Here is a 144,179-nt window from a genome sequence, read left to right on the forward strand (position 1 = left end):
GACCAATATTGAATGTTTTTTTGATGTACAGCAACATCAGGATGTATTTCAATGGTAGAAAACTTGCTTGCTATGCTAAGGCCCACCATAAATTCGGATTGAGATCATTTTTCGGCTCAACGCCTAAAATGATCTGGGAAATAGGATGGTCGGCTTGGATTATATAAAAACATTAAGGTGGGGCCTGCATGAGTGGCCCACCACTCCCTTCTCTTTTGGCTAGTTCGTTAGTACACTCCCATGTCAGTTTACACTTCACTGTTCGCTAAAAGCACGTCCAGCGTCCAGGGACGCTGGACGGCATACGTAAACACATCATTGTGGTGGGTCCCACGTGGACGTGGCCCACCAACATATATACATATAATATATATCTTATATTATATATATACAATACATATTATATTATATATATTATATAAAATATAACATATAGAAAGAAGGATGTATTGGGTCCATCCAAACAGTGGATGGTGTGGATCATCACCTGCAATAGGGTGGGCCACACCGTCTGATGTAGATGGACAGGGTAGATATAACACATATTGGTGGGATCCACACCATCACAAAGAAAGAAAGAGAGAGAAATTTACGGTGAGATAGAGAGACCCCGCCACTATGGGCCCCTCTTGATTAAATCACATACATCAAAATGGGTCCCACCAATAAGTGGGCCCTAAAATCGAAAATAACAGTAAATCACCCACCTATCGGCCTTCTCCTTGCTCCATTGGACTCCTTAGCTCCTTACCTTCACTTTTAATGGAAGTTGATGAAAGATGAATGGTTGAGATGGGATATGAGAGGGTAGGGAAAGTGGGCCACACTTGGCTTTGGAGAAGAGCTTGGACGTATGGAGTTTTTTGTTGCTTGGGAGAATGTTTGAGTAAATGAGGGAAAGAGAATATTAAGAGTGATGGATGGAGTGGTGGGTGTAAGAAAAAGTGATGGGAAAGTAGGATTGTGTTTGAAATTTGTGAAAAGAAGTATGGTTGTGGTTGAAAATGGGAAAAAGAGGAATGGTGAGGTGGAGAGAGAGTGGACTTTTGAAAAAAGTAGGGATGGGTTGTTGTACTTTGGGTAAGGCTTGTACTTGACATTGATTGATGAGACATATCGTAGAGATTCCCTCAAAATTCGTAACGCGCGGCGTTTCTTTGAAATGAACGCAGGCCCACATCTCCTGGCCTGGGTATCGGTTTGATGCGCAAGTCGCGGCGTTGGATCGCTATAATACAAGTTTTGGTTTGAATTGACTTAGGTATGCGGGACCCAGTTTAGGATCGCGCGCAATCATCGGACACAGTGCGAAGGTTGTCGGAATTCGACCGGAAGGACCGCGGAAGCTAACGGAGCGGTACGGACTAGGACACGGGTCTTACAGGTATAAGTTTTAAACTTACTATCAGGCCGTTTACTTGGGTGATGACTGTCCTGCGATTGATCGTCCTTCCTCTTCCTGTTCGTATTGGCCGAACTTGGCTCTGCCTTTGTCTGCTACTCCTTGGTTAGAGGGACCTTGTTCTAGACGGCCTCTCACAGGATCCGAGATTCCTTAGCATTAGCGTAATTTTATGACCTGTTAGTAGTTTGTCCATCGTAGTAAGAGGATTTTTGTCCATTGAGAAGAGGAACTGCCTGTAATGCCCTGGTTTTCAGAACCTGAGTATACTACTCATTTCCTAAAAACCCGAGTGTTAACTAAATAGGTAAATAACAAATTATCATAATCAAAGTGCGATAACATAAATCAAGTGTAGCGAACCATCACATAACCAAAATATTAAGATCCTGGTCCACTCAGCTGGGGACCTTAAGTACAAAACCCTTAAGTTTCAAATGTATCAGAGATAAACTGGAAAAGAAATAACTATGACTACTGGTTGAGCCCGTAGTACTTCGCTGCTTCCTGGTGTGGCTCCTCCTTGTAATACTCCTCCAATCCTATTGAAATGGCATTGGGACCTACACCATAGCCATCCTCACTTAAACCTGCATTCTCTGTACGGTTGAATATACGATGAATGAGTGGCCAAATCAGTGTGAATTCCCCTCAAGATTACACACCGCCGCCTTAATTAAGTATGGTTTAAAAACAGCGAGACATATAAAATAATACATGATATAGTCTTATTTAATTCATGAATGCATAAGTACACATCAATTGGGGATGCTTATCCAGTTGGCTTTTGGGCGAAACCCATACATGTGGCTGGTCACCAGTGAAAGTACGTCTCATACATGCATAGTGTCAAACTCACCAAAAGTGGGCCGATAGTTGGTGGTTTGGGAGCTAGCAAAATGATACCACAACTAAGGCCTAAGAGCATGTGCTACAACATCTAAAATTAGCCACCCGTCATCTCCCGTATGCCATGAATATATGATTAGCCCAATCGTTATTATTCCATTTGCAACCAGCTAGTTTAAAAAAGCTTAAAGGTCATTATGGGGGGTTCATCACCAAGAGTAGGCTGACAGCTTGAGCATAGTGTCCCATACCACCATCCCTGGCTCATGAGACCCCCGTATTAGGATGTTTAATGAAAGACCATCGAGCAATGGCCAATCAAAATTCAATATGTGGGACTTACCATTGCATGGTTATATAAGAATGAACCGTCAAAGCCACACTGGGAAAATATCAAATCGTAAGATAAATACCAAATTGAAGCGATAAAAATGTCGCACGAGATAAACGCCGAATCGAAGTGGTAAAGAGGTTACAGAGGGCAATATCAAATCAGGGTGGTAAATAGGTTATTCCCAAAACCACGTAGGCACAACAACCTATGGATGGTAAACCCACGTTAACATTTTACCACCCAAGGTAACTTCCAAGTCAAGGGTCATTTTCTAACACATTCTGTTCCATTACATCTTAAGTATGGATTCACAGACACAAGTGGAGTTTTCCACTAGTAGATGTAGTAAATTGAATTCCATAAGCGACTTACAAACAATTTATTAGCATAAGAAAGTATATGGATCCAACATGCAAGATATATGTTAATAATGAAATTCATAACTACCATAAGAGATCATGAATCAAAGGCATAAGCTATCGATTGAAATTTAAATGGAAACTACCATGTGAGATTTAAGAAATATAGCATGGTTTGTAAACTATCAGTGGTAGTTCAAATGTAAGTTATTCCATGAGATTCGATAACTAGTGTAAGTGATCATAAGTTATAAGATATCAATTGTAATTCAAATGAAAACTATTTCTTAGACTAATTTGGAAATGGAAAGCTTAAGGGGAAGAAGTCTTCACCTTCAGGCTTTGTTTGCTTACTAGTGTTGTTGTAAGGTGCGCATGCTCATAGGATCGAGTCTTTCCCTAAAGTTTTCAATCATAGAGTTAGGTTCAAGTCTTGTTTTGCATGTGGCTAAGGTTGCACTTCCGAGTTGGGTTCGGGCTCTAGTTTCTATTGTCCAATTTAGGTAAATGGCATTTAAAATCCTTATCAAGAGTGGGGAGATGGTTTACCTTCTTTCCTATTGTGGAGTGGTTATGTCTAGCCGGCTTAAGTGAAATGTTAACCCAAAGTAGAGTTGTCCTAATAATCGTATATTGCTGCCCCACTAACAGTTCAACCTGAAACAGATAGGGACTCAGTGAGTTACTAAGTTAACAAGGGTGCTAGAAATGAGTGGACTCATTAAAGCCACTCGCCCAACTCTATGACACGAAGTGAACAATCCTAAACGGACGTCAACTGACTAGAGGTTAGTTCACGTGGTCTATTGAGTCAGGCCAACCTGAGTTGCTTCACCAACTCAACTCAACAGCAGGTCACCCGACCGACTGGAACCTGAGTCACGACTGGGTGGCTTGTGTTTACCTGAGTCGGGTTGTTAAGCTCTGCCAGGGACTCGAGTTAGCTCCCACTATCGAGGGCGAGTTGAGTCAACCCAACCAGCAACTATGGGTGAGTGTAGGCCTGACTTATCAGTCATGGCCTGTGTGAAACCAGACAGTCCCTTTCTCCTCAAATCTACGTTCTTACCTGGCTGGAGTTTCGGAGGAAGGCGTCGTTGGACTCCTAGACGAACTTCAGTGCCTGCTAAGTCGACTCAGCATCTTGCACAACCACTGCAACAGTCTGGTTGATGTCAAACCTGAGTATGTTGATCCTAACATTTAGAACTATATGGGATTTAGAGAGTCAATCCAAAATCGAGGTGAATCACTTGTTTAGATCGTCACCTGATGGCAATGGTTTGGCATGCGAACTTGGAAAAAGAAGTGGCTGCAAGGTGGCTGAAGTGTGACCCAGGGATTGAGTTGCACCCTGTAACTCAGCTCTCCCTTCATTCTCTGCCTTCACCTTCCTTCTTTCACGATCGGACTGTCTGTTTTGCCTGGATTTGGATGGGGTGTAGATCGACGTACGATCATGACCCTGACCCTCCCCTTCCTTTCCGTTGGTCTGGCAAACTCAAGACTCAACCCGACTGAGTCTGAACGAGTCAGCAGCCCTACTTGAGTCATGCTGGAACGACGGACTAGCACGCACTCTCCCTCTCTTCTCTCCTATTTTCTCTCCTATTCTCTCTCTCTACCCTTCCACATCTTGGTGGGAATCCCGAGAAAATAGGGGCCCATTTATAGGCTTAGGGCTCACTCGCACTCGACCTTAGCCATTACAGCGAACGACCAAGATGGGTTGACCACATTCTCGCTCTTATCTTCGCTTCCTGCATGCATGAGATCAATCCACTATGAGGGATGAATTTCCATCACTGTGGCCTACCGAAAATATATATTTAATTTGCAAATGGGGCCCACACCATCATGGTGGGTTTTTCAATTTGACGGAGAAGATGATGTGATAGTTAATGGCCGATTTTTATCTATGGCCCAATAGGGTGATCTGGGCCGTTTGAATGAGTCGAACGGGGTCATTGATCATTGTGGGGGCCACTAATGCCACCAACCATCGTAGTTTCCCCACTACTCACGAGATTTTTCACCACTCACGATCTTCTCGCGAGATGAGGTCTTTTCAAATAGGGCTGTTACTGCGTTAGTGGGAACGACCGAGATCAGTTTACGGAGTTCGGTGGGAGGTCCAGATCGCGTTAGCGCGATTTTCCTGAAGTGAAAAGGCTTCCCATGCCTGTTCCGTCTCTCAGTAGGGTGCTTGCCTATTTTTTGTCACCGAAAGAAGTGCTGAGTTGCGCCTCTAATAAGCGGTCGAGATTGAAGGCAGGTTATTGCCTCAGATTGTCAGGTTGGCAAATCGAAATCGAGCGCAGTTTTCCTGTTTCGATATGCAACGTATATGGACTGATTGAGCCATTATTTGAGCAAATGCACGCATGCATGGAGGCTGGTGAACCATGTGGTCGCCCAATCACGATGGACAGATCAGATCATGATGGTGGGCCTCCGTTTGAGTGAACAAATGTCGTCTGTTTGAATCTCATTGTTGGGGGAAAAGTCAGGCGAAAGAGGAGTCTCTCCTTTTTCGTAAGTTCTTAGGTTAGCTGTTGTTTAACCGAGTTAGCGGTCCAGTGGACTGTAAGTGTACTGCCCATAGTGCACACGCACACTAGTGTGGAACCCATCACGATGAAATCGTGAAATCCACATCGTTCATCCTCCTTGAAGGTCCTAGTCGAGGTCTCGAACCAACGATTAGGCCAACCCAAGGTTTAAGTGGGCCCCACGGACGGAATTGGGTTCTATTTGTTGATTCTTGTCAACTTGACGGTCGAATCGCTATCGGACTTGAACTACAAGTCTTCTAAGGGTCCCCAGTCGAGTTTTAATGAGAATCACTGGTAGATTTGGTGACTAAATGTCCCAATCGGGATGGTTAAGTGGTGTGTCATCTAATGGGGTTAACTAAGTTTAATTAGTTAATAAATTTGTTGATCCCAGTCTTATAATCCAAGATGGATGATTTTGACTTGTTCATCAAGGTGACTGACATCACAAGTTGGTTAACTCAGCTGCCATGAAGAATCATCAAATGGTTGTAGGCCAAGGCAAGTGGGTGTTTGCATTAATTTGATTTAGTTGGTGCTTGGCTAGGTTTTTATAGGGACACCGAGTATTGGAAAATGCAGGGTGTTACACTGCTGATCTCTCAAGCCACTCATGACGACGTTGAGGGCAAGCTCTTCTGAGTGCTTACGGACCTGTAAGTAATGTAGTCTTTCAGAAGCTCGCCATCTTTCTGAATGACGTGAAGGTGGGCAAGTGCTTTGAGCATCTTCTTTCCTTCGATAAAGTTCTTGATGAAGGCTTGGTTGAGTTGAGAGAATGAACTGATGGAGTTCGGCTTCAACTGCTTGAACCACAGTCGGGCAACTCTAACCAAAGTTAAGGAAAAGGCTCGGCACATGACCGCATTAGAGGCATCGTGGACTCCATGTAGACTCTGAAGGATTCCATGTGCTCCGATAGGTGGGTATTTCCTGAGAAGGGAGTGATATAGGGCAATCGAAATCTGTCGAGTAATCGCGCCTGCATGATGTCGACATTAAATGGGGGGGTCAGATTTCTCCATTATGGCCTACGTCGGCGTGTTATTTCAATAAGCCCGCTGCATGTCTCCAATCTGATCGTGCAAAATTTTCAACTCGGCTCCCCAGGCTTCGCTGCTTTCAGCAGTAGTTTCGATCAGGGCCTTACTGCGCTTCTTCCGATCTAGCTCATGGCGTGGGTCAGAAGCAGGCAAAGACGCAGTTCCCAAAACGTGAGATAGGACTGGTCTGACAGAGCTATGTTGCTGGCTCCTTTGCGAGGGTGGTTAGCTTCTCTGAGAGGCGGCTCATATACATGAAGGTTGAAGAAGGTTGTTGCTCGTTTGTTCTTCCCTATTGGCTCTCTGGACATGTTGGGGCTGCGGTTGCTCTAGCATCTGCCTCATCTAGCCCATGTTCTCTTTGAGCATTCCGACCTCCTTTTCGAAGGAGTTCAACCGACCTCCTTTTACACGAGACCGCTGACCCTGCTTCCCGGAATCAAAATTTGCTTGATGTTGTGAGGAAGAACCCCAATGACTTTCCGGTTGCTCGGGTTGCTCCGAGGATGGCGGTATGCGTTTAGCTGCAAGTGGGGAGGCTCGAGTTCTTTTCTTGCCTTTCACCATTGTAGTTTATTAGGAGTTTATCTGGTAAAGTAGAAACGGCTAAGACGTCGTTCCCATATATGGCACCAAACCGTTGATACAATTTCTCGGTAGATCCTCCTTGGTTAACCCTTCAGGACCTGCACAGATGAAAGAAATAGACAAAGGAGACCTTGGCTTGTACACGGGACCCTCCGATGCCTAAGTCAGGCTATTGGGTCTTTTATAGGTTAGGATCTTAAGGGGAAAGGTCACTAATCGAGTATTAGGGCATGTATGCGTACCTTACATTGGCTGGGGGTACCTCTATTTATAGGAGAATGAAGTAATGTGTAATGATCCAGAAAATTTCGTGCCAAGACTCGAGTACTACCTCAAATTCCTTAGAGGTTAAATGTGGGTTAATTAGCGTTAAACTCGATTGCTTGTGAAATTAGCACTAATCACTTTAAATTTGATCTGCAGGACCCAAAACCTGTAGAATCGTTAGCGCTATGTTACCCTGAAATCTAGGATTCAACGCTAAATCCAGTTACTCTCGGGAGTACTTGGAACCTTTGTATCGGACCTGGACCGCGCGTCGAAAGTCCGATAGCAGCGATCTTAGACAATTATAATCTCTTCGTTAGGCTTGACCATCACCTCAAAAATCAAGTTCATATGATGTTTTGGGTCGATTTGCTTGAGTCTGGAGTAAAAAGTGTGAGAAAGCTGAGAAATTAAATATGAATTTATGAAATCTGAGTCGTGTCACTTGCGCGCCGATTTTAAGCTTTCTGACCATTGGATTCTGACCCAATTTCACCCTCGGATCAGGGAAGATGGCCCAAGCATGTCTTAGTGCTTGTGGACCTGATCGAGTTTCGGTGACCGTTGAATTGAGAGTGGTCCACCACGACTGATGTATAAATTCGATCGGTACAAAAACTTAGCCTGACCTAGATCCATGGTCAGTGAGCTTAAGTCGGACCGCACGTGGAAAAAGGACCACCAGAAGTACTCCGTTGGACCAATAGACCTGATTTGATTATACCCTAAGTATACCTTGGCCCTGGGGCTGTTTTCATCCATGTTAGGCCTATATAAAGACCTTATAACCCTCACTCTCTATTCCATACGAATTTTCTAACCCTAGCTAAGAAAGAGAGAGGAAAAGAGAGAGAAAGTGAGAGAGAAGTTGGTGAATCATCTTGAGATTCTTCCTTGTTACTCTGCATCCCTAAACCATCACTTCTGAATCATTATTCCGGCGATTCTAAGTTCATTCTTGGGTAAGTTAATCAAACCCTAACCTGTGTTAGAGCTTAGAATAGTCTAAGTGTTGATGTAGCTCATTTCTATACGTGCCTTAGGTTTTCTAGTCGCCGTTGACGAGGACTTATCGTCTAAATCAGATCTGTGCGCATTTTCTGGTTTAAGGTGCGGACTATATTCGTATAGGTTATGGTTTTCAAGGCTTTCAATGTCGGTTAATGGTTTATTATTGTTGTGGGTGCAATTTCACATGTTAAATGCGATGTTTATTTTGCGTTCCTGATATATATGAGATATATTGAGAATTATGTATTCCTTATATATGTAGAAAGTATTGTATACGTATAAAATACGAACATGTGTTTGCCATGATTAATTGTCGTGTAATTGTGCTAGTTGTATGTGTGTCAACTCCTTGGCGAAAGGAATTGTCCAAATGTGTATTATCACCAACATACGTCATGTATGTTGGAATATGTAGTCTAAGTGTTTGTAGAAATGTCTAAATGATCTAGTGTATGAGATATTAACCTATTTATGGGCGTTGAGAAGAGATTCTCAACTCTCCTATTGGTGTGTATGATTTCCCACATGCAGTTTACATTCTTTGTTGTTTAACTTCAAATACTACTTATGTGTAAATCCATATTAAGTTGATATTCATCAAATGCTTCCATATTGTATGATTAGAATTGTTATTCCATTATTGTTCTAAATTATTTGTATGAATATCTGTTATAATTGAATGTTTTTGGGACTATGAAATAGTCTTGGAAATCGGTAATAAACCTTGAGTTCGTGGTCGAAGTAGTTTTCACCACGTAAGACGTGTTTGACGAAACCGAGTCGTATTAGGGTTGACGGCAGTGGTTTGGCCACACGGGGTGTTTGCGCACTCTATGTCATTCAACTCAACATGCGCTCGTGCTAGTCGAGTTCGTCAAGAAACCCGATTGTCCCGGTGGATGTACACCATGTATGGACGCTATTGCTTGAATCTAGGGTACTAAACTTACCAATGCAATCCCGTTAACTATTGTACCTTGATCCGCTAAGACTCATGAGCCGGGCATGGTGGTATGGGACACCATGGTCGAGCTGTCGGCCTACGCTGGGGTGACGAGCCTCCCCGTAGTGACCAATGAACACACCAAACTCGTGAGCCGATTATGGTGGTATGGGACACTATATTCGTGTTGTCAACCTACATTGATTGGTGACAAGCCCTTTGTAGTGACCTCGAGTATACTTTACTACTGCATTGAGGCGACGAGCCTTAGGGTAGTAACTAAGGTATGATAGGCATGCATTGATTGGTGACGAGCCCTTTGCAGCGACCTAAAACCATATGATCGTATGAGATTGTCTAGGACTGACGACCCTAAAATGGATCACTGTTTAGAAATTGATATGAGGAAGGTACCTTAGCTTCCCAATCTTGCTGTATGAAAATGACTAATAACAACTTGGTAATCATGTTCATGCACCGCATTGCATGTGTGTTGGAGTCGTTGGTGCTGCGGGAGGTTGTCATGCGTACCGTAAGATGAAGACGCTGAAGGAGTGCAGGTGAGGGCATGCATCATTTATATATACATCCTTGCATTAACAAGAGTAATTAGGATGTGTTTGATTGTATTGCCTTATCATTACTGCTTGATTGATTTGAAAACATGTTAACTTTTACTGTATAGTTCTACTGAGTTGATCACTCACTCCCATATTCTAGGACGGTGTTTCAACACCAACCAGACTCTTTCTTATATGCAGATGATGACGCGACCCCTGAGGCAGAGTAGGAGTATAAGGATGACGAGGACGCGTTTTCTTTTATGCAGTTCTCAGGCGGGTTCATGTAAGCCGTGTCCTGATCTACGGGGATTTTGGGTTTTCTTTGAAACAGATGATTTCATTTGGATACTTATATTTTGAAACAACACTTGCAATTATGACCTGGCAGAGTATACATATTTCAGGGACTTGCACATGTACACATATATTTCTTTAAGTTTTCCGCTTGCGTCTTTCACTTACCCCTGAATTATGTTTGCAGTTTGGCTTAATCTATTCCATGTTTTATGCACTCATACAGACAACATACATCCATCATTAAATATGTTGCATAAGTGATGTTTTGAAACTCGGGAGCTGAGTTATGCTCGACCCCCGAATTTCAGGGCGTTACATAATGTCGTAAAGAGTTTCTCTTGATATACTGGAGATCATTCTGCATAAGTATTCGAAGTCGCCCAAGATTCTCTCGAGATTATCGTCGTTCGAGGTTATGGGGATTTGATTTGATCCCCCAAATATCTTGGGAGAGATCTTCGGGTCGTTGGAGAGATTTCTGGACTGTTGATCCGAGAGAAGATCGTGTCAGATGTAGTAAACGCAGGCAATATTGAACTTTTTGTTGAACTGACTTTTGCCTTGTTTTAGAGGTTATCCCGAGCTATAGCCGACCTATAGGTTAGGTCGGCAGTTCGCCATTTGAGTGGACTTGCCGTTGCATCCTCTTTTAGTGTCGTTACAGTTGTATCGACCTCTTTGGAGGTTGACCTATCTTCGGACGTAAATGCCCTTTAAGGCTCAAATCTCATTGGGTTCGTGCTGGTTTGTAGAATTGGTTCATTTCTTAGGTTGACCTATCGACTCATCTATTTTTTCCCCCAACAACACGAATTAAAAGTAGTGAAAAAAGAGGGTGTAATCTATACTATCTTGTTGTGGAATTTCAACCGATAATACTAAAAAATTACAATTTAATGACGAATTTATCCTCACTTTACCCATGTTGCGAAGTCTAATTGTTTGGGCCGTAGGCTATTGGAATTATACACGGTGGAGTAGAGACAATCCCATAGACATAGATATAGATAGATGCACGTAGGCCAGCATGTGGAGTAGGTACTACCCTTACCTATTTGAAGCTGAGGATAAGTGAGGGTTTTGAGGGCCACTGAGGGGCCACCGTGACGTATGAACTTTATCCACACTGTCCATTCATTTTTTTCATATTATTTTAGAATATTATCATAGAAATAAAGAAGATCCAAGTATCAAATGGACCACACGGTGGGTATTTAATTCCTACCGTTGAAAAATTCTTAGGGATCACGTAAGTTCTGGATAAAGATGATATTTGTTTCTTCACTTCATTTAGGTGTATATGACCATATCAAGAGGTTGGATGGAAAATAAATGACAAAGTGGGCCTTAAGAATGTTTCAACTGTGGACGTCCTTAGCACCACTGCTTCCTACGGTGTGTTCCACTTGAGCCTTGGATCTTACTTATTTTTGTTCCATTACTCTATAATGATATGAAAAAAGGGATGGACGGTGTGGATAAAAGTAATACATCACTTTGGCCCATTAGTGGCCCTAAGAGCCTCCCTTTCCCCAGCTCTTAACAAGCGGGGAGAGTACCTAATCCATGCTCCCTTGGCTAGAGAATGGATTGGCTACTTGGGGTGTACATCGAGTCAAACCGAGTCGAGATGGCCTTAGCTCAACTCGGCTCGGCCACTAGCTGACCTCAGCTCGAACTTGGCTCGGCTCGGTCCTTGAGTCTGACTGGCCAGCTCGGCTCGGTTCGGTCAGCAGCTCGGGCCAGTTCGAGTCGAGTTTGCCAAACAACAGCAAAAGTTTTTCAGGTATTTTATCAAACACCTTCTAAACAACATAGAAATCAAGAAAAAAAGGGTATTTGTTTCATATACATACCTTCCTTGCCACCAGCCACACTTCATTGATTCATTTCATCAAACACTTGGTGAGCAACATCAATATCAAAGTAACCGAGTCACCGAACTGGTTCGATTCGAGCTAGGTTTGATCCAACTTGAACTCATTTTCAAGCTCAAAAAATCAGCTCGACTCGGCTCGAACTCAGCTTCAAACCGACTCGAATCGAGCTTTTTCGAGTGGAGTTGAGTGAGCTAATTGAGCTAGCTGGGTTTGTGCACACCTTTATTGGCTACTCCCCAGGCCACTAGTTCGATGGCTGGTGATTGATGCTTTGTGGGGCCCACCATGATGTATGTGTTTCATCCATTCCGTTCATCCATTTTTACAGATCATTTTAGGGCTTGATCACAAAAATGAGAGGGATATAAATCTCAGGTGGACCACACCACAGGAAAACAATAGTGATCGAATATCCACCATTAAAATCCTCCTAAGGCCTACTGTCTTGTTTATTTGACATCCAACCTCTTGTTCAGGTCATACAGACCCAGATGAAGGGAAAAAACCAAGATTATCTTGATCCAAAACTTTTATGGCCCCCGAAAGTTTTTAATGGTCAATATTCATTCAACAATATTTCCAATAACGTGGTCCACTTGAGATTGGGATATACCTTATTTTTGGTCTCATATCATGAAATGATCCGTAAAAATAGATGGACGGAATGGATGAAATACATACATCATGGTGGGGCCCACAGAGCACCGACCACCGGCCATTGGCCGGTGGCAGGTCCGTACGCGTGCGGAGCAGGACGCGGATTTCCTGCGAAAGCCTTTCGCAGGAAGTTCCTGCACTGGGAACTCAGGTGGGGCCCACTTGTGATGTTTTTCAGGAATCCGTTCCTTCCATCCGTTTTGTGAGCTCATTTTATCAAAGAAGACTAAAATTGAGGAGGATCCAAGACTCAAGTGGGCCGTACTAAAGGAAAAGGTGTTTAGGGAAATTCCTACCGTTGAAACTTCCCTGGGTTCGACGGTGATGTTTACATGCCATCCATATCGTTAATATTGTCATTCCTACTGGGATGAACTGAAAACAAAAATATTAGCATGATTCAAAACTTTTATTGGCCCACGAATATTTCAACTGTGGACGTTCAATTACCCCGTTTTTGGCCCACTTGAGTATTGGATACGGGTCATTTTTGGCCTCGTATTCTTAAAAACACTCAAAAAAAGGATGGACGGGGAGGATTTCTCACAAACATCACAATGGGCCCCACCTGGATTCCCAGCGCAGGAACTTCCTGCGAAAGGCTTTCGCATCGTTTCCGCTGGGCCAAGTCACCGCGATTTCAAAAGTCGCGGTGAGCCGTCACCGCAGTCTTATCTGCGCCCCACCATGCCCTGCACACTTGGGTCAAAATCATTGTTTGATTGCCATTTGGAATGGTAGAATGCAGCGCTTGTTGCATTAATCCAATGCACCACCCTCCTAGATGTTGATCGTCCTGGTAGGCCATCCCGTCCAAAGGCCATTTCCAAAGAGAAAAAATGTAGAAAAAGGAGGGAGTGAGAGTGGCTATCTAATTATTGACATGCAAAATAAACGGTTAGATCAGGGGTTCACATTGAATTATTAAAGAGCCAAAGCATCATTATTGTCAAAACCGTCCAACAACTGAGATTTTTAGTCTGTCGTTCATCCACACTGCAGTCCACCAGATCAACGGTCCCGATCACCACATAATTTCCCCTGCATACTGAACAGGCAATGATTTATGCACGACTTTGTGCATGCTTGCATTCCGCTTCCTCTCCAAAATTTCGATGGAAACCAGCCGTTCCGTTGGCATCAAGCCAGCAAAGTCCAATGACCATACTCATACCCTGGCAGAATCTGATGACACTATGCATGCACCTCGGTAACTTTACACGTGCTACACGTACCTCAAACTAAACCGCTGCAACATTGGGCTCCACAGGCCAAAAACCAAATTCAACGTGTTATCCCAAGACGCGGATTCGCTACAGACAGGTTGAGCAGCGAGACTCGCTAGTGAAGTTACCTTATCAAATTTTATGGGCCCCACCACGATGTACGTGTTCTATCCACACCGTCCATTCATTCATTCATATAGAGAGATCATTTTAAAGTATGATCCAAAAAATAAGGCAGATCTGAAGCTAGAGTGGACCCCACAACAGAAAACATACGGGAGAGTAACGCAACAATTGAAACCTTCCTAAGGTCCACTGTGATGTTTATTTGAAATCCAACGTGTTCATGTGTTATAGCAGACATGAAAGAATGAAAAACACAAATACTTGATCGAAAACTTTTGTGGCCCTTTGAAGTTTTTAATGGTGGATGTTACTCTCCTCGCTGTTTTCTGTAGTGGGGTCCACTTGAGCTTTGGATATGAATCATTCTTTGAATCATGCCCTAATATTATCTCTCCAAATGGATGTACGGTGTGGATACAAAATATGCATTATGGTGGGCCCCACATAACTTGGTGACGTCACTTCAGTAATGAGTCTCCTACTCAAACTGTCAGTAGCTAATCCGCCTCCATTGTCCCACTGCCAATTGGTACATGGACCATTGATGGATATCTAATGGAAGGCTAAAGATTTTAAAAAAATAAAACAGTTAACCTATCTTGTTACAGTGGAAGTAGTATGTATTAAGTGGTATTGAGGATAAATATTTTATTTGGAATACTTTATTAATATTAATAAGAAAAGGGATTGGGAAAACATTAACTTGATTGCCTTAAACATATCTGATATGGGAGTTATACAGTTAGCCCCACCTATTTGGGTGTGTAACCCCATGAATGGTGGTTGAGTTTTCCCCAGTTCTTAGGCTGGTCCGAGAAAAGAGGAACAGCAGATTCCCTCTTGAATAATTGAGGAAACTCTGTCTTGCCGTGATGTATGTCTAAGTACGAATTAGCTACTAAGTAAACCTTATGAGGCTCACACGCCTTCAAATTTTATTTATTTCTTCTAGATCATTTTAGAGCATGAGTTTAAAATAAATGCATATTCAATACTCAAGTGGACCACATTATAAGAAAGAATAGGTTGATGACATTCACCACTAATACCTTTTCAAGGCTACAAAAAGTTTGGATCAAGCTCATTTTTATAATTTTCCTTTATTCATATAACCTTATTAATATTTAGATGGCAAATGAATGTCACTTTAAGCTACAGGAAAGTTTCAAAGTGTGAACATCATTATACACACTGTTTTCTATGGTTTGGTCTACTTGAGCTTTGGATATGATTCAATTTTTGGCTAATGCCCTAAAATAAGTTGCAAAAATATCTTGATGGTATGAATAACGCACATACAGCATGGTGGGCCCCACAGAGTCTTCTCAACATGCTGTATTGTGCTAAGTTATTCAGCAACCAATATTATACAGTAGAGCTGGGCACGGGAGGACTCGACTTGGTAAACTTGACTCATCCAACTCGCTTAGATCTGATTTGATTTGGACTGAGTGTGTGAGTTGAACTGAATCAAGTTGATTTCATTCAATCCGAACTCAAACCGAGTCGAGTTTGATTCTCCCAGTAACTTGATTCTACTGGACCCGAAATCCAACTCTTTTTTTTTTTTTACACACGCACACATACACCCCCACACTCACACGATAGTGGATTTTCACCACCCATGGGCACTCGAACCTTGACCAGGTGTTGAAACTCATAAGAGTCCACTACCAGAGCAAGAGTATGGACCCGCCCGAAATCCAACTCAATACTAACTTGGCTCGATTCGAAACGTAACTCATACATACATGTGTGTGTGTGTATTAAAAAAAAAACCTAGGTTTTGAGTTGACGGAGAGGTTGCAATTCTAACAAGTGGATCTAAGTTTTGAGTTGTGATTTTAGCTCGTGGATACACGTTGCACCCGACCCGGCTCGATGCTCAATCAATACGACTTAGTATTTTCGACTAGGTCAAATTTGGTCCAGATAAGTACAAGCCGGACTTGGATTCGAATTGGGTCAGGCATACTAGACTTGGTACTGAGTCCAGGTCAAGCCTATTTCAAAATTGGATCAAGTCAGGTCAGCCCCAACTCGGTCTGACTCGACTCTATGCCTAGCTCCACTGTATGGTGCGTCACACCGGACAACTAATCCCACCAAATGATTAGACAATGGCGTCCATGATGTTCCCGGATTACAAATTCAATTACTTCATAGGGCACAACCTATAAGTCTACATGTGTTGCTAACTCAACTCCAAATCTAAACACCCAGATCCATAGCTCAAGTGGTAAATTGAGCCAAAGATACCTCGTTTCAACAAGCTAACAGTGGGTGTACTAACAAGCTAACTGAAGGGGAAAAAAAAAAAAAACTCCAGACCTAAAACTAAAAGGATAGATTAAAAGGGTGAATTGCAATACACGTGCCATCATGGCACACGCATGTGAGAATCGGTCGATGCACTAGATGGGTTCAAAATGTAAGTTTACTGTCCAAAAACCCAGTCTGGTCCAGTCGTCGGGCTGGTCAAGAATCTTAGATTTTCTTTTTGACCATCCATTCTCTTAACACAAGTGATGCCCTGCAGCCGCATTCATGGCCCAGGTCAAATTCTTGGTAGGATGGGTTGCGTCTTACCCTGCCTCTAGCCACGGATGTCAGTTTTGTGGGCTGGCCCACCGTGATGTATCTTCTTATCCACGCCGTTCATCCCTTCTCTAAGATCATTTTAATGAATGTGCAAAAAATTGAGGCAGATCCGACAATAGAACGGACCACACCAAATAATAATCGTAGGTTTCATTAAATGAAAAATGTAAAAGTCATCTGTCATGTGGTCCACTTGAGCTTTGGATTTGACTATTTTTGTGCACCCAAGTTAAAATGATCTGAGAGAAAGGACGAACGGATAAGTAGATACATCACGGTGGGCCCGCCCAAACAAGTGCGGGCCAGAGACGGACGGGTTTGGACGCAATCCGCGTCCGCCGATTAGGTACTCCCCACGCGGACGAGAAAATTATCACTGTAGACCTCACCTTTTATCCAGCGTCTTTTACGCAGATTCAAAACTTACCTTTCCAACTTAGACTTTACACGTATGGACACGGCATTTGAGGACGAAAATACCCCTGTTTTTCAAAGTATTTTCATTTCTATGATGCTATGGCTACGGATTATAACTGTAGCTAGAGGTAGCATAGCAGGAGTTTAATGCTCTGTCCGTACGTGTAAGGTCTAAGTTGGAAAGATAAGTTTTGGATTTCATAAAAGATGCGGGATAAAAGGTAGGGTTTACAATGATAATTTTCTCCGCTTGGACCGAGCCAGAGATCGGACAGTCCTCTCATGGGATCGATGGGTCAACATGATGCATGCGTTTGTTTTATCCATGCCATCCATCTATTTTGAAATATTATTTTAAGGCACGAGCCTTAGAAAATAGCCAGATTGAAGTCTGCACTGAGCCACACCAAAGGAGCTGCTGTGACATGACAATAAGCTCACCGTTGAAACCTTTCTAGGGCCCACCGTAATACTTATTTTCCATCCAACCTGTTCATAAGGTCACATAAACTTGGATGAAGGAAAAAAATAAACATCAGCTTGATCTAAAACTTCAGTGGCCCAAGTTGTTTTCAGCCGTAGGTATTCAATCCTCACTGTTTCATATGGTGTGTTTTACCTGAGCATTCCATCTGGCTCATTTTTTATATAATCACAAAATATGATTTTTAAAAATAGATGGACGGCTTGGATCCAACATATACATTAAGGTGGGCTCCACGGAGCCCAGACCGTCCGTCTCTAGCTGGTTTCTAGTGTAGTAGTACCAGATATTTGAACCTGTCCATCTTCACTATTATTCGTCAATCCAGCGTATTATGACGCATGATACACTGGAATTCAGAAATTACACACGCTGCATACATTAATTCGAATTCAACCGACTAAATCGTATAACCAACTGCCCCAAGTGGTTGAACAATCCTGACGTTGTGGTTCATGCAAACAGGACCGTTGGATATTTTTCGAACCTAACCGTCCAATAAATGTCCACAAATTTGATAGTGAGATCACCGCAGTCCAATCTTAACTTTTGGTTGTACAGTTCTAATTTCACTTTCATATATTAAATTTCAAGTAATTTTTATTATTACCAAGTCCTCCGTAATGTCCCATAATCTTCCCGATTGGAAGATCTCATTCATCCAATATTCAGTCCATTCTCTAGGCCATCTCGTCTATTTATATATAGCAATCACATCAGTCTTCCAGCTTACGTATCCCCAATCCACGGTGGGATTCATGAGATCAACGGCCTGGATCACCAACCCTAGGTCCTACTTGGAAGAACGAGCGCTTCAGGACAATATACACGTCCTAATGTATCAGCACCGCAATAATTTTCTCCTCCCTCGTAAGGGAGAACTCAACACAATCTTCTATGCGGAAATAAAACACAAATCCCAACCCCAAAACAATTCTCACTTTCTTCTTTCCCCCTTCTTTTGTTTTTTATTTCTCCTTTCGTCTCGCCTCTCTCTCTCTCTCTCTCTCTCTCTCTCTCTCTCTCCCCAATGTCTCCGGATCCAAAAACTCCAAATTAGGGTTTTCGCCAAATCGCAACTTCTCCCAGAAACCGCTACAAAGATGTGATTCCACGAAGCGATTCCCCGTCCCATTAGAAATCGAATCATCTCATCCGAATCTCAGTCGGTTTCTATTCTCCGATTTAGGGTTTTCTCCGTCCCTACGTCTCTCTCTCTCTCTCTCTCTCTTCTGTGATTTTGGGGAGAATTTCTTCTTATGAAGGATCCGTTCGATCGCACGAAAGTAGTGGTGCGGCACTTGCCGCCCGCGATTCCGCAGTCTGCGCTCATGGAACAGATCGACAGCCGTTTCGCCGGTCGATACAAGTGGCTCTGCTTTCGGCCTGGCAAGAACAGGTTAGGGTTTCTTTCTCTCTTTTGTTTCGCTTTTTTTTTTTTTGTTTTTTGATTTATAGGAAAATTTCGTGTTTATTTATTTATATATAAATATTATTCGACGTGTTCTTAGTTTTCTGCTTACAAGATTAGTTAGGGAGAGTTCTGTTAGGTTGTTGGCGTGTCCAGAATCTCATTTGGTATAGGAATTTATTAATTACAAGTAGTTTAGGCAGCGTTTGGGTCAAGGACATTTCAGGAGCAGAGAAAAATAATTTACGAGTTCGGAATTTACACTCTCAGTAGGAGCGTTTTTAGAAATTTTGTTTCAATTGCATATTTAAATGTTTCGTAGTCTGCAAAGGAATGGACTTGGTATTGATGCAACCAGTTTTAATTAATGGATTTTTCCTTTTCTATTTAACCATTGTTATATGTTTGTCTATTTTGCAATCTGTAAAGTGGTGAACTCAAATTTATGGTCTTAAGGTTTTAAGACTTATGGAAGTGCTGTGGAATGGTTTCTGCAGCCAGAAGAATCAGCAACATTCTCGAGTCTACATTGATTTCAAGAGGCCAGAGGATGTCGTCGAGTTTGCAGAGTTCTTCGATGGCCATGTTTTTGTTATTGAGAAGGGTAATCATGGAATCTTTTTTTGTTGTTCTATTCATTTTACTACTCTGTGGAACAGTTGTGGGCAACATCAGGATTTATGGGAGAAGTCCAATGGTCATTCCATTTCCGCTGCATTTTTTTTGGTCAAAAATCGGGTTGGGCGCATCTAACTTGTTTCTGCAAGATCCTTCATAGCAAAGTGTTTCGTTCAGTGAAAAATAAGCTAAGACCAAATTGCTCTTTGTTTTATTTACTTTTGGATATTTGACATGTTATGGTTGCATTATTTTTTAATGTAAATATTAGAAAAATAAATGTTGCCGTCCATGCACATGATTTCAAGCCACATTCTTCCAGGTACCCAATTTAAGACAATTGTCGAATATGCGCCGTCACAACGCACTCCGAAGGCATGGTCCAAAAAAGATGGTCGGGAGGGGACCATATTCAAAGGTAATTACTCGTTTCGTTTTGGCAGTCTGAAGTTCTTATCAGTTCTATGTGCATGGTGTCTCATATTTGTCAGATGGTTTTTGTTTTAATCACAAGCAGTTCTTTGATGAATAACTAGATCCCGAGTATTTGGAGTTCCTTGATCTCATCGCAAAGCCTGCTGAGAATCTTCCTAGCGCGGAGATACAACTGGAAAGAAGAGAAGCAGAACGAGCTGGTTAGTCATAATACTCGTTGTACGTGTACATAGGTTGCTTTATTGGTAATGAAAGGTCCTGCTGTATGAGCTTTGTAACTTGGACACGAATATTGAAAACAGTAGGTGTCAGGCACAGGTGACTTTTGAAAAGCTATCATATCAGCATTTCTATACAGATCAGTGTTTTGAATAGTGGATCGCATGTAGCGTAGCGTTCACTGTGAAGTGTGAGGTGTAAGCTAAATATATTATAGATTTTTAATCGAGGGTGTGCTTGGTTGGACCAATTTCATGATATTCTGTACCAAATTAGACTGATAAATAATGAAAATGTTCAAAATTTCATGATATTTGGTGCAGCCAAGCACAACCTAAAGTAATAAGAAAGGTCAATGATTAAGTATAAAGGTAAGGAAGGAGCAATGAAACTGATTTAATACTGTTACTTGTATTATTTTACTAAAAGCATTAAAAAGATTAGCTAATTTTTAATGAAAATAAGTGTAACAAATCATTGAAAATATTAATTGATTTTAAATTTGCAGTGAAAAATAACTTGTAATGTGAACTATGTAGCGTGGAGTGTAGTCAATGTAAATTATCATGTAGCATAGGCTACATGTGACTTAAGTTATTTTCATGTGCTATGTAGCGTTAAGGCTAAGCTATGCTACATAGCGTAAGCTACACACTACATAGTTTAGCTATTTAAAACACTAAGACAAATATCTAATAACAAGCATATTACTTTTGGACATTTTAGTTCATACATAAAAATATAAAAATGTATTTATAAACTGGAAATGCACTTGGGAACTACATAAACAGCATACTAATGCTGTTAACATACCACACTAAAAGCTAAAGCTACATTTTTCTGCATCTTTGTCAATCTGTGCTGGAAACATACCTTTCAGTTTGACAGAGGTGTTGGACAAAGTAATTATTTAGTAAATGGAGTGCCAGACCTGTCCTTGTTATATATCTATTATAAGCAGAACAACTCAGTTATGAAATAGCCGAATAAAGAAGCTTTAGGGATTGTGTGGCTATGTTGCTTATTATTCCTTCTACAGGTGGGCCAAAGGACACACTCATTGTTACACCTCTGATGGATTTTGTTCGACAAAAAAGAGCTGCTAAGAGTGGTTCTCAGGTACATGGGAATTTGTATCTTTTATTTTCTTTTTTCTTTTTTAATCTTTTGTATGTTTTGCTTCTCATGTCAAACAAACAACAAACACCCTAGTTGAGAATGCCAATTTTAACTTCCCTCACAGGATTTTTTGATTGCTTGTGACCATTCTAAGAAAAAAAGAAAAAAAAAAGAACTTGATTGCTTGTTGGCTTTATCCTGTACTTACTTTTAGTACTTCCATCTCATGACATCTATGATCTATTGCGCCTTTCTCAGAAAAAAGAAGTCATCCATGATCTGTATGTTACTTAGGAGTTAGGAGTTTGATGCATGCATTGGATTCTCTTTGCGTCAATGAGAAATACTACCGGTTTTAAATTTTCTTTTGGATAAATAACTAAATATTTTGAAAGCAAAAGATATGATACATCATGCATGTTATGGGAAAAGATTGCTCAATATAGATAGAAGGTTTGGAAACTTGTTCCTTTGGCAAACTTTCTGCTGACTTGAAATTTCAAAAAAGAAAAATCTCCCCGAGGATATTCGTCAACCTCCAAAGAGCTGCATTCTTCCTAGATCTACTAAATGAATCTTCTTCCACTAAATGCTTTCCTTGCAAAGTTGAAGGAACAACAACAACATCATCATCATCACCACTCATCATCCTCATCTTAGCGGTTCTCCTTTTGGGGTTGCATTATAAGTCGTAGATTAGCAAAAGCATCGGCTGCCTGCCAAATATCAATCTTCCTCTTTTACCCGTGCTCTTGGAGCTTGCTGTAGGAGAGCATCGCATTGATACATTCACATGCCCACACAATCCCCAGTCTGAAGTTGATGGGACGAATCTAAGATCAATCAAACCCCAGACAAGTGTATCTTTTGTCTTAAATGTTTTAATGTTTTCGATATGTCCTATGAATGCTAGTTTTGTACGGGCGCCCAGGGAGGCTTGCTAATTCTCTTGTGAAGGAAGCAGTTCAAAAACCCTAAGGGGCTGTTTAAGTACACTAATAACCAGTTTAGTTTAAAAAAAAACTGGTTAACTTTTTAAACCATGTTTGATTAAGCAATGAAAGTGGAAAAGTTTCTTCCCTGGTTAATATTTTAACCATGTTTGATTAAGCTACATAAAGTGGACAAGTTTCTTCCCTGGTTAATATTTTAACCAAAGAGCTTCGAATTTTATTTTATTTTTTAAATACCTGATGGTAGTTTTTTTTTATTTTAAAAAAAACCACTTTTACGTCTCTCTCTCTCCTAACTACACAAGTAAGGCAACCCTGCCCCCCTGCTCGACACTAAGCCAAGCCTAGCATGGGCCTGGCAAGTGGGCCCAAGCCTAAGCCCAAAAAATTAGTTGCACCTGGCCTAGTCAAGCCCAAATAAAAAATGGATAAAATCCTTATTTCCTAAATGTTCCTAATCTATCCACTCATCAAGTGGTCCACACAGACACTAAAAACACTTAAAAGGAACAAAATTAAGGGTCTACATTCATTGTGCATGGGTTGCCTAATCGAGTATTGAAATGACATTTTTAGGATATGGGACGTACATATGAAGTTGGGTCAAGCTAGGTGGGTGGGCCAGGTTAGGTAAAATGACTTGAGCCCTAGCTCGCTTGAAAAATTGATCAGGCCATGCATGTTAGGCCCAAGCCTGGCACATGAGCCAAGCTAATAGGTCCGAGCTTAGTCCAAAGCTGGGTTTGGCGGGCTTGTTGGACTGCCCAACCCATTGCAACCCTTACCCACAGCCACAGATGAGAACCCGGACCTCTAGGCTTTGATCCCAATCCATCTTGCAAATTCTATTTGTATGGCATTTGAATGATATGAAGTCATTGTGATATAATTGCATTGGTTATGGTTGGACATTGCAGTCTTTTCACTGACACACTGGAAAACTATTATGCAGAGCTTTTTGGTAATATTTTAAGTTCTACGTGTATAATCATGTGTTTTTTAACATCTCAAGAAGCTTCACTAATATATTCCACCATTTTCATAATGTTTCCCCAACCTTTCCATCAAACTAGGATATATTATGCGATACTTTCCAATGTTTCTCATGAGTGTTCCCCATGGGTGCAATACTGATACTTCAAACGCTGATACGAGATAGCTGTCCCTTTAACTTTGTTCCAATTCTTGTAACTCATGGCTTTGTATACTCATTAGTTGGTCTGTATCGTTATGCACCACTGCATCACCGGCTAGATTATGAAATGTACAACTATCGAAATTGCTCTGAATAAATCCCAGTGCCATTTCCAAGGTATTCTGTAATGATAACGGTGGCCATAGCACGCTATTACCGTTATGATATGGGCCACAAGCTACTGCCATTACTCTTATGATACTGGCCATAACTGCCATTATGGCCTTTTTGAAGGAAAAACCTGTAACGGCCGGGCCGTGGTACAGGCCATTACAGGTCAATTTTGCTGCAATGAGTGTTATGACCTTGAATGCGTAACGGATGCCACCATTACCATTACGTAATGGGGCCACCATGGCCAGTTCAATCCAGTCGTCATATTAACAGAACACTAGGAAACACCTTTTTCTATGTATCTTTTGCCTTCATGTAGAGGAAGGTTGATGTCTGGTAGGCAGCCGGTTGTAGAAACTTTGCTATTCTTCTGTTTGAAAGCCAACCTCGAATACCCTAAAAAAAAAAAACCAACCCTATATTGTTGGGGGAAAGGCTAAGATGGTGAATGATATGATACTGATGATGAAAATGACGGTGGTGAAAAATATCTTTAGTAAAAAAGATCATCAAAATAGTTCTATCAAAATAGTTTTTAATAGAACTATTTTCTATCATCATCATTATCATTACCCTTCAAAAAAATCATCATCATTATCATAAATAAAACTTTGCTATCATTATCTGTTTCTTAGCTAGCTATTTTTATCATCATCATCATTCTCATCATAATCATCGTTAGCCTTTTTCCCTGACAATTAGGGGTTGGCTTTTAAATGGCAGATTGGCAAAGCTTTTATGATTGGCTGCCCACCTAGCATTAACTTCCTCTTTTAACTGGGCTCTTGAAACTAATGATGCAGGGACTCTTATTGACACCACTAACATGCCAACACAATCCTGCCAGTGTGGACCCCCTAGTCCAATTATTACATTAGCGCCTCAAAGGGTGAGCTAGCGAAGTGTTGTCACGGAGTATACTTGCTAGGTAAACTGCAAAGCATGAATGACCCAAGAACGTGTTGAAGGTTATGATCTAGTAATTGGCTCCTCAAAATAGCATGGAATCTACTGGTACGTGGATTAACATGCCAGCATGGTTAGGCTCCACACTGCACTGAAGCACAATTATCCTACGCTACCCACAAAGGGGAAGTTTGCGGAAAATGAACGTCTAGAGCACACAGTGCCATTCAAGCCCATTGAGCATGGACTAGTAAAATTCTTTTCATTGATAAAAGAAATTGGCTTCTAGCACATAGGACTTGGATAGAGGCTATGAGAAGGATATGAAGGACTTGACAAAGGGGTCAATAGATCCTCCTTGTGTATGGGGGACTCATATCCGTTGCCTCGATAGATCTTGTTCTACTCTTCCCCTTCATTATTTTCTTGATAGATCTTTTATTTTCTTTTCATTCAATCAGCAACATTATACAACAAAAATTAATTTGAAAAAAATAATGGAGGAATATGAAGGCTTTTCATTTACCGAATGTAGGCCCTCAGGAACTTTTGGTGAACAAGATTTATAAAGATGACCTTAAATAGCCGGGACAAGCCTATGATAGTTTTGATGATGATAGCAAGAAAATGCCTTTTAGCTTTTGTTGAAGGACACCTTCTGGTAAATGCATAAAGACATTCTTCAGAATATTCATTTTACCTTATTTTGAGAAAAAAATTGTTTGTATTTTGGAAGAAGTGGGGACCATAATGAACGTATCTTTGTTTTTATAATATTCTCTTCAGTTGGGACTATAGTAAATATATCATTGTTTTTATTATCTTCTATTAAAATTTTTTAAGCCACTGGTTTATTTGATAACATATGTTCACCATTGCTCCATAAGAATCCATGTTAACTAAAAGGTTTATCATTCTTAATAAGCATGGTTAACTTTTTTGAATTTTATTTTAATGTCTCTTCGATATCATTTGCATTTTTTTTATTTATTATCACACATTACCTGATTATCCTATTTGGTCATGTCTGACCTTTTAATATGATTGCACTCAATGTCTTCCACTTTTGCACATTTTTACATGGTTACTTTGGTGCCCCACCTTGTTGTTCAATTTGTATATATATATATATATATATATATAAATGTTGATAAGCCTCCTTTAATTTTATTTGATGATTTATGTCAGAGGCCATCATCTAATGGAAAGATTACTAGAAAAGCTGGGGGAGTTTCATCTAGCAATTCTAGTTCAGCTTCTACCAAGCGAGCTACTGAGAGGCGAAGGGGTCCCACTTCAATGGTATGCATGTTTTCCCTATACGAACAATTTTGCTGCAGATGTAGTGCTCTCCTTTAAATGTTTCACTTCTGCTTGCTCGTGCATTTAGTTTTGTCTAAAATACATTATATTTTGGAACCCTAGGTGGAGAATCTGAATTTCTTTAAGAAAAAATTTAAAAGTTCTGGAGAAACCATAATCCTAGCTCAAAGGGCAAGCCATATTTGATATTTGCTAGTGTTATTGTTTCTGTGTATGTATTTTGTGATTGTAAACTTGATCATTTTGCTATGAAAATGCATTTGGCTCTGTTTTGAGTGAAACGATCCTTTTTTGATCAGCAACAACAATATGTTGGGAGGATTCACGGTGTGGTGACTCTCCTTTGCATCATGAGCAGTGTTCATGTTGTTGACGAATTGTCAATTTTATTGACGTAATATTGGTGTCGCAATACCAGTGACACCGAAAACCCATTAATTCGTTTCTCTACCTAATGTCGATGATATTTCCATTACCTCGGGTTGTCGGCGATAATGCTGACTTTAGGGAAGGTGTAAATACGTAAAAAAATAAAAAAAAAGGAAAAAAAAACTTTCATTTGATTTTTTTTAAAAGAAATATCCTGTAGAGGAGGATTGGTTGATTGGAACCAGGATCTAGTGGGCCAATCGCGGATCAATCTACAACCATGGCAGCTCTTTAATAGGTACGAAAAAACCTCAAAATTTCCTCTTTTTTCTTCGATTGGTTGAGGGATTTCCTAAAATACATAGATTTCAGCAATAATTTTGGGAATTTCGGTTAATTCTCATGGTGGTTGGATGGATTTTAGGGTTTTTGAAGTCTCCTTTCCTCCATAAGAAACCCTTTATACAAAAAGTTCTCCCTCTCAATTCCTCTTTTATGCGTACGGGGATGCGGATAGGTGTAATTGGCGAGTAGTGGTCGCCCGTCGGTGCTCTGTGGGCCCACCATGATGTAATGTGTTTTATCCATGCTGTTCATCTATTTTGCCAGATCAAGTTAGGACATTAGGCCAAAAATGAGGCAGATCCACTTCTCAGGTGGACCATGCCAAATGAAATAGTGGTGACTAAATACTTACCATTAAAAACTTCCTAGGACACTATAATGTTTATTTGCCATTCAACCTCTTGATTAGGTCACATATACCTAGACGAATTGAAAACACAAATATTAGCTTGATTGAAAACTTCCGTGGCCCCCAAGCAAGGTGTTCTGTATTCGTTACGATACACCCGTAAAGGCCGATACATATAGGTAACGGCTATAATCATTACCCGATACGGGGGTGAAAAAGGGTAGTTAGTTTTTTAAGACCGTATCAGTCGTTACGGTGGCCGTAAAGGCCGTCACAGGGCATAAGGAGTTTTACTCCCGTAACAGATCACCTTTTTTTTTTCTATTTAAATTCAATTTTCTCCTCGTTTTCACTTTTCTCATTCTAGAAACTCCCCTATATCATTTTACAACATATTTCGACCACTCTTACTATAGCTTTTAAGGTTGAAATTGTGGATTGAAGTGATTTGAGCGAATAGAATCTCTGAGGTCCTTTTTTTCAAAAAATTGAAAAAAAACAGTATTTATGCCTTTTTCTGATTTCTAGTTGTAATGCTTGAATTGTGATGTGTAAACATTAGAGACATAATCATATTAAACAATTCACTAGACAATCCGATACAACACTCTCACCAAAGAGTGGACCATTACACTACCATGAACAAGTTCAAAACAAAAAACGAATACATATTTGAAATATTTACATTATTCTTGATTTTCTAGATATGTTTTTCAGAATTTTTCGGGCAAAAGAAAATTTTCAACTGTTACGGGGGTCTTAACAGTCGTTACGCCGCCGTATTGGCTGTTATGGCCGATACCCGTATCGGTAATGGTGGTGACCGTTACGGCCACCGTTACCGATACGAAATACCTTGCCCCCAATACGTGCATTCAACCACCACTATTTTTTGTGGTGTGGTCCACCATTTGGATGGATCTGCCATATTTTTTAGCTGATGCCCTAAAATGATTTGCCAAAATTAGTAGACGGCGTGGATAAAATGGATGCGGATTGTGTCCTATCCCCGCCCGTCTCTAGCCACAAATGGGCAATTATATGGGCGGGCCCATCATGATGTATCTATTTATCCACGCTGTCCATCCCTTCTCTCAGATCATTTCAAGGTATGTGCACAAAAATGAGGTAGATCTAACGCTCAAATGTACACAAGTCACAAGGTATGTAATACACCAATACCTACAAATATGAGATATTTTGGTATTAGATTCATTATAGTTAATTCATATTGATATTATATAGTTAGATAATTAAATATAAAAGATCTATATCCAATACTAGGTTGTCAGGTTCATAAATTCATCAAGCAGTCCGATACAACTTCTCACCAAAGAGTGGACTGTTACACCACCATAAACATGTTCCAAATTATAAATGAATGCATATTTGGAATATTTAGAATATTCCGGATTTAATGGATATTTTTTCATAATTTTTTGACAAAAAAAAATAAAATTGCACCGTTATACACCTCGTATCGGCCGTTACGGCCCTGTATCGGCCGATATGGGGTGTATCCGTATCGGTAACGGTGGGCACCGTTACGCCCATCGATACTGCAACAGAACACCTTGCTAGTGATTTAATCCTGAAAAGGTATTCACTCAAGCGAGTGGATCCTTTGCCTATAGGGAGAAGATGATTCCTCGTTGTCTTTCCTCCTTAAATTTGAAATTGTAGCATTTCTTCTTAATAAAATTCTTATTATCATTTCAGAAAACAAAACAACAACTTTCCTTTATGACAACGGATAATTAATGTAGAGCCCAAAAGGCGATGCAAATGGATCAAAGTAAAGATTGTAGGAAAGAACCTAACAATCCTCTAGTTGGAAGCATAAGCTATTTAAAACACTACTAGTTATTTGTAGCATGTAATCCCGAAGAGGTTTTCACTCAAGTGGGTGGATCCTTTGCCTACAAGGAGAGAATGATTCCTCATTGTCTTTCCTCAATTTTGAAATTGTGGCGTTTTTTCTTATTAAAATTCTTATTATCATTTCAGGAAAAAAACAAAAACTATCCTTTATGACAACGGATAATTAATGTAGACCCCAAAAGGCGATGCAAATGGATTAAAGGAAAGATTATAGGAAAGAACCTAACAATCATCTAGTTGAAACTGGAGATTGTGAAAAACTTCCTCTCCAATTTTTCTTTTTTCTTTTTTGATAAAACCCCTCCAAATTTCTACCAAATTAAACCCCCCCAAAAAAAAAGAAGAAAAAAGAGAGAAAGAAACCTGAAAACTGAATTACTATTCAATAATAATAATAATAATGCATCACACTTCCATGAAGTAGCTTTACATAGGCTTAAAACCAAACAGAAGCCCTGTTCACAAAAAAAAAACAAACTAGCCCATCAATCATGTAATCCCGAAGAGGTATTCACAAAAAAACAAACACTACTAGTTGTTCGTAGCATGTAATCCCGAAGAGGTATTCACTCAAGTGGGTGGATCCTTTGCCTACAAAGGAGAGAATGATTCCTCAATTGTCTTTCCTCAATTTTGAAATTGTGGAGTTTTTTCTTATTGAAATTCTTATTATCATTTCAGAAAAAAAAACAACTGTCCTTTATGACCACGGATAATTAATGTAGACCCCATAAGGCGATGCAAATGGATCAAAGGAAAGATTGTAGGAAAGAACCTAACAATCATCTAGTTGAAATTGGAGATCATGAAAAACTTCCTCTCCAATTTTTCTTTTTTCTTTTTTGATAAAACCCCTCCAAATTTCTACTAAATAAAACAAAAAAAAAGAGAGAAAGAAACCTGAAAACTGAATTACTATTCAATAATAATAATAATAATGCATCACACTTCCATGAAGTAGCTTTACATAGGCTTAAAACCAAACAGAAGCCCTGTTCACAAAAAAAAAAAAAAAAAACTAGCCCATCAATCATGTAACTTCCATATGGCCCTTATATTAATGGGTCATAATCCACTCAAATGGAGTTAGAATTGCATGATCTTGGGCACGTTTGAGAGTTAACTCAATAGGCTATCAAACTAGACGAATTTCATATCATTTAGACATCATTTGGTGTCTAAAAGTGGCCCACCAAGAAAGTGGTGAAAATACAAAGAGAATTTATTAATTAACTCATGACTCGTCCTAAAGACTAAATAATAAATAAATCCTATTAAATTGATGGAGATATGATTGATCCCATGGGCCCCGCAGTGTAAGTTGCCTGTTGATCCCATCCAATTGGTCAGCAAACTGTTCAGATCATCAATTGACAATCTAAACGGTTGGATTGGGGAAATCTTAGAAAAACCAACTTGTGTGGCCATTCAATTGCATCACTTCCTCCCATCTTCGAGGGAAACTTGTCCTTGAGTTCAAATAACTGGTTTTAGTCTCCTGTGGAGATCCTATTTGTACCGCATCTTCTTTGGCTTCGTTGGTAGTTGATGGGGGAGACCTATGCACCCAATAGGCAACTTGTGCATTCCACTTCGTCTCATCTTTCACTTCTTCTTGGTCATCCATGTTCTAAGCATTGACTTCCGCTTTTGCATAAGTAGATTCGAAGGCCAGGATGGTTGGAACTTTGATTGTGGCCCTTTCATCAGGATCAACTTCCAATTTATGTACCTTGGTTGTTGTTGAGACAACACAATGGTGGCGATTTGTAATAGAGTTTGGCGCTATTGTTGTTGAGTTATCCATCTCCTTGACCATTGGGTTGCTCATATTTATTAGACCTTCAGTCTCCTCAATCGGGTCATCCATCCGTTGATCTTCTAGTTTAACTTGAACTTCCTCTGATCTACTAGTTGATCCATTAGCCAATCCAAGCCAAGGGTGGATTCCTCTTTGGCCACCACTTTTTGCAGATTGTTCATTCTTGGGAACCCGCCTATATACAATAGAATGAAATCCATGGTGCTTTTCCCATTCCATCAAGGACTCCAAGCGAACTTTCACTGTATCCTTGAGTTCCTTTGAATTCTTATCTAATATCTTCCTTGAAGGCTCTAACATCTATTCTAAGTTTTTCACAAGTTTCTCCTTTCCATGTATCTTGAACATTCTTGTCTTCCACTTTTAACTTCTATGTGATAGAGTGTTTTTGTATAGTCGTCATATGGCTTCGGATATTTATAGGGATTGTCATAAGATGTGTAAGAAGACGGCTGAGACTCGGGGCAATATGAAGGATAGTCGGGATGGTCAAGACAACTTGGATAAGAAGAGGACAACATATGTGTGTGGCTATGGAAGTCCAAATAGGGAAGTTTGTATGAGGGGTATGAAATCTTCCGATCCACGAGATCTCAAAGAAAGGACATGGGCCAAACTTTAGGGTTGGGGTTTAGATCTAATGAAGGGAGATTGGCGTGGTGCCTTTTGTTGATGGTAATGCCGCGGAACTTTTTTTTTGGGATGTTGTTTCAAGAATCGGGAAGGGTCCGTGAGTGAAAGGAAATTGCGAGGAAGATAAAGAAGGTAAGTAGAATGGGCTTGAATCCATTCTTATGATGTATGCTTAGTTTGTATTTTTTGTTATTACTTATGTCTTGCCTATTGCCTCAGCATTTTATTAATAAACGAACAATTATTCCAAAAAAAAAAAAGGGAAGTAAAAGGGAAGAAGAAAATACGAGGATAGGAGGAAGATGAAAGGGAAGAATTGAGATGAGGATATTACCTTATTCCAGATTCCTGACAGTAGAACTTTCTTTGATACCAATTAATGCAAACCCAAAAGGGTATGTAAATAAATCAATTATTCCTTAAAAAAAGGAAGTAAAAGGGAAGAAGAAAATACAAGGATAGGAAGAAGATGAAAGGGAAGGATTGAGATGAGGAAATTACCTTATTCCAGATTCCTGAGAGTAGAACTTGCTTTGATACCAATTAATGCAAACCCAAAAGGGGATGTAAATAGATCAAAGAAAAGAAATAAAAGATTGTGGAAAAGAACCCAATAATCCTCTAGTCGAAACTAGATATCGCAAAGAAACCCGCTCCCCAAATCTTCTACTGAATAGAACGAAAGAAAGAAACCTGAAAACTAAAATTTTATTCCATAATCATAATACTAATGCATTACACCATAACATATATAAGCTTAAAACCAAAAGAGAATCCCTAATAACAGTAAATGATCGCAACTTTCCCTCAATCCTGTCACTGCCATATATATGGCTTTTATGCAAATGGGTGACTACTCACTCAAACGGTGTCAACATTGCATGATCTTGGGCTCATTTAAAAGCTAATTCAATGGGCTATAAACAGGACCAATTCCGTGTCATTTGGACATCATTTGGTGCCCCAAAATTGGCCCACCAAGAAAGTGATGAAAATACAAAAGGGAATTTATTAACTAAATCATGACGCACTTGCCCTAAAATTTAATTAATTAAACAAACCTTTTGAAATTGATGACCATACGACTGATTCCATAGGCCCTATAATGCAAATTGACTGTTGATCCCATCAAATTGATCATCAGACCGTTGATTTGGTCCAAATCATCAATTAAACATCTGAACAGTTGGATTGGCAGACCTTAGAACAACCAACTTATATGGCCGTTGGTTGCAGTGATAATGATTCGCAATAGACAAAAATGGAGCAAAGGTCCTACTGCTCCTGTTGTTATTGCTCATGCCTGTCACTGCACCGCCTCAGTAGCTGGGACTGGAACTGCTTCCACAGCTGGCATTCCCCAAATCCCCATGCAGCTTAAGAGTGTCTAAAGACCAGGCTGTCTCTTTGAGTGAGGTTATTCAAAGGGCTGTGAAGCTCTTCTGGGTTTGATCGACCACAAGGGATTCATCCAAGAGGTTTGCTTTAGCTAATACATCCACAAATAAGTTAAAACTCCTTGCCTACCAGATAGCCGCCAATGATGAAATGTGATTCCATAATATCATTTATGAACCTATGTTTTGATGAGGCTGGAAATGTTTTCCATGGAGCCAGGTGATGGCATTCTTTCAGTCCCTTTACGCTTGAGCCACTAAAAGACTTTAAAAGTTGCAGTCCTACCTTAGTTGCTATTGGCTCCATAAAACTAGAGTTACCAACACCTACCCGACAAGAGTAGGCTGACCTAACGAATCCTTCTCTTTGATGAATGTCATTGAACTTTATTAAGAAGAAAGGAAAGCAAAGGCAGCAAACACATGAATGCCATCAAAATGGCCACGGCAAAGGTTGACGACAATCTGAAACAGAAAATAGCACTATAAAGACAGCTGTCCGTATCTATTCTCGACTAGTAAGAGATGCTGTTAATGCCATGTTTAGCCAGCGGATCCACTTGGTATAATTTGGTGATGAATTCCTATCTTATAAGGAGACCTTTGATCTCCTCTTTCACCCTAGTTAAGGGGTGAGATACTCTCGAAGATTTATCTGTTGCATTCCTTCCAGATGCCCATGAGAGCTTTCCTCTAGATTTTGAAAGGGTCAGAGAACTACCCTTCCATGAGGTCTGCCACCACTGATGAAAATGCATGAAATACAAAACAACTAGTAAAAGAAAGCCTGTATCTCCCATGCTGCTTCACAATGAAGAAAAATACGGTTCACAAATTCCACATGTTTATAGTAAATTAATCATATGTTCTGAAGACACGTGTTCCTACTTTGCATATTTTCCTACGTCAGCGTGTTGTTGGCAACAAATGCTACTCTAAATTTGAAGTTGTAAACAACTTCATTATGGCTGTTTTGAGAGCATGTCTTGGGGAAGTTACATGATGAAGAAAATCATGGGATGGTTCAATCTTGTAGACCATCAGCCAATTTCGATGGAAATAAGCAAACGACCTGTATATGAGTAGCATTATCACCTCCATAGTGTGTTGCTCTTACACAATTCATATATTCCGAATTGTACTATGGATAATACGAGATGGTGTGAGTTGTGACCTGCATCATTGTCAATGCCTCTTTCTATGATATGAGAGAGGTAGGTTTATTCGGCCATAATTGGTAACGGTATACCAAGCGCCACGGTTTGAACTTTTGAGGAAAATTGGGGGGAATCTAAAAGTGAAGTTGTTTGGGTACCAGGAATGTTACATGAGGAACACTTGTGCAAAAGGTTATGGAGGTTTTAAAGATAAGAGGTGCATTATGGAGAAGAGTTACCATGGGTCTATGGCGACACGTGTGAGATAGAGGGAGTGGTGTTAGAGATAGGAGCTTTGTTCCTTGGGTGTTTGCTGTCTATTTTTATAGACGAGTTTAGAAAGGGCATTAGGTATTGGGCTGGAGTTGGAGATAAGATTAGGCTTTCAGAAAAATCTTGGGTGGGAGGATGGTCCATTTTTCTCCTTTCTTGGTACAATTTCTTTATGTAGGTGGTTAGCATTAGGGATTGTTATGGGAGAATGGGGGAGCAAAGTATTGTCAAAATTATTTATTTTGAAGAAGTCTCAAGGATGAGGAATAAACAATCAAGCCGTCCTTTTCGGTATGTTAGAAGAAGTTTGTATTCCTTGTGATGGCATTGATAAAGAATGCGGTTGTGGGATCAATGAGGTTTTTATTTTTCCTCTAAGACTTAGTTCGCATATTGGCAAGCTCCTTAAGCCAAGTTTTGGTATGTGCTCCCTCCTTAGGTTGAAGCTATTTGTTGGATGGTAATGCTAAAAGAGATTTTGTTTGCAATCATCTAAATAGTAAGTTCTGCTTTTCACTGCCACTTTATGCATAGAAGCATGGAGGAATTGGTAAATCATTTCTTCATCGTTCGGTTGCTAGACATATTGGGATTGAGGCTTTCCAACTTATTTGGCATTGTGTCAACGCTTCGGTCAACAATCAGACTTTCTTGGCAGATGGGTTGGAGCCCCTCATGTGGTTCTTTGGAGCCCTTTTTTTTTTTTTTGTGAAAGATGAAGAGATATATTTGGCAAAGGCAAGAGAAACAGAAACAAAAACAATGAGAAAAAAAAAAGAACGCTACAGAAGAAAAAATAAAGAGGGAAACTAACTAAAAATACAACACACCAGCCCCAATGGCAAGATTAAGGCGCCCAATCCCTAAACAAACACAAGACTTGAGAAAAGGCCTTAGCTGATGAAGCTCTTAAGCCGTGAAAGCAGTGATTGTTCCTATCACGACCAAATGGGCCAAAGAACCACTAAGAAGAGGATATATGACTTTATTTTGTTTAAGTGCCCCTAGGGACTTGCGTTTCACAAACAGAAAAGACTGTCACTAACACTTGATTCCATATCTCCGAAGAAAATAAGCAATGGAGGAAGAGGTGGTCTATGGACTCAACATCTTGGAGACAGAGGAGACAAGCATTAGGCAGAATTAATATTCTTTTCCTCGATTATCAATAGTAAGAACTTGATTCTTGCTAACCAGCTAGGCAAAAGCTGCCACTTTAAGGGGAGTCCCATAAGACCACATGACACCCGAATGGCAACAAGTAATCGAAGAGCCAGGCGGCGCGAAGAGAAAGTAGAAAGATCACATTGTGAAAGCAACCGAATTGGCATGATACCAAACTAGAGAATCATCTTCTCCTAGAGACGGAAAGACCTTGTAAACGAGGGAGGAGAGCCTTTTGGTTCAACAATTCCTCGTTCATGAGGTTTCCCCTCAACGGCAATATCCAAAGGCCACACTCCCCATGCTAAGAAAAACAACCAGCAACCAAAATGTTATCGACATAATTGAGGGCCGCTAAGGCAGGGAAAGAAGAGGACCTAAGGGAGGAATCACCACACCAAGGGTCCTCCCAAAATCTAGTGTGCTCTCCGTTGCCTAAAGCAAACCTCAGTTCTGAGAACACTTTCGGGGCAACTTGTCAATCCCTTTCCAAAGCAAGGAGCGATAAAGGGAAGAAGGTTTAGTCCACCACCCCGACAGGGCAAGACCATACTTAGCCAACCATTAGGATCAACCTCCCAAGGCTAGAACTCTTAGCATCAAACCGCTAAACCCATTTCCCCAAAATGGCCTCGTTGACTAGATCAAGGCGCCTTATATCCACCCCTTCCTCCACGTAGGTGGTATGGACCTCCCTCCAGTTGAGAAGGGGAAACATTTTGGACAAAGACCCCCCTTGCCACAAGTTATCTCTTCGATGCTTGTCAATTCGAGCGATAACCGACTTAGGGCAACAAAACAGAGACATAATATTGGGGCAAGTTAGAGAGAGCCTTAATGAGGGTGATTCTACATCCCAGGGAAAGTAACCTGTTTTCCATGGGGAAAAGTTTTCTTTCCATATGCTTGATGTTTATATCCCACAAGTGTAAGTTTGATTTCCCTACATAGAGAGGAAGACCCAAATAGGTAGTAGGGAGAAAACCAATGCCACATCCAAAAGACTACGCCAATGAGGCAGTATTCTCACTTGACAGATTGACTCCGAAGAATTCACTTTTTGAAATGTTAACCTTAATACCTGAAATAACTTAGAACCAACAGATGGTCATACTAAAAAAAAAAGGCAAGGTATCATTTGCGAATTGGAGATCAAAAATGCGTTGAGGATAATTCTCGACCTTGTAACCTTGGAATAAACCCCACCTCTTGAACCATAGAGAGCATACGACTGAGAGCTTCTGAGATAAGAACAAAAAGGAAAGGAGATGGGGAGATCCGTTTACGATAATAGATAATTTTGCGGAGGAAACACATGATCTAATCTAGGCTCTCCATTTATCCCCAAAACCCATTCGATCAAGCATATTATCCAAAAAATACCATTTAACCTGATCATGAGCCTTTTCCAAATCCAACTTGCACATAATGCCTGGACTGCCTAACTTTAGAACAAGAGTCTAGGCGTTCATGAGCAATTAGCACACCATCAAGGATTTATCTCCCGAAGATGAAAGCACTTCGAAAGGGAGAAATAATTTTCAGGAGAATCGATCTTAACCTTTGACTTAAGACCATAGCCAAAATTTTATAAGGGCCGGTAACAAGGCTTATTGGCTGTCTTTGAGTATCTCAACACCCACACGCTTGGGGATGAGGGCAATAAAGGAACAACCCATTTATGAAGGCAAGCAATTAAACTTAAAAAAGTCTTCCATGATACCCAACATGTCCTCCTTGATCAAATGATTCAAATCCCAAAAGGTTTGGGAAAAAGCTAAGGGGAATCCATCAAGGCCGGGAGATTCTCTCTCCTTAAGTCAGAAACAACAGCTTTAATCTCATCCAGGAGGAAGGGTTGTTCCAGGGAATTGGCCTGCTCATGGCAGATACTATCAAACTGAAGGTTATCAATAGAGGGACGGGCAATGCCTTCACTTGAGGAGAGGTGGTGACTACTACCAAAACTAGAAAAATATTGCCATTATAAAAGTTGAGATTGTCACTCTTCTTGTCGTTCATTGGACTTTTAGCAGGGAACAAATTTTGAGGTTACGCATGGATTAGATAGTGGTTTTGGAGTCTATCTCACTCGCGGAGCTAAATCACCATGCTTGCCAAGGCTCATTATTACTTGGTTGGAATCATCCTAATTTGGTCCGGTTTTGGATTGTGACTTCCCTTATGTCTTGTTTTTTGTTATGAAGTTGATTTTGTATCATGCGATATCTAGAAACTTGGGTGCAAGTAAACAGAATATGGTAGACATGGGATTATGCTTGTAGAAAACATAGAATGGCGGTCAAAAAAGAAAGAAAGAAAGAAAAAACCTCTGACAGTTCTTCCAAACCTTGATTTGATGTGGCGAGTTTTGAATTTGGAGGTGGCTGGTATTGAGGTTGTTTTAAGAGACCATAGAGGGACTGTTACGCTTGCTTTCTCTGGCTCGATTGGTATTTAGGCTGTGCCTACCAACATCTTTTGAAATTGTTGAAGGAATCTTTTGAGGATCTGCTTTCAGTAGTTAGGGACTGGATAATTGGGATATGATGGGCTTTGAAGAATAACAGTCCTCAGTGTCTGCAGTCATTGATGTAGATATTTCAAGAAATATTTTGAGAGTCTTGTGGCGGAAGGGACTCAATGAATGGGATTTTGGACATTTCCAGTGCTATGGATATTGAATCTATCCATTTTCTTCAAGTGGATAATAATATAGCCTATAGTCTTGCACATTCTGTGGTTAGACCTTTATGTTGGGGCAACCTCTGCTGCCTATTGCTTCGTTTATCTTTCTTTCTTTTTCAATATAATCTTCATTAATAAAAAGTAAAAAGTAGACTCAGTTTGTTGCTTAGTTTGTGAAGTCCTTTTGTTAGATGGTGTTATTGAAGTATAACCAACACTACATCATGCCGAGTGTTGCTCATGCGGCTTTAACAAGTGCTTCTCACATGGTCAACTCATCATGACTCTATGGAGTGCCATCGAATCAAGACCCTTTTCAACTACTCTCCTTTTCCTTTAAAAAATAAATAAAATTGAATTCTGATACTCTTGAGTGGTTCGCAATAGGTTTTCCGTCCAAAGTTAAAATATCAAGGGCCTGTTTGGTGCGTGGTATTAGGAGGACAGAATTGAAAAAGTTGTAATAATTATGTCATGTCAGGTATTGTCATGGATTTGCAGATTTTACATGTTTTGGAATTCTATGTTTGGAATGCAAAAGGCTCAAGGAATTAGAACGGTTACCATTCCATTCCATGTTTGGGATGTAAACATAGCCCCATGTGGATGGTTGGATTAGCAAGAATTCGACGTTTGGAATGGACCGATCGGCTGTTGTTGTATACAAAATGTCTCCGAACAATATCTCTGCCAGATTCCCTATTTGGATGCGGAGGATTAGGCGCCGCACTGGTGAATTTCTGGATCCACTGAGGTGGAATGGATCCCTGATCGTGGGGTCCATGCTCATGTCTGTTGTGTACATCCACACTGTCCAAATCTTTGCACAGCTCAATTCAGGGCATGATCTGAAAAATTGATCCACAACCAAATCTCAATTGCTGTACAACACACGAAACAATGGTTATGCATATCTACATGTAGAGGTCGAAAAATATCGGTAGATGGAGAAGGTGTATCTGTCAGAAATTAATCGGAAAATCTGGGCTACATACCTAGAATGTTGCCGGAACACGAAATCCCGGCTGCTCCATCTACCGGTCGGCCTACACTACACTGACGAAGATTTTTTATTTTTTGCATATGCACTCACACCCCCACACACTCACCCCACAATGGGTACTCGAACCCATGACCTTGTGTTGAAACTCTTGTGAGTCTGCCACTCAGGCATGAGTAAGGACCCACCAACGGAGACTACCTCCTAATCCCCCTCTACCAATCAACGTGGCAGAAACTGGTAGAGATGCCCTTCAATCGTCGTGAAACCCACTTGCGCAGGGCAAACATTCAAGTCACCATCACCTGGTATCTGAGATGGGGTATCGCGTCTGGTCGTCAACTGTAATGAAGACGGATTGAACGGTCTCCTAGACATTTCATCCCTGTTGCGATCGACTGGAATGGGATGAGTCCTCTCTCTCTCTCTCTCTCTCTCTCTCTCTCTCTCTCTCTCTCTCTCTCTCGCGTATCCGCTGGATTCAATCGTGGGATATGATTTCAGAGCTCTTTTTCCGAAATGGGATTGGGAAAATCCCTCCCTTTTTCACGCGGGTTTTAGCACCGAACCCGAAGCTCAAATCCATCGCACAACGCATGCTCACCTAACATGTGGTGAGGGTTTTAGATGTGAGACAGGTAATGCAATCCAACCTAATCCCGCTTAATACCGCACACCAAACAGGCTCTGAAAGTTATTTTGTTTGAGATTCTCTGTTTCTGTCATTTGTATAAGATCCCATCTTTGTTCATATCTACCTTTTCTTCTTATTCATGATTTTGGTAGATTTTAATGCACAAAGCTGCTGGATGCACTTTTTTGTTGTTGTTGTTTTGATTCATCTGTACTGAGCTCTTAAAGTTGTTTTACCATGTGCTTAAAAAGCAAGCAAGTAAAATGATGCAATAGTTGGTTCTTACCAATTGATTCTATTTTGTATGCAGTATGTTCTAAGGGACAGCATGAAGAATGTGGGTGGCAAAGAGAAGTCTACATATGTTTTAGTGTCAAGGCGAGATGAGCATCAGCTTACAGAAAAGTCCATTGCTCTAGGTGCTGCAACTGGTGCAGAAATATTAGAAGATGAAAGTGGTATGGTTTATTCTTCATTAACAACTCCACGAACTTTAGCTTCCTACTATTCCTTGTTTCTTGTTTAATAGAAAGCCATTCTATACTACATCATTTGAACTTTCTGCTCCACAAAGGCTAAAGTTGGAAACTTGGAATAGACAGTGTGAAGTCTACGTCCAGAGTGTAGGAGGTCTTGTTTTGGGTCTTAGGACTCATTTCAGATTGTGGGTTTCCCATATAATATCATGATTGACATCACAGCAAGTAAAAACTCGTTGGGAGAACTGGAGTTTTACATGCCCGGTTTGGTACATCATGTTGATTCTGTTCAGATGTTTCTTCTTTTTAAGGTGGATGTCATTTTTTGTATTTTATATCTCTTGGATTTGCAGTTCCTGGCACTGATGGTGCTACTTCTGGATTATGTGGAACCATTGAAACTGGAAAGAGGAGACTCCCTCTGAAAGGGAAAGAGAGAGAAGTTTCTCAGGTAATCATTTCATTTATAGACTTCTTTTCAAAGATAGAAAGAATTTTGGTGAGGATGCTTCTTTTTTAATAATCGCTTAAAATTCCTTTGTTTGTGCAGGCATCTGGTGTTGTATCTCCAGTGAGAAGTTCAAGTGGATTCAGACAGAACCAGCGCCGCGAGGGTAGTGGAAGGATGATTAGAAGCATATCTATAAACAAGGAAGCGCGTCAGCATCAATCATCATCATTAGCAGTCCAGTCTGAGCAGCAAGCACTGAATTTGGAGAAGGACAAACGACCACCTCGGCCAAACATCATACGTTCTGTTTTAAAGGATTACATTGGTAGTATTGGACCACCAGCAGGTCTCTCTGACACTGATACCAAAAGGACTGTAGATGATAAGGTTGTTGGAAATGATCTGCATAGCTTTGTCCCCACCAATGAAAAACAAGACAGACGCATGAGAAATAAGGACAGACCTGATCGTGGTGTTTGGACTCCAATGCGTCGTTCAGATGGTTCACATGCCAGTGATGAATCCCTCTCTTCATCGTCTTCCCTGCCTGTGCAGTTTCTGTCAGATTCTTTAGAAGGCATGTCTAAACTTGGGGATGATGTAGCAGAGGACACAGATATTAGTAGTACTTCATCCTTCACCAGTGCAAAATCTCGAAATGTGGATGTGGGTTTTCACAATTCTCGGTTAGGTCGCGGTAGTAATTCATCGTCTACCTACGATTTTCCATTAAATCATGGAGAAATGAAGGTTGACATTCTCAGTGCAAGCAAGAGTGGAGAAATTAGAACTCATGGAAGTAGCCGTAGCAGTCCTATTGAGAATGGTCAGCTTTTGCCACCAACACCTACTATTTATCTGTGAAATCTTTCATGATTTCAATGCTAGCTGTTTGCTCTTCAATTTACCAGTGCTCGGTTTTGTTTAGGTTCTAACCATAGATTTGTTGGCCGCCGCGGACCAGCAGCCCACTCACCGAAGGAAGTTGATGGCTCCCTGAATCTTTCTGAGGGAAAGCCTCCCAAGAGAGGAGGTGCTACTGGCTATGGTTCCCACGAGGTGACCTAGTAGTCCACTATTTCCACTAAACATGGTTTTGAGTAACCTGCTATAGGATGATGTTTTTAAATGTTGACTTTAATCTTCATCACATTGCATCTGCAGAAACAAGTATGGGTTCAGAAGTCAGGTTCAGGTTCTTAGTGTTTTTAAAATGGTAAGCTCCTTATCTTTTGCGGGTTCTGTTTCTTTATTCTTTGTTTATGAAAAAAGAATTCACATTTTCAAATGACACATTTAAAGCAAAAAACGCAACTGTCCAACAATCTCAAACAAATGAACCGGCTAGTTTGGCTTTTATACCTGTCCAAGCTTAGCAGATCAATATGCTTGCATCCATATATAGTGAATTCACTTTTTCAAGCGCAATCATTTCGGGTATTTGAAAATAAAAAAGTTTCAGTTCTGTTTTAATTTGTATCTTTTTAGTGTGGTTCTCTGCATCTTCAGCATACAACATAGAATGGTTGTACGTTTTTCAATATACTAGTTATCTAATATATGGTACTATAGGTAGTATACTCATAGAAGTATAAAGATCTGACATAATATATAACAGGGAAATGCTCAGCTGAGCTAAGTTAATGGGACCCTTCCTATTCACCTTTCCTATTCACCTAGTAGATGCGTATTTGAAAATAAAAAAGTTTCAGTTCTGTTTTAATTTGTATCTTTTTAGTGTGGTTCTCTGCATCTTCAGCATACAACATAGAATGGTTGTACGTTTTTCAATATACTAGTTATCTAATATATGGTACTATAGGTAGTATACTCGTAGAAGTATAAAGATCTGACATAATATATAACAGGGAAATGCTCAGCTGAGCTAAGTTAATGGGACCCTTCCTATTCACCTTTCCTATTCACCTAGTAGATGCATTTTGGCCACGTGGGAGATCCATATCTTCAAGCTGGTCCCATTCTAACCGCTTTTCGTTAACCAATATATGTTACTATAGGCACTAGGCAGTATACTTGTAGAAGTGTAAATCAGACATAATATATGACAGGGAAATGATCAGCTGAGCTAAGTGAATGGGGCTTTCCTATGCACCCACTAGATGCATTTTTGGCCTTGTCGACGATCCATATCTTCAAGCTGGTCTCACTCTAACCACATTCCATTTACCATCTTGACCAAAATCACACCAATTGAATCATCTTAACCATCCGATCAACATAATGCGGATAAGGATCAACAAGATCATTCACAAAAGATTAGTCCAAATATCCAATCATCAATATGGGTTATCTTTCAATGGATCCACCTTTGATTGCTTATGTTTCTTGAGTATCACTTTGGTACTTTAGACAGTTTATTTGTAAAAGTAAATATTTCTTACATAATATATGATAGGGAAATGTTCTACTGAGCTAAGTGAATGGGAGCATTCCCATGCACCTAGATGCATTTTGGACATCTGGACCATCCATATCAACAAGCTGAACTCTCTATTCGTTCCATGTCAACTCTCTGTAAACCATTTTGAAAAGATTATACTGATTGAGTTATCCTAACCATCATATAAATAGCATGCAAAAATGGATAGACAAGATTGTTTGCAAAAGATGGGTCCAAATATCCAATCATGAATCTAAGTTGTCCTTTGGATGGGATCCACCTTTGATTGTTTATGGTTCTAAGGTGTCACTTTGGTCCAATGTTTTAAACAGTGCATAACAGTGTAGTGTTCAACCCTCTATGGCGTGTAGCATACTATTTTTAATTAAAAAGGGGAAAATATGATAATAGTAAGAATAAATGTAAAAAAGAAAAAGGAAAGTGCTGCTTTATTTTGGGTAAAAGCATGTTGTTCAAAACAAGTTTTTTTTTTTTTTAAAGATGAGATTTTATTGCTGAAAATGTTCAAAACAAGTCATTAATTATCATTTATCAAAGCTAATCCGCTTATATTTAAACCATCATCATCACGTGGACACTACACAGGACAACCACTAAACGACCACTGCTATAGAGTGGTGATCCACATGATAGACTGGATAGGTTTGATTCCATGCCATGCACACTATAGTGGGCCCCATGCAATAGAAAACAATGCACATCCACCCAAACACCTCCATTGAAGCATGGTGGCCCATGTGATGGTTGGATGGGTTTCATGCATGCTATACACATGCCACAACAGGCTCCACAGAGAAAAAATATTGTAGAACAATCCTAGCTTACAACATTGCGCAACAACCAGCCTTCTAAAACATAAACTAAAAAATTAAAAAAGGAAATTCCATAAGGAAACCATAAATCTTCATCCGAAATGAAAAGGAACTAATTAAGAGATATTAAGGGGCAAGAACATACCTCTATCAAGTTCGAGAAGAGATTCAATCAATAAAAAAACTGAACTTTTAAGCTTCGTAGCTGTATGGATGTGAAATGGGGGAAATTTGATTTTTTTCCCCTTCGTTTGGTATCCAATGCTCTTGAAAAGGACCTTCTTGTAGGGTCAATTGATTGGCCAAAATCTCCTCAATGGCTTTGTGGATCGCGAGAATCGAAAGTTCAGATTTGGGGTGCAGAGGGGTGCTTTCATTGAGATTAGGGTTTCGAAAGAGGACTTTCGAAGGCCCTCTGTTGAAACCCTTAAGTTTTAAGACATTTGTTAAAATGTGAGTTCTACTTTTTTGAGAGGAAACAACAATTTATTCAAAAAGACCGCAAAGCGGAAAAGAATACAACGCAAGAATTACAAGAAAGAAAGAAAAGAGCAGTGAAAGCTGCCTACACAAGAGGAACCCAACTGAACAATAGGTTAATGATCTTCCAAATCAGCTCGTTGATGGAAGAGCATTTATACCGAACGAAGCGGTCATTCCATTTCTTCCAGATGATCCAAAAGACTGCCATTATGAATATCCGCCAAGCTCTCTTACCACCTTTCGATCCTCCGGTGCGTTGCCAGGCCCACAACAAAGCATCCACTGACTTTGACATCACCTAGGCCACGTGCATAACGGAGAAGAATAACTCTTAGACCATCCGAACAATGGGACAATGAGTGAATGGGTGATCAATTGATTTTGTGTCCTTCATGCACACCAGGCAAACATTGGGCATGCTTAGAGATCTTCACTGTAAATTATCTGTTGTCAAGATTCTTTTTCTCCCTACTAGCCACACATAAATTGCCACTCTAGGGTGAGGCCCATAAAACCAATGGTGGAAAGGACGAGGCGAATCTCCAATGCCGTCGAACACTCCATATTTGATGGCTACGAACTCCCTCCTTATCCTTCCCGTCTCGGTGCCGAATCTCCAATGCCATTTAGCTAGAAGAGCCATATTCATTACGCTTAAATTTTTAATCTCGGCGCCTCTCTCCTTCACTGGTCTTCAGGCGATGGAACTTCTTTTCCCCATTAGCCCCTTTCCAAAAATCAGCATCTTTCCAATACACAAGGGAAGGCCTAGATATGTAGAAGGAAACGAATCCATCTTGCAACCGAAGACTTTAGCAAAGTGGCAAAGATCATCCTGCGGAACATGAATTCCAAGCTTCTCAGTTTTGTGAACATTAACCTTTAAACCAGACACCACTTCAAAGCAAATTATGACTTTCCAAAGGTTGTCAACTAGAGTTGCATCCGCATCACAAAATAACAATGTGTCGTCGGCATACTGCAAATGAGTAAGCATTTTTCCATCATTCGCAATAGAGAAGCCCTTGACACGATCAACCGACTTTGCTTTGAACATAATTTTGCTAGAGGCCTCCCCAATAACCACAAAAAGATAAGGGGAGAGGGGATTCCCCTTGCCTAAGACCACGAGAAGCCTTGAAAAAACCGTGGGGAGAATCGTTCACCATGACTGAAAAAGAAACAGTTTGAATGTAGGATCGAATCTTGCACGTCCACCTGTCTCCAAAGCCCAAGCGAAACAGCATAATAGTCCAAAAAGCCCTAATCGAATGATCATACTCCTCCACATCCAGATTACATACCAACCCGGGCTTTCGCTGTCCTGTGTCTAGAGTCGATACATTTGTGAGCTATTAGGGCACAATCAAGAATTTGCCTGCCAAGCACAAATGCCCCTTGGTTCTCAGCTATGACCTTGGACAAAACTCCACGAAAGCGCAACCAAGCATTTTAGTGAGAATCATATAGGACCCCCCTATGAGGCTGATCAGCCAAAAATCCTTATGCTGCTCCGTGCAATCAATATTGGGGATAAGAACAATAAATGAAGCCCCCAACTCCTCAGACAACCTACTGCACTTGTGGAACTCGGCGATTAGTTCATGATATCGGAACACATAACATGCCAAAATAGCTGAAAGAAGGCGATGGGGAAGCCATCCAGACTTGGAGCATTGTCCCCACACATCAATTCTAACGTCGCCTTGACTTCATCAAGCGAATATGGAGCTTCAAGTGTTGTAGCTTTTGCTTCCGAAATAGAATCAAACTCCAAATTATGAAGGCGCGGTGTGTTCCACCTAGCAATGATCTATAGTAGGAGACAATAGCGTCGCAAAATTTTGCCTTATCGTTAGTTCCGTCGCCATTAATAACAAACTGGAAATTCGATTGAACCTCACGCGAGCACTAGTCATACTGTGGAAATAGCGCATGTTTTTGTCCCCACCTTGAGCCACACTTGCCTAGACCTTTGCCGCCACATAATTTCATCTTCCTTCGCTTTACTGGCATAGGACTGAGAAAGGGTATCCCTTCTAATCCTTCCCTCCTTTGGCAGGTTACCCGCTTGTTCTAAAAGATCAAGCTCCTGGATTTCTTTGGCCAACTCATCAAACTCAGCCTCCCGCTCCCTAAGAACCTCTTTTTCCTCAATCTGAGCTTATCTTTTAACATTCTAAGCTTCTTGAATAGACGGAAACCAGCAAATCCCTCTACTTGAAAAGACTCCCACCTCTTGGCAACCAACTCCTTAAATCCTTCTATCTCCAACGAAGCCAACTCAAATATGAAAGGTCTCGGGCCCCAGTTTCTCCATGGATAGATGAATTTTACACCATTTACAATTGTCAAAAGTCCACTACCATACATGTGGAGGCCCATATATAGATGGTTAAGATTGACTGAAATGAGTACGTGTACAAATATTCTCCATTTACAATAGGACTTCACTATTTGGATGGTCTTGATAGCTCTACATCATTGCCTCGTGTGAAAAGGATGGGTTACCACCATTTTACATAAAAATGAACAAACAACATTTAAAATCTCTTTCTTTTGAAACCTAATTATTGTCTAGCGTACACTACATATGCTACACACTATGTAGCTTGTAACGTACACTACATGGGGTGCGCTAGAAGGGAAATGCACTTCTTTTGCATGTGTCGTAGCATGTAGGCTAGGCTACACTACATAACATAGCGACACCATTTAAAACACTACTTTGGCCAGATGATATTAACCATATGGGCTATGCACTGGAAAATGGATGGTTATATGTATGAGGATGGATCCAGGTCTTCCTCTGTCTACTTATCTCAGGCTTGCTCATTGTGAGGGTAAACTAGCAAAGCATTTGTGGGATAAAGCTATTGAAATAATGGGAGGAAGCTGTCAAGATGGAAGAGCAGGCACTTAGCGTTAGGAGCAGGATCACGCTTATCAAATTTGCCCTGTCCAATCTTCCCTTGTACTATATGTCATTATTTAGATGTTTGAAGTCAGTTTTTGCGTGTTTGGAAAGATTGGGGGATTTTCTATAGCAAGGTGCCGTTGATAAGCACAGGTTTCATTTGTTGGATTTGGAGAAATTGGTAGGCCTTATGGGGAATGAGGCACGGGTATATTAGAAGATTGGGTGAGATGAATCAAACTTTATCGGGTAAGTGGGTATGGAGATTTGTGGCAGAAGAGGGTAGTTTATGGAGGGAGTGGGTAGGAAATATGGGTTTCGAGAGGATCTTTGGTGGATAAAGGCATCATCAATGTATAGAACATCATCGCTTTGGAAAGTGGTGGCTTCTTTAAAAGAAAAAGTTTTAAGGGGTGCGTTTCTCTTTGGGAAATGGTGAGAGGATTAGATTCTAGGAAGATGCTGGGGTTGGAGATAAAAAGTTGAGCGAGTCTTTACCCCTCTTAGCAAGGATCTTGTTAGAAGGAAATTTGCTGGTGGCTGGGTACTTCTTAATCGAGGGAGAGAATGTTATTTGGACTCTTCTTTGTAGGTGAAATTTAAATGAGGAAGAGTTAGCAGAATATTTGAGTTTGTTGGAAGTTTTGAGTAAGGTTCATCCGATGATTCATCAAAGAGACTTGATGAGATGTTTAGAAGAAAAGTCTGGCAAGTTTTCAGTCAAATCTCTTTATCGAAGGTTCAATCGTGAGTACTTTGTTCTGAGGCGTGTCACACAGTACCTATGACGTTATGGCGCTCCTCCGAAGGTGGCGGTGTTGGCTTGGTTAGTGGGAAGGAACAAACTACTCATGATTGATAATTTGCGCAAGAGAAGAATGATTCTCCCAAACGTGTCTTATGTGTTATTAAGATGAGGAATCGGTGGATCATCTTTTCATTCATTTTGAGTTCGCCAAGGGGGTGTAGGATGTTTTTTTTTTTTTTTTCAAAAAATTGAACATTCATTGGGTTACTCCGGGTTTTATTGTCGTTTTCTTTTTTATCTTGGCATGAAGGAGGCATTGGCATTAGAGGAAAAAAGATATGGCATCTTAGCCTTTTGGCCGGTATTTGGGTAATATGGTGGGAAAGAAACAATAAGTGTTTTAGGAATCGCAAAGATCTCTCTTTAGAGGCGGGTAATGGAATGGGCGATTCAATCTAACGTGAAGTTGGCAGACTAGTTCTCTGATAATTGAGCAGCTTTGTAGTTTCTGTTTTGTTTTGTTTGTTTGTTTGTTTCCTTCTTTTTTTTTCCTTGTATTTTTTGGCCTTGGCCTCTATCAAATAAATTATCACAATTCAAAAATAAAAATAAAAATCTACCTTACTAGGCAAATGGGTGTGGGGGTTTGGGGTGGAGGAGGGGAGTCTTTGGAGGTCTGTGATCGCTGGACAGTATAGCATCAGAAGTAGGGGATGGTGGGTAAAGGAATCCTCCTACGTATAGGGCGTCTAGCTTTTTGAATGTGTTTGCTAGCTTGGGGAGTAGAGTTTTGGATGAGGTGCTCTTCTTCGTTGAGGATGGGGAGAGGATCCGATTTTGGGAAGACGTTTGGCTTGGGGTGGGTCCGCTCCAATTGAAGTTCCCTAGACTTGCCAGGCTCTCTTCGGTTGTAGGTATTCCGGTTGCCCGTTGCTTCTCCATCTTGGGTGCGAGTTGCTTGGGCTCCATCTTGTAGGAGGAATCTCATTGACGAGGAGGTGGATGAAGTCATTCAGTTTTTGTCTCATCTTCAAGGGGTCTACCCTTCGCCGGGAGAGAAGGATATAATGGCGTGGACTAAAGATAAGTCGGGGAGATTCTTTGTTCGCTCTAATGGCATGATTTCTCAATCTCAGTGGAGGCGTGTTGCCTCCATATACCGGATTCATTTCACATTACGGAGAGGTTGCGGCCTTTGCGTAGTGGGAAGGAACAGAGTGCTTACAATTGATAACCTCCAAAAGAGGGCGATGGATCTTCCCAACATTTGTCCGATGTGCTTGCAAGATGTGGAATTGGTGGACCGCCTTTTCATTTACCGCCCCTTTGTCAAATCCATGCAGGAAGGCTTTTTCAAAGTCTTTAAAGTATCTAATGCTAGGACTATTGATGGCCTCTTCCTCACATGGCATGGGGGTGGGACTTGAAAAGAGGGAGAGTGAAGTGCCGGCCTTTGGGGAGAAAGGTATAATCGGTGCTTTTGGAACCGGAGTGGTCCCATCTGGAAGTTTTAGTAGAGCAAAACGTCATGTTTTGGAGTGGGCTCATTGATTATTCTTGGGTTCTGGTTTTGTCTCTTGCTTTAGCTTGAGCTCTATATGGTTTCTCTTTGGGCCTTGTATAGTCTTTCCTTTGGGCTTTTTCAATAAATCATATTACCTTTCAAAAAAAAGAAAAAAGATAGAAGGGTGGAGGAAGGGATGGATAGAATCATCCGGTTTTCGTGAGTGTTGCCTGGTGGTTGAAGAAGAGTTGGCTGAGCCTAGTAGACAGGTTCAGATCAATGATATGGATGTCAAAACATCTAAATGCAAACTGTCGGTTCTAGGGTTGTTTTCCCTTACACTTACCCACTGGAGCATTGCCCTCCAGTGTAGCTATGTTGTATCATTTACCTTACAGTTAGAACTGGGCTTCACTATATGTGATGCTGTTTGTGCGTAGTGCAATAAGTTCATCAAAGGTTTATATATATATATATATATATATTGAATGACAGATCAATTAATTATATTTGAAAAAGAAGCTGGTTTCTGATTTGCCCGAAACATTTTTCAGAAAAATGCCTTTGAAATATTCTTTGTAGAACAGTATGACCTGGTGCTGATACAAGGGGGTTCAGAAGGTTTTCAATGCAACCCTAGTAGATTTCCAACATTGTAACCCAACTAAATTCACAATGGCTTGATCAGATGATTTTCTGCATTAATAAAAAATTCAAATCATATTGGCATAAAATTGTCTATCTTGCTCCAAGTTATAATTTCATCTATTTACTGAAGCAATCTACAACTCCACAATTGTTTACTGCTTGCTTAGGCACCTCTAACTATTGCTTTGATTGTGGCGCGATGGCGTTGTTTTCAGTTATTTTAATTTATCATCCCTATCTATTGGGTGCCCAATTTTGATGGTTTGTAGAAATTGGATTCTGGCAATCAGGATTACCACGTATTGAGACTGATGTTCAGGGCCCATTCTCCTCCGTTTGCGGTGGTGCCAGTGTTGGATGTAATAAACCGCATAGTCCTGATTCCGGGGACAGGTAGGAGAGTAATTTCTGCCTAATACTTTACCCACCATCAAGGCATCTCTTGATGCCATCTGTGACTGATCAGTCTTGATGCAAATCATGCAATTCCTTGTAACCTTCCCCTTGTTTTTCTCTTAGAAAATTTCCAAATGGACTTTGCTCTTTAAAAGGTCAGGCATCATTTGAATGAAAGCAAGTCTGATTTCCTTGTTGCCTTGAGGTTGTTTAGTTTCCTTTGCGTAGGTTACCATATTTAAGTACAAATGCAAATGCGAGCCTTTGATTACCTGTATCTTTATTGAGTGGAAGTGGTATATGACGAGAGGAAAACAAGTAACTGTAGAAACATATTCCGTATACCAACTCAACTCTCCAGTTCCATGAAATTAGCCATGCAGTGTATTTGTAGTTTGACAACTAAATGCCAAGTCAATTCTGTTTTCTAGCAAATTCAGTGGTCAGTCTTTTCTTTCTTCATTATACTTGTTAGAAAGGTCCTCAAGTCATTGTGGTCTTTTATTTTATTTTTCCTGTGGAGACATACTGACTAACATGAAGGGGATCTTTCAACCATTGCCACTTACAAACAACACCTATTTTATATGTGCAGCTTTCATCGATTGATGGTGACTTCATTCAGGTGGTTGGTTCCATCTCTTCTACCATTTTTTGGATTCCATCTCTTCATTCAGGTGGTTGGTTCCATCTCTTCTACCATGTGGAGGTTTACCTCGTTAAAAGTACGCGATTACTGTATTTCAGTCTTCAGGACATGGGGCCAGCATAGCCACGGGCCACACAATCTCCTGTTGATGTGCTACGATCGGATGTATCTGTGGTCGAAGTTCTCTAAGATGATAAATTGATCTGACAGACAGGCATCGAGGTTTCGGCTTGTAAAAATATCCAAGATCCCTTGCTTGGGTGATTATGATGATAAAAGAAGAATACTTGACAGATGAAGAAATTTTGATTGAGGCCGCCTCTGATGACTTTCAGCAGAAGGGTTCTGGCTTTCTTGTTGGGCGATGCAAGATGGAAGTTGGTTGGACTTATCTTGCTGATGACTCAACTCAGGTTCTGGAGCAGTTCTGGTTTAGGTCAATTTCTTCTTGGTTAAACTGTAAATAGAGTTAAGGGCAGTGAGCGGTGCCTTCTCCCCACTGTCTATATAGGTCCCAGGTTGAGGAGCCAAATATGATAGCTGAGAACATGTTAATCCCAGTAAATAAGAGCTGTGTTTTGAACTTGGGCAGATGAGAAGTTTGAAGGCTCAATGCCAGTCAGCATCGACGGCTCGGATCGTCCGGTTGACCAGGTAAGTGGAAGTTGGCGTGAGAAGCTCAATTGGGTTTTTGTTGGGGGTGTTCTGGTGTGTGGCAATGAGATATTGTTTCGATGATATATAACCAGTGTCCAGGTACGGCTGTATATTTTTCACAGCAGAACCTGTTGTTTGGCTGATGACGTTGCGTTTTTTTTTTTTCTTCTTTTTGTGGGCCTTGTTATTCTCTCAATGCTGCATGGGCTATATATACAAGGGCTTTCTGCAAAAGAGTATTTAACAGTTCTCCTATAGAAGCCTGAGGAAATTTCTGTATGTTTGTAATTTTATTTTGACGAGGAAATTCCAGTCTTTTAAGTTTTGTGCTTGCATTTTCGCTGAGCTAGCGTGTGATGATCCATTCATCAGGTGCCCGTGTGGGTCCTCTCCCAATAACTCCTTGGGGTGGTTGGGTGCACTCTCATCAGGGAAATCTAAGCACATGACTGCGTGTAGGATCCCTCAGCCCTTCAATTGATGATGGAAAGCTATTTAACCTTTATAGAGATTTTTGGACATGATACTTCTGCCAAATGGTGTAATTCATTCTCAGGCCAGCAACCATATTTGCTGGTCAAAAACCTTGGGGGTATTGAGAGTAGTGGACCATTCTCTACGAAGGGCTGATTGTGACCGTACTGATTATTGCTTTGTAATCTGACGACTGTTAAAAGAAAGCCCATGATCTCCATTTAAAGGTCATTTTGCCAAGCTAGAAGCACTGTTTGGAGTATCATGGGACCCTTTGTAAATTTGAAGAGTAGGATGTTCATTTTCAACTCTTGCCAGTACATGCCTATGTTGCACATGTTTGTGATGTGGTTCATCCAGTGGGGCCCGATTCTGGATGTGACCAGGGTCCAAAATTGTGGTGGTGGTGGTGGTGGTGGTCTGATCAACAGGATGGTCAGTTTTAACCATCCATTATTCTGCAAGTGGCCCACTTGTGCTGATTCCCCTGATTTTGGACCAGGGCACATGCAAGGTGGGGCCCAGATTTAGAATGCATGCTTCCTCAGAGAAGCAGGTGGCGGGCGTCCATGCCACCCTCTTGGCAGCTTTTCGAGGAATTTTATGATCTTTAATATCAGGAGGAACTGCATCTTTTCTGTTCAAGCTAGCGTTGGTACAAGTGGGGTCCACTTTTCTCTAAAATAAGGCCCTGATCTCGTCTGGTCAGATGTCGTTGTATTGATCCTGACCTAGGGATCATTCACCTCATGAAGGGTGACGACTGCAACGTTTAGGATTGTTAGGATGATCTCATGGGGGGGAGATACAGTTTGTTGGGTCCCACAAAAGCTCGTTGGAGGATTGTGTATTTCCTCTTCTTTGGTGAGAACCCATCCATTCTGGCTCACAAACATCAATGTAGAGTGACGGTAGAAAATGAGTTGGGTTGTGCCAGCCTAGCCCGACTCAGGTGGGGTTTTTGTCTGGGCCTTCAGGCCCATGTACCTGATCCAGGTTTGGACTGATTGTTAAGATTCGGGCTCTTTGCGGGTTGAATATTAGGAAGGTGGCCCCAGCCTCGCCCGAACATGATCCTGAGCTTGTCCTTATCTAGTGGGCTTGGATATGATCCGATCTGTTAAGTGTACTCGCTGCTCCCAGGTGGAGAGCCGTTGCATTCAATCCACCCATCGAAGGTCCCCGCCATAGACGATAGACGATGCCCTGCTTAAACGTTAAAACTAGGGTACACCTGTTGGCTCAGTCCGGTTCTAGGGTAAAACCGAACCGTACCGTTCCTAACAGTTCTAGAACATTCAGAACTGGAACCGGACTGTTAGCACCTTAGAACCGGACTGGAGCCAAACTGTTAAAATCGGTTCAATTCCGGATTGGTTCCACGGTTCTGAGCTTTTATAATCCAGCCCAATTGCATGTTTTATTTCCATTCATGTTGTGATCCATTTGATAAATGGTTTAGATATTGTATAAGGTGCGCAAAAATACATTTATGAAAATAGTCAAATGGTGAATTCCAAACCATAAATCATGAGTCAAATATGGAAACAAACAAAGGATTTCTTGTTCGATTGTAAGTTCAGTTTCAGGTTTGGATCCACGGTTCGGTTTGGTTCTGCATACCCCTAGGCCGAGAACCTAATTTTTGGAATCGAACCGAAACGCGTGTACACTAGAACCGGATCATTTGGTCTCCTGTCCTGTTCCACGGTTCCACCAGTTCGATGTGCACACCCCTGATTAAAACTGATATTCGGAAGCAATGGAAGGATAAGAGTTCGACCGACGGTCCAGATTCAACATACACGTCTAGCCCACCAAATATAGAAATGCTGGTTATTTCGACCAAAGCTTTTTTTGTAGGGTGCGCCTGATGATCGGCTTGGATCTCTCACGCGTCTGCTATGTTGAACGTGTGAGAGAGTTGAGAATATGAAAAAGAAAAGCACTCGCGCGCATTTTGGGAGGACGAATCACGTGATCCTCCAGCCCGGTTCTGCGCACTATCGTCGAGTTTTGCGTTTGTATAAGTGGGGCCAGTTTCTCTGTTATCCAGATCACTGATCCATTTGGCCATAGAAAAATTTTAAATCTTCAATCAGTGGTCATAGAATGGACGGTCCACATCCAGTACAGAAAGTATCAAACATCGGACAGGATTCAGTCTTCCAATCTGGAAAAACTTTGGGTACCCCTTGTCCACGTCGAGTCCCATCCGATCAACCGTCAAGACGGAGACACGTGGCCCCACTACAGGCACTGATCCAACTCGAGGACACTCTGGATTTCCTCGTGTTTGTGATTATATAATGCCTCAGCAGAGAACCCTCTCACTGAGGTGGATAGCTAGAAGCCACGTCAGCGTCCGTTTCCTTTCCCTCTCTCTGCCTGTGGATGGTAATTACGGTGGAGACGGTAGAACTGGAATCTAGTAGCTCCATCTCTGTATAGAACACAAGGATGGGCCATGAATCAATCGGAACCATTAATCTACTGAATTATATTATGCACGTTCTATATTTATAAAATAACAACATCAGCGAGTCCTAGACAGTAATTCTCTTCACTTATTTCTAATGAATATGGACCGTTAACCATTTGTTTTTCAACTATCGATTTGAAGGCCCTTAATCCGATGCATAGAACCATTGAATGCCATTATCCATCTAGAAAAAAAATTGGATGGACGGTTGTAAATGATATTTCACCCTTCCATGTGTAAAATGAATACGATGGATCTACTGTATTTCAGTGCTACCGAATCTACCGTATTATCTCCATCATCGTTAAACCGTTGGCCTGATTTTGGGAGATATCTACATGGTTGGATTTTCGCGGGTTTTCTTTCCTTTCCCTTCGCACGAATGGCGCTGGGGATCGTTGGAAACCCTCTCCAGCTCCGACCTCTCCCCTCCAATTTCAAATTCACGCGGGAAAGGAGGGCGGTTTTCGCGCGAAATTCAAACGGACAGGAGTCCTCTTCCAACGGAAGTCCATCTTTAAGAGAGAAGAACCACTTCCCAGGTTCTTTTCAACTCTCTCTCCCTCTATGGTGTTTCTTATTTTGTTGCTCGATCAACGAAGAAGCATGGCTCCTAATTCGATCTCATTTATCAAGAGCTGAAATGTTTTAATTTATAGGCTGGTGGAGGGAAACTGGAAGTAGATTTTTCATTAGACAAAGATGAAAAGTTAAGATTCAATTGCGGGCTGTGGAAATTTGGAAAATTTTAACCTTTTGTTTTCACCAAAAAGACATAATATTTGGGATTTCTTTGTGAATTGTGCCAAAACGTCATGAATTAGAGAAAATGGAATTGGATTTTTATTTAATAAATACGTGATGTAGGGATTTATTTGTGGAATGGGAAAAGTTAGAGTTGGTTTTTGTCCATTCACCAAGCCGAAGAGTCACAATTTCGGAAATTGTGAATTGGGTTTCTATTGTAATTGGAAAATGTAATGTGTGAAGAAATTTATAGAGAGAGAGAGAGAGAGAGAGAGAGAGAGAGAGAGAGAGAGAGAGAGAGAGGCATTCACACCCAACATGTGATCTCTCTTGATCTTTACAATAAGAAGCAGAGTACAAGAAGGAGAGGGAGAAGTAGAAGTAGAAGGAGAGGAGGATTAGGAGAAGCAGAGTCCACGAGGGAGGAGGAGAAGTAGAACTAGAAGTAGCAGTAGAGTAGTAGGAGAGGTAGGAGTAGAGTTCATTTGACTTCCTCCACACGTTTCTCACATGTGTGGGGACTTAAAGTCTTTCCTTATCACTTCCCCTCAAACTGGAGTGTGGTGGTGACAGCACATCCAGTTTGGTATGTAATCCTTGGAAAACAACATTTGCAAGAGGCTTAGTGAAGATATTGGCAATTTGTTGCAAAATCGATGATTGCGTTCTTTCCACGACGTGAGTAATGGATTCAACACTGTCTCGCCTTTGTCATCCTTTATGAGTTCTGCTAGTGGGTCTTTAATGAGAGGATTTTCAACTTAAAGACAGAAGAAGATCACGTTCTTTCTAAGATGTGAGTAATGGATTCAACATCATCTTGCCTTTGTCATCCTGTATGAGTTCGGCCAGCAGGTCTTTAGTGAGAAGATTTTTAAATTTAAGACTTTGAATCAATGGAAGAATTCTTGTGGAACACTGAAACCGAAGGGCACAAAAATATGTATACTTGTGAAGCATCGAAAGAAGGGAAAAAATAGTTTTTTTTTACTGTGATTTTTTTTATTTTTTTATTTGAGAGATTAGAGATGGGGGTTGTGTGGAGAAACTGAGAGAAAGCAAAAGGGAAGAAAGTGATTGGAGATGAGAATTGAGGTTGTTGTCCTTCACGTCAGATTCACCACTATTGCAGCGGGAGTGGAAGGAGGTCAGTAACTCCGAACCGAGCCAACTCTCATTTCCGAACTGAGTCGACTCATTTGGAGGTACCTGAGGTGTGGTGTTGAGTTGGGGTACCAAAGCTCTGATACCGTGAAGAAATTTACAAACTAGAAATAGAGATAAGAGGCATTCCCACTTCAACATGTGATCCCTCTTGCTCAATGCATTTTATTTATAGTTCTTTACAATAGGAAGAAGTAGAGTCCAAGAGGGAGGAGAAGTAGATGTAGAAGTAGAGTAGGAGCTGTAGAAGTAAAGGAAGAAACAGAGTCCAAGAGGGAGAAGGAGAAGTAGAAGTAGAAGTAGGGTTCATGTGACTTCCTCCACACTTAGTCTCACACGTGTAGGGACTTGAAATCTCTCCTTATCACTGTGGTTTTGAATGGATGGATTTTGGAATTCTGTTTTAATCATAAATCTATTTTTCGGCATATGGGAGATGGTTTGATTAGAAATTGAAATTTGTTTATTTTCCCCTTTAATGAAGAACACTATTAGAATATTGTTGAAAATTGAAACTGCAGAGATGGAAATTAAATAACTTCAGAAATGGAAATTTGGAGTTTGCAATTATTAAGTAATTAATACAAAAAGAGATGTGAATGTTAAAAGGTCAGAGAAATCTATTCATACTGAGGAAAGTAAGAGCTGCCATGCTATCGTTGCCTACCTATTATCTTGACCAGATTGATGTGGAGCTTTGTCACATAAATCAATGAAAATGGAAATCTTTGGTTATGCTTTTATTTTCTTACTCATGCATTATTCAATCAAACAATCACACAAATTCCACATCCCACATGAAAATCCAAACATTCAATTAAAGGGGAATTTATGCGGGTCCAAGCCGACACAGGTTAGGATTGGACCAATAAAATTATAAGGCAGAAGTTTGGAGGTTTTTCATGTCCTATAAATGTCATTTTTTAGCTGACAATCACATTTTTTTGTTGTTACCTATTACTGTTTCTTCCAATTCCCTTTTAGTTATCGATATCATTCTTTAAAAATGCTAGATTCAGTAGTCTGCATTGATCAGTGCTTCGACTTTTAGTATTTTGAGCTTCTTGAAAGCTGATAAAAAAGCATTTCATCTTCCTACTCTCTTCATCCAATTTGAATATTTTCTGCTCCAAAGTCATCTGTCGAGATTCCTTTGGTATAAGCTGCTATTAAGCTGGATATTTTACAACATTTTATCTATCGTTCTTACCACATATGGCCTCTAACATAAATCTAACAATATTTTAATCTGCAGGGAAGCCAGAAGCAGATATTGTTGTCATTGGAAGTGGTATTGGTGGACTATGTTGTGCAGGTCTTTTAGCTAGATACCAGCAAGATGTTCTTGTGTTGGAAAGTCATGATCTACCAGGCGGTGCTGCCCATTCCTTTGAAATTAAAGGTTACAAATTTGATTCAGGCCCATCCTTGTTCTCTGGGTTTCAATCAAGAGGTCCTCAAGCTAATCCACTTGCGCAGGTGATTATTTGGATCTTTTTCATTGTTAGCCTGGTATGTCTATACATTTGTTGCTGATACTGGAAATATCCACTGCGTCAATACAAAAAGTAAAAGAAATACACTTATTCGAGTATGAATAGAATGATGCATCCAGGCCCTGATCACAATGATCTTCCACATACAATCAGATTGACGGACCCCACCAAGACCAGTTGGTAGGCCTCAAAGATGCTAATCTGCTAATGGACCCCACATGTGTGCAGTGTCCACACGTGTACCCTTCAGTGTGTATTGTTCACACATGTCACTGATCATCCGTAAAGATGGTTTCCTTTTATGTTTAAACTTGCTTCAGAAGCAAAAAGTGGTGTAATGACTGAAATTAAGAAATGGTGTGTGCAGGCCCTCTATATATACAAGGCCATAAGTAAGAAACTCTAGATTTTTTTATATGATTAAAGACTTCTTTTTTTAAAAAAAAAATTTTTGATGGGCGAAGATTGTGGGTTGTGATGCTCCCAAAACTTGTGGTATGGTGCCCTAGTTCTATCCTTTCTAGTGTTGTATCGCATAGAAGATTCTTTGAAATTCATTCCACAATATTTTTTATCTCTCTTAATCAATTTCTGCTATTTTGTGTAGTTTATTGGGAAGCATTACTGGAACATTTCAAAATCTTTCATATTTCTCAATTTGGGCTAATTTCCACTTCATCCTGCAATCCTGGTAGCATAGCTTAATACACATTGTCTTGCATCTATGTCAAGGATAAAGACAAGTTTGTGTTTCCCATCTTGGGGACGCAACAAGCCCTAACATGACTTGTTCGGCATGGAAGCAATCTCGAACAGAATCACAACGCAATAGAGAAAGAAAAATTCAAGCAATCACGGAGAACACACGAATTTTTCGTGGAAAAACCCTGTTTTGACAAGAAACAAATGCATTCGATTTGGAGGATTTCATTTAATGATAACAAAGAAAGAATGAGAGAACAATGATCACAAAGAATTTTATTCAATCTAAGTTCATCTACATCCTCATATTCCCATGATTCTGAAAACAGAGTACAATCAATGCAATGCAATGAATAAAAGAGAAGGCAGTCCAATGGTAATTTTAGCAGCATTTCAACGCTTTTGATGTTCATCGCAAAGGCGGATGGGTTGTGCGGACTTGAAACCCTTGATTTGGTTGTATGATAGGCATTGATCGTCTTTCCATTTATCCTTTCAATCGTATGGACACTCTTCTTTCTTCTGGAATTCTCTTTCTGTACTTCACATTTCCTTCATTTTCCTCTGAAAGTGGAGCGCATAACCTTTGAAATGTGGAGCACACAACCCTTGAAATGTGGAGCGCACAACCCTTGAAATGTGGAACGCACACAACTATTGAAATGTGAAACCCTTGAAACATGGAGCGCACAACCCTTAAAACGTGGAGCGCACAACCCTTGAAACGTGGAGTGCACAACCCTTGAAATGTGGAGCATACATCCCTTGAAATGTGGAGCGCACAACCCTTGAAATGTGGAGTGCACAACCCTTGAAATGTGGAGCGCACAAAGGCTGGCGTTAGGATAAAGTCCCATGGAGAGTGGTGTATAAAGGCTGGCGTTAGGACAAGCGTACAAGGCTTTCCTTTGTAAGTGGCGCAGGAAGCCTGGTGTTAGGACATGGCACCATGAGAAGGGGCGCAGGAAGCCTGGTGTTAGGACATGGCACCATGAGAAGTGGCGCACAATGGAGGATCTTATGACATGGCGCCATAGGAAGTGGCGCACAAAGGAGGATCTTAGGACATGGGAGCATATGAAGTGGCGCAGGAGAGAATGTCTCTAGGACAAAGCACAAAGGAGCGCACAAAAGCTCCTTTATAAGTGGCGCACAAAGGTTGGGCATTGGGACAAAGTTCCTTCCAAAGTGGCGTTGTGTGCTGGCTTAAGACAAGGGAGAAAGAGATGACGTTGTGCGTTGGCTTAAGACAAGGGAGAAAGAGATGGCATTGTGCGCAATACCATTCTCTTCCCATTGAAATCGGCACACAATGGGTATTGCGCACAATGAAGATTGGCGCACAATAAGTAGTGGCGCACAATGGAGGGTGGCGCATGAGATTCTCTCCTCACTTTTTGTCTCCACTTCTGTCTCTCTGTCCAAATGAAGAGTGAGGAGGGGGTATTTATAGACTTCCCAGGTTCCTCCCTTCCTTAAATAGTGGTGATCACCACCACTTCCTCCTTCATACAACCTCCAACCTCCTTCCTTACATAGCGGTGTTCAACCACTTTTCCTTAAATGATGGTGTACCTCCCTTTCTAAGACAAGAACCTCACTTCCTCCCCTCATACAAGGCAACGCCTATCCACTCTTTTTTACGAAAATACCCCCATTCACTTCTTTTTACCAAAATACCCCCATTCACTCCTTTTTACCGAAATACTCCCATTCACTCCTATTTACCGAAATACCCCCATTCACTCCTTTTTACCAAAGATTCACTCCTTTTTACCAAAATATCCCCTTTCACTCCTTTTTACTAAAATAAGGAGTGCACAACCCTGGGAAGGATTTGCACCATGGAATTCTCTGACCAATGCAATGGACATGCAATGAGATGGAATTTTTTTTGTGCCTCAATAGTGGTCCACTATTGTCATATTGGTTGGGTGTCTTACGGCCTCACTGACATCGATTTTCTTCTGACCAAAGAACCGAATGAACTGCAACTGAAGGATGACTGGATGATCATGCTTGCATGGAAGATTGAATGATCACACTCGAACGGAAGATTGAATGATCGCATTCGATCGGAAGACTTGAATGATCTCGTTTGATCGGAAGACTTGAATGATCGCGCTTGAACGGAAGATTTGAATGATCGCACTCGAACGAAAGACTTTAATGATCGCGCTCGAATGGAAGATTTGAATGATCACGCTCAAATGGAAGATTTGAATGCCCCCAGCCAGCAGTGTCGAGCGGATGCTTCACTAGAGAGATAAAATTCTCTTTCCATCGAAGCCCGTCACCGTAACAGCTGAGGCGACTTCATCTTTGAGTAACTTGACCAGAGAACTATCTTTTAATACTGCTGCTGCTGCAATGGTCTTTTTTATTAACTCTGACAACTCTTTCTTTGAATTCTGTGTCTAGGGAGTTGTTCTTTAATGTTGCTCTTGCTACAACAACTCTTTCGATTGTCTCCTTTATTCATGATCTGCATAACTTAAGCTTTCGAATGATAGTCTTTCCTGCCAAATTAATCGAAGTTAGTATCTCCAGATATCATAACTTTCCAATTTAGCTTCATGATGTATTTATAATTTTGAAATATATTGAAAGCTTCTTCTCTCTTTTAGGTTGATTGTAATATTCGCAATATGAGATTTAATCATTTCATCTTTGTGCTTGTCATCGTGCTTCGCATTGCATTTGTTGCATCCTTTGCTCATTATATCGTACTTTCAGAGACGTCATTTCCAGCTCCAAAGGTTCAACCGCTGAGTCTTTTCTAGTTTGTGCTCCTTAGCATTTCTTCATAAACTAACTAAAAATATATGTTCCTTGTACCTTTACTGCTTCTGGAAAATAGATAAGACTTTTCTCGATTCCATTTAATAACTTTCCGGAGGACATAGAAGTTACTGACGATGATTCTATCTCTTTTGATAAACATTTATTCCTTGTCTCCATCAAATCCGGTACTTGGAGTCTTGCAATATCATTGCTAGAACAATGAGAAGTTACGGCATTGGACCATATAAATCGGCCTTGTTATAAAAACAACTCTTGAAAGTTCACACTGGATCATGCTTCATAATTCTCGGCATAATTCTCCAGTTCATACTTAGTGTGTTGGTGGGGTCATCAATATTACTTAGTGTGCGATTATTGCCTAGCTGATTGTGCCATATCGATTCCTCTGCCGTGTATAAGAAATTATCAGAAAGACCAAGGCATGGATTACTTTAGAGAAATATATCATGCCCCCTCTCCAGGTCAATCTTCGCATAAAGATTTCTTCAGAAGATAATATTTCCGAAGTGAAGCCTGCTGATACCCTTGAAAGATGGATAATCTTTGCTGCTCTTTTTAAAAAATCCAAAGAAGATATCTGAATCTTTAGATGGCCCAGAAGAGAATGATAATTCTTCACTAGTTTATTCTCTGCCGCCTTTGAGAATTCTGCAAGATGATATTTCTTTATCATCAAGAAGGCAAAAGCAAAAGACCTCGCAATCTTTGTCAGAAGAATACGTACATTGAAATTGAAGGCTAGTAGTTGATCTTGAAGATTTGAACTTTCGAATGGAGAACTGCCAATATTTTGAAGGCATTTGTTGTTGCTATAATTTGAATCTGATTCAAGAGAAACGCATTTTTGTATATTAACTAATCAATGTTTGAGATTTTCATTAGGCAATTGCATATTTGAGCATATCTTAAGTGAAATACATATTTGCAGCATTTTAATGCACACATAGTTTAAGCTTTTGAGTATTGGAGCTAGCATACTTTTGACTGACCATATTTTTACTGGACATGACTTGACTGAACTAAACTTGACTGGACTTGACTTTATTGACTTGACTGGACTTGACACTTCACACAGTTTAGGCTCTTGAGTAGTGGAGCAATCACACAGTTTAAGCTCTTGAGTAGTGGAGCAATCACAATTTTTTAAACTCATAAGTAGTTGGAGTCAAGTCTTATGTGAATGGTCTCTCTAACTCTTGTGAGTTCTCTGGACTTATCGCGGCCGGGGAGTTCACAAACTGCGGTCCATCAGAGGGGCCTAGTGAAGCTACTGGAGTCGTGAACTCAGTAGGATTTATGCGCAGGGTTAGCCACAGTAACTCTCTAGAGTTCAATGGGCGCGCAAGGCTACCTTTAGTACCAAATCCAAGGCCGCCGGTCCATCAATGAGGGGGTATTTTGAGACCCTGTCCTCATGAGTTACTATTGAAATCAAGCTAGGTATCTGGGGGGTCTTATTTTATTCCCCGTTTTTCTTCGTCTGTAAGTTCGGACCCATTCACAGGAGGGTATTTTCATCCTCGTCCATGACGCTGTCGGAGAGCTTACAGACGGCATTGGTCTCACACATGACTAGCCGTTGAGGACTTTTTGGCCTTTTAGTCACTGGCTCCGTCCGCTGCCCGCATGGGTATGCATGTGATGTGGCCTATATGGGCTTTTTAGGGCCGCTGGCTCCACACTACTGTCCCGAATAATATATAGGTCTTATGCGTAGTTGGCCATATAGGGCTCGACTAGGCTGCCTTAAATGATAAACTATGGTCGCTGACATAATGGTTGATCGTACAGGCCTTGCTGAAGATAACAGATCGATAACTGAAGATAACATATCAATGATTGATATATCGCCCCTGCTGCTGTTGCTGATATTATAAAATTTGGTCCGAATGGAGCTTCAACTTGATAATAATATCAATTTTGATAAACTTTGATAATAGAATAATTTTCATATCAGCGATATGGTGATGGCAATAGTGGTTTTGCTAATCTAATCCAGCAACCATTGTCGGTGCTCGACAATAATGATATACTTCAACTTGATATGCTTGGGAATCTGCCTCTTATTCATGTATGACATCGGCATTCTGAGACTTTGGCCTTATGAGATTTTGGTATTCTTGGACGTTTGGCATTCTGAGACTTTGGCCTTATTGGTATTTTGCTTATCTTGCCCCCTTTTGATTTTGGAGTATTATGCTAATAATCTTTGAAATCAAAACTGTAATTATCTTCAAGGATGGCGTATTTTGTATGTCTTTGTCTGCCCCCTGAATAATTACACCGTGAATCTTCTGAGTCAAAACACCGTGAATCTTCTAAGTCAAAACGCCGTGAATCTTCTTAGTCAAAATGCCGTGAATCTTCTAAGTCAAAACACCGTGAATCTTCTTGGTATTTAGGGATGATACATTTTGTTGAACTGGCAGGTATATTGATGAAAATTTGCCCCCATGATGAATATACTTGTCTTGCCTTCTTCTCGCCCGTTCTCCTATAGAGTGAATATCTTCAATTAGGATCATATGTCATTACTTTCTCTCTTATTTCATATATCTTCTTCGTGACAATTTTAATATCGTCAATCATCTTCAGTAGAATACATATCTTTCCTTCTTTGCTTCATTTCCTGTGAATGTTTTAGCCATGGCAATTCGATTTTCTCTATAGCTAACAATCGATTCATTGTACGAAGTGTATCGTTTTCTTCAACCATATATTTCCCCCAGTCCTTGAATTGTCCGAGCCCTTTCTTTACTTTCTTAATGGTAGAACCACCCATGTTCTCTCTCTTTTTTTCTTTTTTTCCGAAATTTCTTCTTGTTCATTTTGACGATTCTTCATCTTGCTTTTCTTTCTTCGGCAATATCTATTACTACTCTCTTAAGATTTTGAAATAGCCAATTCATATGAGAGTTGAGCAGTTTTACTTTGATTCTTTCTAAATTGCCAACTTTTATAATCAAATCTTGAAAGATCCGTATATTCGGATCACTAAGTTCTAATGTAATGTCTAGTTTTATGCATTTTGTACGTAACTTGAGGTGCTCTTCTACTCCGGCAAATTGCGAACACGATGCCCCTAGTGTTCTCCATTGACTAATGAATTTGTTAATTGATTCGTCTTCTCATTGACGAGCAGTGGCTAATTTAGTCAAACTAACTTCTCATTTGAAGGCTTTCCTTAGGGTTCACTATTGCTCACAACAATCACTGTTGGAAAATTAAGGACTTCTTCAGCAACATGCTCATCTGGTGAAGGCTGATTAACATCTGCTGGTAAATTTTGTCTCTTTATATACTTCGAATGTACTGATATCGAAGGAGAGAATGAAAATTGCATTACTGATGCCACAAGGAGGATGAACTAAGTGAGTGAGGTAAAACTACGCCTCGTAATATTGCACATGATCGACCTGCTGACCATACTTGGCAGGATAGTATTTCTTGTAAAAGAAGATCGAACCCTTCATTTTTTAAATGTCACCATCATCTGTCTTTTATCATCTTACTGTGTTACCGGCGAAGCAGGAATTACTCTGGACATCACCTAGCCTTGTCTATCCTTGATCACAACTGATTTGATCTTCTCCGATACTTTCTGGTGGAAATCCATTAAGTGTGAAGTAGACAACCACGTTAGTCCGGAGAAAATTCATTGCGGTATACCTGTTATTCAGAGCAGAGCATTAGTTATTTTAATTAAATAAAATTGTACTTTGTTTTTAGAGATGAAGGGGAGGATGTTCCCACTGAGAGTCGCCATTTTGGCGTCTATACAATGCCAAAAAGTGATAAATGTTCTCTGAATATTTTCTAAGTTATCATTGAAAAGAGTCCCCAACATAATCGTCATTTTGTTTCGACAAGAAACAAATGCATTCGATTTGGGGGATTTCATTCAATGATAACAAAGAAAGAATGAGAGAACAATGATCACAAAGAATTTTATTCAATCTAAGTTCATTTACATCCTCGTATTCCCTTGATTCTGAAAACAGAGTACAATCAATGCAACGCAATGAATGAAAGAGAAGGCAGTCCAGTGGTAATTTCGGCAGCATTTCAATGCTTTTGATGTTCATCACAAAGGCAGATGGGTTGTGCGGACTTGAAACCCTTGATTTGGTTGTATGATAGGCATTGATCGTCTTTCCATTTATCCTTTCAATCGTATGGACACTCTTCTTTCTTCTGGAATTCTCTTTCTGTACTTCACATTTTCCTCTGAAAGTGGAGCGCATAACCCTTGAAATGTGGAGCGCACAACCCTTGAAATGTGAAGCGCACAACCCTTGAAACGTGGAGCGCACAACCCTTGAAATGTGGAGTTCACAACCCTTGAAATGTGGAGTGCACAACCCTTGAAATATGGAGCGCACAACCCTTGAAATATGGAGGGCACAACCCTTGAAACGTGGAGCACACAACCCTTGAATGTGGAGTGCACAACCCTTGAAATATGGAGCACACAAAGGCCGGCGTTAGGATAAAGTCTCATGGAGAGTGGCGCACAAAGGTTGGTGTTAGGACAAGCGCACAAGGCTTTCCTTTATAAGTGGCGTAGGAAGCCTAGTGTTAGGACATGGCACCATAAGAAGTGGCGCACAATGGAGGATCTTATGACATGGCGCCATAGGAAGTGGCGCGCAAAGGAGGATCTTAGGACATGGGAGCATAAGAAGTGGCGCAGGAGAGAATGTCTCTAGGACAAAGCACAAAGGAGCGCACAAAACTCCTTTATAAGTGGCGCACAAAGGTTGGGCATTGGGACAAAGTTCCTTCCAAAGTGGCGTTGTGCGTTGGCTTAAGACAAGGGAGAAAGAGATGGCGTTGTGCGCTGGCTTAAGACAAGGGAGAAAGAGATGGCGTTGTGCGCAATACCATTCTCTTCCCATTGAAATCGGCGCATAATGGGTATTGCGCACAATAAGGGGTGGCGCACAATAAGTAGTGGCGCACAATGGAGAGTGGCACATGAGATTCTCTCCTCACTTCTATCTCTCTGTCCAAATGAAGAGTGAGGAGGGGATATTTATAGACTTCCCAGGTTCCTCCCTTCCTTGAATAGTGGTGATCACCACCACTTCCTCCTTCATACAACCTCCAACCTCCTTCCTTTCATAGCGGTGTTCAACCACTTTTCCTTAAATGATGGTGTACCTCCCTTTCTAAGACAAGAACCTCACTTCCTCCCCTCATACAAGGCAACGCCTATCCACTCTTTTTTACCAAAATACCCCCATTCACTCCTTTTTACCGAAATACCCCATTCACTCCTTTTTACCGAAGTACCCCCATTCACTCCTTTTTACTGAAGTACCCCCATTCACACCTTTTTACCGAAATACCCCCATTCACTCCTTTTTACTGAAATACCCCATTCACTCCTTTTTACTGAAATACCCCCATTCACTCCTTTTTACCAAAATACCCTCATTCACTCCTTTTTACCAAAATAAGTAGTGCACGACCCTGGGAAGGATCTGCACCATGGAATTCTCTGACCAATGCAATGGACGTGCAATGAGATGGAATATTTTTTTTTGCCTCAACAAACCCTTATTGGAAAAAACCACGACACCAAGCAACGAACAATCCACTATAATCAGAAAGTTATAAGAGAAGGAACAACTTACAGATGAGAAACCTTAGCTTCTCCCTCAAAGCCCTTGAAAACGTGTTAAGCTCCTTTCATTCTTCCCTAATTACATAATTAGAAGCCTATAATTCCATACACTTCTGTATGGAATTAGAAACAAAAACTCGCAATTACACATTCTGCTCGGTCGCACCTTCAGTCAACCAAGACATCAACAAAGTCCCTCGGTCAACGAAAACATATCTCGGTCAACCGAGAATATCACAACGTGCTTCGGTCGACCCAAGAATTCCTTGGTCAACTAAACATCATTGCACCAGATTAAAGGCACTTTATCAACAATCTCCACTGTGGCTTTAATCTTTCAGCTCTATCAACAATCTCCATTGTGGCTTTAATCCTTCAGCTCCATTGTTCCAAGTTGCTATCACCATCTCTGCTCTCATTCACAATAGTACCATCATCATCGCTTTTTATGCACAATCCGTCTTCATTCATTTGCCAAGCTTAGAGAAGTTGAGCAAAACTTGAACTTCTCTGTAGGAACCACCTTTGTAAGCATGTCTATCAGATTCTCACCAGAGTGAATATTCTTAAGAGTAACACTGTCTTCCTCTAGCATCTACTGGATAAAATGATGACAGATATCAATGTGTTTAGTCCAGGGAATAGTACACCGAGTTCTTTGCCAAATTGATCGCACTTTCATTGTTACAATTCACACACATGACTTCCTGCTGAAGCCCCAACTCATTCATCATTCCTTTAAACCAAACATCTTCCTTAAATGCTTCCGTCAGTGCCGTATATTCCTCTTCGGTTGTGGAAAGAGCAACCACAAACTAAAGCTTTAACATCCAACTGATCACTCCACTTGCTAACACAAACGAATAATCAGAAGTCCGCCTTCTATTGTCCACATTACCAGCATAATTCCCATCCATATAGCCTACAAGTCTCTCCTTAGATTTTTTGAATGTCAATACATAGTCTGACGTACCTCGTATGTAACGAAGTAGCCATTTCACTGCCTCCCAGTGTTGCTTGCTGGGGTTTGACCTGTATCTGCTCACAACACCCACTACATGTGAAATATACAGTCTAGTACAAACCATGGCATACACAAGACTGCTAACCATGCTCGAGTAAGGCACACAAGAGATATACCACTTTTCTTCATCTAATGTAGAACATTGCTTCGAAGAAAGCTGAAAGTGAGCAGCTTTGGGTATGCTAACCAGTTTAGCCTTTTTCAAGTCCAAACTTGACTGAGACCTTCTTAAGATACTCTTCCTGAGACAACCATAGTTTGCTCCTTTCCCTATATCTGTGTAAGTCGATGTTGAAAATTCTTTTTGTAGCCCTCAAATCTTTCATCTTGAATGTCCTAGATAACCGAGCCTTTAATATGTTTATTTCAGACATGTTATGGCTGATGATAAGCATATTATCAACATATAATATCAAAATAATGAATTCCCCATCACCCAGTGATCTGAAGTAGACACAATGATCAAACTTACTTTGGATAAACCGCTGGCTCAACATGAAATAATCGAACTTTTTATACCACTGCTTAGGCGACTGTTTCAGGTCGTACGACTTTTTTAACCTGCAAACCTTATTCTTTGCTCCCTGTACCTTGAACCCTTCTGGTTACTTCATGTAGATCTGTTTTTCTAGTTCCCTGTGTTGAAAAGTAGTCTTCACATTCAACTGTTCCGATTCTAGATTGTATTGGGCAACCAACGCCAATACGAATCTGATAGATACTTGCTTGACCACAGGTGCAAATATCTCACCGAAGTCGACGCCTTCTTTATGAGCATAGCCCTTCACAACCAATCTCGCATTGTACCTATCCAGTTTCTTATGGAAAATCCACTTACACCCGATCGCTTTTCGCCTAACGGGTAGCTCCACCAGCTCCCACGTTTCATTCTTGTACAAAGAATCCATCTTATCATGCATCGTTGTCATCCACTTCTCAGCATGTATACCATCTAATGCTTCTTGGAAGGTAGATGGATCCCCCTCATCTGTAATAAGGGCAAAAGCAACATTTGAGTCATTCATGTTTCTCAACGGTACTTTACGATCTCTTGGTGGATTTCTCCTAACAAGTTGTGCAACCACCTCTTCTTATATCTTTGTCTGTGGCTCAACTTCTCCAAGTGTTTCAACTTCACTTGTTTCAACATCAACAACCGATTTTTCCGTTTCCTTGTGCTCATCCTTCCGGAATAAGGAACTCTCGTCAAACTTGATGTCCCGACTAAATATGATCTTGCATGAAACCTGGTTATATAGTCTGTATACTTTCACACCATCACCATAGTCGACAAAGGTACACTTTTTAGCCCTTTGGTCTTGCTTATCTCTCTCAACTGACAGTACATGAGAGTAAGCGTTACAACCAAATATGTACAACCCCAAGTAGTTGTTCACAACCCTAAATGTAGGGTCGCGATGTAATAATAATCTCGGTAAGACCGAGGTCGGATCCACAGGGACTAATCCCGTGAGTAATTCTGAAAGCAACTAGAAGTAGAACTAGAAGAAGATGCAAATCTAAATATGGAAATAAAGGGAGTAATTGTGATGTATGGAATTAGAAACTTAAGAAATTAAAGGTGGGAACTAGGGTTTCTAAGGATCCACTTGTATAGATCAGGGAGATCTATGGTTGATTTAGGGACACAACTGGAATCAAAGTCCCATCTATTCCAATTGGAAGATATGTCAGCAAAACCAAATCTGAACTTCCTTTGACCTAATTCTCAATAGATGAGAGGTGTGAGAACTGGAAGTGATTCCATCACAAAACCATGCCCAGGAGACAATGGCTCACAATAGGATATATCAATTCACAACCAACATGAGAGAATTATGAAGATTAGAAGGGATTCCGTCACCCAACCATGCCCATGGGACGATGGTGAACAACAGAATTTCTTAATTTCACAATCTCAATACATGAAAAGAAGATACTCAAAGCTATTGCAGATCTACTGTAATTTAAGTCACAATAAACCATTAAAAACTGAAAGTATTCCTCAAGAATCAAACTAGAATCAAAGAGAGTTCAACATAAACATGAATCAAAGCAATAGAAAACATCCCATCACACTGCAAGCTTCACCTCTTAGCCCTAGCTAAGAGGTTTAGTCAACCATAGTCATGATTGGAATTAAAACCCTAGAAAAAAGACTAAAAACAACTAAGGAAGAGGAAGAAAGACTCCTGGCGGCTGCCCTCCACGCTTTTGCTCCCCTCCTCAAACCCTAGACTATCCTAGGAGCATCTTAGGGACTCGTATTTATAGTTGTGCAACTCTAACTTTCGCACCGCGTTGGAAAAATCCGGAAACCACCTCAAATTTACGCAGTCCGTGTAACATATGCATAACCCTCGACTAGTCGAGGACAGCCTTCGACTGGTCGAGGATCGCGTGAAATTAAAAGTTTATATTGCTGGAGTTCGAGTCGAGGAATCTTCGACTAGTCGAGCAGGATCCTTAGACTAGTTAAAGGAGGGCTTAGACTAGTTGAAGCAGACAGATTTTTAGGATTCCTTTTCTTCACTTCAAGTCTTCAATTCTCTTCATTCCTCACTTGGTTTTCTTGGATCTTTGGTATATCAATTCTTCATTTTTGGTCTTCTAAGATCCAACCTTTTCTTTGGTAATTATTAAGCGTTAAATTCATGCTTTTAGCATCCTTTTCAATTCAAGCTCTTAAATTCACCTTGTAACACAAACATGAGTAAAATAGGACATTAAGCAGTATCATGTTCATAAAACTAAGATATAAATGGGGTCCAATATGCAATATTTGACCCTCAACAGTAGTCAACTTCATGACTATTCCATACTTCCTCTGGGATTCTATAACCAATCAGTGTAGATGGAGATCGATTCACTAAATAGTAAGTCGTGTTAACAGCTTCGGCCCATACCTCCTTGCGAGCTTAGTGTTACTCAACATACTTCAGGCTCTTTCTAAAAGAGTGATTCATACGTTTAATCACACCATTTTCCTATGGTGTATGCCTCACGATCCCCTTATCTTTGCAATATTGATTAAATTTCTTAGAAGTAAACTCTTTGCCATCATCGGTCCTTGGAATTTTCACCTTTCGCCCCATCTGCTTTTTTACCATTGCCTTCCATACTTTGAAAGTAGCGAAAATATCGGATTTATGTTTCATAAAATAAACTCACACCTTTCTAAAGAAGTTATCAATGAATGTGACAAAAAATGATGACCCTTCTCTAGAAACAAGCGACAGCCCCCACACATCCGAGTGCACATAATCAAGCTGATATTTACTAACATGTTTCCCTATTTTAAAACTTAATCTTGATTGTTTCCCGTTTATGCAGTGCTCAGGTATATCTAAAAAAATGAAAGTTAAAGCTAGGAATCAAACCACAATCAAGAAGTACCTTCATACCGCACTCACTCATGTGACTTAAGCGCGCATGCCACACACGTGTTGACGTGGGTTCCACTACAAACATTGTAGCTCCACTTGATATAGTTCTCCCAATCAACCTGTAAAGGCTTCTACTCCTCTATGCCTTCATAACAGTGAGTGCTCCTTCTAAAACTTTCAAGACACTATAACCAGGGAATTTACATCTAAGTGCCTCAAGAGCCCCTAGAGATATCAGATTCTTCTTTAAGTCAGGAACGTGCCTCACATCGGTCAGAATACACTCCACCCCATCATACATTCTGATACGAACCGAACCAATTCTGATCATCTTACAAGCATGATTGTTGCCCATAAGAACTAGGCCACCATCATAATTGTTATACGTGGTGAACCAACTCAGGAGAGGACACATGTGGTATGATGCCCCCGTATCCAAAATTCACTCGTTACATTAATGTTCGACTTTGGACACAAATAATACGTCACAATCACTCATCCCCTTGCTGAATTCGGTTGAATTGGCCTCCTTCAGCAAATCATATGACTTCTCATCCTTCTAGGTTCTGGGATTTTTTTACAGTATTTCATATGTCATTTCCTACCACAATTCCAACACTTAACTTTCCGTTGCCCTTTTACTTGGACTTCAATCGCGACTTTCCCCTCTCTCGCTTAGACGATCTTCCCCCAGCAACTAGTGCACATGTAGAAGTACATTCCCCACCGTTATTCCTTCTCAGCTACTTCGATTGAAGGGATGAGATAACGGTATCAAAGTCCAAGGTATCCCTACCATGGCACAAAGTATCCACCAGATACTCGTAGGAATCTGGAAGAGACATAAACAAAATTAGGATTTTGTCTTCTTCATCGATCTTCACCTCCACACTTGTTAGATTGCAAATCAGTTTGTTAAAGGTGTTGATGTGCTCAGAGAGAACCCTTCTGCCATCTTTAGATTGTACATCCTTCTTTTTAGATATAGACGATTGGAGAGCGACTTTGTCGTGTAGATTCTCTCCAACTTCGCCCATAGGCCCGCGGTAGTCATCTCACTGATGACATTATAAAGGACTTCATCGGCCAAGCATAATTGGATTGCTCTAATTTCCCTCTGATCAAGTTCATCCCAATCCTCTTCTTTCATCAAGTTAGGACGTTTCGCTTTGCCAAGGAGTGCTTGCTACAACTCTTGCTGAATTAGGAGGGCTTTCGTCTTCAACCTCCATAATTCAAAATTGTTTTTACCCGTGAATTTCTCTGTCTCGAACTTCACATTCGATCCCCTCGATGTCATGTATCAAATTCTATCTGAAAACCCAACGTTCGCTCTAATACGACTTGTTGGGGACGCAACAAGCCCTATAACGACTTGTCCGGCGCGGAAGCAACCTCAAACAGAATCACACAACACAACAAGAAAAGAAAAATTCAAGCAATCACATAAAACGCACAAATTTTACGTGAAAAAAAATCCTTAGGGGAAAAAACTGCGGCACTGAGTGACAAACAATCCACTATTAAAAAAAAAAAAAAAAAACTTACAAGATATGGAACAACTTACAAATGAGAAACCTGAGTTTCTCCCTTAAAACCATTGAAAATGTGCTAAGCTCCTTTCATTCTTCCCTAATTGCATAATTAGAAGCCTATTTATACACTTTCGTATGAAATTAGAAACAAAAAACCCACACTTACGCATTCTACTCAGTTGCACCTTCGGTCGACTGAGACATCAACAGAGTCTCTCGGTCAACTAAAACAAATCTCGGTCGACTGGGAACATCACAGAGCGCTTCAGTCAACCCAAGAATTCTTCGGTCGACCGAACAACACTGCACCAGATTAAAGGCACTCCATCAACATCCCATGAGTCCCATATTTCTACTTATTATGCAGGTGGTCTCTTTCTTTGGTAAGAAGAAAAAACTAAATAAAACTTTTGGTTTTCTGACCTGCTTAATTGCACACTTACCCTTTTAAGTAACTTCGTATTAAAATAAAATAAAAACATTAGTTAGTTTCTGTTTAACTGTCTATTTCTTTCCACAGTTAGAAAATTCTCTTGTTTGGTGTTGAACTTTTGAGATCTTTGTTTTATTCTACCTGTGTTTAGTTGTTGTGAACATGTGCTTGAGCATTATTATCTATCCACATCATGGATTTTAATTTGATGAAGATACTAGATAAATTTCAATGGGCATTTTTCAGCTTATATGTTTAAATGTTTCTCTTATGAGATGGTTATATTGATACAAGTTATAGGTTCTTAATGCATTGGGTGAGTCTATTCCATGTGCCTCTTATGACTCCTGGATGGTTTACATACCCGAAGGTGAATTCTTGTCACGCATCGGCCCCACAGAATTTCTTAGGGTGAGTTCTTAATGTTTAACTTTCATTCCTTGTTGTTTCGTCCAATAATTTTCCTGCTTCTTCCTGTTTGGAGCTTTCCTACCCATAACAGAAATAAGATTCCATGCCAAGTTATATAAACTTTTTCCGCATCTTAAAATTTTCAGTTGTGCACATATCTGTATTTGTAGATACCTGTGATGCATTGATGCTTCAAAAAACTGGAGTATCCAAGTCAGTTGGATAAGGGGGGCCCCTTCTTGAGACTTGAATCGAAGATGCTGGGATTCTGAACTCTTAAGAGTTGTTGGTTATTAAGAATTTGCAGTGAATTGTACAGCTTTGGTGACAAATTCAATTTGTGATACTATTAGGGAAGTATTTTAACATGCTTATTCTCATGAAAAATAACTGAACGTATCCCTACCCATTCCCTCGGAAGTTGAATTTTAAGTATCTGCTGAACCGGTCCTTGCTGTACTCGATACCTGTACTCAGGTAATATAGGCAGATACTAATATGTTATCCAAACCCTCACTAGAATCAGAGTCAAGTCATTCTTAATGTGAGAGAAGGCATCAACTGCTAAAATTGTTGTTTTGAACTGGGATACGAGAGTTTCTTCTCATTGTTTTTGGGAGATTCTCTTATACATTACCATTGCTAGAAAAGTCAAAGTCTTCCTAAGCAGGCTGAGCATGCAGGAAAAAAAAAACCATGAGAACCTGACTTGATGGCCCAATTGCAATTCAGAGAAAATTACTATAAGATGTTAGAGTCGACGGGTGGGGCACCTGTTGTAGGAATCTTAAAAATATTTATTGCCAGTATCATGGTTGTGGAATTTGTTTTTCTGCTGATTGAGGATGTTTGCTTTCCCCCTCCCTTTCCATTATTTTATATAGTCTGGTTTCCAGTTTGGCACCACTTTCCTTCTGAAACTCATGCACTTCATAGATATTATGCTGTGGTTGAACTGTTGTTGGTTATTTTCTTGGGGAGGATTCAATTCAACATACGATAGTATTACCTTGCTACAGGACCTTGAGAAGTTTGCAAGTTTGGATGCTGCACGCGAATGGAGAAAACTTCTGGTGAGTGTAAATGGTCATGGTTATACATTTTATTTTTTCAGTGCTTGTATCTAATGCATTTTGTATCTTCACTCAACAATTTTTTACCACATAATTTTCAAGCATCCCATTGATGCTTCAGTTTGATGGTTACTGCTTCCATGCACAAACCTTTTTGTTTAACATGCACACACCCACACTCACCACAATGGGTACTCGAACCCATGACCGTAGTGTTGAAACTCTTGTGAGTCTATCACAAACTTATTAAGGCATGGAATCTTTAAAAGATCAAAGTTTTGTTTGAAGTAACTTCCTTGAGAATAAGATTGAGCTCAGTGATATAGATGCATGCTGGATCATTATAGTGTTTGCATGCTCAAGATGTCTACAATGTTTCAGAACTTAAACAGGTTCTCGGACCTGGTAGTTGCCAAGGAATACAGAAACTCATGTCTCTAATTGACAGGAAAGAAGCTTCTAGAATTTCTATTACCTGATGAATATGAAGAATAGCACGGGGACTGAAAAAGTTGAAAATGCATTTGCTGGATGCCATATTCCTTATATTAAGATATGTAAATTCAGAAACACTCTTAGACCAATAATTATAATATCAATTTATATCGTGTATTTTTGCTCAGACCTAAGGAGTGATAAACAAAACAATTTCTCGAAGAATTTAGTTGAAATTTCTCTAGAAAGAAAGTATATTCAGTTTTTTTATGAGGACATCACATCACATACACTTTTGCGTACGTATCAGAGGGGGAGACGGGCCACACCGGTTTCCCTGTGGCTAGGCGAGTATCCATGTTGAAGACCCTATGTGCATGTGCGAGCATTTGGAAGACCTCACACTAGGAGGATGCACATGGGTTGCTTTAGGGAACAATTTGGACCATTGGATTTGAGAGACATGACGATCGGGCCGTTGATCATGGACTATTCTTGTCATCATAGGACATATTTATGTTTTAGGATCTAATTTATGTTTGATTTATGCTTTGGACACCTTATGAGCGGTTTTATATTATATATATATATATATATATATATATATATATATATATATATATATATATATATATATATATATATATATATATATATATATATTCATTAGACTAGGGTTATTTTGGTTAATAGTCATTAAGCCTGGTCTATTTTGTAATTTTGAAAAGTTTTTGAGACTATATGAAGAGGAAGGGGAGGGGGTGACCTCTCCATGATGGATTTCTCTCTGGAAAAAAAAAAATAATAATAATAAAATTCCCTTGTTTCTTCTTCTTCATACGCGATTTGGAATGAAGATCGGTGCGATGCCTATCTTCAATCGTGGGAGTGCGAGACTTCCAGTCATCCATCTTTGAGTTTTTCTTCTTCTTGCAAGGCATGTTGTTGAAATCTCCTTAGCTCTTCATCCAAAACCTATCCTAACACCTTCATTTCTTCTTCATCATCCTTTCCCTCAAAACCCCAAGGTCACGGACCAAGCCCTAGTTGACTGGACCCCACACGCGTGACTGTACAGCCATACCTCTACTCCCCCTTTCCTCTTTGAACCCTTCCTCCAAAACCCCATCTTTCCTTGTTCAAAACCCTAACCCTAACCCTAAAATCCCAAATCTCCCTATTTCCCTAAATTCTCAAACCCTAGATTTTCAAATCCTTCAATTAACCTAAAATCCCTAATTTTCCTACATTCAAAACCCTAATTCCCACCTCCTAATACCTAAATCCTTTAATCCCCATAATTTCACCTTTTTCCTCAAACTTTCCTAACCCTAACTTCACCCACACCCAAATCTAGTAAACCCTAGGTAGTATTAGACCTTCCCCTTTACAATAGGCGTAACCCTATGCTATTTGGATGTTTCTACATCCATTAGATCCTAGTTTCTAATGTCTAAGGGTCTGTTTGGATTCGTGTATAAGGGTGTATTGGATTATATCCAACTACTGTTCATGTATACGTTCGATCAATTTCAGAATACATCCAAATCAACATGCCATGAATCAATGTTTGGATAGGAGGTATTGTTCGGGCAAGTATACAAACTCTTATACAGATCAATGTTTGGATACGATGTATTAGGGCTGCGTATTGTATATACGTATAATATTGATAGCACTTGTACGACGGTGCTATTTTTAAGTTCTCAAAATGGGAACCCAAGTGGGGCCCACTGTCATGTTTGTGAATAATCCTACCCGTCCATCCATTTTGTGATTGAATTTTAGTACATGTTGCCAAAATTGAACCACTCAAAAGCTTTGTATGTGTAATCCAGGATAATTCGACGTCCACAGTTGAAATTGGGATGGGGCCACGGAAGTTTTGATTCATGCTAACATTGAATTATTTTCAGTTCATCCCAATAGTAATGACGTTATTAACGGTCCGGATGGCATCTAAAATGGCAACATGTCCTAAAATGAACTCACAGAACAAATGGATGAATCGGATCATTCACAAACATGAAAGTGGGCCCCACCCGTACCAGCGCAGGAACTTTCTGTGAAAGGTAATTGCAGGAAAGTGGGCCCCACCCGATCTGAAAGGTGATCGCAGGCGTGCAATCTGACTCACTGAATCTCTACTCCGTCCCTTCCAAGAGCTTGAGGAGAGATTCAACTATATAACGAACCTCAGACCTTCGGAGAAGAAACGGAGAAGGTTAACACCCACATGCAATGGAATGGAGATGATACAGGGCGATGCTGGTGTAGGATATTTCCATTCTCCATAGATAGAAAACGTTCAAAGAGATAGCTACAATGTCTGGCGAAAATACAGCACAATGACTACACTACACTGCACGATGCAATGCTGTCTGAAATCACACTACCGCCTTATGAAAATTTTGAGATGCTGATGTATTCACGCGCATGGTAACCCATGGACACCAACTCATATTCAAACATTGTATAATGTAAAAATCCACCGTTAATACAATACTATACACCCTTATACGCGAATCCAAACAGGCCCTAATGGTCTTGTAGGATGATGCTTGGCAACTTAGGCTTAAACTATGCATTGTTTCCTCTTAGAATCTTAATATTTGTTATGATGGTAGCAAGATTTGTAGTTTTCATTAATTAACTTAAATTTTCTGATTGATCTCTCACATTATGTGAGTTCATGCATTGGTCATGCATCAGTTTTACTTTCTAAAACGAAAGGCAAATAAAAGGTATTCAGAGGGTTTTTCTTGCTTGTCTTTCTAGTTGGTAACAGGGAGAATAGAGACCACCCTTTTGTGTGATTTTGATAGGTTCTTAATCTTTAATTTGGCTTCATCGCTCCAATTGTTGCTAATGTCACTCTCACTGGAGCTCGTGGGAGAGAACTTTCACTGCTTTAAGTAGAATTTTAGTGTCCACATAACAAATAGAAGGCTGCCATTTGTATTCCTCAAGATGCTTCAGTTTGTGTAGTTAAGCACTTGGATGAATTTGTTTTTATGTAGTAGTGACATGGAATAACTGACTAACAGGTTAAGTATTAAAAAAATCACTTAGTATTTCAGGTTGTACATATATATATATATATATATATATATATTGTGTGTGTGTGTGTGTGTGTGCATGAACAGATTTAGATAGTTTATGTCAGTGTATCTTTTCATTTTTATAAATGCATCTCTAAGATCCAGTAGTGTCTTATCTCCTTCTCAAATCGGATAAAAAAATTGTTTACAGGATGCTGTCCTCCCAATGTCTGCGGCAGCAATGGCTCTACCACCTCTGGCTATTCGAGGTGATTTGGGTGTTCTTTCCACAGCGGCAGCCAGATATGCTCCTTCACTCTTGAAGTCTTTCATCCAGATGGGGCCTCAAGGAGCTCTTGGTGCTACTAAGCTTCTCAGACCCTTCTCGGAGATTATTGATTCCTTGGAGTTGAAAGATCCTTTTGTTCGTAACTGGGTGGATCTCTTATGTTTCCTACTTGCAGGAGTGAGATCTAATGGTACACTCTCAGCAGAAATGGTAACTATTATTTCTCAAGTTCTTGCCATTGTCTTAGGAAGTCGTATTATTCTCTCCCCAGCTTTATTTCATTGAGAAACTAATTTCTAAGATGTGATACAAATACAATGCTCGATCAAGAATTTGCTTGATCCAATAAACTGTACATGTGGAGCCCTTTTTTTTGTGGTAAATGGTCCATATGGCAGGTCCCATGGTGGATGGAAGATGCCCTAAAATTCTCTCCCACCAGCTCACCCTTTTCTTTGAAGGCTAATGTTACCACCTACCACCCAAACAAAAAAGTCTTAAGAAAAAGAAATGTATACATGTAGTACCCCTCAGGAAAGCTATTCAAAAGAAAATTCAACCTAAACATAGAACAACTATACCTCATCTAAACTAGAAATTCAAAAGCCCAATCTGATCAGCATAGAACAACTATAACATGTAATCTCTAGGTAAATCCTCCACACAAGATAGAAAGCATCAGCCACCCCATGAATTTCTGTATACACATGGGAGATCCGAGAAGACCAATAAAGGAGCATTCATTTGATCTTTCCACCAATATCAAGCTGACCATGTGGGGGATGCATTAGTAGCCAAACCATCAACCACTACCTTTGAGTCAGTTTCATTTTCAACATAACGCAAATTTAGACTAGAACACCAAACCATCTAAGATGGCTCTACCTTCATCCAGAAGGCCTATAACATTGGGATACCACCCCATAATGGTGACAAAATGCAAAACAAAATTTATATATATATATAATTATAATTATAAAAAAAAATTCTACCTTCCTCAGTGATCTCTACAATACCTCCACCCCACGTGGACCAGGATTTCCCCTTGAGGAAGTGTTGACATTGAATTTCACATACCCAATATTTGGTCTGAACCATTTAGTCAAGATCATTTTTTAGATATAATCTAATTCAGCTAAGTACCCAAAACCAATGAAGCAAGAGATTGCGCATCACAACAATCTCTAATCGTGGGAATAGAGCTACCTGCCTCCACAAGAAAATTCTTTCTAGGTTACAAATACGATCATGAGTTTTTGAAGGCACACTTTGATAAGTACATCCATAATTGGAGAATTGCTCACAAAACTTCTGCCCGGAGTCTTAACATATCGGTTTAAAATAGTGTGGCAGAAAGGAAACATTGCGATATTTCTAAGACCCTATCAATGAGGCCTGACAATGGCAATCTGATACTTTTCAGGTTGAAGTGTTTAACATTGAGGCATATCTGATTAATCAACTGCCCAGATAAGAGCTTGAAGATGTCTCCCACCTATTCACAGCATTTTATCTTCTGAATTTCAGGTCTACATGTTTGCGGAATGGTATAAACCAGGGTGCTCACTTGACTACCCTCTTCATGGAAGTGGTGCAGTTGTTGATGCTCTTGTCCGTGGCATGCAAAAGTTTGGTGGAAGGCTTGCATTAGGAAGTCATGTTGAAAATATCATTGTTGAAAATGGCCGGGCTATTGGTGTGAAGCTAAGAAGTGGTCAAGTAAGTAATCTAAGGAATGAAAAAAAAAAACGCTGTGCTTTGGAAGAAGACTGAACTGTGTTTATTTTTTCTGATAAAAAAATATCCTAATGCTTGGGCAGTTTGTTCGTGCTAAGAAGGCTGTTGTTAGCAATGCATCTATGTGGGACACTTTGAATCTGTTACCTGTGGAAGCCATTCCCAAATCATATCAGGACAAGGTTAAAAGCACCCCACAATGTGAATCATTCATGCATCTTCACTTGGGTTTTGATGCACAGGTGAGCTGCCATCAATCTGCCTAGTAGTGGTTTGAATGAGTTTCATGAACAATTATATTATATGAATACCATGCACCAGTACCCAGATCCCTAGTATGCTGTACCGGAGGTGTTACCAACTTCTATGTGGAACTTCCTTTGTTCATTTTTTTCTTCATTTCTGCCTGTGCATCTGTTCATTTCCATATGAAGGGCCTGTTTGGATTGGCGGAATCCAAAAGGCAGATTTTGGAGATGAAAATGTCACATTGGAGGAATCTATGGAAAAATCATAAATTACCTTATTGTTTTAACATACTTGATTGCCATGGAAATGTGGAAAGTTCAATGGTCAAAAAGTGAGAGTTGTCTTTCAGAAAACCTAGAGATCTCTGTCTTTGGTTTTTTTTGTTTTTTTTTTTTCAAGGAAATGGAAATGGCCTTGTGTGAGGAAAACCATGGAAGGGAAAACTGGTTTCCACAGCTGCTTTTGCTTTTGCAAACGGTCAATAACGTCACATTTGAGGAAATCTATTTCCTTTCCATGGTTGAATCCTGTTTTCCACCAATTCAAACAACCCAAAGTAAGATGCCAAAATATCAATCAATTTATGATATGCTATAAGCATTTTAGTTTGACCTGAAACCCCATACCTCAAATCCACTCATGACATCAGAATAAAGACTTGCAGTATCAGCATTGCTCCCAAGCCGGTAAGCCTGGATCAATGAGAAGATCGGGGCAGATCAGTTATTTTCAGAGTTTGAACAAATCTCCATTCTTTGATAGTAGTCCTTTGTTCTGAATCAATATTTACATAAGGCAAAGAATAATACAGGTGGAAAACAAACAACCCTTGTATGTATTTTTTTTTTTTTCCATCTTCGTATAATTATTAGGGCGTATGGCACGTTGAACACACATGAAGAGAGGAAGGGAAGGATAGATGAGAGTTGTGAGAGAGATCAGGTGGAAGAAGGGTGTGCACACCATGCAGAGAGAGTAAGAGAGAGGCATGGCTACACACGGAGAGAGAAATTGTGGGGGCTACTCTCATTGAGAGAGATTAAGCAGGTGACCGTGACACTTTCCCACCATAAATGGGCCTTTTGTAGGGAAAATCTTCGCCATAGGTTGCCTAGCAGCAATGCCCTCAAATTTACCAACATACCCCTATTTTTAATTTGAATGCCTTCCCGTATCCTTTAAATATTTGAAGTTCAGCAGTTTCAGAAAACTAAGTGCCTGGGTAACATTGCCCCAGCTACTCGCATAATATATAGGAGAGATTTTTAAACGTTAGCTATTCTTTTGTTTTTCTTTGCAAGGGGATCTCGGCCATCTACACCCTTCTCATTTATGAGTAGTAATTACTCAATACATGCGATGCCATTTTAAGTTGGTTGGTTCTCCTTTCTACCACCGGTTGATTGTCAAGTTCAAGAAAAATATTGGCATAAATACACAAAGAAAAACATGTTATATTGTGATAGATCTTCCATGTCTGTCCTGTCTTTCTCTTTTGTAGAATAGTGACATTAACCCCACTTTCGTCCTGGAAGGAAAGAAAGCTGCGGCTACATTTTCCTACATTGCCGTGACTCAAACTTCACTTGGGCTTATCTAATTATATATACTGAGTATAATTTTTATTGCCAGAACATCCCTGAAGACCTAGGAATCCATCACATCGTTGTGAATGATTGGGGTAGGGGAGTTGATGCTGACCAGAATGTTGTTTTGATCTCTGTACCAAGTGTACTGAGTCAGGATCTAGCGCCTCCTGGAAAGCACATATTGCATGCTTACATGCCAGGAACGGAACCATTTGGAATGTGGGAAGGACTTGACCGTAGAAGCTCCGAATACAAGAGCCTAAAAGCTGAACGATCAGAGGTATTTGTGTGTAATTTACATGTTATATTATTCTTCTCTTTATCATTTTTCTCGACTCTTTAAGGAATATCGATACAGAGATGCCATTCTTCTGAGTGACTCAAACACAAGGCTCTAGCATGAAAACGCTGGAGTCTTACCACACCAAAAGCTGGTGTGTCTTCCTTTGTCCTTGTCAGAAACCAGACTTACTCATTGGTTTAGTAGCTAAACTGCTGGGTTTGTGTTTCAAGCCATTTCTTGAAACTCACCAGAACTGAGTCAACTATGCTTCTCTAGAGAACAAACTGAGTTGCCTCCCTAAAGAATGCATATGCGACTTGCATGGATATGAGTGAAATGGAACAAGTCTTAACAGTTTGGCTGGTGACTTGAACACAGAAAATGAGTTTTAATATGTTGGTTTCAAGTCTTTGGAACTTGCAGTCTGTTTAACAGTTGCTTATGTAACAATAATTTCTAGGCTGCATTTGGGTGAATGAGCAAATAGAATTGCAAACACGCAGTTAATAAAGAGGAAATGACCAGAAATTATTTCCTAGTTTTCATAGTCATGAGAAAATTACTAGGAAATTACAATTTGTTTATTAGAAATAATCAGATACAACAGTTGTATCATAAGTTATGATACAACCATTTTTTCCACCATGCGTCACTTTTGTATAATATCCTGTCCATGCAAATGGTAGGTCACAGCATGATTATCACCTGGTATGAAAATCAAGACATCAAGCTGATCTACACAGAGAGCAGGACATGACATCAATCTCGATGGCCCACCCAATGAGTGGATCAGCCTGATTTTCCTACCAGGAGATTACCATGGTGTGGCTTACTGTTTGGACAGATAACATATTCTACATATGCAACACATTGGCTTGAAAAAGAATGGTTGTATCATAACTTCTGATACAGCAGCTGAAACTGATGTAGGGGTGCAAGTCGGGCATGTTGGGTCGGGGTTGAGGTCAATCCAAGCCCAACCCAACTTCAAGAGGAGTTCACCCAAGGCCCAACCCAAGCCACCCAACTCAAGGAATCAAATACTTGTCCCTATAGAAATTTGAGTTGGGTCAGTTAGGTCAGGTTGGGTCGGGTCAGATTAACGCTCACAAATAACATCAATAAACCAGCACATGTGACTGCCAAAATAAAACTAGTAAATAAACTTTTCAATCACTGAAACTAAATAAACAGATGGAGTGAATGTCACAAATTCAACATGGTGGGTCTCGTAGAGCTTGGGTGTTGCGATGATTTTGTCAAAACAGGTTGTAGATGGTTCTGGCCATTCTAATAGAGTCATGAGTCCTGAGCTGTGACTCATGACATTCATCCAGTAGTGCATGATGTAAACATGTTATGGACCAAAAGTAATGGTGGTCCATTGATCATGCAAATCAAGCATGAGCCCCTATTTTCTATCTATGCCATGATTTTACATTTATATCATGTATATTAGTCATAACCCACACATAGATGTCCACATAAGGTTGGATTCAGGTTGGGTTGCCTGAAATCCTCAACCCTAACCCAACTCACTTAGGTCGGGTTGAGGATTTCAAGCCAAAGCCCAACCCAACCTCAGCCCAACATGACCCAAAGTTTAGGTTGGGCCAATCGGGTTCAAGTTGATCCAACCCAAGTCGCACACCTAAACTGATCCTTTCTCTTTGGTTATTTCCACTTGTATTAAGCTAAATTCAATTCAACCGTGCATCCAAACATGCCCTTAAGTGCGCCTTTTTTGTCCATTTGAACTTTTGGGTTCTATGCTCAATTTCAACTTCTCTTCTATTAGCTGAATATCGAATCAGGTGTAACAGTCCAATCTGCCTAGTTTTTTAAAACATTTTCTCTTGAATCTTATGTGAGTTCAGGTGATGTGGAGAGCCGTTGAGCGTGCACTTGGTCCAGGCTTCAGCCGCGAGAACTGTGAGGTGAAATTGGTCGGGACGCCGCTGACACACCAGCGGTTCCTTAGAAGGAACAGAGGAACATACGGGCCAGCTATCATGGCCGGACAAGGCACGTTCCCGGGGCATTCGACACCAGTCCCACAGCTTTACTGCTGTGGAGATTCGACATTTCCAGGCATCGGAGTCCCTGCAGTCGCTGCCAGTGGTGCCATAGTGGCCAATTCACTGGTCTCAGTGTCACAACACTCGCAACTTCTCGATGCCGTCGGAATTTGATACATCAGTGAGAGTTCAGTAGCTTCTCTCTCTCAAAAATTTTAAACTTATTCATTGTCCTTTTTAATTCGAGTATATCATTATAGATACCACAAGGATTTTATTTTTTATTTTTTATTTTTTTTATTTTTTAAAAAAATTTTAATACAATGCAAGTCCACATCATGTTCATCTAGTGTGCGAAATGGCACATAAGAGCGCCCCAAAAAATCCATTCTGAAATGTGACTTGTGGCTTGTCTACATTGGCCTGCAGTTGTCCTGGACCGAACACGTGGCGCATGCTTATTGGTTTTGGAAGTTTCCAATGTTCGTTGGATTGGCATGGCTTGTCTTGAAGTGGGCCACATGGCATGAGGCATGTGGGTTTGCGAGGCGCCACGTGGCATGCTTGGTTTGGGACAAGGAAACCCAAGAAGTGAGGGTCCATATGCATTCTTTTTTTGTGGACTCATGTGTTTGGAGGACGTGAAGGAACTACAACTTGTGGTACTGTAACGACGTCTTTTCTGTCAAATTGCTAGTTTTAGAGGACATCAGAACCATGGAAACGGTAGGTCCCACCATGAAGATCACCTGGCACAAAAAACAGGCCGCTTGTCGGGTGGTCACAACCATGGGAATCAATGGACAACCGGTGGTATTACTCAATTTACAGGTGTGGCCCACCTAGCAAGTCTATCAGCCTGATTTTTGAGGACTCTAAACTTTATGGTGGGGCCTATCGGTTTCATGGTACTGGTTTTGTACACAACTGGAATGTTGGTGGGAAAGACGGTACCGTACCACAAGTTATAGTACAGTTGTAGGGGATCAGTTGATTCAGTTTTCAGGCAACTTGGTATGCCAAACAACATACAAACATGAAGTGGGTAGACTATGGGTACCATGTGGTATTATATAATTCGCAGGCTAAGAGTCTGTAAAGACTATCAGTTTGAGCCAGTGGGGCCCACAGTTTGGTGATCCGAACCATTGGTAAGATGTGCCTCATCTTAGAAAGCATGTGCACCAAAATCCCCTACTGGATGAGAAAATTGAGAATATTTTGTAAGACTCTTATCAGGTGGGCTACACATGATCATCAATTTAGATTTGGTCGTTGGATTATTCAGATTGAGCGATTCAGTGAGCTCCACTATAGTTGTAATTATTGTAAATAAGTTTAGGGCGGGCCACTTGAACTATGGTCCATATACACGGTTATTAAGCTGGATATGGAAACCTATGGTGTTGAGATCTTAGAGGAGAGAAGTATGATGATTAAGCTTCTCTATCTCTCTTTTTATAAATAAATGTCTTTGTTCTCCCACCAACACAAGAGAGAAAACCCTAGTCCCACTAAAGGTTATCATTAGGGTACGAGATGCGGAGGATCAAGATTCCTCTCAGCTACATCGAGGGATCGGGAATGTCTTTCCAGTCAGGTACACTTTAAGGTTATGGCATTGAATCTACATTATTAATGCATAAATGATCCGTCAATTCCGCAATATAGATCTAACATATTTCCCCCTTATGGTTTAGGTGGCCGTCTATTTTTTTGGCCAGCTATTAAAGGGTTAGGATCTTCCAAAACTGGGGGCATTTGGTGTATAAGGGCTATCAATGGTTGGGTCCATCATGTAGCTGCTTTGGATCAGTGAACCATGTGGACCACTTGCTCAGACTGAAAGTTTTTTAGTCCATCATGTCGCTGCTTTGTATATATCACTAAACCATGTGGGCCACCTGTTCAGACTGAAAGTGTGGGTCCATCATGTAGCTGCTTTGGATCACTGAAGCATGTGGGCCACTTATTCAGATTGAAAGTACAAACTGCCAACCCAAGCATTGTATATTACTTCAATCACAATAATGCCCACGTATAAACAAAGGTTGTTGTGATAAGGTTGAAAGTCAGTGCAACCTAATCACAATAATGCAGACTTGCATAGCATGTGTGATTAGCCTCGGAGATTGAAGAGGTCAATGACATCAAGCGTGTCAGCGTTAATCCGTGCCGTCCATCTGTATTGATCGTGGACCCATCATGGTGTATATGCGATCCACACCGTCCATGAGTCGCTATAATGTGCACTTTGCATCTAGTCCGTTGATACGGTCTCTCAGGCCTGAACAAATGGAAAATACAAATATTAGCTTAATTTCAAAACTTTTATAGAGCCCACTGAATTAGATGAAGGAAAACCACAGATACCAGCTTGATCTTGACTTTTGTGATTCCACGAAGTGGGACCCACCTTGACGTTGCTGTCGTCTGACCTAACGAAACAATCACATGGACATGAGTGAATGGAAAACACGTGTTAACTTGATACCGAATCTTACAGCCCACGCAAGATCTGGTCCATTCATTAGGTGAGGGACACCAAGGTAAGTACACCCAAAAATCAGTCCAGTCCACTCATCCAGTGGACCACACTTGTATGCGGAAAATGGATGGTTAAAAAAAGAAAGAAAGAAAAAGGATGATAGGTGTGTGGCACACAGATCAGTGAATGTACTTGGGGAGTAGTGGCCCGAATCCCTCACACATGTGCCATGTTGGCACGTGTTCTGCAAACTGCCTCTTCAAAATATTCTCAGCCAGTAGCCAGCTACCTTCTTATCTACTCATAACAAAGATTTTCAAGTTCCCTGATTTAAAACTATTGTCTCTGTTATATATAATGTGAAGAGCCAATGACATTTTTGTCCATGCAATTAGCTTTTGGAGGGGTCGTGACTATGTGATTATTATATGACATTGATTTTCAATATGGATTAGTTGTAAATTGGACTACTTGAATTTTAGCCAAGTCAGTATATGACGTGGATTTTACTTACTCTGCCCTGTTTTTCTCCATGTGCAAATAGCCAATTTCCACCTTTTTTGTTCAAGTGTAGCCTGCAAGAAAGCCCCTCCAATGAAGATTGTGAGCCTACTATGATGACTATGTTGTTGTTGATGTTTCAAAATTTTCAGCAACAAGGTTTGTCGATGCTATTGACAGATCATTTGATTCCGTTGACAGTTGTTCGATACCATCGATAGCTACTCAATACCATCGAGAAAATTCAAAAATCCTATGTTAGTTGTTGGATACTTCGTGGTGTCCTGCTCGATGTGCTTCCACGGTTCCCCAACATATGTAACAAACATTCATTAGCTTATCTGTTTTATCGCCTTATGTTAGGACATCATTAAAAAAAGAGTAGAACTAAAACTGAAGTGGCTATTAAATAGGAAAAATTTTAGATGGGTTGGCCACATGTGGCAAATTTCTCTCAATGTGGAGTTTGCTGTATCTTTTTTCTCTCCGCCCTCCCCCCCCCCCCCAACCCATTTTTTTTCCTTGCCCCTTCAAAAGTATCTCTCCCCTATTTCTCTCTCCCTTTTCCATATGCTCATGGTTTCCCTAGTACTCATTCCATTTTAGTAATGTCAATATCATCCCTAATTTTCCCCTTTCGCCTTAGGATTAGAGTTCTATTTCTCAATAGGGCATGCATTATGGGAAAGTGAAGGCGATCCCATATTCTCAACACTACAAAACCAAACTGGTGGAAAATAAGATAAATACAAACAGTATGGAAGAGGGATCGGTCGGCATTTTACTAATAGGCTTTTTAGCCGTTGCTTGCTTGCTGGGACCTTCAAATGAGTAGACACTGTCAGCTACTGTTATTGGCAATAGAAACAAAGACAGAGAATGGGTTACCTACTCCTAACAGTCAAAGCGAGCCCTTTAATTCTGAATTTTTAATTAATAATTCATAAACAGATGACACCAACACCGTAACTAGCTGAATGCCTTGTGCCGACACAGCAAACATGTCCAAGTTGCCTGTCAGGTGGGCCCTTATGTGTAGTCCCCTTGGCTCAAGAGTCAGGATAGTCCACTCATCAAGGGTCATTGGCCAACTTTTCTTTCTTATCGTACAATCATTTTTACATTTGTGTCACAAGGTGGTCAGCAGCATAGTGACCAATCTTGTTCTGGGCAATTTCTCAAGAGATTTTTAGATTTCGAGCCTTTTCTGGTGATATTATACGGAACTTCTTTCTGAAAATAAAATAATAATAAAATATATTTATTTTAAATTAATAAATAATATAAAAAATAAAATATGAGTAAATTGAATTAACTTAGATTTGTAAGTATTTACTTGGTTAAAATCATGATAATTTCACAATAAAATTGTGAAAAAAAAAAAAAACTGCCAAGGTTTTGAATTCTAACTATATTGTTGTAATAAGTTGGATGATTTTTTGCTAAAATATTGTGACATCTTCAAAAAGATTTGTCATAATGATTACCAAAATACCATACTACAAAGTTTTAATTTCAACCCTTACCCACTTTGGTTGCCACTTTTTTTTTAATTATTATTAGCTTGTTAATATGCTCCACTGTTAGTTCACACATCACTGTTAGCCACCGCCACAAGGGAATCGATACCAAGACCTCGGTGAAACGAGGTATCTTTCACTCGGTCTACCACTTGAGCTATAGATCAGGGTATCTTAATAATGAATTCATTTCATTTCAATAACTAATTATTATGCCCTAGAGATTTTGGTGATGATTAAAGGTAATCTTGATAACCCATAACAAGTGAAAATTTCGAATTCAAAAGGTTGCTTTTTGGAAAAGAACAAGGAATTTTTTTGTCTAGTAACTTTTTCGAAAAGAAAATAAGGAAACGTTGGATAAAAGAGTATAACATTCTTCTTTTTGCTGTCTTCAAATTCGATAAGAGCAGGCATGGCAAAAGTATGTCTAAGGCACATATTGGTCGGGAAGGAAGGCTTGTTGTATCCTAAAAGTGAATTTAGTGCAGCCATCTTGCAAATTAGTTTTCCCAAACTCATGACCTCAATGTTGAACGCATTCTATCTACCATTGAGCCATGGATTGTAACCCAAATATCACACATTATAGTGCACCTTAAATCTATCCTTAAGTGCGTTGTCTTCATTTTATGCTTCTAACATCTCCATTTTTCATTTCAATATATGATTATTGTTTAGTGTTGTAGGGAAATTGGACCGACCAATGAGAAGAGGCCAGTTCGGAACATTGTGCACTTCGTCAGGTCGAATAGTGACAATTGCAACCGGAGGCTTGACTCTCGACCCCTAACCGAGTATGAACTGAGTTCGAGCTCAACCTCTCGTCATCAGGTCGAAAGATCCATCGATCCGCCTGTCACTAATAGAAGCCCGACTCCCGCACCTCAGACTGGCATAATTCCAGGTTGGCGCAATCACAGGGTGGCACAATCCCAGGTCAGCCCAACCCTCCTTCCATCAAGCTCGACCTGGTCTCAGCGATATCTATGTGAGATCCTAACCAAGAATATAGGAATCGACATGAAGATCTACTCGAGATCTTCGCTGAAAATCTCAAAAGATCCCCACAACATATACAGAACTCGAATCCTACTACATCTCTGCTAAACAGTAAGATCTCTCCTACGCCACAGCCTCTCCTCACTTATAAATAGGAGTATTTAATATGGTGAAAGGTACGCAAAGTCTCTCACTTAAAACCCATCAATACTACTAGACCCAGATTCCTAGCCTGACTTTGGCATCGGAAGGTCTCCTGCTCTAGTCAAGGTCTCTTTTATCTTTTTACTATGCAGGTACTCGAAGGTATAAAAAGAGTAGACCAGATTTTTGCATCAACATTAAGTAAGGTAAACTCATTGGAAAGTGGCAACCTATTTGGTAGACGCCTGGGGAAAAAAAAAAGTTCATCTAACTTTAGTTAAAAATAATTAGTTATTAGAAATTGTGATTATTGGTTATCGAGAGTATTTATAATCCTTCATCAAAAGAAAATACTATCTCTAATACATTAATAGATCAACTAAAATGAGACAAACTCATTTTTAAGTCTACCCAATGGGTCCTTAAAGAAATGGTTGAAAATTTGATCAAAGAAACGGAAAGCCTTAAAAACCTAAAAAAGGGCGAGTTCAATATGCATCGGAATAAGAAAAAAAATGATTAGAATATGAACATATAAAAAAAATGAAATACAACACTTCAATTAAAATAATTATAATATCTAAGCAAATGCATGATGGTGCATGTCGCTAAACCAAGGAGGTAATTTCACTCTCTTTCATATTCATCTTTCCAAGTACTCTATCACATCAATCCACGCTCTATATTGAGGCTCCTTGCCTTCTACTTAATCTTAAGAAATGGATGAGGATGGCCGGTCTCTATCTTCAATTGCTATTAGAAGTATTGTGAATAAAGAGATTTCTTTGATTGATTTTTTTTTTTTTTTTGGTTTCTTTGAATTCTCTTATTAAAAATTAAATCTTCCAAAAGAAATTAAGGACCGGTTTGGTAGATACCTAACAATGAGTTAAGCTCATTTTGGTTTATCATGATTATGCACTAGAGATTATATTTCTTTTCTCTAACAAATAAAAATAATATTGATAACCAATAATCATGACATCTGATCCATAATTACCATTAAATAACCAATAATTATGATCTCTAATACATAATTACCATTACGGAATTCTTACAAAATATTTTTAAAGAATGTGAAATGACCAAAATACCCTTCATCTTTTTTTATGTGGAAGTTGTGGAGTTGAGCATGTGGGCATGCTTCTTGTGTGTATCACATCCAAACCATCCAACAACCCCACCCACTCATGACTAGATGACTCAAAAATAAGGACAACTAATTCATTTGGTTGGCCACATGTGAATTTAGAGGTTTTGGGTGATCTACACAAATTTCGTAGGTGTGTGCCATATAATTGGATGGACCTCACTTTTGAGTCGTCTAATCATGGTGGTAGGATGCATCTGTTGGATAGTTCGGATGTCATACATGTGCCACGATAATAAACTCCTTGCCAAAGCTAGTTGAAGAGGAAGGTTGGTTAGGTTTAAGAATTTTGCTTTCAACCTAGGACTATCACAACTATTTTTTATGATGTTGTCGACTATTCAAAATAGCTGACACTTCCATTAACTACTAAAATCCTTGGCCTAAGTAATTCTCCATTATTTCCCTGGAGGTTTTATAATCTTAATGAAATCTTCTTGTATAAAGGTCAACATAGATGTGCTCACAATCAAGTCTTCTTCCTCGAATTTTTCTAAAGTCTTTTTTTCTTCTTCGGTGAAATTTTAACTAAGCTTAGATGGATCTATTTCCAAAAGATATGCATGAATATCCTAAATGAGCAAATATTCAAAAAAAAAATTTCACATGGTAATTTTAGTGCCCATCTAGCTTGTCCACTTTTTTTTTAATTCAGTCATGACTATCCAGTTTGCATTTTTTAAGAACTTCTATATTTTCTTTTTCCTTTATAAGTGAGTCTTTACCAACCAGTGGATGTATTAGCAGGGGGGAAATCTTAAATTTAAAATTTAAAAAAAAAAAAAAATTGATGAATTTGCCAAAAAAAATTTGCCACTTTTAGTGGGCCCCGTGTGCCTTGATGTAGCCCGATTAATTGATCCGTTCCTTCCACCAAGTGCATCTTGATAACGGTCGTGCAAGTTTTAATCGGATCAAAAACCGAATTTGGATGATGAAGATATGGCAAGCCAGAGTTTCAATGAGATATGTGCACAAGTTGGCCTGATCTGATTTTAGCCTTTTCTGTACCTATGCTTGGGAGTATGACTTTTAGGTGGGAAGAGGGAAGTAACATGAGCTAATCACCCTGTGAAGAAAATGGGATGGTTGAGAGGGAATGCCTTGCTTATAATATTAAAAATAAAAATAAAAAATCATGATAACTAGAGATTTAGGTTGGTTGGTGTAAGCTGTTATGACCCACTTATCATTTCAGAATAAAAAATTATTTTAAAAGAGAGATTTTAAGAATTGTCAAATGAGAAATCAAGGAAAGCTCTCTTCTTCTTCTTCATAGCTTTTGACAATAGCAGCAACAACTCTGCTCAACGGAAAGTGGTGGGGTGTTACAGAAGCCATCCAGTAGAGATGGATAGCACCTATGGCGGTCGGCCAACAACACTGCTCAAATTAAGGAAATAGAGGTTTGATGGTGACAATCAATGTTGTCAAAATCATTATCGTATCGCAAAATGTAACATAGGTTGAATTGTATAAATTTGAAAATCGTATTGTAAATTTTTAATTTTTTATGATTTTCTTAAAAATATGAATAATATAAATAAATCAGAAAAAATGAAAAACATTAATACTATTATGATACCGTATTACTTAAAAATTAAATGATTCTTATCTCTTTTTTCTATCTTTTAAGAAATTTTCTTTAAAAAGCATGTTAGTATCTTTTAATAATTTATATTCTTATTACCTTTCTCCAATGTAAAATCACACTGGAAAAGTGACATTTAATTCAGTAGACCAACAAAAAAATATTTTTAAATTTCTAACTATCATTCAATGATATATATATATATATATATATATATATATATATATATATATATATATATATATATATATAAAAGTCAACATGATAGTAAACATCCATAAAACATTCCAAATAAGTTGTACATCAATTTGATGTTTCTACTATTTAAGAAGAAAGAAATCATTTAAAAAAACACTACAATTTAATATTAAAGATAAGATATATCTTTTAATCTCTTATAAGAAACAAAACAAAATAGCCTACCTTTTCTAAAGGATTCTTGTTTTTTTTATGTTTTTTTTTTCCTAAATGATTCTTAAGGCCCTTATCAATTTAAAAACATGAAATCAAAGCCAATTGAAATTTAAAATGTGCGTGTGTGTGTAATTTTTAAATAGCAAACTATAAGATTCATATAAAAAGAGATTTCAAGTTGAAATTCAAATCATTTTGGAAATTCAAATCATTTTGCTTAAGATTTGACTGAAATCATAAATTGTAAGATTTTAATGACAATGATAACAATAAAAACTACTTGAGGAAGGTTTTATCTTCTAAGCTCTAATATCAATGAAAATTCAATAATTAAGGCCATCAAAATTCAAACATAGGCAAGCACAGAAAGAATTGTGATATTAGTGATCACAATGAAAAAGTGTTTTACTTGATTGTAATTTTATTTATTTTTTCCTTTCTTTCTTTCTTTCTTTTTTTCTTTTCTTTTTTTGTGATTTTTTTTATTATTCTGTTTTTTTTCCCCCTCACATCTAATATGAGATTTTCAATCCCCTTTTACATACACTTAATTGCCTATCTTAAAGATAGGTGTGTAAAAATATGAAACTATCGCAAAGGTTAAAAAATGCCTCTCATTTAGGAAATGTTAATCCCATTCAATGGCAAACTGGTCAAAACAGTTTTCAAAATAAATAATATTAATATAAAATAAAAACGAATTGCAAGCATAACAAGTCTAATTTTGCAAAATAAATAATATTAAATATAAAACAAAATTGAATTGGAAGCATGATTAACAAGTCATATAAGGATTACCTTCTACCACGGACGGTTAGGATCAATAGGATCTTGTGGGCCATTGATCCACCAAATGAGCGTATTGGACGTAGCTCTTGGGCCAGGGCAGCTACACAACGTGGCCTGCTAATGGATGACTAAGATCTCCTGTATATGTATACGTGCCCCGTATTTGCATGTCAAAGAACGTATATGACAAAAATTTTGAAATGCGACTGGTAGATGGTAGGTGGCCAGTGGTCACACCCTCTCAATGCCACGTGGTTTCTCGCATTGTTCCTGATCCAGAGGGTTGCTAGAATACAGCCTGACGTATTGGAATACGATACAGTGGAACTTTAGCCTTTGAAGGATCATCAACCGTTCATCCGATGAATCTCATTCTCAATTGATTGATTCAATTTTGGCCCTTCTGATTTAAATATGGACGGTCAGTGTAAATTTTATATAATCAAAGGGTTGGAATACTCAATCCCAGGATTTTATTTTGCATATATTCCATCCAAACATACCCTGTCAAGTAGACGGTTTAGATCATTGAAAAAAAAAAATCCTAATCCAACGGATAGAGTGTCGGTATATCTTGTTTCAGTACATCCCGATGTATTCTAGAAAACCCCTCCCAAGTCCCATCCATGCCAGGAGCTGATTATCAAAGACAGCCACTGCACAAACGAGAAGACACGAGCAAGATGCGTCAGTCCCATCGCTGCACGACACGTGGCTGCGCAACATCTCTGGGTAGGACGCATGTCCCGCCTTGGTGATCAGCTTTGGGTGAGAAAAGCTTTGATACTCTGGCTGTAATGGATGATACACAGGAACTTGGCGCCCAATTAATTCAAATTAAACTGTCCAAACCGTGGGTCGCTCATGTATTTGTATAATGAACCAAAAATCGATATTTATTTAATAATCTGAATATCTTATTGATGGACGTTTATTGCACGGTAAAACATGAAAAATACACTGCTCTTATTTCATCAAAAGTGTCCAAAGATCAAAGGCTAGGACTCCTCAACCAATCTGATGTGGGACTCTGCTACATAGCCACAATGGATTCTGCTACCTAATCTGTTTAACCTTAAGTAATGTACGAAACTTGTGCAATTTCTGAGTGCCTGCGTATCAACAGTCATCCACAGCCAGAGCACCAAATAACTCTCCGGATTTGGCTAAGCAAGTGGGACCCATTTCGAGGATTCCTCCTTGCAGAGAAGCCCACTTGAAACCAACTCCGACTAATAATCCTGTGATACTTTTCAAAGCTTTATCTACTCGGGGCCCGCTTCTATACGCTGACTGAGACTGGAGTGCGCATGGTGCAATCCTGGTATAATCCTACGCATCCTATACTCATGGCATAAAGACAGGAACAATCGTATCACGCCCAACAGAGGATATGCACCATGTACTCGGGTTTTCAGTTTGTGGAGGTAACGTCCACTTTCCAGTGATCTAGACCATTTATCTGATGTTTCCCACTGTTGATAGACCATGGCCCAAAAATCTCCTCGATTGGCAAATACTAGCCCCGTCCTTGGGCATCCTATCTGCCGAATGTGGACCATCGCTAGATTTCTCATCTGGGACGCCCATTTGTTGGAGAAAATTTGAAAGGACTGGATCATTCAATCAAGGAAATTCTTGTTTTATGGTTGGATCACAGAACCATGTTGCACTTTTACAGAATGATAATCTTTGGGTGGAGAACCAAAATTTATTCCTATTTGATTATCTGACCATTGGATTGGTGAACATTTTGAACGGCTAAAGATGAAAAGCATTCTCCAATCTTTATTTCAACAAACAAGTATCCACCAATGAATGGTATACCTTGTTTCTGACCTTCTTAAAATACTCAATTAGAAAATCACGGGTGCTTTTGCGTAGAAATACAAAGTGTGCGAAAGATATTTGGAACGTTTTCTAATGAAGTAGAGCTAACGATGACACATGTCATTTGATGAAAAGGCACGGTGAAAAAGTTCAACCAACGTAGCAACGAATCATCCGTGAAGTGCGAGCATACAGTGGGTGTACTGAGAAGCTAACCAAAAAAAAAAGAAAAAAGCAATGGCATAGATTTATAAATAGTAGAATAATTTAATAAAGCAAGAGATTTTATATCAATCAAATAAACTGGCTAAATTTATTTTATCATATTTATCTTTACTTATTATAGTTAAGTTGTATCTTAAGAGTAGCATTAATTTTTAGTTGTAATTCAAATTTATGCTTTTATGTTAGGCTATTCCAAATATTAATATAATCGTTATATCTTTTAAAAATATATTTTATTGTTGCTCTGTGTCATTTACAGTAAGTATTTCTTTTTTTATTTAACTACTTTCTTATATAGAGGGTCTTTTGTCTGGAAGGTAAGATGTAACTCATCCCGCCAAAACCTCACCATCATAATTGTCTAATTATTCTATAATTATCTTGCAACGGGCTAAATGACAACTGATTTCTCAAGTCTCCAGCATATGACATCCCAGGTATTTTACTATTTAAGTACTAGGGGTCAAGTTGTTAGGTTTGACTCAAGTTGCACCATCAGTCCATTGCGCTCACATTCAAATTGATCAAAACAAACCCAAGTGCCAACAATAAGAGGTCAGGATTGTTCAACTAACCTGATGTGGATGTGCGACGCGGATTGCGACCTGCCCCTGCCCGGACATTAATCCATCCGAGCAGGGATCTGTGGGGCCCACCGTGATGTAAGCGTTTTATCCACTCCGTTCATTGTTTTTCTCAAATCAATTTAATATAGCAATTAAAAAAAGAGGCAGGTACAGGGCTTACGTGGACCACAAAGTGGGGATTGAACGTCCACCATTAAAAACTTCTTGAGAGCCGGAGAAGTTTCGGATCAAGCTGATACTTGTTTTTTCACTTCATCCACGTCTACATGATCTTATGAGTAAGTTGGATGGTAAAAAAACATCACAGTGGCCCTTATAAAGTTTTCAATGGTGGGTGTCATTATCACTGCAGCATCCTTTGGTGTGGTCCACTGGAGGTGTGGACCTGCTTCATTTTTACGATTATATCTTAAAATGATATGAGAAAAGTGATAAACGACATGGATAAAAACATTTACATCATGGTGGCTCCCACAGAGACCTGCCCAGACGGATTACCGTTCGGGCGGAGTAGGACGCAATCCGCGTCCCAGGATTTCTGCCCACCTGTTTAATTTTATTTATTACATGCCACGTGTACAAGCGCTCCAAGCACCATGCACAACCGGAGTATCAAATGGCGCGACTTGGCTGGTAACACGGAACTAGCGACATGGGTGATACCCTGAGCGTGGGGCCCACCTCAATGTATGCGTTATATATCCACGCCGTTCATTTATTTTTTCAACTCATTTTATGTCATGAGTCAAAATAATGAAGTCGATAACTGTTTCCTCTAGCGTGGTCCACCTGATATTTTTGTTTACTTCATTTATGGACTCATGCCATAAGATAAGTTGGAAAAACGGATGGACTGGTTAGCATACCACTATATCGCTGGTTCGGGGGCCAGCCAAGTCGCGCTGGCTCGCCTTCAGATGGGTGTGCACAGGATAAGCCCGTAAGAACAGGAGCGCAAGTTAGAGAGCACCACTTACATGTGCTGGAAGACATGAGAGGTTCTGGCCATACGAAGTTGAAGGTGGCGCTGATCTCGTCAAGGTAAAACGGGAAAAGAAAAAAAAAAGGCAGAGGAGAATCTCTGCGGATAAATGAAGTTATTAGCGTTCATCCATTAATATGCTGCCACGTGGCCTCACAGTGTGTTATTGAATAGATGGGACAAAAGAGAATAAACTTGTCATCATCATCAGCGATCGACTTTATTAATTGAGGTAATTTCTAAAATGCCCTTTATACCACAAGGACGGGTCTGCCCTTATCTGTTCATCCAATGCTCAATGGCTCCTTGACCTGTAGATCGCATATACGGGGTAAATGGAATACGGTCGAGCACTATTTTCCGATATACACGTGGCAGGAGTGCGTGTCAATAGGGACCGTTCATCCAGCGGGTCCTATCATGTAAGAAATGGATAAGAAGGGATACACCAACTAATGCTAAAAACCATATTAATGGTCTTCACGATAACATATGCATTCAACGTGGAAAAGCGGGAAAAGTGACGGCTGCGATGGTATTGTACGACGCGGATTGCGTACTAACAGCGTCGGTAGCAAGGTATCTACCGACAGTGCTCTACTTTTATCTAAACCGTCAATCTACTTTTAAAGATCATTGTAGAGGGTAAACCCAAAAATGAGAGAAATCCAAATCTTAGGTAGACCACGTTACAAGAAAACGGTGGAGATTGAATGACCACCATTAAAAAATTCCAAGTGTTTACTGTAATGTTTATTTGTCATCTAACTATTGATTAAATAACTAACAACTGTACCAACAGAAAATGCAAATATCAGCTTAATCCAAAACTTTTGTAGCCCTGAGAGGTTTTTAATGGTCACCACTCACATATGAGATTTAAATGTAACTCATTTTTTAGATCATGTCATAAAATAGCCCAGAAAAATGTATGGATGGCATGGATAGGGCACATACATCGTTATTGCCTACAGATCATTGTCAGTAGCCACATCGCTACTGGCGTTGTCACTAGGCAATCCGCGTCCGGTATTGTATGTGTGCTCTTGAAACCTGTGCCATCTATGATTGGATCCACTGGATCAACGCTCCTACTCATATTGGAGCGTGAGGACGCGACGCGGTTTGGCTTGGGACGCTGCCAGTAGCCAGGTGGCACATGGCGACTGGTCAGGGCACTGTGGCCCCACCATGTGTTTTATCCACGCCGTCCATCCATTTTAAATATTGATAAAAAAAAGATCATATCTAAATCTTAAGTGGACCACACTAGAGGAAAACAATAGGGTTTGAATGTCCGCCGTTAAAAATATCTTACGGCCCACCCTAATGTTTGTTTTACATCCAACCCGTTGATTGAGTGAAGAAGACATGGATGAAGGGAATAAACAAATATCAGCTGGTGGGCCCAAAAGGTTTTTAATGGTAGGCGTCCAATCAACGTTGTTTCCTGATTTGAATCTACATAAGCACCTGCTAGTGGACCCCTTTGCCTGCTAAAGTGTTGATGTTTATGATACATCCACTTGGTCCGTCTAGTATTTTAGCTTATATTTTAGGTCATGATATATATATATATATATATATAATATAAAAAAATTAAAAAATTAAAAAAAGAAAAAAGAAAAGAGGAAGATCCAAAACTCCAACGTGCAACAAGAGAAGAAACGGTGGGGATTAAGCACCACCGGTGAAACATTCGTGTGGCTACATGTCATGTAGGAGGCTAAGTTTATGGTGTTTTCAATTCATCTCAGCGGAAATGACCATATAAAGGATGCAGATGGCTTATAAATATCAAGGTGGACCTTAGGAAGATTTCAGCAATTGGAATTTATTTCCACACTTTTCCTTTAAAGTATTAGGTCTACCTATTTTTTATCCCATGCCCTAAAATCGACTAAAAAAACTGACGGGCGGGATAGAGTTATCACGAACATCAGGGTGGGCCCACCTAACTTCCCAACTCAAGAACTTCTTGCATTAGATTTCCCTTTTAATCTGCATCCTAGCCAAAATACTTACACAGTGTGACTATTGGTCGAGGCCCAGCGAGGACTTCGTATAGATGAAGGTGGCTTCCATGGATCCCCGTGTCCACGAGGTGGGTGGATACCTGACCGTGGGGCGCACTGTGTTGTATACTCCTTGCATTTACTACGTCTATCCATTTTGATGGCTTATTTTAGGACATTATCTCAAAAATGAAGCAGATCTAAATCTTAAGCTGACCATGCCATAAAAAATAGCGGTGATTGAATATACATCACTAAAAATTTCTTGGGGGTCACTAGAATATTTATTTGCCATTGAGCCTATCGATAAGGTCACAAAAACCTCCACGAAGGGACCACACAATTATCAACTTGATCCAAAACTTATTTTCTGGAGCGGATTAGGTGAGACCTTGGATCCACCGAGGTGGGTGGGGCCCCTCACTGTAGGGCCGCAGGGCCCACTGTGATGTACGTCATTACATCCATGCTGTTCATCCGCATTGAAAGCTCATATTTGGGCTTATACCTTAAAATGAACTTAAAATACGGATGGACGGAGTGGATGTAGTCACATACATCATAGTAGGCCCCACAGTCAGGGGACCCACCCACCTTAGGGCGTGTTTGGATGCGCGGATTAGGTGGGAGTAGAGTGGAGTACGTGGGATTGGGTTTTGAAATCCCACCCCATCCTCCTGCAGTTCTGTTTGGGTGGCGCGGTATTGACGACGGATGGGAGTGCTCTCTGGATTCGGAAGAGGATCCGGTGGATTGCGAATCCCGTTGACTGGTGGAGGTCGGTTTGGAGCCAGACGAACCGACTCTGTTTATGCACGTTGTGCAGCGAAGGCGCAGAAACAACCACGTTTGGAACGAGTTTTAGCGAAGGGAGTATCCACACCGTCCATTCTGACTTCATGGGAAGGGTCGTAACCCCCTTTTGGAGATTATTGGCGGTCTGGATTGTTGATCCGATCACCGCTAAGATCGCATAATGGCCCACCGAAGTTGGTTTTCAAGGACGCAGGGACTGGCACAATTTCTTGTGCTGTGCTGATGGTGGGGCACATGATTGATGTATTTAGGGAAATCCACTCCATCCACTGAATGCATGTCAAAAAACTAGTTGGAAATGTTTGGTTTTGGATTGAATTCGGTGTAGCCCATAGAATCTTTTACTCCACCGTCCATCCTGCGTTTGACGGTGGAAATCGTGTGTGCCTGTGCATGGGAGGATAAGGTCTCCATGAGTAACGTCGGCCCCACCTCCTGGACGCATTGGACGGTTCCGATCATCGAACCGTCCGTGATGGTGGCCCAATACACGTCCCAGTGGGACCCAGTGCAAACGCTTGCCCATGCCTGCCCAAACGCACTATGCTTTTGAAATCCCATCCCGTCCGCCCGTCCAAACATGGCAGTAGATGGGCCGATGGATATAGCAATCCAGTCTAAAACAAGCTTTCAAAATGAATAAAAGGACTTGATGTAAGGTACATACACTGTGGTAGGCCCCACAATAAGGGATCCACCTGCCTCGTGGGATCCGGGATCCCTGCCACTAGCGCTGGGACGACAATTGGTTGGTTATGAACCCACCTTAGTCTAAAATGATATGGTGAGATTTGATTAAAGGGGTCATATGTTGTTATAGAGGGGGTACACTCCACTGAGAAACCTTACAAAAGGACAATGCTTTGGCAGATCCCCACCTGTGGAGCCCACCTTGATATATATTCTTTACATCCATGCTGTCTATCTATTTTGACATGTGATTTTATGACATGATCCAAAAAATGAAGCATATCCAACGTGTAGATGGACCACACCACATGAAAAAGTGGTGATTGAATGCCCACCTTTAAAAACTTACTGGGGAACCGAAATGTTTATTTCCCATCCACCCTGTTGATAAGGTCACAATGACCTCGATGAGGTGACACAAATATCTGATTGATCCAAAACTTTTATGGCTAATAAAGTTTTTATTAGTGTACATTCTTTGTCAATCATGTGAGTTCGTGCGTCGTGTAATTGGTTGAGCCCTTAAAGCTGAAGATCGAAGATACAAGTGAACATGGAGCAGTAATGAGTGAAAAATAAGTAAATGAGGTGCTCTCATGACTCTAACCTTAAACCCAAAACAACTTTTAGCCTCTAGATGATCATAACCCTTATAACTAACACTTGAGTGATCATCATATGGTCTTAGGAATCTTAATAGAATATGATAAGTTATACTAAAAGATGTGGTAAGCTATTGTAAAATATATAGTCCGAAACAACAATTTTCGAGTGATTTTCGATCAAATCGACAGTCTATTAATGGGTCTCAATAGAATAAAAAACTATTTTGATGCAATCAAAGAAACAGTCCAGCAACCGTATAGAAATTTTCTAGATTTTCTCGATGGGATTGAAAGACGGTTCGATCCTATCAAATGATATTCGCTCCCTTCAAATTTCCTTTCGATCCTATCGACAGAGCCGCTGACTAGTTGTTTTATAACTATTAAAAATCTTTTATATATATATATATATATATATAGGCATTCGATTCTTGGGCAGAATGATGGTTTTTGAGTGAATTAGAAGTCATATTTGTATCTTAATATTTCCCAACACTTCTAGGTTCTCACCCAATGGAATCCAAGTCATCTTGTATGTATTTAATTACTCTCATGAGCATTCCAAGCTCCTTATGAATATATTTTTATTTCCTTACATTATTTAGATGATAGACACAAATTCGATAGTCCAACATTTTGTCTTTTAAACATATGCAATGCCCATATAGGTAAGCCCCCATTTGGAAACCAATTAAGCCTTTAATTGTAGGAAATTCAACCAAACTACTCTCATTACCTTGGTAGCATCATTGGAACATCAAGTGCAAGGTAGCCGATTAATGGAAGCGGGAGAAGACCGACTTTAAAGATCGAGGGAGCATAAGAAAAGCTAATTGAAGCACGAGAGAGTATCGATCAAGCATCTCAAGCAATGTGCTACAAAAGGGGGATCAATCTGACAAGTAAGTTGTCAATTACAAAAGTCAATATACTATTTCCTTGTGTGGGATTAAGTATAGATTTTTTTTACCCAAATTTGCGTCGGTTCTTGTGTAGGACTGTATTGCCACCAACACAGGTAGGTATGTGTGTAAGTCCTTGTGTAGGCCTCTGGTGGGAGTGTATGCTTGATAAGTCATTGTGTAGGCCTCCGGTAGGAGTATACGCTTGATAAGTCCTAGTGTAGGCCTTCGATGAAAGTTTATGTTTATAAGACTTTGTGTAGTCCTTTGACAGGAATGCATACTTGTAAAAGTTAGGGGTGAACCTATTGAAAATTCTTAATATAGTAAATAATAGTACACTTGAGAAGAGTGCATCCGCCGGGAATAGAGTAGAAAAATCGAACCACTGTAGATGCTTCTGTTTGCGATTATCATTTTAGCACAATTCTATTCTTACTTATGTGTTTTATTCGTTAAATCATATGAATGCTTGAGTTAAATTGAATGCTAGACACTTAAATTTTAATCCACTTCAATTTGGAATCATGCCCTAAAATGAGCCGTCAGAACTTATATACCTTGGATGCAAGGCACATACACATTAAGGTGGGCTCCACAGTTAAGGATCCACTGACACCAAAGCAGCCTCTCTTAAAAAGGGTTAGGTGCATCTCTATCAACACGTGGTCCAACAAATCAAACCTCTGCATGTCATTTCACCATTGAGGTGGGTAAGCTCCCACCACCTTATCAGTGCACATATGGACCTCAGACGTGGATTGCATGGTGATCCTATGATCACTAAAATCCTAGTGACTCGACATGATGAGATTTGATTAAGCAAGTGCCACTATTTGGGTCCGGTAGAGAATGTAGCCAACTTAACAACTTTTAAACATGCTTTATATGACCTTATCTCTGGCACGTGGCTTAATAAAATATCGTCAGATCAGACTGTTGCGGACGTACATGAGTCACTAAACACAATTTGTGTCCATGGATGAGACCCATCCAGTGGGCTACACCATGGGGAGCATTTGAGATGGAAAGTCTCATAGATAATTAAAATCGTCCAAATTGCATGTGTTGTCCAGCGCGGTATTTGCATGAATGAATGTGTAAAAAACCAAGACATGTAAAGGGCCATGTAGTCAACACCATATGACTGTGGAGCATTTAGACTTGATTTTATACATTCAATGTGGTGTGGCCCTTCTAAGTCTCGGAATTGATTAATTTTTAAGATCGATGATGAAAATGTCAATGGTGCACAAATCCAATGGGTGGTTTTGATGCAAATTCTCTCCCACGTGGTGCTTAGTTGTAAGCATGCTCTTTGTACGTCGGACACAACTTAGTTTCAACTCGAGATCTAGCTGTGTGTAGGACCCTAACCACGGGGCTTACCTCAAAGTATACATTATATACACATCATTTATCCATTTTTGCCTAATCATTTTATAGGATGATGAACCAAAGTCGAAGCAAATCCAAATATCAAGCAGACTAGACTACAATAGATAGTGGTTAATGACCGTTAAAAACTTTTTGTGGGCCACAAAAGTTTTAGATCAAGTTGATATTTGTGTTTTCCCTTCATCTAATTCTAGATGACCTTATTAATAAGTTGGATGGCACATAAAAGTTTCGACAGACTTTAGGAAGTTTTTAGTGGTGGGCGTTCAACGACAATTATTTCTTGTGGTGCGGTCCACTTAAGATTTGTTTCTAGTTCATTTTTAGGCTCATGTCCTAAAATGAATTGATAAAACTATGGATAGAATAGATATACAACGCATATGTCAAGGTAGGCTCTACAATTAGTGCTCCAAACACATTGCTAGATCCGAGATGACAATAAAGTCACATACCCATACGACTACACAGTCTAATTAACCTAGTTTGCATTGTCATGTCTTAGTTGCAGTAGTTGTGTTAAAACATGAAGTTTGACATTCTCATAAGACTAACTGCCTCAATAAAAGAGAAGTAGATTGCTTGTGACCCGGACATAGAGATATTCTTGCCTTAGGTTGTGTGGGCCCACCGAGATGTCCGTGGCAAATCCACTATGTTCATCTATTTATAAAAATTAAAAAAAAAAAAAAAAACACAATAAGACAAGATTCTAAAAATCAGCCAAATCCAAAACTCATGTAGGTTGTTCCACTTGAAATAGTGGAGATTGAAAGGTTGGGGGTGATAGGAGTTTTGTATCAGGATGATTTTTGGTCCTACTATTTATCTTAGTGATAATAACCCTATGAATGGTTTGGATGGTATATTGACATCCTGGTCAACTCGAAGAAGGTTTCCTTGGTAGACATTTATGTTCCCACTATTTCATTAGTGTGTCTTACTGGAGTTTTGGATTTGCTTGTTTTTTAAAATCTCAAACTATTATGATCTTTCAAAGCAGATGGACGGAGTGGATTTCTTATGGACATCTTTATGGGCCCCACACAACCCTGGGCACATGTATAACTCTGTGTCGAGGTCACGGCCAAGCCACTTTCGGGTAAAATTGTCCACTACTACTCATGTTGTATATGGTAGAGATATATAGAATTTTTCAGGCCATTGATTTGATGAGTTCAATTTTAGATGGAGAATGCTTTTAGCATCTCTCGTGCAGGAAGATCTCATTTAACTTTTTTTTAAATATATATATAAATAATTGAAATGTTAAGATTATAATTTCGTACCATTTTAGATGTACATTCATACTTTGAGAGCAACTGAAGTTGTATTCCATTTGAGATTATCGGGATTGCCAATGTAGGATGACATGAACTAATGTTGTCTGTTAAGCATTCGAGATAAGAAAATATTATTAATCGCGAGTAACTCATGTTCATGTGTGGCACATGCATGCTACTTGGAGACACATAATATCATGTGGGGCACACTGGGACAGGGTGCTTGAACTGGTAGGGTGGCGTGTGTGGCATGTATGGGAAACTTGATATATTGTGCGTGTGACACCTAAAGTGAACTTAAAGCTTAAATGTGGCAAATATATTGGCAAAAAATGATGGACGACGGTACTTGTGGGCTATGGGTAGGTATGACATTCATCAATCATAATCAGATGCATTGGCATGTGTTGTGTTAGGGATGGTGAGGAACTTGGCATTGATTTGAATTAAGAAAGCCTCCCTAACAAACTTATTAACATTGAGTATATCGAAATAAGCTAGATGGGTACTAATTTACTACTAGTGGTATGCACATTTACAATTCCATAACCATTGAAACACAAAATTTAAAAAATTAGAATTACTTGAATGGGAGATGCTATGTGTTAGTGTACCTATTAGTCAATCATGTGGGGTAGTATATTAATGAATCGATTAAGCTCTTAGAAGTTGAAGACTGAAAACACATGAAGACATGAAGCATTAAGGAGTGAAGAAACACGTAAATTGAGGTGCCTTGGTGAATGGTGACTCTAATCTTGGACCCAAAACAACCTAACATCTAGACGATCCGTTTCCAAATAGTTAGATCATTGTTTAATCATCCTTTAGCCTTAGAAGCTTCATTGGAACATGAGGATAACTATTCCAAATCCACGGAACTTCTCTGAACTCTTGACAGAGACTTCTTGAATCCACAAGGAAAGAAAGCAGAAAATAGAAATAAATTCTAATAAATTCGAAATTGATTGATGAATAATTAAAAACGAGTTCACAACCCTTTAAATAAGGGTACCAAGCAATGGGAAAGAAATTAGAATCAAACTACAACTCAAACTCTTAGAATCCGCGACTTACTATAAATAGTAAACTTACTATTTATAGACGGTCGTGATGTCTAATAGTGCGCAGGGTTTTCGGCCAAAATTAGTAAGTGTCCTATTTGGCTTCACCAAACCGTTCTCCTAATTATTCTAAGCTCTTTTCACATTGGACGCAACTCGTAAAGCCCAACAGATGAAGAGTTATAATTAAACTAAAACTTACTATTTATAGTAAAAATGAAATTAAAACAGGAAAACGAACGTTGATCCAAGGGTATTTCGCAAATTCGGATTGCGTAACCCAGTGTAGCAGGGTTGGTTGGCTAAAGTAGCTCGTTTTACCCCAAAATCATATATTTTACGTCAGATAACTCATTCCGGATTGCGAGATACGCCCGATTTAAGGTCCGATGGTCTGGATCACTTCTGTCGTCGACCGGGCCTTTTCTGATCCATTCTAGACGATCCGTTTCCAAATAGTTAGATCATTGTTTAATCATCCTTTAGCCTTAGAAGCTTCATTGGAACATGCTTATATAGATTATAGAGGTTCAAAGCTACTGTAAACTGTATAGCCCAAAAACAATAGAACTCTTGGTGAGTTTGGTCGATCCTCAATTGATCGAGTGAATCCTTAATTGATTTGATCGAACTCGCTTAAAAATGTCCAATGAGCTTAACAGGAAAATTTGAATTACTTCGATCGATCGATCAACACTAGTTGTTATTTTTCCGTTTTTCTAGCCGTTGCAACTTCTTGGCTACATAAAGGGCATTCGATATTTAGACTTTTTATGGGTTTTTGGTGCCATTAGAGCTTAGGTGATTCCTCACTCTTAATCCCTCTCCTAACCCTCTAATCCTAATAGATTCAAGTAATATTCCTTGAGATTTACCACTCCAATGATGATTTTAACCTCCATTATGAGAATGTACTTGATCTCCACCATTTTCTAGAGAATAGATACAATCTCATAAGTAAAGCTTTAGTTTATTAATCTTTAGAACACCCATCTATGTGAATCCTCATTGGAAAAGAACCATTATATTAGTTGTTGGAGATTCCACCCTCTCCCACTACCTCGGTTAACTCATAGGTATATCGCATGCAATGTGTTTGATCGTAGATCTGAACCATCTACATTAATAATTGTAAGAGCAAATGAGAAGCTGATTTAAGTATGTGAGAGCGTTGAAAAAACATCTCAAGAAAGCACATCAATGAGACTTAATCCGACAGTAAAGTTGTCAATTTAGAGTCCATTTATTCTCCTCTTGTGTAAGATCAAGTATAGAGTTCGTAACCCAAACTCGAATATATTTTTCTGTATGATTGTCTCTAGCAGGAGTGTACGTAGATTCTTGTGTAGAGGTATCACCAAATACGGGTGTGCACTTATTAGTCGCAATGGGAGCCTCCAACGGTAGTAAACGTAGATCATTGGATTAGGACCATATTGGTTATTTGTTAGCTAGTAGAACATCAAGTTTATGCGGAAGCCACCAATATGGGTGTGTATGTAGGTTAGGTCATTGTATATGTTGTAAAGGTTAGAGATGAACCCGATTAAAAACCTCTAAGATATTGAAATTTGGTACACTTAAGGAGAGTGCGTCTGCCGGGAATGGAGTAGGCAGGTAGTCGAACCATTATACATGCTTATGTTTGCGATTGTCATTTGTGCACACTTCCATTAATAACTATGAGTTTAATTGTTTGAATTATATGAATGCTTGAATGACTCGTATGCCAGACATCTAATTGATTGCACATAGAGCTAGACATGAACTGAGCTAACTCAGTTATTTTGCTCAACTCGACTAGGATGAGCTCGACTTGAAAGTTGGGTTCGGGCTGAGCTGAGGTTTTTATTTGAGCTCTTTTTTTTTTAATCGAGCTCGAGTCAGCCCGAGCTAGACTTGACTTAACTTGAAGATTAACTCCACTTGACCCGGTTCGGCTCGACTCGGTTCAACTTGAAAGCACATCAAATTCCCACATCAAGACCTAACATTCATCTCACTTCGAAAAACTTAAGTATTTTGATGACAACTATACTCTAATATTAATGATTTTGAGGGGCAATATCTGAAAAGCATTGCTTATATTATCTAACAGTAGTGATTTTGAAATTTTAGTAAGCACTCGTTAGAAAATTCCAAACAAATATCTTTTATAAAATATTTTAATTAATTTTTTTTAAAAAATTGATCTTTATTGCCCCAGTGGAAAAAATGTAAGACATATTAAGTGAGCATATATGATCAATGACATATATTGATCAAATATATTTACCATTAGATATGTGAATTGAGCATACTAGTGGGCTCTATAAAAGTTGTGTTTAGTTCGGATATATAAGTGATTAGGCTATATTATGTATTTAAAATACTTCATATAGACATGACTTTAGAGTATTTCAATGAAACATGAACTCCCCCATAAACATGAAGTGTGGAAACTCTTTGATGAGTAGATGTGACTTGTTGAACTAATCAAGTTATCTATTTCTATAAATAGAGGTGTTGGTTCCATTATTGTGCATACTAGAAAGCTCCTTATTTTATTATTATTAATTTTATTTTAAAAAAAAAAAATTTAATGGTGCAAGGTGTGGAACTCAAAGTATAACATCATCATTGACATTAACAAGAATACATTTTCATTCAGTTATGTCATTTAGATTAGGTCTAAATTATGAAATTATCGCAACAAGGATCTTTAGCTTAATGTATTGAATTGGAATTTTTAAAGACCCCTTTTGTTTCACTACATTTCAACCTAAAATCCAACAAAAATGCTAACTAACACACACTTTTCAGGTAGCGTGAGTCTTATCGATTCACAAGTCCTCGGGGTCACTACGTGAAAAATGGGAAAAAATGACGGATTTAGAGACGGTTCTGGACCGTCTCTAAAATTGCTTGGTTTAAAGACACTTTAGAGACGGCCGTAAACCGTCTCTAAACTTTTAGACGGCCCTTGACCGTCCTTATTATTGTCTTGAAAATTTGAACGTCCACAAATCATTTGAGACGGTCGAAAACCGTCGTTAACTGCAGATAAAAGACGGCCATTGACCGTCTGGAATAAGAGACGGTCCATGACCGTCTTATATGCTGGAATTTGAGACGGTCAAAGACCGTCCCTATTAGAGACGGTCATTGGCCGTCTCTTACTGGTAATTTGAGACTGTCAAGGACCGTCTCAATTAGAGACGGTCGTTGGCCGTCTTTTCTTGTAATTAGGGACGGTTCTTAGCTGTCTCTGTTTGAGACTGTCAAGGACCGTCTTGTATTGGTAATCTGAGACTGTCATGGACCGTCTCAATTATAGACGGTCAACGGCCGTCTTTTACTGCTTTTGCAAGGTAGGGAAAAAGAACCTGCATTAGGGACGGTCCTTAACGGTCCCTATTTGAGACTGTCAATGACCGTCTTTATTAGAGACGGTCCTTAGCCGTCTTATTGTGGTTATTTGAGACTGTCAACGACCGTCTACATTAGACTAATGCTCAACTCAAACATAAAAAACAAAATTTTTTTTTATGAATTTCGAAAAAAAAAAATGTTAAAAAGCTTATAAAAATAACTAACAATGTTTAAGAAAAAAATTTAGATTTTGAAATAAAAATTAAGAACTTTTAATAAAGTTGATAATTTTGAAAAAAAAATTTCGATAAGAAAATGATATTTTGAAAAAGAAAATTTTAAAAAATAAACAAAATTGTAAAAAAATTGTCAAATTGTAAAAAAATATATTTTTTAAAAAAGAAAACTAGATTTTGTATTTTGAAAAGAAAATTTAAAAAGTTGTATAACAAAAGTGATATTTAAAAAATGATATTCTGAAAAAGAAAATTTTAAAAATTAAACAAAATTGTGAACAAATTGATAAATTGTAAAAAAATATATATTTTTAAAAAGAAAACTAGATTTTGTATTTTGAAAAGAAAAATTAAAAAGTTATATAACAAAAATGATATTTTGAAAAAGAAAATTTAAAAAATTAAACAATATTGTGAAAAAAATTGACAAATTGTAAAAAAATATATATTTTGAAAAAGAAAACTAGATTTTGTATTTTGACAAGAAAAATTAAAAAGTTATATAACAAAAGTGATATTTAATAAATGATATTTTGAAAAAGAAAATTTAAAAAATTAAACAAAATTGTAAAAATTGACAAATTGTAAATTATATATATATATATATATATATATATATATATATATATATATATATATATATATATATATATATATATATATATATATATATATATATAAAAAGAAAACTAGATGTTATATTTTGAAAAGAAAAATTAAAAAGTTATATAACAAGATTTCGATAAAAAAATGATATTTTGAAAAAGAAAATTTTAAAAATTAAATGAAATTGTGAAAAAATTAACAAATTGTAAAAAAATATTTTTTAAAAAAAAAAAGAAAACTAGATTTTGTATTTTGACAACAAAAATTAAAAAGTTATATAACAAAATAAGATTAAAAAAATGATATTTTGAAAAAAAAAATAAGAAATTAAACAAAATTGTGAAAAAATTGAAAAAATGTAAAAAAATATATATTTTAAAAAAGAAAACTAGATTTTGTATTTTGACAAGAAAAATTGAATTAATAAAAAGGATCTATACCAAATTAAATGGATGTGGCCTACAATACACAAGGTGGGATTAAAAACATGTAAACGTGAAAAGAAAAAGAAAAAGAAGAAGAAGAAGAGTGTTAACTCGAGGTTAAAAAAATATACAAGTTTAAGAAATAGGAGTGAAAATCATAGTTCCATAATACCTTGTTAAAAAAGAAAATGGTCTAAATTCAATGGTAATATCAGATGGTTGAGATTATCTAGTCATTGTGATATTAAAATAAGTGTTCTACCCAACATAATAGATGTGCCCTTCAACATAAGTGCAGACCAAAGGAGATTGAAGCATATAGATGTTTAAAAAGAACAATACAAGTCAATGTTCTTCAGGATAGTCAAAAAGAAAATGGTCCAAATTAATCCAACGGCAATTTCAGACAGTTAAGATCATTCAATCAGTGTGACCTTTGGAGAGGTACAGGTATGTCAGGTGTTGCCAATATTAAGAATTGGTACCAAATGCATACATTAGTATAGGCCATTCTCATGTTATCATTTTTCGGCTATTAACTCGTCTCCAAAGCAATGAGATGTAAACTTGCACAGCTTAGATATAGTTTAAGCTGCTTGTTAATTAAAAAGGAATTGGAATATAGTTTAAGCCAAATGGAATCTAAAAAGAAAAAGAAAAAAAAAAAGACGACCGGCATCCATCAAATCATACCAAGTCCACTAATCAGATTTTGTATTTTGACAAGAAAAATTAAAAAGTTATAACAAAAGTGAGATTTAAAAAATGATATTTTGAAAAATAAATTTTAAAAAATTAAACAAAATTGTGAAAAAATTGACAAATTGTAAAAAATATATATTTTTTAAAAAAGAAAACTAAATTTTGTAAAAAAATGTTAAATTTATTTATAATAAAAATGATATTTAGTTAAAAGAGAAAAATATATATTTTTTGAAAAAAAAATGTTAAATTCATTTGTGAAAAATAAAATTACTAAATTATTAGGCACATCCACTAATTGAACCTTTAATCGCTTTTGGACAATCTAATCAGTTCAAATTGAAGAGTAAATAACTTCAGATGTTTAAATCAAATTTCACTGAAATTGTTGGTCAATCTTGTATGCCCAATATCTTTCTCATATATATGTAGCTTGATTGAGGCGAGTAACTAGTCAAATTGAGAATTAATTAGTAAAATAGAGTGAATGAACTAGACATGTGAAATGGGCCAAATATTCGGTTAAAATTGTGACCCAACTTATAACTAACCGTGTGAGAACCTAAGACGTGAAGTTCGTAAGTTTTGTGGGCCTCGTCATGCTCTGTGTCGAACATCAACCGCGTGGATTTGCTGTGCCCCATTTATAGTTATAGGATAGCCAAAAAATAAGCCGGAACTTAGATGGGCCACACCATCTAAAACAATGTGAAGACATGCCTAAAACATATAAAATCATTTGGTGGGGCCCACTTGAGTTTTGGATGCTATTGAAACTTGGTCCGACCCCTCATCTAAATGGGACACACAATGAATGATCTGGATTTGTGAATCACATTTAGCAGCCCAATATATGATTATGAATGTTTTAAGGAAACCTTTGTCCACTACACTTAAGTGAATTACTCGTTACCTTTATCAAAGTAAACTCGTGGGGTTCACCGTTATTTATTTATTTTATCCACTCCATTCATCCATGTTAATAGATAATTTGAGGTCTAAAGAACAAACAGGAAGCATATCCAAAGCTCAAGTGGACCACACCACAAGAAATAGTGTGATTGAACCTCTACCATTTAAAATTTCTTGGTGGCTATAGAAGTTTTGGATCAAGTGATGTTTGTGTTTTCTATTCATTTATATATTTTTGATATTATGAACAACCTTTAACTGTTTTAGGACAATCTGATCAGTCCAAACATGAAAAGTAAATAACTTCAGATGTTTAAATCAAAATTCACTCAAATTGTTAATCAATCTTGTTTGCCCAATATCTTTCTCATACGAAATATGTTCGAGGCGAGTAACCGTTTTGGATGTTGGTCGGTGCTCTATGGGTCCCACCATGATGTATGTGTTTCATCCATGCCCATCCATTTTTACAAATCATATTAGGGCAAAATACTAAAAATGAAAGGGATATAAATCTCAGGTGGACCACACCACATGAAAACAATAGTGATTGGATATCCACCATTAAAACCCTCCTAAGGCCCACTGTACCTTTTATTTGACATCCTATCTGTTGATTAGGTCATACAGGCCCAGATGAAGAGGAAAAAATATCAGATTGATCCATAACTTTATATGGCCCCCAAAAGGTTTTTAATGGTCGATGCTCATTCAACACTGTTTCTTATAATGTGGTCCAGTTGAGATTGGGATATACCTCATTTTTTGTCTCATATCATAAAATAAAATGAAAAATAGATGGATGACAAGGATGAAACATGCACATACATCATGGTGGGGCTCATAGAGCACAGAGACCATGTGACCCATGACCGCTCGTAAGAGAGACTCTCTCTCTGTCCTCTCTCTCTCTCTCTCTCTCTCTCTCTCTCTCTCTCTCTCATAATGGACCATACCACAGGAACACATTAGGAATAATGATTTCCACCATTGAAATCTTCCTATGGCCTACAATGATTTTTATTTGTCATCCAACCTGGTTCAATAGATCACAAATACATGGATGAAGGGAAAACTAAAGTATCAACTTGATCCAAAACTTCGGTGGCCTTACAAATTATTTTAATGGTAGATGTTCAGTTTATACTATTTCTATGATGTGGTCCACTTCAGATTTTTATAGGCTTCATTTTTGAACTTATGTAATAAAATTATATGTTAAAATGAATAGATGGAGTGGATAAAATAAATAAATTATGGTGGCCCCCATAGGATTTACTCTGTACGCTTGAGAACGATTGACTACTCCCCTGACACTAACCAATGACTAGTGTTCAGTGCTCTATGGCTCCCACCACGATGTATGTGTTTCATCCATGCTGTCCATATATTTTTACAGATAATTTTACATTATGAGACCAAAAATGAGATATATGCAAATCTCAAGTGGACCACATTACAGGAAACGTGTTGAATGAGCGTCGACCATTAAAAATATGATCAATAGGCATAAAAGTTTTGGATCAAGCTTATTTTTGATTTTTCCCATTATCTGTTCCTGGATGACCAAATCAACAGATTTGATGTCAAATAAACAGTACAGTGGGCCTTAGGAGGATTTTAACGGTGGATATCCAATTACTATTGTTCTCATGTGGTGTGGACCACCTGAGATTTATTTCCCTTTAAATTTCGGCATAGATCCTAATATGATTTGTAAAATTGGATGGACGGCATGGATGAAAATCATACATCATGGTGGGGCCCACAGAGCACCGTCAAATCTCTCCCTCTGTCTCTCTCTCTCTCTCACCCCTGCCCTCCCTCGGCGAGGGCTCTCTCTCTCTCTCTCTCTCTCTCTCTCTCTCTCTCTCTCTCCCTCGCCGCCCTCCCTTCTACGCCGCCCTCTCTCACTCACGCGCATCCTCTCTCTCTCTCGGTCCGCTCTCCACCGCGCCCTCTCTCTCTCTCGGTCCGCTCTCCACCGCGCCCGCTCTTGGTGCTCTCTCTCTCTCGGTGCTCTCTCTCTCGTACATCCACATGAGGTATCTCTCTCTCTCTCTCTCTCTCTCTCTCTCAAGACCGATTGAAACTATTTGGTGATTTAGGGATTTGGGGATTTAGGGATATGGGGATTGGGGATTTAGGGCCCGTTTGGGACGGGTGGATTAGAAGGGATTGAATGGTATTAGGGTGGATGGCATGATGATGATGGTGTTGTCGGTGGATTGTCTTGAGATCCATGGGATTGCTATATCACCGGATTGCTATATCGATCTGTTTGGCACGCCCGCCAATCCGGGATTAAACCTTCCCATCCCTTCCAATCCTCGAACCTTGGCACGCCCTGGCAAATTTGAACGGATTAGGGTGGATTGGATGGGATTTAAAGGTAATAATGATTTTGTCAGTGGATTGTCTTAAGACCCATGGGATTGGGATTAGATCATGACTCTGTTTGGCACGCCAGGCCAATCCCGGGATTTAACTTCTAATCCTTTCCAATACCATCCAATCCCTTCCAATCCGACCGGCCAAACGGGCCCTTAGGGATTTTGGGATATGGGGATTTAGGGTTTGTGGGATTAAGGTGGGCCCTACCGAGTGTACTCAGTACAATCTGAGTGTACTGAGTAACTCAGTATGCAATCCGATTTCGTCTGGAGCACCACCATTATCTATGGCCCCACCATGATGTATATATTGTATCCATGCCATTCATCCATTTTTACAGATCATTTTAGGGCTTTATCCCAAAAATTAGAGTTGGTGCTTTTGATTGCAACTAAGGGCCTGTTTGGATGCTTGTAACTTTTCTAAAATGTAAGTAAGTTACAGGTGACGTAGTTACAGTTGGCGTTTGGGGGAGGAAAGTCACCTGTTTGGGGTGAGAGGATTTTAATACACCAAAAAAAAAAAAAAGTTGCCAGCAATTTTATGTGCATAAATGGTTCTCCTGCACAATAGGAAAAAGACTGGAGGATTTTTTGAATGTAAATTCTAAGGACCTGTTTGGGTTCCACTTTAAAATGAATTTATATCTTTTTAGTCGATCTCTAATTCATATCTTATAATTACATGAACTTGGATTACACTCTAAAATTCAGTTTATGTAATTCACATTTCGGATCTGACATTAATAGAGATGCAGAACTTGTACAAGCACTTTTGCAGAAATTTGTCTGATATGTGCTCATGCATAGTATCTTTGAGCTGACTGTTCCAAGATTGTATTCCTCCTGCCTGTTCTTGGCAATGCTGGGAGCAATACATTGAAATCATACATGACGAACAGGGTATACTATTTGCTGGAAATTCATTGAAGCAGAAGTGGCAGTGAGTTTCGCGACATTGTTTCAATGCAATCTGCAAAACACTGTAACAAGAAGCATAGATAGATTTAGTGTACTAGGTCTTAACCAATCAGACATTTTGAGAACGGAACAATGTTTGTTTTGTTATTCATCCCTTAAGAACGAAATAAAAATACATATAAAATCTTATTGGGTGCAAAGGAAATGAGGATTTGCAAATGATATTGATTTTCTGTTGTTGTATACTCGTTCCTTGCTCATTCTATTGCCTTGGTTAAGGAAATGAGTACAGATTTTGCTGATTGGTTTCACTTGTGTTAATATCTTGATTGATTTTGGTTAAAAAATGAACTGTGCTTCTCTTAATACGCTGTTTTTCTTGTTGGTTATTCATGTTTTCCCTGAAATGATTGGATTTTGTTGCAAGCAAGGAGATTTGAGCTGTTTTTTGTCCCCATGAAGAACTGCTGAATCAAACCGTAAAATCTTGAGTTAGCTCTTCTTCTTCTTCTTCTTCTTTTCTTTTTTCTAATCGGCAATGACAATTTCATTTCTCAAAAAGAAAAGGAAAACGGAGGTACCTATCCATTGAGGCAACTGATAGGACAACAGAAATGGATCGAACATGACTAGTCATAGCATTGTTTACAATACAACCTTCCACCACAATATTGAAAAGAATGGGAAAGAGGATCTCATTTCCTCGAACCCCTGGAATTATCGAATGTTCAGTCAAATGTCTAAATGGACCTGAGATCTCTTTGCTTTTCAGAGGCATTGGGTAGATTTTGGTATAAAACAGTCACCAAACTCATCAGTGTACATGTTCATTTATGTGGATGGGCAATTTTTGACACCATCAATTGCTTTATCACTCTACCTGATGATTTGACCCACTTGATCACCAAACATCAGGCACCCCTGATGGTTTTCTCAGATGACCTAGACATGTGACTGTGCGTTGCCTTCGCAAAGCTCTGTAAATACAAGAAAAATTGCATGGCTATCTGCATTCTTACAAAGTGCTCTGTAAATACAAGAAAAAAATTGCATGGTTGTCCTGTTCAAGATGCTATTTTCTGGATACATACAAATGTGATGTAATCGGCAGTTGTAGGATTTTTCTTGACATCACAGTGTGACTTTTTCTTCCTTCATCAAACTGATCTGAATCCGATTGGTTCATGGAGATCCTGGTCAAGTGTCTTTATTTTCAAGTTCTTTAGCTTTGTTGTACATTCTGTCTGGAACACTGTTAGGACCTGAACAAAAAAGGCCCTTGTTTGCTTTAAATGAAATGTTTAACCCGGCCTGGATCCCAAGAAAAATAGCTGGAAAGTTATGGGGATCTTTGAGAGCTACTGTGCTTGCATGTTGTACATGTGAAGCTACAATTCTCTTGATCCTTTGATGTTTGATTTTTAGGGATCCAAGTGTTGCGGTTGTGCATAGAGGTCTATTTTTTTTCATTATATAGCTTTGTATTGAGGGGTTAGTTAAGGCCATCCCCTATCTAGGTGTATCTATTTTGTTTCATGAAATATACACGGCGGCAGTGTGGTATTATTATTTATTATCATGACTCCCTTATAAAAATTGAATGTGATTTTTTTTTTTCGGTGCTGATGCCTCAAAAATTTTGAATCATAGGTATGAGTTCAAAAGCAACCATGGAGAATGGGTCATCACAGTGAAACCCGATTTAGGTCCTGGAATATTTGAACGAGTTCCAAATATGTACATTAGTTCCAAATTTGTTAATGCTGCCAGTGCTGCTCGTCTTTTGGTCAGATAAAATATGTTTATGTCTACATAACACTGCTTGTTTCATTTTGTGCTTTCCCTAACATTTTCACATAAAAAATCATTTGTGCTGTATCCACAGCTACATGGAGTCAGACCCTGTAAAAATTGCAGCAGAAGGTGTAGAACGGTTTAAGAAGGAAAATTGTGATCTGATAATTGTAGACACAAGTGGACACCACAAACAGGAAGCGGCTCTGTTTGAAGAAATGCACCAAGTGTTTGAAGCAACGGTATTCATTTTCTTATTCTAAAGGTTTATCACTCTTATTCATTTATGTTGGTTGCCAACATGCTATCTATATCACATTTAAGTTCCTTGATGTTGTAGAAACCAGATCTTGTTATATTCGTTATGGATAGCAGTATGATATGTTCGTGTGATGTCTGGACATTCTCTGTAGGTATTTCACACCCTTTTATCATACTTATCTGCAAAATGCACTTATCCACAATGCCTTCAAATTGATTTTGATATATTCTTTGGTGACATCAAGATCTTATATATATGACTTTTATCATTTATGCAAAACACGCTTATATATAGTGTTTCCAAATTGATTTTGAAACCCAGCATTGTTTCAAGAAGAACCTTCATTTTGTTTCATGAATAGAGGATGGACAAGTGATGAGCTTTTTTGTTGTATTAGAAAGAAAATTTGTTAGGAGATGTCTGAGTGAGGCACATGGCATAATTGTGAGTCCATCTCTCCATATGTCACATTGGTTATATATGAAAAGATCATCAACTATCTATCCTGTTTCAATCTAGAAAAAAAGGAGCAGTATTTGGTCTAGCTGGATGTATCTGACTAATAAATTGAACCTTATTGATAAATTGGAAAATTTTTATTTAGTAAATGTTTTCTTGATTTTTTCTTATTCCTTATATTGTTTCCCAGTTATATTTGTGTTTGTTTCAGAGTATAGGTAGCAATAGAAAGTGTTGGTCGATTGTGGCTTATAGACAAAGGGATGAGTAACCAACAATACGAATATGGGAGGCCTTCTCCAGGTATCCAGATGCTTTTAGATATAATTATGTTGTTTTTAAATGTATTAGCTCGAAATTGATGGAGTAGACCAGGATGTGCGTCGGAGCTATCCGGATGTTTAGCGGGGTCCCTAGAAGGTGGGAACCATGTTATGACCATGATGAAGCTGTCCATTTCCTATGGACGACATTGAGTGGCTTGGCCATTTAGACAGGCCATGTTTATGTATTTAATACAAATTGATCGAGCAGGCAGACCGGATGTGCGTCGGAGCTATCCGGATGTTGAGCGGGGTCCCCTGGAAGGTGGGAATCGTTATGACCAGGATGAAGCTGTCCATTTCCTATGGACAGCATTGGAGTGGCCTGATCATTTGGACAGGCCATGTTTATGTATTAATTCGAAATTGATGGAGCAGACCTGGATGTGCGTCGAAGCTATCCGGAAGAGCGGGGTTCCCTGGAAAGAGGGAACCGCTATTATGACCATGATGAAGCTGTCCATTTTTTATGGACAGCATTGGAAGGGTCTGGCAATTTGTGTTGGATGGCCGTGTTTATATCTGTATTTGCAGGGACGATACCCTTAACCTAAACCAAAACCTATGACCTAAAACCTTAACCTATAACCTAAACCTCAACCTTAACCTAAACCTAAACCTAAACCTTAACCTAGACCTATAACCTATAGCCTTAACCTAAACCTGTAACCTATAGCCTTAACCTAAACCTAAAACCTAAATGTATTCTCAAATCCCTAAACCTAAACCTACACCTAATCCTAATCTCAACTCCCTCACCTAAACCTAAACCTAAACTTGAAAACCAAAACCTATTCTCAATTCCCTAAACCGAAACCAAAACTTATACCTTAACTTAAACCTAAACCTAAACCTATAACCTATAACCTAAACATAAACCTAAAACCTAGATGTATTCTCAAATCCCTAAAACTAAACCTACACCTAATCCTAATCTCAACTCCCTAACCTAAACCCGATCCCGAACCCGAACCCGATTTCCTAAACCTAAACCTTAACCTATTCTCAATTCCCTAAACCAATTGCTTATAACCTAAACCGAAAGCTAAACTTATACCTTAACCTAAACCTATAACTTATAACCTAAACATAACCTAAAACCTAAATGTATTCTCAAATCCCTAAACCTAAACCTACACCTAATCCTAATATCGACTCCCTAACCTAAACCTAAACCTAAACTTGAAAACTCAAACCTAAACCCGATCCCGAACCCGAACCCGATTTCCTAAACCTAAACCTTAACCTATTTTCAATTCTCTAAACCTATAGCTTAAACCTAAACCTAAAACTTAACCTAAACCTTAACCTAAAGCTATAACCTATAGCATAAACCTAAACCTAAACCTAAACCTCTAACCCGTAACCTATAACTTAAACCTAAACCTAAAACCTAAATGTATTCTCAAATCCTTAAACCTAAACCCAGACCTTAACCTAAACCTATAACCTATAGCCTTAACCTAAACATGTAACCTATAACCTAAACCTAAACCTAAAACCTAAATGTATTCTCAAATCCCTAAACCTAAACCTAAACCTAAACTTGAAAACTCAAACCTAAAACCGATCCCGAACCCGAACCCGATTTCCTAAACCTAAACCTTAACCTATTCTCAATTCTCTAAACCTATAGCTTATAACCTAAACTTAAACCTAAACCTAAAACTTAACCTAAACCTTAACCTAAACCTATAACCTATAGCATAAACCTAAACCTAAACCTAAACCTCTAACCCGTAACCTATAACTTAAACCTAAACCTAAAACCTAAATGTATTCTCAAATCTTTAAACCTAAACCCACACCTTAACCCAAACCTTAACCTAAACCTATAACCTATAGCCTTAACCTAAACATGTAACCTATAACCTAAACCTAAACCTAAAACCTAAATGTATTCTCAAATCCCTAAACCTAAACCTATACCGAATCCTAATCTCAACTCCCTAACCTAAACCTAAACCTAAACCTAAACTTGAAAACTCAAACCTAAACCCGATCCCGAACTCGAAACCGAACCCGATTTCCTAAACCTAAACCTTAACCTATTCTCAATTCCCTAAACCTATAGCTTATAACCTAAACTTAAACCTAAACATAAACCTTAACTTAAACCTTAACCTAAACCTATAACCTATAACCTAAATATAAACCTAAACCTAAACCTGTAACCTATAACCTAAACCTAAGCCTAAAACCTAAATGTATTCTCAAATCCTTAAACCTAAATCTAAACCTTAACCTAAACCTTAACCTAAACCTATAACCTATAGCCTTGACCTTAACCTATAACCTATAACCTAAACATAAACCTAAAACCTAAATGTATTCTCAAATCCCCAAACCTAAACCTACACCTAATCCTAATCTCAACTCCCTAACCTAAACCTAAACCTAAACTTGAAAACTCAAATCTAAACCCGATTTCCTAAACCTAAACTTTAACTTATTCTCAATTCCCTAAACCTATAGCTTATAACCTAAACTTAAACCTAAACCTTAACCTAAACCTATAACCTATAGCATAAACATACACCTAAACCTAAACCTGTAACCTATAACCTAAACCTAAACCCAAAACCTAAATGTATTCTCAAATCCTTAAACCTAAATCTAAACCTTAACCTAAACCTATAACCTATAGCCTTAACCTAAACCTGTAACCTATAACCTAAATAAAAACCTAAAACCTAAATGTATTCTCAAATCCCTAAACCTAAACCTACACCTAATCCTAATCTCAACTCCCTAACCTAAACCTAAACCTAAACTTGAAAACTCAAACCTAAACCCGATCCCGAACCCCAACCCGATTTCCTAAACCTAAACCTTAACCTATTCTCAATTCCCTAAACCTATAGCTTAAAACCTAAACTTAAACCTAAACCTTAACCTAAACCTTAACCTAAACCTATAACCTATAGCATAAACCTAAACCTGTAACCTATAACCTAAACCAAAACCCAAAACCTAAATGTATTCTCAAATCCTTAGACCTAAATCTAAACCTTAACCTAAACCTATAACCTATAGCCTTAACCTAAACCTGTAACCTATAACCTAAATATAAATCTAAAATCTAAATGTATTCTCAAATCCCTAAACCTAAACCTACACCTAGTCCTAATCTCAACTCCCTAATCTAAACCTAAACCTAAACTTGAAAACCAAAACCTAAACTCGATCCCGAACCCGAACCCAATTTCCTAAACCTAAACCTTAACCTATTCTCAATTTCCTAAACCTATAGCTTATAACCTAAACTTAAACCTAAACATAAACCTTAACCTAAACCTATAACCTATAGCCTTAACCTAAACCTGCAACCTATAACCTAAATATAAACCTAAAACCTAAATGTATTCTCAAATCACTAAACTTAAACCTACACCTAATCCTAATCTCAACTCCCTAACCTAAACCTAAACCTAAACTTGAAAACTAAAACCTAAACCCGATCCCGAACCCGAACCCGATTTCCTAAACCTAAACCTTAACCTAAACCTATAACCTATAGCATAAACCTAAACCTAGACCTAAACCTGTAACCTATAACCTAAACCTAAACCTAAAACCTAAATGTATTCTCAAATCCTTAAACCTAAACCTAAACCTTAACCTAAACCTATAACCTATAGCCTTAACCTAAACATGTAACCTATAACCTAAACCTAAACCTAAAACCTAAATGTATTCTCAAATCCCTAGACCTAAACCTATACCTAATCCTAATCTCAACTCCCTAACCTAAACCTAAACCTAAACTTGAAAATTCAAACCTAAACCCGATCCCGAACCCGAACCCGATTTCCTAAACCTAAACCTTAACCTATTCTCAATTCCCTAAACCCATTGCTTATAACCTAAACCGAAACATAAACCTATACCTAAACCTAAATCTATAACCTATAACCCAAACATAAACCTAAAACCTAAATGTATTCTCAAATCCCTAAACCTAAACCTACACCTAATCCTAATCTCAACTCCCTAACCTAAACCTAAACCTAAACTTAAAAACTCAAACCTAAACCCGATCCCGAACCCCAACCCGATTTCCTAAACCTAAACCTTAATGTATTCTCAAATCCCTAAACTTAAACCTACACCTAATCCTAATCTCAACTCTCTAACCTAAACTTAAACCTAAACTTGAAAACCAAAACCTAAACCCGATCCCGAACCCGAACCCGATTTCCTAAACCTAAAACTTAACCTATTCTCAATTTCCTAAACCTAAACCTAAACATAAAACCTAAATGTATTCTCGAATCCTTAAACCTAAACCTACACCTAATCCTAATCTCAACTCCCTAACCTAAACCTAAACCTAAACTTGAAAACCCAAACCTAAACCCGATCTCGAACCCGAACCCGATTTCCTAAACCTAAAACTTAACCTATTCTCAATAATTCCCAAAACCTTTTATCTTGTAACCTAAACCTAAGCCTAAAGCTATACCTAAACCTATAACCTATAACTTAAACCTAAACCTAAAACCTATTGCTTATAAGCTAAACCTAAACCTAAACCTAAACCTTAACCTAAACCTAAATGTATTCTCAAATCCCAAAACCGAAACCTACATCTAATCCTAATCTCAACTCCCTAATCCAAACCTCAACCCGATCCCGAACCCGAACCCAATTTCCTAAACCTAAATCTTAACCTATAACCTAACATAAATCTAAACCTATTAACTGCACTTATAACCTAAACCTATAACCTAAACATAAGCCTAAAACCTAAACCTAAACCTAAAATCAAAATGTATTTTTAAATCCTTGAACCTAAACCTACACCTAATCCTAATCTCAACTCCCTAACCTAAACTTAAACCTAAACTTGATAACCCAAACCTAAACCCGATCCCGAACTCGGACCCGATTTCCTAAACCTAAACCTTAACCTTAACCTATTCTCAATTCCCTAAAGCTATAACCTATATACTAAAACCTATAACTAAAACCTAAACCTTAACCTAAACCTATAATCTAAGCCTAAACCTTAACTTAAACCTAAACCAAAACCTATAACCTAAACCTTAACCTATAACCTAACCTAAATTTATAACCTATGACCTAAAACCTAATCCTAAACCTAAACCTAAACCTAAACCTAAACCTAAAACCTAACACCTAAAACCTAAAACCTAAACCTAAACCTATTTTAATGATCAGTTTTATTTTTAATAAGTGCTCATTTTTTTGGAAGGAGTTTATGCAATTCTTCATGATTCTGAATTATAATGTTTTGTTGGTTAATTTTTTTTTTTTTCAGGTGAAAGACAAAAAGAAAATTGTTGCTAATTTTTTCTTTTTTAATTTATGATGTTAAACTTATATGTATTTATGTGTGGATGAATGTAATGTGGATAAGATTGCTTGTGTTTGGATGGATGTAGTTTATGTTTGGATGAATGTAGTTTATGTTGGATTTACGTAGTTTGGGTTTAGATGGATGTAGTTTATGTTTGGATGAATGTAGTTTATGCTGGATTTACGTAGTTTAGGTTTAGATGGATGTGAATGTGAATATGATGAAATATATTATATAACAGGTGTATATCAGGAAGAATACGATGAAATATATTGTATATCAGGAAGATTATGATGATGTAACAGGTGTATATTGACCCTCTTATAAGGGACGGTCCATGACAGTCCTTTTTAAGGACGGTCCATGACCGTCCTTTTAAAGGACGGTCTGTGGCCGTCCTTTGAAGGCCCATAAGAGACGGACCATGACAGTCCTTTTTAAGGATGGTCCATGACCGTCCTTTTAAAGGACGGTCTGTAGCCATCCTTTGAAGGCCCATAAGAGACGGACCATGACAGTCCTTTTTAAGGACGGTCCATAACCGTCCTTTTAAAGGACGGTCTGTGGCCGTCCTTTGAAGGCCCATAAGAGACGGACCATGACAGTCCTTTTTAAGGACGGTCCATGACCGTCCTTTTAAAGGACGGTCTGTGGCCGTCCTTTAAAGGCTCATAAGAGACTGTCCCAGACCGTCCTTTTTAAGGACGGTTCACGACCGTCCTTTTTTGGGACGGTCCATGACCGTCCTTTTTTCGTCAATAAAAATGACGGTTTTCAACCGTCCTTTAAGTAATACGACACGTCAAAATTTGACGGCCCTTGCGACGGTCCAGGACCGTCCTTTTTGGTCATTTGAGACGGTTTTGGACCGTCCTTTTTTCGCACAAGTCCTCGGGGTATAATTGTATATATAGATCATTCTAATATATACCTATACGCCCACCAGCTGCTTAATATGATCTCTCATTGGTATTTGCGACGTTGTTGTGGGCTTATTTTTCTTTCTAAAGTTTATGTTTGGGTCATCCTACAGGGGAATGGAAAAAAGAAAACAAACAAACAAACACATGTAATTCTCCCTTGATTCAATGTGACCCTATAGAGTCTCAACAAAATCTCAGGTCTCAGCAAAACTCATCTCATGAGCAATCACATGTGATTCTCCCTTGATTCAATGTGACCCTATAGGGTCTCAACAAAATCCCAGGTCTCAACAAAACTTATCTCATGAGCAATCAAGATGGACTGGGTGCGTGCTCTAAATACGACATACATTACGGCCAAATACACACTTGGTTGCATCCCCGAATCACTACACCAGCACACCTAAGCTTTGGATCATCATATGTTTTTTTTTGGTTTCTACGGTGATTTGGGGAGAAGATGATGGACAGCATGGGCTGCTGTGGGGCGTATTAAAATTTTCATCAAGCCCACCTTACAAATAGGATGCACCATTTAATATTAGACCATAAGTCCAAAAACCAGACCAAAGCTCCCAACTTTAAAGGAAATTTGGGCAGATTTAGGGTGCGATCCAATCCATTCATAGACACGCTCCACCTGGACGAAAGGATGAAAAAAGGCCGCTCTAAAACCAAGATGGCCAATGCCACCTAATTTAGGGTCTGTTTGGGCGGTGGGATTAGAAGGGATTAGGTGGGATGGGATTAAAACAACATTATTATTACATATGACAGGATTGTCCCTGTTGCTAGGGGATAAGCTTGATTACATACTATGTTTTGTAATATGGTGGTACATTGAATGTATATACCCACCATCATTTAAAACTATTGAGAATAACATATGTGTTCTATCCAACTATTCATCTATTTTGTAACCTCATTTTATGGTATGGGCTTTAAAATGAGGCAAATCCAAAACTTATGTAGCCCCAAAGAAGTTTTCAGCGGTAGGTATTCAATCCCCACTACTTTCTATGGTGGGGTCTACTTGAGCTTTAGATCTACCTAATTTTTTGACCCATGCTCTAAAATAATCTCGAAAAATGGGTGGACGGTGTGGATATAGCCCACATATCATAGTGGCACCTACACAACTTGCTAACATTGAGTGGAATTGGCACGGACCTAATGCAATTCCATCTAATCTAATTCCAAGCTTTTCCTTTCTTTCCAAACATTGAGTAGAATTGGCACGGGACCAAATGTAATTTCATCCGCCCAAGTAAGAGTAAGGATCTTAGTTATAATTTTACATTGTTCCTTGCATGGTGGCCTACATAAGTTTTGGATCCACTTTGTTTTTTGGAATCTGGCACACACATGGCGGCCCACAATATAACAAATGAGGAGCATGCTGCCAAACTATAAGAAGGGAAATGATGGCAATGGCATGGATCAACCTTCACCACAAAATCTCCAATAAAGACACTTGCCCGGTCAAATCAATTAATCCAGACTGTTCATTACAACTGCCCCGCATTTTATCTTCACCCCTGAAAGAATCAGATTAACCATTCTAGCCATCTGATCAATGTCCTATAGAAAGAAGGCTCATGTAAAGAAATTATCTCCAATCAACCGTTGCTTACATTCATTCGACGGGGCATCTTGAATCTCCTGTGGTTTTAAATCATCTCTGTTTTCTGATCATCCTACCCAATGATGAGCAGTCGAGATTAGTTGATTAGATTACCCCAGTGTCGGACCGTCTGCGACGTTTTCCTTGGAAGGATAGAACTTTGATACTCTGGGGAGTGTGATGGATGATACGCATACACATAAAAATTACTCATTGCATACGTGGAGTATAAGTAATTCAAATCAAAATTTCCTAACTATGGGCCGTATGATGAACCAAAAATTATTTGGTTATCCAACTAACGGATTAGCTGGCAATTATTAGACAGTTCATCATGATAAACATTCAATGGCCCTATTTCAATGAAAAAGTGTCCACGAATCAAATGTTGTGATTCTTCGACCAATCTGATTTTGAGAGGGGGACAGTGACTTCCACAGTTTAGTCGGTTCAATTTGAGTTGATTTGTGCCACATATGCTATTTCAAAGTGCCTGTGTATCAAGCCTCACATGCAGTCAGAGTATCTAATAACTCCCATTGCAAGGAACCTTTCACGTGGTTCTTCCCGTGGCAGGCTTATACATCTCCAACGGAACGAGACAATTGAAACTATTGAACAGGTGGGCCACCATGATTGGTTACGTTGATTGTCCACGTACAAATAATAAACCTACTGAATAATAAACCTAAGTAGATCCTGTGCTATAAAATAAGTGATTTTATAAAATATATTTTAAATAAAATATATATAATATATATAAAAGTTTTGTAAAAATCCTTTTTGGAGGTTTCGAGAATAGTCTCATTTGGGAAATGGAAGAGAAGTTTTCTTGATTTATATGAAAACAGTGGAGTACCTTATTATTTGCCCACATAGTCCATAGACCATGGGACTTGCGTGTTCCAGAACACCCGCGGGCTCGATCACGGGCTCGGTGTGAGGGCGTGGGCATGTGAGACAATGTGGCCGTAGAAGCACTGATTGCTTACCTCCAAGTGCAGAGGTTCGTAAGTAATATCCTGTGAATACAGGGTCGATCCCACGGGGAGATGAATTGCGAGAAGAAAAAAATCAAATGCAAAACAAACTGAGTAATAAAAATTAATATGATGATTTGATTTTGGGATTTTTGAATGGATGTAATTCAACTAAATAAAATAACACCCAAACTTCAAAGTTCCACACATAAGTTAATGTTCCAAAATCATGATGACTTGGATAACACAACTAAGATCTGAACACTATGGTCAGCCTAATCGGAAAATAAAACAGTTTAAATATTTTAATAAATGATATAAAAAATTAGAAAATAATGGATTTACACCATTGACATATATTCTCAAGCGTCAGTGATTTTAAGTATTCAATATCTATAGAATAATGAATATCAAAGAAATATAACAGGTTGAGAACCTCTCCTATCTAGGAAATCTAATTGATATAGGGTAAGCCTATCCATTAATGTGGATCTCATATGATGGAAACATATGGATCTTACAAGAAGATAAAAAACAAAACCTAAATAATAGATAACACACATACACCATTTTTCTCATCATTAAAACAATCAATCATCATAATCTTAAAAAATTATTAAACCCATGTGCTTCCCTTCTAGCTTGGGCTAGAAGGAACTTAGAAAAACATAATTAAATTGCAGAAATAAAAAACAACAAGAAAAAAATGTAAATAGAAAAGATGTAAAAAAAAAAAACTTATAAAGCTTTAATAAAACTAAAAACTCTTTAAAAATCCTAAATTTTGCTTTGGGATGCCTTGAATGATGTTTAAGAATGCCCTAGGAAGCTCTATTTATAAGTAGAGAACTCCAATTTTTGTACAAAGTTAAAAAACCTTAGAAAACGCCTGAAATATACGTATTTTTTTAAAATAGACTTCTCACTGCATAGTTCGTTTAAAACAGACTTCCTGCTGCGCAGTTTTTCAAAATAAACTTCACAGCTTTAGAATACACTTTTTTAGGACGATTTCAGGATTATTCACTTCAAATCTTCGATTCTTTTCATTCCTCACTTGGTTTACTTGGATCTTTGGCATGTGAATTCTTCAATCTTTGTCTCCTAAAATACATCCCTTACCTTAGTGATTCTTGAGCATCAAATCCATGCTTTTTAGCACCATTTTTCAATCCAAGCTCTTAAATTCATCTTGTAACACATACATGAGTAAATTAGAACATTAAGCTGATTCATATTCATAAAACCAAGATGTAAATGGGCAAAATTATGCAATATTTGAGTCTCAACAGGTATTAGGAGGGATGGGGTCGTGATATCCCGAGCAAAATAAGCAAAGAAAAATAAAAATAAAAATAAAAATTAATTCTAGAAACAAAATTAAAATGAAAACAAAATTCTAACTACACCACTTTCGCAAGTAATCTCGATTGCATTTAGCATATGTAACAAGCCTTTAAACCTCTAGGTTTCCCCTAGTGGACGAGTTATAGTCTCGTGAGGGTTTACAGAAATGTTACCCATAAACATTGAAAACATGAAAAATAATTCAACACTCAAAAATTTATACAATTATGCCTTCATTCATCATATGAATTCCTAAACAAAACAATACTTACCTTAAGTTAGAAGTTAGTTAGAATCTTAATTCCCTAATCCATTACATCCTTGAGTTCAGAAACCTAATCAAAATTTAGAATAGTTATGATCCAATATACTTAGGTGCTCGTGACACTACTCTAACTTTGAGAAATATGTATGTTCCCTATCCTAATTCCTTTCAATCATCCCAAGAATATGAAATCTCTAGTTATATCATTTTTTATGACATTTCTTCTTTTATCATCATATTCTCATTATTATAAACCACCCTTAGATGAAGATTCCCACCGAGTTTGCTTCATAACGTAAGGTATCATACTTGTAATGGTAACAGTAATGGATACTTAGGTATCCTTACTCCGGATTACTGACACAATTGTTATAGTCATTGCATTCATGCTGTATAATAAAATTTTATTTTTTTCATCACTTTTTTCTTCAATGTTCTCTCTTTTAAACATATATCAATGGTACTAGTTCATTCAACCTTGTTTGAATCAAAATTTGTTATTCTAGTTCACATATCATATTCCTCACTTAGTTAGCTAGGGTGTATTGTGAATTCAGTACATCAAATTACAACTCACTTTAAACTAGTGATTAGATAATTGAACTCAGGTCTATAATTTTCAGTTATCAGATTTCTGACTACTATCAACCTAGACTAAGTATTAATTTTGCCTTTGGAATTCGCAAAACATCATGTTCACATTCTTGTATATAAAAATATTATTTTGAAAATGTTGAAAAAAAATAAAATTCCCCATAAAGCTAAAAAAATAAACTTAAATCTAACCGAAACCTAAAAATAATAAAAATAATAATAAAATAAACTGAAATCCAAAAAAAAAAAACCTTCACATAGATGACTATCCACACCCCCCAACCTAAAATCTACATTGTCCTCAATGTAATGATAATGTAATGCAGAGAACATAAAAATAAAAGAAATGGTAGATAGTACCTACCATAAAAAACTCACCTGTTATGTGACACTAAAAAAAAAAATTGAATATGATACAAATCCTACACAAATGATCTGTCAGACCAGGAGCATCAATCTGAATATTCTGGCTCATGAAGAGGGAATGATTCCTTTCCCAAATAAAAGTTTTCCACATAAGGCTTCAATCTCTGACCATTAACCTCATACACATTATCATTACGTGGATTCTCAATTTTAACAGCCCCATGAGTATAAACATTATTCACAATGAAGGGGCATGTCCATCTTGATCTTAACTTTCCCGGAAAGAACTGGAAACTGGAATTATACAATAAGACCTTTTGTTGAGGTTCAAAATTCTTCCTAAGGATATTTTTGTCATGAAAGCTTTGGTCCTCCCTTTGTAGATTTTAGAATTTTCATAGGAATCTCTCATCAGCTCCTCTAATTCATTCAACTCTAATTTCCTTTGTCCACTTGCTTGATCCATATCAAAGTTTAATTTCTTTATTGCCCAGTAGGCTCTATGTTCCAATTCCAAAGGCAAGTGGCAAGCCTTCCCATACACTAATATGTATGGAGACATTCCAATCGGGGTCTTATAAGCAGTCCTATAAGCCCATAAAGCGTCGGATAGTCTAAGGGACCAATCCTTCCTATTTAGCCTTATAGTTTTCTCTAAAATATGTTTAATTTTCCGATTAGAAATCTTAGCTTGCCCACTCGTTTGTGGGTGGTATGGGGTGCTCACTTTATACTTGATGTCATATTTCTTCATCAAATGTCCTATTACAAAAGTGAGACCCGCCATCACTAATGATGGCCTTTGGAGTTCCAAATCTAGCAAAAATATTTTCCTTGAGGAATCGTATGACCACTTTGTTGTCATTGGTCCTACTTGAAACTGCCTCAATCCACTTTGAAACATAATCCACACCAACCAATATATAAAGAAATCCAAAAAAGAAGATGAAAATGGACCCATAAAATCAATACCCCAACAATCAAAAATCTCCAATGGTAAAATTGGGGATAAAGGCATCATGTTGCGCCGGGACACTCTTCCCAACCTGTGACATCTATCACAAGCAACACAGAAAGCATGAGTGTCTTTAAACATGGTGGGCCAGTAAAGACCACACTGCAGAATTTTTGCAGTGGTTTTCTTAGCAGAAAAATGGTCACCACATGCTTCCATGTGGCAAAAAGAAATAATACTCTGAACTTCATCCTCTGGGACACAACGTCTAAAAATTTGATCAGTCTCATATTTATATAAATGCGGGTCATCCAAGAAGAAGTTCGTAACCTCGGTTTCAAAACACTTCTTATCTTATGACTTTCAATGATATGTCATTTTTCCTGTTACAAGATAGTTTACTATATCTGTATACCAAGGCAATTTGGAGATCGCAAATAATTGTTCATCAGGAAAAGTGTCCTAGATATGCATCTCCTTGGTGGAATCATCTAACACCAATCTAGAAAGGTAATCGGCCACTACGTTTTCTACTCCTTTCTTATCTTTTATCTCTAAGTCAAATTCTTGGAGCAGGAGGATCCATCTCAAAAGTCTTGGCTTTGCATCCTTCTTAGATAACAAATATTTCAAAGCCAAGTGATCCGTGAAAATGACCACTTTGGATCCCAACAAATAGGACCTAAACTTATTCAAAGCAAAAACTACCACAAGTAACTCTTTTTCAGTTGTTGAGTAGTTCACTTGAGCCGAGTTTAGAGCTTTACTCGTATAGTGAATAACGTAGGGCCGTTTATCTTTCCTTTGACCCAAAACAGCCCCTATGGTATAATCACTTGTATCACACATTAGTTCAAAAGGAAGTGTCCAATCTAGTGGATGCATGATAGGTGTAGTGGGAAGGGATGATTTAATTTTATTAAAGGCACTTGCACACTCATCTGTCCACTTAAAGGGAATATCCTTTTGAAGAAGATTAGTCAAGGGTTTAGTAATGGCACTAAAGTCATTGATGAATCTTGTATAAAAACCAGCATGCCCTATAAGTGATCTAATATCTTTAACAGTTCGGGGGATAGGTAGATTAGCTATAATGTCGAGTTTTGAGTGATCTACCACGATTCCATTTTTGGAGATGACATGGCCCAAAACAATTCCCTTTTGAACCATGAAATGATATTTCTCCCAATTTAAGATAAGGTGTTTCTCTTCACACCTAGACAAGACAAGAGATAAATTGTTGAGGCATTCCTCAAAACTACTCCCAAATACAGAGAAGTCGTCCATAAAAACCTCAAGAAACTTTCCAACTATATTTGAAAAAATGCTTAACATACACTGTTGGAAAGTTGTTGGGGCATTACACAATCCAAATGGCATCCGTTTAAAAGTAAACGTGCCAAATGGATAAGTGAACGTGGTTTTCTCTTGGTCTTCTAGGGCTATTTGTATTTGGTTATATCCAGAATAGTCATCAAGAAAACTATAAAAGAAGTGACCTGCTACCCTCTCTAAAACTTGATCAATAAATGTAGAGAGAAATGGTCATCCTTTGTGACCTGGTTCAATTTTCTATAGTCGATACAAATACGCCAACCAGTGGTGACACGTGTTGGTATGAGTTCATTATTAGAATTCTGCACAATAGTTATTCCAGATTTCTTTGGGACTACTTGAGTTGGACTCACCCAAACACTATCGGATATTGGGTAGATGATTCTCACATCCAACAATTTGATTACCTCATTTTTTACAAATTTCATCATGTTTGGATTGAGACGCCTTTAAGGTTGTCTAATTGGTTTGGCGTCCTCATCGAGGTGGATCCGATGGGTGCATATAGAAGGGCTTATACCCTTGATGTCAGAAATGGTCCAGCCTAAGGCTCTTTTGTGGTCCCTTAGAACTTTCACTAATTTAATCTCTTCATCCTTGTCTAAAAATGAAGAGATTACCACAGGATAAGTTTTATTTTCACCTAAGTATACATACTTAAGCTCATTTGGTAGTGGTTTTAAATCAAGCTTTAAAATATTGGTTGGTGATGGCAGAGGTCGCAAGTCCTCAATAGATAGGATTTGAGTGCGTGGTCTCTATTGGTACATACCAATGTCCTGGGTGGTAGTGCTCTCATTATCATCAAAAATTTCAGCAAGCACTTTTTCTAAATCAGAATTTTTCAAGTCCCAAATTACTTGAATCAATTCGTCAGTCAGACTAGATTCCAATTCCTCTTCTTCTATCAAGCAGTCTATGAAATTCAGCTCATGGATTTCATTATTATCAATGAGCTACTTATATAGATTGAAAATATTTAGCTCTAGAGTCATGTTACCAAAAGACAAGTTCATCATTCCATTCCTGCAATTTATGATTGCATTTGAAGTTGTTAGGAATGGGCCGCCTAAAATGATGGGAACTTGAGCACTAGCATTTACACATGGTTCAGTGTCTAGTACAATAAAATTCATGGGGAAGTAGAATTTCTCTACTTGGACTAGCACGTCCTCTAAAATTTCCCTTGGTACCTTAATAGAGCGGTCAGCGAGTTGGAGTGTAATCGTGGTTGGTTTAAGCTCACCTAACCCCATTTGTTTGTAAACTGAATAAGGTACTAAGTTAACACTTGCACCCAAATCTAGCAAAGCATGCTCAATTTGAAAATTTTCAATAATGCAAGGAATAGTAGGACTTCCCGGGTCTTTGTATTTTGGTACAGCCCTTTGTTGAATGATAGCGCTCACTTTCTCAATAAGGAAGGTCTTTTTGTGCACATTTAATTTTCTCTTTACAGTGCACAAGTCCTTGAGATATTTAGCATATGATTGAATTTGTCTAATGGCATCAAGCAGAGGAATATTGACAGTAACCTTTTGGAGCACATCCAACACCTCTTGATATTTCATGGGGACAGTCGGATTCCGAAGTCTAGATGGGAATGGAACTGTAGGCTCATATGACTTAGTCTCTTTATCTTTTTGCTGTTGCGGCTCTTGAACCATAGCCGGTTCATCATTTTCTTGAGACAATGGCTCATCCTCTGGTATTTCTACCTGTTGCATTATCTTGTTATCGACCTCTTTTCCACTTCTCAAGGTAATATGGCCTTAGGTTGTTCATGACGTAGCTCACTTGGATTTAAGTCTTCAATGAAATGTGTATTTCTAGGGTTTGGCACAGGTTGAAAAGGAAGGGTGCCTTTTTCCCTAGCATTTAGTTGAGTCTCAATCCGAGCCACAACTGGTTTTAATTCTTGATTTGATTGGATTAGAGACTGATTCATTTAAGCCTAAGAGTTCATGAATGCGGTCAATGCATCTTCCACAGATAATCGCTTTGGTGGGGGCACATATAGTGCATTGTTAGGTGCCCCAAAGAAATTATTTTGTGGAGGCATTTGAGGTGCATTGGACGCATTAATTTGTGGTCTATTCCTTCAACTAAGATTAGGATGGTTATGCCAATTTAGATTATACGTGTTTCCCATTGGTTGCATAACTGACCTGTGGTAATTATTTTTAGTATTTGCTTGATCATGCTCATGCGTGATATTTTGTACAACTGAGATTATTGGACAATCCTTTGTGTCATAGTCTGTACCACCACAAATGCTATAAAAATTACCTAAGGAAGTGTTTGCTTTAACTATATCAACCTTTCTAATTTCCAAGGCTTCGACCTTTCTAGCCAATGCAGCGAATTTTGCATTAACGTCGTCTTCCTCTCTTAGGACATACATTCCCGCTTTCTCTATAGGAATGGGTCTAGTTTAGTCTGATTTAGCAGAGACATTCCATGTCTGCGTATTCTTTGCTAACATATTTATACAATCCCAAGCCTCATTATGATCTTTGTCAAGAAAGGTTCCACCACACATCATCTCTATGAACTGACGGGTATCCATGGTGAGCCTCTTTCGGAAAGCATCAATCACATGCCATGGTTCATAACCATGATGTGGACAAGTAATTAGAATGTCTTTGAAGCGCTCCCAAGCTTGAAAAAATAGTTCATTCCCCTTTTGTAAGAATGACATGATTTTTTGTTTTAGTGCATTTGTTTTGTGCTCGGGAAAGAATTTTTTTAAAAACTCTCTACTTAAGGCTTGCCATGAAGTGATGATATTAGGTCTTAGAGAGTTGAGTCATGCTTTGGCCCGATCCTTTAAAGAAAATGAGAATAACCTAAGCCTAAGTACATCCCCATTGCCATTATTTAATTGTAACGTTGCAATTACTTTCTCAAAGTCATTGAGGTGCAAGTAGTGGCTTTCAGAATCTAAGTCATGAAATTTAGGAATCAATTGAATCACACCTGGTTTAAAATCAATGTTCCCTGTGTAAGCAGGGAACACTATGCAAGATGGTAAAGTTGATCTCTCAGGGTGTAAATGTCCACGTAAAGTCCGTAGTTGGTTTAACACATTCCTATGAACTTCATTTTCATCCTCAAGAGGAGGATTATGTTGATTTTCTCTATTTTGATTTATAGTTGGATCTGGCAGATTTGGATTTAGATTATCAACTGGGTCTGCCGTGGAATCCAAGTGATGTTGAGTGCCTCTTTTAAGTGAATGATCAAAGCCTGGAACTAGTCCCCCTTCAGAGGAGAGTCAATTGTTTTGATCCCTACTCTAACAGAATATAAACCATCTACACCACACAACAAATACCACTAATTTAAATAGCAAGTATGATACTTAAAATAAAAATAAAAACTTAAATCAACAACCCAGGCGGCAGGGCCAACCATGAGGGTTCAATCCACAAAGTAAAATAAATCAACAACCCATGCAGCAGGGCTGACCATGAGGGTTCAATTCACAAAGCAAAATAAATCAACAACCTAGGTGGTAGGGCCGACCATGAGGGTTCAATCCACAGAGCAAGATAAATCAACAACCCAGGTGGTAGAGCCGACCATAAGGGTTCAATTCACAAAGTAAAATAAATCAACAACCTAATCGACAAAGCCGACCATAAGGATTCAATCCATAAAACAAAATAAATAAAAATAAAATAAAATAATGAAAAAAATAAACTATGTTAATCTGAAAAATAGATTCAGCAAATGATCTTTGTGATCAAACAACAATCGTAGGACAACCATAGCACTTGGGTGATAAAATCCCAAGCAAGGCAACCTTATGTCGCAGTTAGTGCTTGAAAGATTTAACTGAATTTATTTTCAAAGAAAAAGAAAAGATAAAAAAAAATCTACAGAAAATCTGGAGGGTTTAGAAGAGAACTTACCTTAGAAGAAAACTTATCTTAACTATCTTGCACAGATCTGATCTATCTCAGTCTCTCCCCGGCAACAACGTCAAAAACTTGATTGCTTGCCTCCAAGTGCAGAGGTTCGTAAGTAATATCCTGTGAATACAGGGTCGATCCCACAGGGAGATGAATTACGAGAAGGAAAAAATCAAATGCAAAACAAACTAAGTAATAAAAATTAATCTTATGATTTGATTTTGGGATTTTTGAATGGATGTAATTCAACTAAATAAAATAACACCCAAGCTTCAAAGTTCCACACATAAGTTAATGTTCCAAAATCATAATGACTTAGATAACACAACTAAGATCTGAGCACTATGGTCAGCCTAATTGAAAAATAAAATAGTTTAAATATTTTAATAAATGATATAGAAGATTAGAAAATAATGAATTTGCACCATTGACATATATTCTCAAGTGCCAGTGATTTTAAGTGTTCAATATCTATAGAATAATGAATATCAAAGAAATATAATAGGTTGAGAACCTCTCCTATATAGGAAATCTGATTGATCTAAGGTAAGCCTATCCATTAATGTGGATCTCATATGATGGAAACATATGAATCTTACAAGAAGATAAAAAGCAAAACCTAAATAATAGATAATATGCATACATCATTCTTCTCATCATTAAAACAATCAATCATCATGATCTTAAAAAATTGTTAAACCCATGTGCTTCCCTTCTAGCTTGGACTAGAAGGAACTTAGAAAAACATAATTAAATTGCAGAAATAAAAAGCAACAAGAAAAAAAAGAAGAAAAAAATGCAAATAGAAAAGATCTTTAAAAAAAACAACTTATAAAACTTTAATAAAACTAAAAACTCTTTAAAAACCCTAAATTTTACTTTGGGATGCCTTGAATGATGTTTAAGAATGCCCTAAGAAGCCCTATTTATAAGTAGGGAACTCCAATTTTCGTACAAAGTTAAAAAACCCTAGAAAATGCCTCAAATATACGTATTTTTCTAAAATAGACTTCTCGCTGTATAGTTCATTTAAAATAGACTTCCTGCTGCGTAGTTTTCCAAAATAAACTTCACAGCTTCAGAATACACTTTTTCAGGACGATTTTAGGATTCTTCACTTTAAATCTTCGATTCTTTTCATTCCTCACTTGGTTTTCTTGGATCTTTGGCATGTGAATTCTTAAATCTTGGTTTCCTAAGATCCATCCCTTGCCTTGGTGATTCTTGAGCATCAAATTCATGTTTTTTAACACCCCTTTTCAATCCAAGTTCTTAAATTCACCTTGCAACGCATACATGAGTAAATTAGAACATTAAGTTGATTCATGTTCATAAAACCAAGATGTAAATAGGCAAAATTATGCAATATTTGAGTCTCAACAAGCGTTGAATATGACTGTTGTAACAGAAGTGTAACAGTTGTGCCATTAGTACAAAAACCATGCTGTAACTGCTGCATGGCTAGCCTAACAACTAGAAAACAGTTAGCCACTATCTCACAACAGTCAGCATGCAGTAGTGGTTATGGCTCATGCACAATAGGCAGAAAACGGTCATAAACGGTTAGTTTTCTTCAACAGTTAGAAAACGGTCAATGGGATTTATTTTCCTTAACCATAACCTCCAGCCACCACAGCATATATAAACAAGGCCTGGATGGGTTTCCAAATAATCTCTCATACCACTCCAGTAGACCCATACGAACTGAGATAGTCGTTCCTCTCTTATACTCCAGTGACTCCAGCAAGACAGTAAGGTTGAACCATTGCTTGAAGAACAGACCAGCAGTGTGATCTAAAACAGTTCAATTGAACCAATAGCTGAAGAACAAGAAGAACAGACCAGTGCAGTGGTCTTACTTATAGACATCTTCTTCTCTCTTTTTCTTTTTTTGGGATTTTCTTTTTTGTATTTCTGTCAGACTGTGTGTAACAGAGTTCTAGTAGTAGGCCTTTGTGTTTGCTGAATGCACACCCACATTAGGCTCGTCGTATCTTAGAAGTGGTTTGCTTGTAACTTATCAACATACTCAATTCACTTGAGTAGGGGTAAATAACGCTTTAAGGACAGCGTCCCAGACGTGCTTCAGCATGTCTTTATTTCAGATCAACTTGTATTTTGCAGATTCCATATTTTATAGAAAAAATATTATTTTGTAAATTTTAACCAACAATCTTAAAGCGCTATTTGATGGAAGCCGACAGTGTATCATCTATCAAGTTGATAAATCAAGACTTGATTCGTCTTGACCGGTTTGATGGAACCAATTTCACAAGATGGCAAGACAAGCTCAAATTTCTTCTGACTGCGCTGAAGATCTTCCACATCTTAAGTCATAATCTTCAGTTATTACCTGAAGCAACTGAAGAAGGCACAACTGAACAAATAGCTGCTGCACCAAACGAGCTGAAGATGAACTCTTGTGTCGAGGATATATTCTAAACGCAATCTCCGATCGCTTGTACGATCTGTACCAACAGACATCATCAGCAAAGGAAATCTGAGCCGCTCTAGAGTTCAAATACAAGACTGAAGAAGAATGTACCAACAAATTCCTTATCACCAGGTATTTTGACTTCAACATGGTAAATAAAAAACCGCTGCTACTCCAAATTCAAGAATTGTAGCTAATAGTAAACAAAATTAAAGCTATCAAAATTGATCTTCCTAAATCATTCCAAGTTGGGGCAATAATCATTAAACTGCCACCGATGTGGAAAGACTAAAAAGAAGTTGCTGCATAAGACTGAGAACTATACACTGGAACAAATCTAGAAAAATCTTCGAATTGAGGAAGAATCCCGTAATCGCGACAAAAAGAATGACAACGAGAATACCTCGTCCAAGGTACATGCAGTAAATAATACTAATAACAAGAATCCTGAGACGGACGATTTCCTAAATCCCAATAAAGGAAAATTCAAGAAAACCACCTAAAAGAAGAACGGAAAGTTCAAAGGCCCATTCTATATCTGTGGAAAAACCGTGCACTATGCTCGAATATGCCGATATCGCAAGTCTAAAAAAGAGCCAAGTGCGATAGAAGAAGGCAATATTGTTGTCATGATCACTGAGGTGAATACTATCCAAGGAAAGGTTCCTGGTTATTGGTATGATATTGTTGCTACCATACATGTGTGCTACAATATATCAGCCTTCAAAACCTATGAGAAATTGACCGATGGTCAAGAAGTCCAAATGGGTAATGAAGTTCGATTGAAGGTTATTAGCAAAGGAACAATTGAACTAATATTTACCACTTGAAAGAAAGTGATTCTAATAAATGTCTTGCACATCCCAGACATGAGGCGAAACTTAGTTTCTAGGGACCTTTTAGGTAAACCAGGGATAAGGGTGACGTACAAATCAAGAAAACTGATTCTGTCCAAGAATGAGAATTTTGTCGGAAAGGGATATGCTTGTAACGGGATGGTCAAGTTTTCTCTGAATGAAAGTAGCATTTCTGCGTATATGGTTGAATCTGTTAGATTGTAGCATGATAGACTAGCCCATATAGGGTATAGTACCTTGAAGTTCATGGCTAATAATGGTTTAATATCATATACAGATAATGAAACCGATAAATGTAAAGTGTGCATATGATCCAAAATGATGAAAAAATCTTTTCCAAGTGTTGAAAGATCATCTCAGGTATTGGATCTTGTGTACAGTGATATTTGTGAGTTAAACAGCATTCTTACTCGTAGAGGTAAACGGTACTTCATAACCTTTATTGATGATTACTCTAGATATGTGTATGTTTATCTATTAAAGAGCAAAGATAAATCATTGAACATATTTAAAATATATAAAGCAACAGTGGAGAATCAACTAAATAAGAAGATAACAATTCTTTGTAACGATAGAGGAGGAGAATATTTCTCTAAGAAATTCGATAACTTCTGTGAAGAACATGTACTAATACATCAATGTACTACGCCATACACACATCAACAAAACAGAATAGCTGAAAGAAAGAACAGAACATTAGTTGAGATGGTCAACTTAATGCTAATAAGAGTAAAGTTGCCACTAAGTCTATGAGGTGAGGCACTGCTTGCAGTGTGTCATATACTAAACAAAATTCCATCTAAAAAATATAAAATATCTTCATATGAAACATGGAGATAAAGAAAATCTAACCTAGGATATCTGAAAGTGTGTGGGTGTCTTGCATATTGCAGAACCCTTGATCTAAAAAGAACTAAATTATGACCCAGAGCTATTAAGTGCACCTTCGTAGGGTATGCACAAAATAGTAAAGCTTATAGACTTCTTGTAACGACCTTGGAAATTGTGTTATTTTTCCTTAAGTAGTTGTTTTTGGGGTAATTAGCGCTATACTCGATTGCTTGTGAAATTCGCATCAATCACTTTAAATGGTATCTGCATGGCTCAAAACTTGTAGATTAGTTAGCGCTATGTTGCTCTGAAATCTGGGATCCATCGCTAAATCCAGTTGTTCTGGAAAATTTTTGGAAGTTCTGGATCGAACCTGGACTGCTCGTCGAAAGTTCGCTAGCGATGATCTTAGGCTGTTGCGATCACCATGTTGGGCTTGACCATCACCTCAAAAATCAAGTCCATGTGATGTTCTGGGTCGATTTGTTTGAGTTCGGAGTGAAGAGTGTGAGAACGGTTGGAAATTTAATAAGCTTTTATGAAATCTGAGTCATGTCGCTTGCGCGATGATTTTAAGCTATCTGACCGTTGGATTCTGACCCAATTTCACCCTCTGATCAGAGAAGGTGGCCCAGGCATATCCTTGTGCTTGTGGACCTGATCGAGATTCCGTGACCGCTGATTTGAGTGTGGTCCGCCACGGCTGATCTGAAGAGCCGGTCGGTACGAAAACTCAGCCTGACCTGGATCCATGGTCAATGAGCTTAAGTCCGACCTTTCGTGATTATAGGCCCACCAGAAGTGCTTCATTGGATCATAAGAGTCAAGTTTTGGTTATACCTTAAGTATACCTTGGCCCTGGGGTTATTTTCATCAATATGAGGCCTATTTATAGTCCTTAAACCCTAGCTCTCTTTTCCATACGAATTTTCTCTAACTCTAGCTTGGAAAGAGAGTGGAAAAGAGAGAGAGTGAGAGAGAAGTTGGTGAATCATCTTAGATTCTTTCCTATTCTTCTGCAGCTTTGAACCTTCACTTTGGATCGTTATTCTGACGATTCTGAGTTCATCTTGGGGTAAGTTAACCTAACCCTAATCTGTGTTAGAGCTTAGATTAGTCTTGGTGTTGTTGTATCTCATTTCTATCCTTACTTTAAGGTATTCCATCGCCGTTGACGAAGACAACTCGTCTAAATCAGTTCGGTGTTTCTTTTCTGGCTTAAGGTGCGGACTTTAAGTCTATAGGTTATGGTTTTCAAGGCTTTCAATGCCAGTGAATGATTTATTCTTGTTATGAATGAGATTTCACATGCCAAATGTTATGTTTACTTTGTATTCCTGATATGTATGTGTTATATTGAGATTTGTATATTCTGTGTGTATGTATAAAGTACCGTATATGTATAAAATATGCACTCGTGTTTGCCATGATTATTTGTCGTGTATGTATGCTAGATGTATGTGTGACAACTCCTTGGTAAAAGGAATTGTCCAAATGCTTGTATTTCAACATATGTCATATATGTTGTATTATGTATTCTAAGTGTTTGTAGAAATGTCTGAATGATCTAAAGTGTGATATTTCAATCTAGTATGGGCGTTGAGAAGCTATTCTCAACTCTCCCACTAGTGTGTATGTTTTCCTTTATGGAAGTTACATTCCTTGTTATTTAATTTCAAGCATTACTTATGCTTACATTTATGTTAAGTTGATATTCCTCAAGTGCTTATGTACCATGATTTGAGTTGTGGTTTCCTTTACTGTTCTACATTCAATTCATATATCTGTTGTAGTGTAATGTGTTTGGGACTATGCATTAGTCCAGGAAATCGGTAATCTGCTCCATGATCGTGGCTGAGGTTGCTTTCGCTATGTAGGACGTATTAGACGAACCCGAGTCGTATTAGAGTTGACGGCAGTGGTTTGGCCACGCGGAGTGCTTGCGCACTCTATGTCATTCAACCCAACGTGTACTCGTGCTAGTCGAGTTCGTCAAGTAACCCGATTGTCCGATGTATGTTCACCATGTATGGACGCTACTGCTTGAATCTAGGGTACCGAACTTACCAGTGAAATCCTAATAACTATGGGACCTTGATCCGCTAAGACTCATGAGCCGGACATGGTGGTATGGGACATCGTGGTCGAGCTGTCGGCCTACGCTGGGGTGACGAGCCTCCCCGTAGTGACCAGTGAGCAACTAAACTCGTGAGCCGATTATGGTGGTATGGGACACTATATTCGTGCTGTCGGCCTACATTGATTGGTGACGAGCCCTTTGTAGTGACCTCGAGCATACCTAGATACCGCAATGAGGTAACGAGCCGAACTGTGGTAATAAAGGTATGAAAGGCATGCATTAATTGGTGACGAGCCTTTGCTACGACCTCAAATACATGATCGTATGAGACGACTAGGATTGACGACCCTAGAATGGATCACTGTTTGGATGGTGACATGAGGAAGGTATCTTAGCTTCCCAATCCTGCTGTATGAAATGGACTAATAACAACTTGGTAATCATATCCATGCACTGCATTTGCATGTGCTTTGTAGACATGGTGCACTTTGAGGTAGTGTCATGCGTAACGTAAGATGAAGACGCTGAGGGTGTACGCGTGAGGGCACGCATCATTTTGCATACATCCTTGCATTAATAAGAGTACTTAGGATTTATTTAATTGTTCTGCTTTATCATTACTGTTTGATTAAACTGATAACATGTTAACCAGTACCTTATTGTTCCACTGAGTTGATCACTCACTCCCACGTTCTGGGGCGGTGTTAAACACCCACCAGACTCTGTCTTAGGTTCTGATGTTGCAGATGTGGATGCGACTTTTGAGGCAGAGCGGGAGATGGATGATGATGAGGCTACTTTATCTTATATGCAGTTTTCAGACGGGTTCTAGCGAGCTTGTTCTGATGCGTGGGACTCTGGGATTATTTTTGAGAATTTAAATGATGTAACTTGATACTTGTAATTTGTTAAGTAACACTTTCTCTACGACCTGGTTGGTGAATGTACTTCAGGGATTTACACTTGTACACATATTTCTATAAGTCTTTCGCTTGCTTTATTCACTTATCCCTGAATTATATCTGTGTTTTGGCTTAATCTATTTCATGTTTTATGCACTAATACAGTCAACATACATTCATCATTAAATATGTTGCATAAGTGATGTTCTGGAACTCGGGAGCTGAGTTATGCTCGACCCCCGAATTTCAGGGTGTTACACTTCTAGATATAGAGTCTAATACAATAATAGA

General features: G+C 38.9%; 2 protein-coding genes and 1 non-coding gene across 6 annotated transcripts; all 3 read left to right on the top strand.

The window, feature by feature from the left end:
• The first annotated feature begins 18,460 nt into the window (after window positions 1-18,460).
• LOC131242803 (regulator of nonsense transcripts UPF3-like) lies at window positions 18,461-72,837 on the top strand. 4 transcript variants are annotated; one of them, XR_009169732.1, is made up of 13 exons: window positions 18,461-19,001; window positions 19,511-19,617; window positions 19,954-20,049; window positions 20,168-20,266; window positions 21,325-21,404; window positions 25,761-25,874; window positions 39,918-40,065; window positions 40,440-40,537; window positions 40,637-41,363; window positions 41,466-41,596; window positions 41,702-41,753; window positions 50,362-50,464; window positions 51,063-52,108. XR_009169732.1 is itself a non-coding variant. In XM_058241687.1 (12 exons), exons 1-11 carry the CDS (start codon window positions 18,862-18,864, stop codon window positions 41,738-41,740), a joined length of 1,779 nt encoding a protein of 592 aa, XP_058097670.1. In that variant the 5' UTR covers window positions 18,461-18,861; the 3' UTR covers window positions 41,741-41,753; window positions 72,826-72,837. The 4 variants fall into 4 exon arrangements, 3 of the variants coding, with proteins under 3 accessions (XP_058097670.1, XP_058097668.1, XP_058097669.1); XM_058241687.1 differs by lacking the exons at window positions 50,362-50,464; window positions 51,063-52,108 and adding an exon at window positions 72,826-72,837; XM_058241685.1 differs by lacking the exon at window positions 50,362-50,464.
• Window positions 55,054-85,036, top strand: LOC131242801 (prolycopene isomerase, chloroplastic). The gene is made up of 9 exons (XM_058241684.1): window positions 55,054-55,271; window positions 57,896-58,119; window positions 73,951-74,061; window positions 75,081-75,134; window positions 78,822-79,109; window positions 80,427-80,618; window positions 80,720-80,878; window positions 82,518-82,754; window positions 84,635-85,036. Exons 1-9 carry the CDS (start codon window positions 55,112-55,114, stop codon window positions 84,947-84,949), a joined length of 1,740 nt encoding a protein of 579 aa, XP_058097667.1. The 5' UTR covers window positions 55,054-55,111; the 3' UTR covers window positions 84,950-85,036.
• A 50,443-nt stretch (window positions 85,037-135,479) lies between these two features.
• LOC131244806 (small nucleolar RNA R71) lies at window positions 135,480-135,586 on the top strand. The gene has a single exon (XR_009170580.1). It is a non-coding gene; the product is annotated as a small nucleolar RNA R71 (small nucleolar RNA).
• Window positions 135,587-144,179: the final 8,593 nt, after the last annotated feature.

The sequence above is a fragment of the Magnolia sinica genome, chromosome 4, assembly GCF_029962835.1.
Source record: "Magnolia sinica isolate HGM2019 chromosome 4, MsV1, whole genome shotgun sequence".
NCBI lineage: Eukaryota > Viridiplantae > Streptophyta > Magnoliopsida > Magnoliales > Magnoliaceae > Magnolia > Magnolia sinica.

Bases quoted from the DNA above. Each gene is read 5' to 3' on its own strand.
- LOC131242803 (XM_058241687.1), top strand. From the start codon at position 18,862: ATGAAGGATCCGTTCGATCGCACGAAAGTAGTGGTGCGGCACTTGCCG. The intron at 25,875-39,917 runs GTATGCATGTTT...TTTTGTATGCAG, and splicing joins GAAGGGGTCCCACTTCAATG to TATGTTCTAAGGGACAGCAT. The intron at 41,364-41,465 runs GTCAGCTTTTGC...GGTTTTGTTTAG, and splicing joins TAGCAGTCCTATTGAGAATG to GTTCTAACCATAGATTTGTT.
- LOC131242801 (XM_058241684.1), top strand. From the start codon at position 55,112: ATGGCGCTGGGGATCGTTGGAAACCCTCTCCAGCTCCGACCTCTCCCC. The intron at 58,120-73,950 runs GTGATTATTTGG...TACAAGTTATAG, and splicing joins AAGCTAATCCACTTGCGCAG to GTTCTTAATGCATTGGGTGA. The intron at 82,755-84,634 runs GTATTTGTGTGT...ATGTGAGTTCAG, and splicing joins TAAAAGCTGAACGATCAGAG to GTGATGTGGAGAGCCGTTGA.